This window comes from Vigna umbellata, chromosome 3 (genome assembly GCF_029865625.1).
Source record: "Vigna umbellata cultivar VRB3 chromosome 3, Vumbellata_1.0, whole genome shotgun sequence".
Taxonomy (NCBI): domain Eukaryota; kingdom Viridiplantae; phylum Streptophyta; class Magnoliopsida; order Fabales; family Fabaceae; genus Vigna; species Vigna umbellata.
Genome location: NC_142167.1, coordinates 16,227,262 through 16,333,492, shown reverse-complemented (window position 1 = coordinate 16,333,492; position 106,231 = coordinate 16,227,262). Strand labels below are relative to the sequence as shown.

Below are 106,231 nucleotides of genomic sequence, written 5' to 3'. Positions count from 1 at the left end.
ATCCGATTACGCACATCTAGGTTTAACGTTTTAATTTCCCTCTAAGTATCGATTAGTCATTCACTCCAAAACCTTCTTCTTAAAGCATACAATTCAATGTATTCACAAAATCTATGATGAAATGTAGCAAATCAATAATCATCACCTTTCTTGCGATGCATGCATGTTTCCGCCATTCGACTTTGATGTCGCCTCTTCACATGCATGCCCGTCGTTATTAATTTCACACTTCGATACGTATTTAATTAACGTGCTAGTTTTCAGGTTATTAGTTACATATAATCTTAATTAATTTTATCCTCCATAAAATTTGGTATTTTTAGTTTAATTTTTATTAAAAAAATTTAAAATTTATAAATATTAAAAAAAAATTGGGTTCTGAAATTTAATTTCTTCACTAGTTAGGTAAAGCGGTTGTTGTATTATCTCATCATCTCGTTTGTTTATTTGTGTTTACATATTAAAAAATGCAATAGAATATATTAAAAAAATGTATTATATTGATAATAAAAAATAAGTAGCATTATCTTGTTAACAAAAAATACTTATAAAAATGAATTTGAGTATCCATAGTTAAAAAATTTAATAGAAATTCGATTATTTGTGAGAAAAAATAAGTGAGAATTTATATAGATGACGCGTGTATTGGGGGAAGAGAAAATGACAGAGTTATGATATTGAAAGTAACAATGATATGAAGAAGTGTGTTTGGGTCCAGTTATGGTGTTCCATTCCATTCCAGCGACACAAACATTGCACCCATAACTGCTAATTATGACAGACATTTCTTTCCATTTTATGTCAAAGCTTCAACAAAGTGTTTTTGACCAACCACATTATATATGCCCTAAATTGAAAATGACGTCAAAGCTCTTTCTAAACGTGTCTTTAATCTATTCATGCTTTTGTTTCAAAATTAACTAACAAAGATATAAATCATACTTATTATCTAAATATCTATAATTTTTTTTTTCTCTTTTTCGTACAAAGAGAAAAAATAAATACTACCAAACAAATAATTATATATATCATTCCATGTTTTTTAGTAAATTAATACAACTGATTTCACTGGACAATGTTAATTCTAACGGTTTTTTTTTTAAATTAACTTTTTAACTTTTAATCAATTTTCTAGCTCGCTTTCTCAAATTTACTAAGATATTGTATCTTGAAAAAAATACTAAAAAATAACAAGCACTTATTGGAAGAACTAAAAGTCGTTTTTTTTTGTTACAAATTAACTTTTCAAAATCTATTTTCAATTTTTGCACCGATTATAGAGATATTGTTTATAAAGGCTGAAGATGTTATACTCATTAATTTGCTATCATGTATTTCTAAGTTTAGATGTATCTTACAAATTTTAATCAGTAATTTGATTTGTATATTAAGTTTAAGCTTATTTTTGTCTTTAAATTATTTTTTTTCTTAATTAAGTTATAATATTTTGAAAATAAAATTAATTTGGTTTACTTTATTATTTTGGTGTTGTTATCATTTGAAAGATGTTACGTGTAAATTGGTTGGAAGATGTTTTTATATATTTATGGATAACTGGATAATAGTCCATTGACAAGTGATAAAATAGACTTAGCAAAACATGTTATGATATAAATTTTAAATATCAATTATTATTATATTATATAAAAGTAAACTCTAAACCTAACTTTGTCCCATAAAGAGTAATTTATATAATATAAATTAATCTCATAAAATTTTCAATAAGTTTAAGACTCCCAATTGTTTGTGATTATTGATGAGATGGTTGTTAATGGTGATAACGTGAAACGAAAAGGCTCTCATAAAAGTTGGTTTTGATTTACAGAGGTCATTCAGAAAAGGTTGATTGAAAGCTAAAGTGAAAAATCAGAGTTCCAGATGAGAAAGAAGCTTGGCAGGCCAATTGTCAAAGTGGGTCCACAGTTAGCAACAAATTGCTTAAGAAAACGATGTGAGTAATTAGGCAGTTAATGAGAGCAATATTTACTCGACAAGTGGCCCACGAAACTGATAATTAAGGCTTAATTAAGGGAATCACTTGATTAGCCATACAACCAAAGGGTCAAATCTGTTTCCCTTTCCAACCTATTGTCCTTCTTTTTCATGCATAATTCACATTTCAACCATTGATATGTCTTCCCACCTTTTCCAAAGGGATTTTTTTGTGTGATGTTTTGTTCTTGTTGTTTTTCACTCCATTCTATCTAAACACTGTTAATTACAATATACATGCATGATTAACTCAATTTGATTTTACATTCTTATTAAATTTAATCATTAATTTAGCCTTATGGTTATACTTATTTTATATTTTGTTCCACTATTTAAAACCCATTTCTTTTAATATCAACACATATATTTTGATATTTTTTTTAATCATATAGATAGTACTTTTAATCTCTGTTATTTACAATTTTTTTGAAATAAAATAGATTCAAATTAATAACGTGTAATTGCCAAAATATACTCTTTTAAATATAAAAACTAAAAGATATGGTTACATATTTTGTTAAGTGTTTATTCTAAGAATGCTTTATATTATGTACCAAAACAATTTTTTTTCCAAATCACTTCAATTTAACAAAATAATTTTAAATTAAATTTGAGGAATAAAAAACTTGCGTATCACAGGTTTTAAGACTTAAAATGAACAATATTGATTTTTCGAATTGACTAACATACATTGTTTTAATTGATTAAGTTTAAGTATCTAGACATTACATAAACGTAACTAGGATTTTAGAACTAAATTGGCAAAAGCAATTGGAAATCAATAAAGAAATTAAAAATAGTTTATAATTTTCTTTTTAGATTTTCGAATTTTTTTTATTCAACCAAACAATTTCGTTCTAATTTCAAACCAAAAATCAATAAAAATTTTGAATAAAATCACTTATTGTATTTAAATATTTTTTTTATAAGATATTTAAATATAATATTATATATTTAAATTAAATTAACCGCTAAAAATATAATTAACTAGTGTGTTTTTTTATGGTTGTTTTACCATTGTAGTTACAGTATATTTATATTAATCCGAACAAATTTGTGTAATAGTTTTTAATTATAAAACCACGCAACTTATTTATAAATAAAAGATAAATTATATTATTTGGGTATCCTTTTAAAGAAGAAACAAAATAATTTCACCTCGAGTAAAATTACACAACATAGAAGAATTCTCGAAAAAATAAACAAAGTTGCTTTCTAAATACCATGAGTTAGGCATGCTTAAAAACGCAGTCAAAAAAACAAACAAAGGAAACTAATAAAAAACTCTGAAAGTCTTTTTTTTTTAATTTTTATTTATTTATATTTCCCAAAATCGAAAAATTTGGTTTAAATTCAGATTAAAAAAAAGTTAAACTGGTTACTATATTTAAATTGATATAACATTAAATATTTATAATTAATTAACTACCAATAAATATATAAGCATATATATATATATATATATATATATATATATATATATATATATATATATATATGTGTGTTAGATGTCATTTTGTATTTTTATTTTTGATTTAGAATAAGTTGATACAATGATAATAAATTTAGATAAAATAAGTTAGAATTACAAAGTAATTTATTCATCAATACAAAAAGAAAGTTAAAATTATAAACATAATACAAATTCAAACTCAATCACAAACAACTTTATCATAAATTCCAAGATAATACATCATGTATTGTTGGGATTACACTCCCTTACTTTTAAATATTATCGGTAGAAGCTATTTCGGTACTAAAGTCAGTAAAAAAAAATTTAGTTATTCAAACATTAACCACACAGTAAATACAAAATTAATTACTTCATTATTGATATTTATATTTATAGATTTAGGTGTAGATCTTTGATTAATGATAACCTAATTACAGTTCAATTAAAAATAATCATATTTTATCTTAATTTGTTTAACACTAGAAATAATTTCTTTATGTTTGGTCCGACTTGACGTCCATTTGATTGCGAGCAACTTGATTTATTTTGTTTAATTAACTATTGATTGTCCATTTATCTTTGATGAAAGAAATTATAAAACTCATTCATATTCATATTTAAGATGGAAGAGACGAGAAAAGAAGAAGAAAAAAAAATTGTGCAGAGTTAGTTGCACATTTTTCAAATCTCGGCACTAAGACATAATGTATGATTGTGAGAGAAAGTGTAGAAACAGTAAATGGCTGCTAATTAAGCAGGGTTGTTTGTAGCACTAGCAGTCAAAACTTGTCTGCAATGTGTTTCCATTTTTACGTGTTCAAAATCACACAACAGTATTTCAGGCGGTTTGATACAATTTTTAATTTTTCACCTGTCGCAGTACATTTTATAAATAGATGCAAATGTTGATGATTCCAGTAAAATGTATGAAATATGCAGAGTGAGGTATCATGAATTCGTTTTTAGTACGTAAAAGAGAGTGCACAAAAAACAAAAGAAAAAAAAAGGAGAAACCAAACGACAGAATATACGAGAGAAAAATAAATGATTGCCACTTTCATCTATAGCTCCTTCCTATTTTCTAGGAGACATCAAAATCCCAAGGGAATCATATAAAGCACTCTCAACTAAGCAATATCCTTTGCTTATCCAAACAAAAGACAGTCGGTCAAGATTTATGACTTTTAAAGCATAATTCTTCATTTTTATTATGCTTTCAGCTTTTCTTATTCCAAATTATATATTCTCAGTTGTCAAAATTTGACTTTTACAGTATAATTTTTCATTTTTATAGTTTTTATGTTTTGGTCATTTTTTTAAGATATTTATTAACAAAAAATTATATAAATGTGATTTGAGTTTAGCGGAATTCATATCATTTTTTATTTAACACAAGATTTAAACTTACTTATATAACAGGGAATTTATAATAATGTTATGATTGTGTTATTGTATTTCCATTTTTTTAATTTTTTATCATTTTGAGTTTTTATGATGTTTTTTTTTAAAGAAAGATAATTAGATAAATTCTATAAATGTGATTTAAGTTCAATTCACATAAAGAATTAAATTATTTTAATTTAACGTGAGATTTAGATTTATTTATACATTTGTTATTATGATTGTGGTGTTGTCATCTTATGATAAGATAATGAGTTTATGTCGTTGTTATTATGGTTGTTATCGTGATATTATTTTTATTCATTACTTTTAGGTAATAAATTTATTATTATTTTTTTATATAATGTTTAATCTTGTTTGTTCTAGTAAATAGGAAATTTAGACTCACTTTATATTATTTTCAACATTTTGTTATTTAAAATAATATACTTTTCATTAGACTTTTTTAAAAGAGACACAAGAAAGATTGGATACCAAATTTGAATAAGTCTTTAGCCAAAATCTTAATAAAATAATTTTATAAATTCTTCTGCTTATTTCATTTTACTTTCCAACTTATTTTGAATTCTTTAACACAATTCTTAATAAAAAAATATAAACATTAACAGATAAAATAAATATAAAATAAAAAAACAATACAAAAACTTAATGTAATTTACAATATTAACAAATTTGAATCTACATTATCATAGAGTTTATTAATAAATAAATATTATAACTCGAAGTTGAACTTTCATTCAACTTTTATAATTTTATATTATTACAGTTGAACAACAATTCTAAGAGTATCTTTCAATAGTAAATACTAATTTATATAACGTCCCTCTATTGAAGTTTAGAAATAAAGTTGTTTTTCTGATTACTATGGAGTGGGCCTTGGTGTACGTTGTTTAAGAGTTTCTTTTTGCACTTCCTTTTTCTAATTATACTTCTTTTTGCTATTTTTTCTTTGTTGAAAACAATGTTCTTATGCAGGGAATTGATTTCTCGTTAAATTATTTATTTAGTCTCCGTCGTTGAACAGAGTTGACCTTTCAGTATTTATACCAACTTAAAATTCCTTTTAATCGTATATGCTATTTTTAATCTCTTTTAGATCCTGTTAGTTTAAATACAAGAACTGAGATTAAAATGATATTTTTTTAAAACTAAAACGATACTTTTCAAGTATAGAGATAAAAGATTACTTAAATTTCTGAAATCAAATTTTGAACATATTTTTAAAACTAAAACTGAAATCATATTTTGAGCCCATTAATTAAAATAACAATGGCAACTTCATTTAGATACATAATCAATCGTCAATTTATATTATTATTGTTGAATATAGTAAAAAATTATATATACAATATTAATATTTGTAATAAAAATATAGATTAAGCTTAAAATACAAATAAAAAATAATAATAAATTAAGTAAAAAGAAAAGATAAATATAAAATAAAAATAATATATATAATAATTATGATACAACTTTAAAATATTGTTCTACTCTAAAATAATTGTTCTAATTATTGAAGTATTATTTTTGTAATTGAAAAGTTTGTTTCTTCTTGCATCAGGTGACAAGAAGGTGTTCCACCATTAGTGGACCACAATCATATATATGAGTGCGTGCAACTTTTACTGTTCCATAAACTAGGCTCAAGTGTGCTCCAAAAACCATATCTTTTTAATGCAAGGTACACATGATTCTGAACTGGTCAAATCTAAGTCCATATTGTAAATTACCCTGTAAATATGATGCTCGATGCATGGAATACACTCAACCCACTTTAAATAAGTTTATATTTTATTGGTTTACCAAATAAGAGATTTTAAAAAGCTTACATTACAAAGCCTCTTATTAAAGTAAATTATATTCTCATCAAAGTGAATTTGATTTCTTTACAAAAAATATTTATTAACTTTTAAATTCAATAATTTTTGTCTAAGTCAAAAAATTTTAATTTAAATCAAATACTTTTAGTTAAGTTAAAGATTTACTAAGTCAATCGAGTTGAAGGTCAAATTGATTTGATTTGGGTTAAAAATTAAAATTAGTCAACTCAAGTTAAAGGTCGAGTCGAGTTGATTTGGATAGAAAGTTGAGACGATTTAAATTTTTTTGACTTGAATTGGCTCAGGTCAACTTGATTCGAAATTCGGTTCGGAATAACTCAAATCAATTTTTGGCCCAAGTTAACTTACCTTAACTTTCAATCTTAACCAACTTAGTTCAACCTTTCACTTGGGTCTCTCAACCTAAGCCGACTCGGTTCAATTTTTGATTCAGAGTAACTCAACTTAATTCTTCAACCTAGTGTCGTCAAAATGGGTTGAAATCTGTGAGCCAACCCGGCTCACCACGGGTTTGAGTCGAGTTGGTTGGAAAAAATGTGAAAATTTTGATGCGAGCCAATTTTGATCCGGCTCGCTAAGAACCCGACTCACTCGAGTTGGACCCGTGGTGAGCCAACCGGCTCACCAATCCACCTATTTTTTTTATTATTGAAATCAAATTAATTAAATTAATTATTCAATTCCTATTTTTTTTATTGAAATCAAATTAATTAAATTAATTATTCAAAATGCACAACATTTACTTTGCAGTAGAGCTTTTCGTGCTGCGTTGTGCTGTTGTCTATCCAAAAGTTCCCCTCTACTATATATTTTTGTTAACAACTATATGTAGTTTCTTGGTCAAACGGTTGTGTGTGTCTCGTTAATCTAAATTGGCAAAATTTTATGCTTGATAGCTTAGAATATATAACAATAGAGTTCTTTTGTTTCATTTTCTTTTACATCAATTGGTCCAATTATTATTGTTTCAATTTGATCAATCAAAGTAACATGTTATAAGAATTTCAGAAGAAGAGGGTGAAAAAAAGTTAAGTGAGCCAATGAGCCAACCCGTTCAACCCACCAACCCGTGGTGAGTCGGATCAGATTCAAATTTTTTTGGCTCGCTAATAAATGAGTAGGGTTGAGTTGATTCACTAAATGACCAACCCGTGGTTGGTCGAGTTGGATCGGATCGGGTTAATCGTTTTGACAACCTAGTTAACTCAAGTTTACATTTAATTTTAATTGACTTGACTTAATTTTTGATCCATGTCCATTGTAACCTTTCGAGTTGACTGATGAGGTGTGTATGATTTCACTTGAATTTCATTAACCTTTATCTTAATCCAATTTTATATATCTTAACCTAAAATCAACTCATGGTTGATCCTAATCTATGGATTGACGTTTTCTTTTTCTCACAGGACTTAGTGTTTTTTTTTGTTGACATTTTGGTCTTATAAATATTTTTTTTTTATTTTGAAGAGCAAACCCTGAACCAAATCGACAGATATTTTCTGTCTTCTGTCTTGGGTCAAGAACTTATTTACCCATCATCCTATCCTATGTTATTCAGTACATTAAATTTAAATTTAGGTTTAATTAGTAGTTTGGTTTTAATTTTTGTTGAATTTTTTTTGGTCCCTTTGTTTAATTTATTTATTTTGTTTTAATTAAGTCTCAATTTTTGAAAACTTGATTTAATTAGATCATTTAGGTTAATAGTGTACCAATAATGTTAAAAGACTTCTCAAGTGTCATTTGTATTTTTGTTTAATTCTTTTATTTATTTTTTCCAAAAAAAGATTTTTATGTGTAGGTATGTGGTGTACCATGGCACTCTCAATGTCACTTAACTATAATATTATTACATGTTGTGAGGTATCAGTATTATAATTATTTTATATTCAATTTAATTTCTAGATTTTATTTATTCAATTTAATTCCAATTTTTTAAAAAATAAAACAACATTGTCTCTCTTTACATTAAAAATAATTTTTTTATATATAAATCTTATAATAGTATTTTTATTTATATATATATATATATATATATATATATATATTTTGGTACACTACTAATGGAAGATTTAATTAAATTAATTTTTAAAAAATTGAAACTTAATCTGATAAAAAGAGAAGAGAATCTATTAAGAAAAAAAAACTATTTAAATAATTCTTAAATTAAAAAAATATACATTATGAACAATTATCTTAGCACCGTAGAAGAAATTGTATATCCTAACTCACATGAATAACCAATAAAAGAATAACCCTTTAGAGGGCATACAAGAATCCAAAGTCATCACTCACCAAGAGAAAAATCTGGTTCTTCTGGCTTCTGCAAAGCGTTGACAACTTCATCAGAATGCACAGAACCCTTCCTAGTCATCCTCGTACCATACGCAACCAACCCTACTGTCTCACTGTCACTCTTCGACTCAACGTAGTAGCTCAAAGCTCTCACTTCTGCTGCTTCCTTTCGCTTCTTATACCGTCTCCATGCAGCTTGTATGAAACACGCAGCCCACGTTCTCCACTGGTGCGAGTAAAACCTAAATAATAAATCACCGTTAATATATCAACATCAAACTCATCAAATCACATATTATCATCTCTCCAACCTGAACTTGTGTCTCAGTTGTTTGCTGTGTAGTCTTCTGAACTGTGACGCCACGAACTTTAGGTCTTCCGCTATGAGGGCGAAGGCCTCCACTTCGGAGATGGCCTTCACGGTTCGAGTGGAGGACGGCAGGATGAAGCTGGGCCGTGGGCCCAGGGCCCATGTCAGCAGCTCCTCGCCGCAGAAATCGCCGGGCCCGATGCGGCACGAGTTGAAGAAACCGGTGCGGCCTCCGTTGGTGGTGTAAGAATCGAGGTGGCCCCTGATTATGAAGAGAGTTTCGTTCACGGGATCGCCCTCGCGAACTAGGTACGTGTTCTCCGTGCACAGCGCCGGCTTCAGCCTCTCGCATATTGCGTCAAGCATTCTCTCGTCCATTTGATCGAACAATGGCACCTGTTCATACGTTTCACATCGTCGTCATCATGATCATCATCAACAACAACAACAGCAAACATGTTTTAAGTAAAAGAGGTAGGTTATTCCAAGATTCATTTCATGTTATCAACTTGTTGGTTGAAATGGTTCTGAAATAGGGTATCAAGTTCCAAACTCGAAGATGAAAAGAGGTGACTAAAAACAAGAGTGAAATGTGAGGGTTTGTTCAAGTAAAATTTGATGAGTGAGTGGCTTACTCGTCGAACTAGTTCGAGACAAAGGTGGCGCTTGATGTCTCTCCGAAGATCAGCAGGAAGTCCTTTGAGAAGAGCTTCTTCGTCTACCCCTCGTGTGGCTAGCCATTTATATTGGTTATATTTGCGCACAGATTGTCTAAGTTCTGGTGGTAGCTGCCTGTGATGCATCCATTGTTCTGTATCAGTTCTCCTCACCCTCCACTCTTCCAAGCGAACAGTTGTTGATTGGAGATATGTCTGCCAAATATAATGATGAAGAACAAAGTTCATTCAGGGTGGTCAAGTATTTTCTTACATTTCAATGCTATAAGACTAACTAAAATTATAATAGTTCTGAGGTTGATTTTAGGCTCAATCTCTATAACAGAAGAGGATATGGAGACTCAGGCATACATCAAACAAATTTTGTTTCTTGTAGTACTGGCTGGTAGAACAAAGCCATCTTGAAACTATGTCATGAAATTATATGGAATTGAAGATTTCTATCAACAGAGTTCTAAGAATGATTTTGGATGATACAAAGCAGATTGTGGTCCTATGTTGCGGCATTACTTTATCAAGACATTAGAAGAGAAATTAATGGCTGAAATATGCAAATTAAGCAGCAGTAGGCTAAGAGAGATAATTTATAGACACTTACCTGCATATTGCCAATAAGCAATGCAAAAAGAACCAGTCCAAGGGTTGCAACAACAATGGCAAACATTATTTCTCCAACAAAAGTGCTGGTAAGAAGACCTTGTCCCAATGAACTGCACAGAATATCACAAACCATTAATGCTGAAGGGATAGAAGATAAAACGCTTTTTTTAGTGAGTGGTTGTCACCCAGATGAGAGATTTTGCTCTATTTGCTAGGGAAGTTAATCATTTGCTCAAGAAGACAAAATGAGATAGAGAAGTATAGCATTTTGAAGCGTATGATTAAATGCTTAAGGCTAGAAATTCCTACTTTCTTTTGTTACAGGTCTCTGCATTTAGTTGACCATATATCCTTCCAAATAAGAGTTACCTTAGATTCCTTAGGCCCCACCAAAGACAAAAGAAGTACTTGTGAAAGAATGATGAGGTGGTAACTTGGGATGCCACAGCATCGCCGTATATACCAAACTGATAGAACTTAGCCTTTGGCGAGCATAAAAGTGTGATATTACTTGCAATAAACCAGGAGACCCTGAAGGAGTCTTCAACCCTTTTGCAGTCAAAGAATCCATATTGGCAAGATTGCTCCATATCACAGACACTCCTCCAGCAGGCTTCTTGTCTTTCAATTGATAGAAGGTACCAGCTAGCTCCTAAAACCTTCAACCAAAACAAAATGAATATTAGTAAAGTATGCTAAATTTTCTTTATTGATATATTGATGTCATAATCTTGTAAACGTAAAACTAGATTTTCCTCAACAAAAATGTTAAGAAACTTGTAAAGAATAAAAAGGAAAAGGCTGGCACATATACAGTGGGAGTGGTAAGGTGAATTTGCTTGAGCAACAATCAAGGAAATGCAAGTTTCAATATACTCACATGGCTAGCCAACATGTACAGAACCAAGTTGTAAACAGCCCCTGCCCATGCTGTTTCTGTCACAACTCCCGTAGCTTTTACAATTTGGGATGAAAGTGGAAAAATCAGAAACAACCTTGGTAAATATTGGAAAATGATGATAAAGCGAAGCACATTCTTTGTGTTTGCCATGGTTGAACCTCCGAGATTGGGGATCACAATCCAAATTAACACCTGTGGCAAACATAACAGCATCAATTTTACCTATCAAGTCAAAGAAACACCTTGGCTTTCATCAAGATAAAGGAAAAAGTATAGTAATTTACCTGAGGAAGAGGCAATGCAGCAATGAAGTCTAGACCAAAACCCTTTCTCAGGTACCTAGTAGCTATCTTGGTAGTGCCTATGACAAGTTCTCCCCTCCCAAATACCCGAGAAGAAGGAGCAACATAAGCTGTTCGAAACTTCATGAGAATCTGAATCATGTAAAACACATCTGCCATTGATCTTATCATTGTGAGGAAAACTTCAAGTGCTGTTCCAATATCAATGCACACTTCATCTCGAACTAGTGGCAAATAAAAGAACAGAGGGTCCACAAACAAAGAAACTAGACATACTACCAAGAAAATTTTGTTCCATCGGTGAATGGTTTGTCCCCGGGGATCTAATAGTGTTTTTTTTCTAACTCTCTCGTAATCCTCTGAGAATACTCTCGACAATACTCTAGCCTTCAAGAACTTCCTTGTTTCCGTCAGACCCTTTTTACCCCTTATCTCAGCTAATCGTGTTCCATTGTTCCTGATTCCCTTGCCACTATTTGCAGTCGGCAATTTTACCAATTCAGGGTCATCTTGAAATCTGTAAAGTGAAACTTCACATTAGAGGCTAATAGTATAGATTATGAAAATCACTTTGAAAGACAGCAGCAATTGACTCTTGTATAGTATACAAAAGTATAAAAGCTACACAATCTGAGAAAAGAGTACATAGTAACTTAGAACTTGAAAGGTAAACTAGGAAGGAGACTCACCTTACAAATCTTGAACAATCAGAAGCCATTCTGACTTTCCACAAGTATCAGTTTCTCTCAATCAACAATATATGTAGGTATGTATGTATGTATATCACTGGTTGAATCAATGTTTGTTGGACGAATCCATGTTTGTTGGGACCAGGGATTTTGTGAAACAATGATTAAAATATACATGAAACTTGGAGATGAAGCTATCCAATTGAGAATAAAAGTTACCTATGTGATAGAATCTCTGAATAATAACCTTAAACCTTAAATAAATTGCAGTTGTTAAATTGAATGTATTCAAAACCCAAAATTTATATCTTATGTGCTTGTATTCTTATGAAAAGTAGGAGTTAAAGAAGGCACCAAAAGTATACAAATCAACCACTAACAGTAGCCAAAAGATGGAACTTTAGAAATAGGATATGGATAAAATAAACCATATATAGAGTCACGGATTGTGTGAATAAAAATGCAGTTTTTGTGAAAGTTTAGCTGCTTACAGCTATTCAAATTGACAGACAGTGAAAAAGCAGCAATTAAAGTGACACAAATTCCAAAGAATTTGACTAAGCCACGTCACATAAAGCCAACCAATTCGCTCTAGCAACAATCTCTTCTCAGTTCCAGCCCTTGTTTCACCATTAGCATATGACATAAACGCAGAAATGTAAGAGGGTTGAAAAAAAGGTTAAAGGGCTGGTTGCAAAATGAGAGAAGACATTATTACATAACACTCCCTAAAAAATGGATGATCATGTACTGCCAAAACGAAAGACAAAACCGTATTCACAACCCAAATGGTGAATTTAAAAGAGTTGAAGACGGAAGAGCCAATGCAAATAGAAAGAAAATGACTTGAATGCTAAAAAAACTAACACAAGAAAGAGAAATGAACAGGGAGAAAAGGTAGTTTTTGAAAAGCGTGTAGGTATGGATGAGAGTGAGGTGTGTGAAAGTCCAACCAAGTAAGGTATCTGGCTGGAGACAGAGAGGAAAAGATGACAGTTGCTGTTTGCTTTCTTCAACGTGTGAAGTTGACTACGTTAGATACGTTTTTAGGGAACCTTAACATGTGTCATTTTCTTCTCACTTTTCAGCCACTTTATCTCATTATTATATCATACATCTACCATTCAAAACCATAAGGATACAGTAACAACATTCATATACAGATTTGAGCAAGTTAAGATAAGGTGTTGCAAGTTAAAATGATTAATAATTCCATAAGGAAAGGACATGAAAAACGATGTGGGACACTTGACAGCAATTTCTTTTACGACACTGTTCCACGTAATTATCGGAACAAAGGGGTTGTCGGTGTGTTGTAGTTTTCTTTTTCAAACTTGAGTTACCACAACGTTATTCTCATATTGCCATCAATAACAACACTCAGGAAGTAGTAGAAACAAACTGATTTACGTTTGATTCTACTGTAACTCAATTATAATCCACTGATCTTGATTTTTTTTTTTTTGGAATCATAGATTAATTCGAAAGAGGATTATTATAACTAAGTTCTTGTGATTTATTAAAAATATTTTATGAGTTTTATAAAATTGTTAAATGTTTTATTAATGATTAATTAGTAGTTTTATTTGTAAAATAGTTTCTTTATTTGTGTGAGATTCTTATTTACTGTGTGTTGTATTATTGTTTATAAAGAAACTATTTGTGAATGTTAAAATCTAACTTAAACAAGTTATGAATTAATTTAGTTTAGGTAAATTGTAATATTTATACCCTTATTTCAATTAATATGCATATCTTATTTATAAAGCATCTTTTTAATTGTTTATACTCTATTAAATAAGTTTACTTTAAAGTAATATACATATTCCTTATTTCTGCGTAAAAAATCTTTGCAATTAATGTTATGTTATAGCTTTATTTTCTTCCTCGCTTAGATTAATCTTTATAATTCATCTTTGTTTATTTTGTGCAGACCTTTTTGAAAAATATTTATTTAGTTATTTATAAACGAAAACTTTCTATTTATGTACAATAATATTTATTTTATTCTTAGACTATTTAAATTATGCAAATCATGTCATGGGAAATTGATATGAAAACAATGTTATTAATATTTTAAATAAGTATATGAAGAAATTACGAGTTTATTTTAGATGTTTCTTGAAATTATCAACGCTTTTCCTTTGCCACCTGTCTATCATCACTAATTTCAAAGTCAATGGTCATATTAAAAATTCTTCTATTCAGCAATATTTATCTTGTAAGTGAACGTACATAAATTCATTCTTTAAATAACATTGTGTTTTAAATATAGTTTAAAGTTCTTTTAAAAAATTTAAGAAAAATGATAAATTTTCTTAACTCTAAATAAAAATTTGAAAAAAGTATAGTTTAAAGCTATTTTAAAAAATTTAATATAAATAAAAAAAATCATATTATCTGAAAATTTGAAAATAATAATAAAACAAAGTAATCTACTTTTTAGGATAAAAATTACCCTTCACTTATTTCTATTGACCACTTTGGTGTGTAAATAATAAGAACTTAATATATTTGAGGCTATAAAATAAGAATTATTATTTTTTATATTATTTTGAAAGTTCATGTTTAGCCTATGTGAAATTGTTTTTAAGTAAAAGATTGGTTGTGGGTTTAGTTTGAGATTTGTGTTAACAAAATTAAGTAAGTGGTTAGCTGAGTTAGTTAATTAAGTAAATTTAAAAGTTAATATGTGTGAGATCCCGGTTAATTAGAAACGTAATTAGGTGTCAAATCAGTAATTATTACGCTGCTGAATCACCTAGTTGCTTCCATAAATGAGCCGCGCCACACGTCCAGTGCATTAATTGCGCACTGAATGCTCCATGCATGAGCGCCACTTGTCACGATGGAAGTTTCTGAAGTCAGAGTGAGTGTGCAGGTGTTGGATCGAGAGACGTTCGTCCGCACGAACGTGGATTGGACAAAAAGAGTTTTCGAAAAAAAAAAAAAAAAAAAAAAAAAAACCCTCCACTCACCTGTATCACTCATCTTCTTCCTCAGAACCAGACCTTCCATTTTCTCTGATCTCTCTCTAGAACCAGTGATCTTCTCTCTTCTGTAACTCATCTTCTTCTTCTCCGATTCACTTTCCAGAACCGTAGGGACGTTCGTCCAGCTGTGATCTTCCGTTTGGACCGAACAGAACTTGGATCGGAACTGGTAAGTCTTCACGTCTAAGCGTCGTCTTTCTGGTCTCATGCGAACCCTAGTTTTGGTTGCATGCATGGACTTTAGGTCTGAATTATTTTGATTTCTGGCATCTTAGATTTACGTGGGAACTGTTGAGCGAAACTTGGGTGTAAGACGTGGTTAGAGGAAACCCTAAAATTTTGCTTTTGGAAGTACACTGCTATCCAGGTAAGGGAAGCTTACATATATTTAAATTTATACGTGTATGATTGTATGAAAGCATGATGTGGGTTGTTGGTATGAAATCTCTGTATACGTGTTTTTCTGATCTGCATGAACGAGTCCTGTTGTGCTGTTATGAATGTTTACTGATATGATTTCTGGGTTGTTGAACTGCTTGCTGGTTGAAACGTATGAGTGATGGATGAATACTATAATGCATGAATTGTTAAGATGTTGATTATTGAGTATGAATTAATCTGGAAGTGAAAGTATAAAGTTCATCAATTTGAGATTCATTTGGAGTATAAAGTATAAGTTAAATTGTTGGAATCTGGAAAATTTCTAAGGTTGAGAAATCTGAAATTTTATTCTTTCCCACTGATAAATGACGCTCGTCCCTGAACGGTCTTAAACCGTTCGGTCTTCATTAAAATAACTCAGTTTGGAATTCTTTCATTTGGAAAGAATTCTGCTCGCGAACGAGCGTCCCCAATGGAATATCTGAGCGTTCGTCTAGCTCAGCAGTATTTAAATATTTAAAACTTTATGAATAAGTAACGCTCGGTCTTATACCGAAGCGTTCGTCCTTAATATCGTTCGACCTTATGTCGAACGTTCGTTCTACAGGGCGTTCGGTCTTATACCGAAGCGTTCGTCCCAAATAGCGCTCGGGTTTTGCCAAGCGTTCGTTCTGATTTATGCTCGGTCATACACCTAGCGTTCGTTTTCGATAGCGTTCGACCTCATGTCGAGTGTTCGTCTTTAATAGCGTTCGGCCTCATGTCGAGCGTTCGTCTTCGATAGCGTTCGACCTCATGTCGATCGTTTGTCTTTAATAGCGTTCGTCCTGAATTTTTTTAATAGTGTTCGTCCTGATCTCAATTAGCGTTCGTCCATACAGTTAATTAACGTTCGTCTTTTTAGAGAGGTGTAACTAAGAATGAAAATATGATGTTGAGGGAATTACAAAATGAACGAACCATATATGACGTGATATTCTGATATTGATATATGAACGAGCGTTCCAAGGAGGAACGACTCTGATTGGATATTATCTTTGGTAAAGTATGACTGTGGATAAGTTAAGACTCGCTGTCCATCCTGATGTTCCGTGATACGCCTCTTCAAGTAGAAGGGGGTACTCATGTGTGGGAACGGCAGGAGGTCCTTAGTCCATAAGTTAACATGGGCGACGTAAGAACGGACTTACCTCGAGTGGCAGCTGTTTGGTGTATCCCAGTTACTACATCACTCGGGTGCAAGGACGCTTGTAACTACACAGATTCATACAGTTCGGACGGTCTGTCTTATATACGTATTTCTATAATTATTATCTGATATGTTACATGTTGTGTGCGTGAATTGAAATGTAAATGTATGTGTTGATTGTATAAATTAAATATTATAAGCTTACCATTGCATTTCCATTGTGTTGTCTACTGTCCATGTATATTTCCGTCTTGTCAAAATGCAATGATCATCCGTTGTGGATGTGAGCAGACGGTGATGCGTCCCTTGAAGTCATGCTGGAAGAAGAAAATTTGGATGAAGCCAATCTGGTAGAGGTTGAAGTGAAGGCCGAGCCTTAGAGCGCTCGCTAGTGTTTTATTTTGTTAGCATATTTATGCGGACGTTTTGGTTATAGTCCTGTAAAGCCGTTCGTCCTTAAACTCTTGTATTTTTGTAGCGTTAGTTAGTTTCTGTAAGTTGATGACGTTCAACACTTTAGCGCTCGTTCGTTTTTGTAAGACTGCACTGTTTATTATATTAATGTAATTAATCTTGATTATGGTAATTACCATATTTTGGGATGTTACATTAGTGGTATCAGAGCAGTTTTGTTCTCTTAAGGACGCTGTAGGTTATGAGTGCATTACGTTTTTACTGTGTGCTTATCGTGTGTTTAATAAGTTAATGTTTTAACTGTTAGACATTTCTAACGTTCGTTTTCTCTGGTACAGAAAACGATGGCCCCTAGACTCCCTCCTCCACCCCAACCTAACGAACCTGATGCGTCCAACAACGCTAGGTTGTTGGAGACAGTGATAGACCGCTTACAACAGCAGAATACGACCCTAATGGAACAAAACGCCACCCTGATGCAGCAAAACCAAGCTGCCATGCAAAGTCTGGAAGCTTCTCGTGCTAGCTCGGAAACAACCCAACGACAGCTGATGGAGATTTTAGCATCAACCAGGCACATTGCGGGAGCGTCTTCTTCCAACGCTGCCCCGCCTACTGCTGAGTGGACCCTGGAGAGTTTCCTCCAACATCACCCGGCTAAATTCAGTGGAAAATGCCTTCCTGATGAGGCAGACCAGTGGCTGAGAGATATGGAGCGTATTTACAATGCTAAGAGGTGTCCGGATGAGAGCCGCTTGGCTTTTACAGAGTATTTGTTGACTGGGGAAGCGAGTCACTGGTGGACGAGTATGAAGGCCATCTTAACGGACGCTCAGAATCCAATAACCTGGGCGGTTTTCAGAGGCAAGTTTTATGAGGAGTACTTCCCGGACAGCGTACGTTACGCTAAGGAAGTTGAGTTCCTTCAACTGGCACAAGGAACGAGGTCTGTGTCGGAGTATACCAACACCTTTAAACACCTCCTGAGGTTCAATACGATGGCTACTAACGAGGAGTGGCAGTGCAGGAAGTTTGAGAATGGGTTGAGAAGTGATCTGAAAGTGTTGATCTCAAGTTTGTGTATTCGGTCTTTTCCTGCTATGGTCGAGCGAGCCAAGGTTTTGGAGAAGAACATGGCAGAGGCAGAACGATTGAAGAGGCAGCAACCAGTGAGTAGGGGACCGATCGTGTCCAGGGGAGGTGCTGTACAGAGGAGACCTCCTTACGCTCGTCCAAATCAGTCTTCTCATGCAAGCGGATCACAAGCAGTAGTTCCTGTCGGACAGTCTGGACAGGGGAGTGTAGTTTGCTTCCGATGTGGAGGACCACATTATAGGTCTTCATGCCCTCAGTTGGTAGGAGTAAAGCAATGCAATCGTTGCGGAAGAAACGGGCACTTGGATCACGAGTGCAATATGAGTGGGCGTGCGGTGATGAGGCCACCCAATGCTGGAAGAAATCAGCCAAGAGGAGGACGAGCCCAAGCTAGTGGGCGAGTGTATGCTATAACTAGCGCTGAAGCAGCGAGTTCAGGTAACCTTATTGTTGGTGAATGCATGCTGTTTGGTAGACCCTGCTGTGTTTTGTATGATTCGGGGGCAACGCACTCCTTCATCTCGAAGGCGTGTGTTGAAAAGCTGGGATTAGAAGTGAGCGAGATGCAGTTTGATCTGGTGGTGTCGACCCCAGCAGCTGGTGAGGTTAGGACGTCCACTATGTGCGTCAAGTGTCCTATAGAAGTGGATGGACGTAGGTTTAAAGTTAGCCTCATCTGCCTACCTCTTCAAGGTTTGGAGGTGATCTTAGGAATGGATTGGTTGGCTGCCAATCGCATTCTTATTGATTGTGGAGCGAAGAAGTTGATCTTCCCTGGTGAAGAAGAAGAAGTTCTTTCAGTGACGCTCGGTCAGCTGAAAGAAGACATTATGGAAGGCGCCAGCTGTTTCCTGATTATGACTCACGAGGATCAGGAATCCAGAGGAATGGTAGAAGAACGATCGTCAACTATAAACGGTAATGGACGATCGGTTGTGGACGAGTTTGCGGACGTTTTTCCTGAAGAGATCCCTGGACTGCCCCCTCAGCGTGAAGTGGAGTTCACAATTGATTTGGTGACTACAGCGGCTCCCATCTCGGTTCAGCCATATAGGATGTCGCCTGCGGAGTTATCTGAACTAAAGAAGCAGATTGAGGAGTTGATAGAGAAGAAATTCATTAGGCCGAGCGTATCACCTTGGGGAGCGCCCGTACTGTTAGTAAGGAAGAAGGATGGCAGCTCTCGTTTGTGTATTGACTACAGGCAATTAAACAAGCTGACCATCAAGAACAAGTACCCTTTGCCGAGGATAGATGACTTGTTGGATCAACTACACGGGGCTGCAGTGTTCTCGAAGATTGATTTGAGATCCGGATATCATCAAATTAGGGTTAAAGAAGATGACATCCAGAAGACAGCGTTCAGGTCACGTTATGGGCATTATGAGTATGTGGTGATGCCTTTTGGAGTAACGAACGCTCCAGCCGTGTTCATGGAGTATATGAACCGCATATTCAGGCCTTATTTGGATAAGTTTGTGGTCGTCTTCATAGATGATATCCTCATCTATTCCAAGACTGAGGACGAGCATGAAGAGCACCTTAGACTCGTACTTGGAGTGTTGCGGGAGAAAGAATTATATGCCAAGTTGTCTAAGTGTGAATTCTGGATGAAGGAGATCCAGTTTTTGGGTCATGTGGTGTCGGCTGGAGGCATCTCGGTGGATCCAGCGAAAGTGCGAGCGGTATTGGATTGGGAGAGTCCGCGTTCGGTCACGGAGGTACGTAGTTTTGTTGGACTGGCGGGCTACTACAGACGTTTCATTGAAGGTTTTGCTAAGATAGTAGCGCCGCTAACTCAATTGACCCGTAAAGATCAGCCGTTCGCTTGGACCGATCGTTGTGAGGCCAGTTTTCAAGAGCTGAAGGTCAAGCTGACGAGCGCCCCAGTGCTGGTTATTCCGGATACGTCTAAACCATTTGAAGTCTATTGCGACGCTTCTCATCAAGGTCTGGGTTGTGTTTTGATGCAAGAAAAGCGAGCGGTAGCGTATGCGTCTCGGCAGTTGAGGATTCACGAGAGGAATTACCCAACGCACGACCTGGAGTTGGCAGCGGTCGTTTTTGCGCTGAAGATCTGGAGGCATTTCTTGTATGGATCCACGTTCCAAGTTTTCAGTGATCACAAGAGTCTCAAGTACCTCTTTGATCAGAAGGAGTTGAATATGAGGCAGAGGAGGTGGCTTGAGTTCTTGAAGGATTATGATTTCAAGCTGCTCTACCATCCAGGAAAAGCGAACGTGGTAGCGGACGCTCTGAGCAAAAAAGTGGTGCATATGTCGTCTCTGATGGTGCGCGAACTGAGCTTGGTAGAGAGTTTCAGAGATCTAAGGTTACAGTTTGAGTTAGAACCGAACAGCATCAAGTGCTGTAACCTTAGAATATCTCGCAATGTGTTCGACCGAATCAGAATGAAGCAGCGTGAGGATGAAGATCTGGTGAAGATATTAAACGCGCTTGTTTCAAATAAAGATAAGGACTTCAACACAGGAACAGACGGCATGCTGCGTTACAAGGGTAGGACGTGCGTTCCTAACGATGGCGAGCTGAAGCGGATTATTTTGGAGGAAGCTCATCACAGTCGTCTTAGCATGCACCCTGGCATGACCAAGATGTATCAAGACCTACGAAAATCGTTTTGGTGGCCTGGAATGAAGGGTGATGTCGCTCGTTTTGTGGCATCATGTCTAACCTGTCAACGAGCGAAGGCAGAATATCAAAGACCTGGCGGATTGCTTCAACAGTTGGAGATTCCCGAATGGAAGTGGGATAGCATATCCATGGATTTCGTGACTCATCTACCACGCACGGTCAGAAATCATGATTCAATCTGGGTGATCGTGGATAGGCTAACAAAGAGCGCCCACTTCCTAGCTGTCAACTTAAAGATGTCGTTAGCCAACTTAGCTAAGTTGTATATCCAGGAGATCGTTCGTCTGCATGGAGTACCTTCGAGCATAATTTCAGATCGAGATACAAGGTTCACTTCACGGTTTTGGCAGTCACTTCAAAGCGAGCTCGGTAGTAGGTTGCAAATGAGTTCAGCCTACCACCCTCAGACGGACGGCCAGTCTGAACGAACCATCCAGACGTTAGAAGATTTGCTGAGGACGTGCGTCCTAGATCACTTAGGCGCATGGGATGAGATTCTGCCGCTAGTGGAGTTCACTTATAACAACAGTTACCAGGCGAGCATTGGAATGGCACCGTTCGAAGCACTCTATGGGAGGAAATGTCGAACGCCACTTTGTTGGTTCAAGGAAGGAGAGAACGTACTAACTGGACCTGAACTCATCCAGCAAACGACCGAGAAAGTCAAGCAAATCCAGGAGAGGTTGAAGACGTCTTTGAGCAGGCAGAAGTCGTACGCTGATAAAAGGAGAAGACCGTTGGAGTTCGCTGCAGGAGATCATGTATTCCTTCGACTCAATCCAGTCACTGGTGTGGGACGAGCCGTTCGTCCAAAGAAGTTATCTCCCAAGTTCATTGGACCCTACCAGATATTGAGGAAGATCGGACCAGTGGCGTACGAGCTTGCGTTGCCACCCCAACTATCCAACCTTCACCCGGTTTTCCACGTCTCTCAACTTCGAAGATATATAGCAAATCCGTCACACGTACTGGAGTTAGAAGACATTCAGCTACGTCCAGACCGAACTTTAGAACTGCATCCAGTCCGTGTTGAAGATAGCCGCACCAAGTACTACAAGGGCAAAGAAGTTCGCTTGGTGAAGATGGTGTGGGACGCTAAGACGGGTGATTCAACGTGGGAAGTTGAGAGCGCCATGAAGGACTTGTATCCTAATCTGTTTTTGGGTGAGTCTCTAATTTTTGAGGTCGAAAATTTTTGTAGATAGGTGGAATGTGAGATCCTGGTTAATTAGAAACGTAATTAGGTGTCAAATCAGTAATTATTACGCTGCTGAATCACCTAGTTGCTTCCATAAATGAGCCGCGCCACACGTCCAGTGCATTAATTGCGCACTGAACGCTGCATGCATGAGCGCCACTTGTCACAATGGAAGTTTCTGAAGTCAGAGTGAGTGTGCAGGTGTTGGATCGAGAGACGTTCGTCCGCACGAACGTGGATTGGACAAAAAGAGTTTTCGAAAAAAAAAAAAAAAAAAAAAAAAAAACCCTCCACTCACCTGTATCACTCATCTTCTTCCTCAGAACCAGACCTTCCATTTTCTCTGATCTCTCTCTAGAACCAGTGATCTTCTCTCTTCTGTAACTCATCTTCTTCTTCTCCGATTCACTTTCCAGAACCGTAGGGACGTTCGTCCAGCTGTGATCTTCCGTTTGGACCGAACAGAACTTGGATCGGAACTGGTAAGTCTTCACGTCTAAGCGTCGTCTTTCTGGTCTCATGCGAACCCTAGTTTTGGTTGCATGCATGGACTTTAGGTCTGAATTATTTTGATTTCTGGCATCTTAGATTTACGTGGGAACTGTTGAGCGAAACTTGGGTGTAAGACGTGGTTAGAGGAAACCCTAAAATTTTGCTTTTGGAAGTACACTGCTATCCAGGTAAGGGAAGCTTACATATATTTAAATTTATACGTGTATGATTGTATGAAAGCATGATGTGGGTTGTTGGTATGAAATCTCTGTATACGTGTTTTTCTGATCTGCATGAACGAGTCCTGTTGTGCTGTTATGAATGTTTACTGATATGATTTCTGGGTTGTTGAACTGCTTGCTGGTTGAAACGTATGAGTGATGGATGAATACTATAGTGCATGAATTGTTAAGATGTTGATTATTGAGTATGAATTAATCTGGAAGTGAAAGTATAAAGTTCATCAATTTGAGATTCATTTGGAGTATAAAGTATAAGTTAAATTGTTGGAATCTGGAAAATTTCTAAGGTTGAGAAATCTGAAATTTTATTCTTTCCCACTGATAAATGACGCTCGTCCCTGAACGGTCTTAAACCGTTCGGTCTTCATTAAAATAACTCAGTTTGGAATTCTTTCATTTGGAAAGAATTCTGCTCGCGAACGAGCGTCCCCAATGGAATATCTGAGCGTTCGTCTAGCTCAGCAGTATTTAAATATTTAAAACTTTATGAATAAGTAACGCTCGGTCTTATACCGAAGCGTTCGTCCTTAATATCGTTCGACCTTATGTCGAACGTTCGTTCTACAGGGCGTTCGGTCTTATACCGAAGCGTTCGTCCCAAATAGCGCTCGGGTTTTGCCAAGCGTTCGTTCTGATTTATGCTCGGTCATACACCTAGCGTTCGTTTTCGATAGCGTTCGACCTCATGTCGAGTGTTCGTCTTTAATAGCGTTCGGCCTCATGTCGAGCGTTCGTCTTCGATAGCGTTCGACCTCATGTCGATCGTTTGTCTTTAATAGCGTTCGTCCTGAATTTTTTTAATAGTGTTCGTCCTGATCTCAATTAGCGTTCGTCCATACAGTTAATTAACGTTCGTCTTTTTAGAGAGGTGTAACTAAGAATGAAAATATGATGTTGAGGGAATTACAAAATGAACGAACCATATATGACGTGATATTCTGATATTGATATATGAACGAGCGTTCCAAGGAGGAACGACTCTGATTGGATATTATCTTTGGTAAAGTATGACTGTGAATAAGTTAAGACTCGCTGTCCATCCTGATGTTCCGTGATACGCCTCTTCAAGTAGAAGGGGGTACTCATGTGTGGGAACGGCAGGAGGTCCTTAGTCCATAAGTTAACATGGGCGACGTAAGAACGGACTTACCTCGAGTGGCAGCTGTTTGGTGTATCCCAGTTACTACATCACTCGGGTGCAAGGACGCTTGTAACTACACAGATTCATACAGTCCGGACGGTCTGTCTTATATACGTATTTCTATAATTATTATCTGATATGTTACATGTTGTGTGCGTGAATTGAAATGTAAATGTATGTGTTGATTGTATAAATTAAATATTATAAGCTTACCATTGCATTTCCATTGTGTTGTCTACTGTCCATGTATATTTCCGTCTTGTCAAAATGCAATGATCATCCGTTGTGGATGTGAGCAGACGGTGATGCGTCCCTTGAAGTCATGCTGGAAGAAGAAAATTTGGATAAAGCCAATCTGGTAGAGGTTGAAGTGAAGGCCGAGCCTTAGAGCGCTCGCTAGTGTTTTATTTTGTTAGCATATTTATGCGGACGTTTTGGTTATAGTCCTGTAAAGCCGTTCGTCCTTAAACTCTTGTATTTTTGTAGCGTTAGTTAGTTTCTGTAAGTTGATGACGTTCAACACTTTAGCGCTCGTTCGTTTTTGTAAGACTGCACTGTTTATTATATTAATGTAATTAATCTTGATTATGGTAATTACCATATTTTGGGATGTTACAATATGAATACTGAATGAAGTAAAATAGTTGATGTTACTTATTAGTATATTAGTACATTGGTATAAGATATGACAAGGAAATAGCATCAACCATACTATCTATGAAAAGAACCATAAAGCAAAGTGGACACCTAAACAAGAAGAACATGGTGTGGACAACAGACACATCATTAATGGCTATTTTCATAGACTTTATCAAATTTAGTAACCAAGTAAGGAATTTTCTATCATAGTAGGAAATGATGGAGAAGGAAGAACCAAGTAAATTATATATGGCAAAAAGGCATATATATAATTTTATTATATATATATATATAATAAAGAAATAAATAAAGGGTCCTAACAGCCCTTGTGTAAGCTTTAAATGAAGAAATATAATTGAGTGTACCTTCCAAATGATATGAAATGAACATGTGCTGAGTGTGTATGGTGTAGAAGCAACCAAGTATTTAAGAATTCAGAATGAGTTGTTTTTCTTTTCTTTCACTGATGAGGATCAGTTTGTGACACATACTAATATACTATACATGTTTTTACACAAAACATATCATTTTATACTGTCCAACTTAATACATTTTATATTGCTTTATCACATTCAAAGTTTGATTACGAGCATAAATAATATTAACATTAATATATTACTTGTTTTTATCACATTCAATAATTTCATATCATTTAATTATTAAAATTTAAAACAATTTAAATATTATATTTTTGTATAATTTTCTAAAATATCTGTAACAAAAACAAATTTTAAAATAAATTGGGATGGGATCACGTTAACTGACCCAAATCATTTTGATCCCACCAACGGTCACACCTATTAAAGTAAATTTCAACAAAACATTTTGGTAGAACAGCTTATTTAAATTATGAATGAAGTTGACTGATAGAATTTTAATAAAATTATTTCATTTACGTTTGACTATGTAGTTTCATTATTAGGTTAGCTAATTTCAATTTCAAAACAAAACTTCTACTTTACTATTTTATCGCCTAAAAATAATATAGAAAACAAAACTTCTACTTAATAAAGTATCTTTTCATTGAGAAAATATAACTATTTTAAAGAATTTTTTTACACAAATATTACTTTAATTTTACATAAAATATTTTAGATTGTAGAAAATTTGAAATAAATTAAGAAACATTTATAATTATTAAAAATGTATAATTACTTAATATTAACATTTAATTCAATATTATCAAACATTTATACCGTAGTTTTTTCATTTTCAGTTAATTTTACCTTAATCTTATTACGAGTACTCAATTATTTTGATTTAACAACTCTGAAAACTTATTTTTGTATGAAGTAAAAATTCCGTCTTTTAATATCAGTACACAAAATAGCTTGGTACAATTCAAATTAAATATTTCCCTTGCAAAATACTTTTCCAATCTAGTTTAGTTTTCATGCAATTAATTCAGTTAAAATTAATATTTTTTTAAATAACTTTAATTCTCTTTATCTTCCATTGTTGTCTTCACTTTTTAGGCTGTGCAATTTGGTGGTTTGAGACAGAACAGAAGAGCAAAACTGTAACTAAATCTATTCTGAGGATAAAAAAAATAGGGAAAAAATTACAATACTAGTTGAAATGAATATTTGGTGACATGCATACAGTTTTTTTTTCCTCTCTTTTTTGAGAGAGGGTTATGAAAAATTGGAGGGTTCAAGAACTGAGAATTTCCTAATTCAGAGGAAGATTGAATTGACTCGTCAAACAATGTGGCCACCATATAGCTGTTGCTATAACAATAATTTTCACTTTACCTTTGACAAGCTCATGAGCACAAAATTTTCAGGATATGCACAGCACCTCTCTCTACTATCTCCAACACAAAATTATCTCTCAATATAAGAAAAAAATTAAAAGCACATATCGTGATTTTTATTAATATAGAACTGCCATTCTACTCCCTGGAATCAGAAGCAGCTTCTTTCAAGCATGATCTCATAATCTTCGCTAGCTTTGCACAAGCATCCAAGCACAGCTGCATTCCCTGCATGTGGGAATCCAAAATGTCACTGAGACTAACCAATTTGGAAGAGTTTATCAAGACCTCCCCAGACATAAATTCACGACTTCGAAATAAGCATCTACATAAATATATTACAAGAACATGAAAATAGGCAAACCTCGTTGATCTTCGGGGAAGACCATTCCCCGGTAACGGTGAGTTGGGTGATTTCATAGCGAGAGGGCATGCATGTAATCGTTAAGCTACCATCTTGGCAGTTTTCCTCCTCCAAAATAGGATCAATCACAAGGTTCTTACTAAAACTTGACTACAATAATTAGCAAAAATAATTATTAGACTCTTAGCAGCAAGATAAGCACACCATGAAGGAACAATTTATAGCAGTCCTAATTGGTTAAATGTCATTAACCTTCATAATGATGGTCTCATTTTATCATAATGAGTTTTGTTAACATGAACATGGTTCCAGAAAGATTGTACTCTCGCTAGCATGCAATTATATGCCATAGATTTGGTATCCACAGAAAGGTAGTTGGAATGCACAAAAAAAAAATATTTAAAAACATATTTTAGGCTACAGAAGACAAAACTCTTACATGAAAACGTAAATTAATAAAGCACAAAATGTTAGGCAGGTACAATGTCTGACATTGTAAGAGAAAATGAAATTATACGATTTTATAATAACAAATTCAAGATAAGGTTTTAAATGAGAGAAAAAGATTATCCGCACTACAAAACAAGTACATATTAGTGACAATATGGCTGAGTGCAAATGTGAACAAGATTCATACCACAGAAACCGAGGCAACAAGATCATACATCATTATTCCAGCATCAGCCAGGGCAAGGCTAGCACAGGATATGACAACTGGGAGATCACCTGCAACATGTTCAATAATATTATTACCTGCTAGAAACTAAATGATTCTGAGAAAATATTAGAATTATATTGCATCTCTGACTGTTCCAAACTTTAAATAGGATCATTTATCATTACTTCCTACAATTCTAAAATCCAAAGGCATAATACTATATCTGAAACAAATTCATACAAAATCAGATTACTATAAATGACTATTTCATAAAAGCTTCTAAATTACGACAAAAGCATACGTTCCTTGTGTTTGTCAGTGTTGTCACTATGGCCATAATATAAATGAGGCAACATTATTGCCTTGCAAATAACAGCTGATCCACTACTGCATCGCTGCCACCCGCAAGAAAGGTCTAGATCTGATAAGAGTTGCTGGGTATTTACTCCACAAATACCAAAAACCGAAGTCTTACACATGACAAAGTCTTTTAGGACACCAGACTTTTTCGCTACACTTGAAATCTGCAAGTATTAAACTCCTCCAGGGCATGGCTTTTATCCCACTCAAAACCTATAAAATATTGTGGCTTACATAAATGACATTTGTGTTCTACTTACAAGTCACAACTTCAGTTAACGTAAGGGCCAAGGAATGACTGATAAAGTAAGGAGGGGGAAGTAGTCACTCCTCTATTCACTCCCTCCTACAATCTCCAGAGACTTCATGTAACTGTTGTATTCCTCTCTTTTTTTCATTCTCAATCTTTGCCTGTTTCTTTTTCACTTGGATTGTTTTTCCTTTGTTTTCTTTCCTCTTTCATTATTTTCACGCTTTTACTCTTTCCAATTTTTTCATGTTTTTCTTCCTCTAGTTTATTGTCCATCTTACTCATTCTATCTTATGTATGGTATAGTATGGCCAATTTTCGGCCTTCTGCAATCTGCTATTGACAACATTGTTCTTTGTCCATTTGGAAACCTTTATCAATGAATACTTCAATTGTTAATACTTGCTATGTGGAATCTCATCATAAGCAACAAAAGCCTCAGACAACAGAAGCTCCAGCTGACATCTCTTGCCACAAAAACTATAGAAATAGCTGAACTTAAAGAAACTACATTTTTCATTCTCTGACAAGCTTTTCCACCCCCAATAGTGTTAAATAATTCCCAGTCAAGCACCTGGTGGTGTGGTCTTGATCACAAATTCTGTCCATGAGATTCAAAGCCATGCATTGCAGGTAAGTTCATTCATATACATTGTCAATTGAACCACACCTAGTGGTTAACTAAAACAAATGTGTTAAAGCCAAATACCCCTTCACAGTTATAAGAAGAAAACTAGGTTGACACAAAGCAACCATTAAATAACAGCAAGGTATATGAGAATACAAATACACATTAGCTTTCTTCAATAATCTTTTTCAGTATATTTGTGTCCAGCACAATTTTTGTCTGTAAATTTACGACAATAAAAAAATACCATTACAAATTAGATTGAAAATAAATATGAAATAGTATAATACTTACTGCCGCTAGATTCTAGCACCAATGCAAAAACATCCACAGTTGTCTTGGGGAAACTTTCCAGTATTATTGCACCTTCCAAAGCTTTATTAAGCATCGCACTGTACTCTTTGTGGTCTGAACCCTAGCTTCGTGAGATTTAACATATTAGAAGTCACTTCAAATAGCCATGAAGATGGAGAAAACAGAAAAAGTTACACAGCCTTTATATACCTGCCCTCGTACTGGAGTTGCAAACGTTGTAAAGCTCACATTGCAATTCAAGCGCCCTATATCACTGTACATCATTGCCTTCTTGCTCTCTCTTGGCCCAAATCTATATTAAAAATTATAAATAAAATACCCACATTAGGGAGAGCATAACAAACAACAAAGTCAGAAAAAAAAAACCTCGACAAGCTAACTGACATTTTTAAGACAAAGAGCCACTCACACAGATACAATGACCTTGGTATTTCCAAACTCAGCATATGCAGATCCAGATGCTGCATTCACAGCACCAGTCCTGAAAACTGCAAGTCGCAAAATATCAATGTTCATATTAAAATACCAGATCAACTAATCAACATATCAATAAATATAAGTTGATTCTTTCTTAATGTTGATTTCAATGATCAGAAGTTAATTAGTCTTCTGTTAGATTATTAGTTATCAGTTTTAATGACAGTTAGAGTTGCTCTACTTCATTTGCATCGATGTACCTCATTGTGTAAATAAACTCTATTGATGAATCAAAATGTGTTCATTTACAATACCAAGTTCTTTTAGCGCAGTATCATATTCTACATCCATCGTTGTCCCGTTTGCCATATTATCCATGAACCAAGACCAATAAGTGTACGATGTGAAGGTGCGTATTTGGAAAAAACTAAACCCCACATTGATTAGAAATAGTATTTGATAAGAGCATATTAAGCAATACACATCCCTCACCTTAGCCAGCTTAGAGGGTTGAGTTAGGCAATCTATCCAGTCCTAACAGCACAATCTACAACATGAAGAATCTAAATCTCAATCCCCATCCCTTTTCCAAGAGCCGCACACATAGCATGAGAAATAGGAGTTCCTCTTTCACAATAATTCCATGCCATATATTATTAATATCAGGTTGGACAGATGCAGGTACTACTATCCTAATGACTGGACTGGATCAAGGTGTTTGGAAAGGAACCACCACTATCAATACCCTGGATCAATTACCAGGATCCCAGGCCCGGGGAGTAGGCAGAACCCCTGGAACAGGAGGAGATGACACTTTCCAGTTTGGATCCATACTACTTTTAGAGCAAAGACCCTAAAAGTTGTGGTGCATGCCCTCTGTTGACATCAGATAAGAGGTTGAAGATCTTGAGGACCAAAAGGTCCCATCGGGACATGAGGTTCAAGGTGACAATTGTCCAGAAAAATTAGCTGGTACCACAGGACAACTACGACCAAATACATCTGTTCTTAGTAGAAATGAGTGATGATTAACAAATTCATCAGGTATAGAAACTTTATTTCCAGCACAAAACCCAAGGTAATCTTTGCCATGTGCAAGTGACTGCATGAATACATAATCTTACTCTAGATTCAACAAATGAAGCATGCATGCAGGAACACTCTTGGTTCTCTACATTTCAAATCATGCCATTGTGGAGCATTGATTGTCAATTTGAAAAGAATTAGGTAAACCTATTAAAAAAAATTTACTGTGTTCACGGTCCTCCAAAAAGCGTCATTTTAATCCCTAAACCGCATTTATTCAAACAGTTCGGCGTCAGAAATCACTATAAACGCCCGTGTATGAAAACCTTATTAGTTGGCAGAAGAAAACAAAAAGTAACGTCCATTTAATAACAAAATACATACTAATAGATAATGGAGAAGCATACTGAGATCGTCATTGCATGGGGACAAAAGAGACAGCAAAGTTGTATTTGAAAGCAAGTAGAACTTACATGCAGGTCTGCACTGGTGGAAACCTCGGCCATCGGGCCGAACCCAATCTTCCTTGAAAAACGGTGGTTTCTTTTTATCGGCTGTCAGAGATGGCGAGTATGTCGCCGGAGTAGCTCCACCTTTGCCGGCCATTTTCAACCACGGCAAACACTGTACCTTTCTTTACCTCTTGTTACTTTCATTTCTTGATGCTATTTATATAGGGTACATGGAAGACTTCGTTCAAGAATCACATTAAGGAACTGTTGTTTCTTGGACTGGGCCTCTCACTTTCAAGCCCATCAATTTGAAGAAAGGTCTTTGCTTTCTCACCCCATAATTACTTCTTGTTCCTTCCATTATAGTAAAACTATCAAAATGATTTTTTAAATTATATTCTTTACATAAGTGAAAATACATGTGTATATTTACAAAATCATTATTATAATCTATATTATAACAATAAATATAATTCTATTTTTTGTGTACATATTTTATTTTCAATAATAATAATAATAATAATAATTTTATTACTTTTTATTATTATAAAAAAATAACACACATGTGCATGTGTTTTTCTTAATTATACAATAAAATATTTTCAATTTTTATAAACAATTTAATTAGATAACAGAACCTACAATACAAAAATAAAAAGGATAAAAGATATACATGAAAAAAAAAAACAGTTACAAAATCCAATCTTCATTATTAATTGTTATTGATTAAAAAAATTCTCAATTAATATTAAAATATTTCAAAATAAAAATAATTTATTACTACGGAGTAACAATTTTAGAAAAAAGGTGTTATATAAACAATTTCAACAATTTAAATTTATTTTTGTTATTACATAATCGAAAGTTGTGAGAATGTTGAAAGAAAAAAAAAATTACCACAAAACATATTTGGCTAGAAACAAATGAAATGTCAACATATTTCATGGAACTCTAATTTTATAAATGTTAAATTAAAGCAAAATTCAAGAAGAACATAAGAAATAATATAGAGGAATATAAAGCAAAAATTTATACCATTATATGGAAGATCTCTTTTGGTGTATATATTTTCCTTTTCATTTTATTTTTTAAATAACAAATTTTTAAATTAAAATAATTACATTAACAATTTTATCCTTTACATATTTTTTAAAATTTAAATATTTTTTATTTGATTATTTTTAACCACTATTTAAATTTAAAATTACTATCTATAATAAAACTTATTTATTTTTATTTTTATAATTATAATAAAAAAATTATTATTTTTATTATAAGAAAAATAATACACATCTATATAATTATACAGAGATGATGGTCTCTTTTTTTCTATCTTTTAAATAACAGTTTTTTAAATTAAAATAATTACATTAACAATTTTATATTTTACATGATTTTATTAAAATTTAAATATTTTTTTCTAAATTTGATCATATTTTGAACTTAACCATTTTTTAAAACTAAAATAATTACTTATAACACAAAATTTTCTAACAAAAATAAATAAAAAAATTATAATAAAATTATAAAAATTGTTTATTTTTTATTTTTATAATAATAAAAAAAATTATTATAAAAAAATAAATACATATGTGTTTTAACTAGAATAAGATAAATAAAAAAATATAATAAAAATTATTATTGTTTATTTGAAGAAAATTTTTACAAAAGAATTTATTAAAAATTCCTTACTCCGTATTTTTAGAAAAATAAATATTAAATTTTGAATGATGTGCGAGGAATTTTTACAAAGATAAAACATAATTAATTTACTTTTATATAAACAGATATAAACAAGTATAACATGGATATACTTTTTCTCTTTACCATTGTGATCTCATAATCTATCACTTATTATATACAAAGTTTGAATAAATGACTCTCTAATTTCTCAGAACATGAGTATTGAGAGACTTGTGATTTTTGTACATTAGATATTCTAATTTCTTCAGACCTAGAAATATAAGTATTGACATTATGATTTGTACATTGAATATTCTAATTTTTTCAGACCTATAAATATGAGTATTGACAGCTATGATTTGTACATTAATTAGATACAGATTGTGAAGTATATAACCATAAGAAAGTTTGGTAGACAATTATGCAGTTGGGTAAGAAGCTAGCATTGCTATGCCACACAAGCCTTCTTTAGAAGCAACATCCCTTTGCATCCGAATATATCCTTTTTCTCCCCACTTCACTCCCCATGAATTCTTCACCAACCAATACTTAGTTCCATCATCACTCACTCCATACCCCACAGCAGTCACACCATGATCCAAGTTAGTGTCACATGATCCATTGAACACACCACTTGAATAAAACTGAAACTCATATCCACTGGCATCAATAGCTACTGAGACTGGTTGATTAGCAACAGCTTTCAGCAATGCACTCTCACTGTTGGCAGGCACATCCTCGTACCCCTTTATGGTAGCTGCGTGGCTGCTTTCTGCTTTTACATTACAGATTCCATCAATTCCCTCATAAGGGTATGCAGCTTCTGTGGTAAGTCCTTTGTTTTGCAGGATGAATTTGAAGGCATCGTCCATTAAACCTCCTTCACATCCTTCGTCCTCACCCTTTGTGTCACAGTCAATAAGTTCTTGTTCTGATAAAGAGATCAGTTTGCCCGTGGTCAGCTTGGTGATTCCTTCTGTTGCTGCAACAGCAGAAAATGCCCAACAAGATCCTAAACACAAAAATACAAGGAAAAGTTACACACACAAAACGTTTTGCTTAGATAAATATATCAACATGTTTTCATTTAAGTTGTCGAAGAGCTTTAAGAAATGGTTTTTAAATCTAATTAAACCATACAAAATGGGTTTATACTTTGATGTTTGCACTTATTAATTATATAATGTAAATTTGGATTTACATTTATATATTATGAATTGATTTTATCTTTAATTCACATAAAATTTCTAACAAAAATTTAAAACAAGTATAAAATACTTATAATTAAAATTCAAATAGTTATCAATCCAAAAAGACATATATGTACATACCACATTGTCCTTGGTTCTTAATGGGTGTAACAGCTCCTTTCTGTCTCCAATCCAATGAAGTTGGCACTGCTGTCACATGTTCATACTTAAAAGAGGGTGTTCTTGTTATCTTAGAACACATATGACCCTTGAATCTATTTCTGGCTTTGAATTCCTCATTTGTGAGATCAGCAAATTGGTTTATGCCAAGCTTGTAAGGCTTGTTTCCAGCATTGTTAGATGCCTCAATGCGTTGCACGTTTTCCTTGAATACTTGGTATTTCTGCTCTTTCTCGTAAGAGTCCAAGTAAAGTTTTCCATGTGTAATCATCCACTGTTCGTGCATTTCACGCATTGAGGCATCTTGGAGAGTGCGAGCATTGGCCTCCAAAACACAAAATGCAAAAGCAAAAAACAGCAAAACCAAAGTGCTATGGAACAGTGTTTTGAAGGCCATGACAGTTGAATGATTATGGAAAACTTCACTGCTTTTGTGAGAAACTTAAGTTGTGAGATATGCATATTTATACAGACATATTTTTGGAAACTGATATGTGTTCTTAACAAGACATGCACTTAGATGTGCCTCAGAAAATTTTCTGACTACGACCCATAAACATGAATCATTGATATTAAAGTTTCAACTTCATACGTAATTATATATCAGAATCAATAATTGTTCAAGAAAGGAAAATATTTTGGAAGTGTATATTCGTACAAATTGCTGAGACGTATTTGGGTGGAATTCTAATAGAAGTCATGTCAAGAGCTATTTAAACAAATCCATTGTATATTATATATGATATATAAAGGATCAGATTCGAGTTGAAATATCATTTACTAATTTTATTATTTTAGTCATTTAAATACACTTCTATCTATTGTTCTCTTTTTAACAAATCTTAACCTTATCATCGTGATCACAAATTAATAACATTAAATTAAAACTTTATACTATACCATTTTGAGTAACTTTTAAAAGTGTCGTCCTTACTTCACTAAAACTTTGATACTATTATTATATTAAAAGTTAATAACAAAGGGTACAGTAATATTATGTTGATATTGTTGTCTATAAATAATCTACCCAATTTAAAAAATGTGGTCAAAGAAAAAAATATCACAGCACGATCAATTTTAGTTTATACCATAGAAAAGTAGAGAGTTTTTACCACTCTCTAAAATTATTTCATTATAGAATTATAATAATAGTGTAAGTTTTAAAAGAAATTTGAGTTTAAACAATTCATGCCAACACACGACTTCAAAACAAAGAATTTGTCATTAAAACGATTTTATTGTAAATAAATTAAGGTTTCATCATTCCCCAGATCTCTATTTAGGGTGAAAATCTCAAATTGGTCTTTCTTTTTTTGCATCTTAATTCTTATTTTGTGAAAGTTGTAACAATTATATTTCTGCCGTTAGATTAATTCCAATGGCGTTAATGTAAGGTTAACATGACATGATGATCCTCGTTTTTAAATGACGTGGAGTTTCTTATTTAATGTATGTGATTATGATGAGTTTTTTTTTTAGTAATAGAAATTGGTAAAAATGAATTAAACATTAAAGTGAATACTTTGTTCGAATTAAGGATTGGGAAAAAGGAAGTTTGATTTTAGGATTCATACAAATTGAGAATTAATTTCAGAAATTGTTCTCAATGATGCTTCTATCTTCGGCTCAACTTCTGATGCTGGTTCAGACAAGATAATATTTTTCTTTTCTTTTTTAGATGAAGATGATGCACGAGTTATATCTGAAATCATAATAAGAAATTAACACATACGGCAAAATTGTAACAGCTAGAATTGCCTCTGAAATTATTTTCTTAAAGAAGATATAAAGAAAGACACTTTTGGTTGATTTTACATGGAATCGTTGATATTAGTTCATAGAAGGTGAACGTATGACTAAAACAAAAGGTCCATAACCTGAACAAAGGGTAAAGTATATGCCAAAAGAATTTCTTCTGTGAGAGGTAAGAGAAATTTTTTTCTCTGCAATGACAAAAGTCCCATGAAAAAGATGAATCGCGCTCAAGTCGCGAGACCAATTCGCGAAGCCAGTGTCAACCTGTAGAAAACAATATCGCAGACTAGTAGAAACTCTAGAATTCCAAATCGTGCCACCATCACGATTTAACCTGCTAAACTCTCGTGCATCCAAAACCCTAAAACCAAATCCCATTTTTTTATGATTGATTCCCAAATTTCTGTTGTGATTGAACCCTAAAACCAAATTTTAATTTCTCTGATTGATTCCCAAATTTCTGTGATTGAATCCTAAAACTAAATTTTAATTTCTCTGATTGATTCCCAAATTTCTCTGATTGAACTCTAAAACCAAATCTTCAATTTCTCTTGATTTTCAAGTTTGTGTAATGAACTTTTTCTAATTTTTTAATTTAAAAAAAAAGATATAATTTCACATCAAACTTTCCTATTAGTAAATAACACAAGTCATCATACCATTTAAAATAGAAGATCAACATGTCACGTCAACCTTACATTAATATTATTCGACCCAATTTTTTAAAGGTTTAATTATTGCAATTGAGATTTTGACCCAACAAGAACATCACGAATAATTAAACTATAAATTAAAGTCATACCAAGTGTCATAACAATTTTTTGTAAAAATATTTAAGTAATATTTTCATATACTGAGACAATTTAGTTTTATGACTTTAATTATGTAATAAAATAATCTGAAGTTTGTAATATTGTGATAACTTTAATTTTATAATAATTTTAGTTTATTTTATTATAAAAGTATGAAGTTGTCAACTGCATGTTATTTTATTATTATCGTCATATGCCTTCAATTTATTTCATTACAAAACTAAAATTCATAATACCATTTCATTACAAATATGACACGATTTCAATTAAATCCGTATTGAAATTGTTTCAATTTTTGTTTTTAAGTCTTGACATGACTTTGTAAACTTGAAATTCTTTTAAGACTTTTGTAATTTTATTACACGTAAAAGAAAGGTCGAAAAAGTAGAAGTTTATGTCATATTCTTTTCAAATATATATATATATATATATATATATACTTTTTACATTTTGTTTTGATTTGAGTTGCAATTTTTTTTATTTGATAATTTCGTAGGATGTAGTATATATGTAAGTAACAATGTGAACACATATATCATCTGCATTGAATACTATAAGAGAAAGTTTGACATTTATAGAGATGTTGCTTACTTTAAACAAGATTCCTCGGGTTTATAAATTGTGGTCTCTACCATCAAACCAACATAGACTTTTAGAGTAATAATTTATCGACACAAAAAGGTGCATTAATACCTATATATATTTGAAGAGAAACAAAAATAATATGTTTATAGGTTGTGTAATGTGATAAAAGAAAAAATAAATATGTAATAGGTGCAGATAAAATAAAAGAATCCATAAATAATTTTCCCAAACTTTATTTTGTAAAACCATACTAATTTAACATCAATAATTTTTTGTAATATTATTATCATTTTTCCAATATAGAGTTTAGATTATATATATATATATATATATATATATATATATATATATATATATATATATATATATATATATATAAAAGACTCGTATAAAGTGGTCTTATCCAAATTATCAGCATGAGTACAAAAGAAGTGAGCAATTTCAAATTTATATGCTTCTTAACCCACATATTTGCTTGCTAATTTACAAAAAATTTAGTGATTGGATTAAAGTTTTCAATCCATCATTTGGTCCATTCTCTTTAACTCATCAAACTAGTACACTGAAGATAAGATTGGCCTGTTTTCTTAAATTAAAAATTAAAATACAAAACAATTTAAAATACAAACATTTATATATTATATTGTCAAAACGAATAACTTAGTTCGATCCGATTCGGTCACCACGGGTTGGTCATTTAGTGAGTTAACTCAACCCGACTCAGTTATTAGCAAGTTGAACAAATTTGATCTCGGCTCGACCTACAACATGTTGGTGAGTTAAATGTGTTGGTTTACTCGTTCATTTACTTATAAGTTATTTTTAAAATAAAAAAGTTACAATTTGTTTTAATTCAAATATAAATAAACGTCACACTAAAAAAATGATATTAAACTACAAAGACAATTCAAAATAAAAAAATATCATACAATCTAAGCTTAATCCAAAAACATGTACAAAAAACAAACAAATAAATTTTTAATATTGATAATTTTTGTATCACTTGTCTATTTATAATATTAGAGTCTTGAATAAATAAATCTATAATATTTGTCTCTCGAAACATTTTCTTCTTTGTCACCATCTACAATATAATAAAAAAAATACTAATAATATTGAAACACAAAATAATAAATAATTAAATTAAATTAGGTGGATTGGTGAGCCAACCTTGCGGGTTCAACCCTGTTGAAAACTAGCCCGCATAAAAAAATTACATTTTTTTAAACCCAACCCGACTCAAACCCGTGGTGAGCCGGACTGACTCGCGAGTTACAATCCATTTTGACAGCACTAATATTATTTAAATACGTAAATATGTAATGTTATTATAATTTAAATTATTAATACCTATAAATTAAATTTTAATTATTATTTATAAAAGAATAATTTAACATATAAATAAGATGATTATTTTAATTTATTAATTAAAGACATTAATTAATCTCTAAATCCTAAATATTAATTAATCAATTAAAAATCTTAAAACATATTTATATAATTAAATATACTTAGAAAGTATTTGTATAACTAAATATATTTTTAATATTGATCATACAAAATTATTGGATTGAAAATATAAGAAGAAAGGAATCTAATTGTATATGTTTGATATGATTGTGTGATGGATTGAAAATAAAGATCCGTCTAAGATACTAATATTATAGCAAGAGTCAAAGTTTCTTCAAAATATGATTACTTCTACGTTTATAACTTCTAACTAACACTCAACAATCAACAAATATTGTTTTCATCATAAATCATTCACATGCACACTCATTATCACAGACGCCACCGCTAACTCACCCTTTCAAAAACAACACGCTTTCTGCATAAGACACTATTATTTATTCATTCATCTCAGAAAAAACTATACAAATCATTCCATTTGAGTAGCAGCTACTATCTTCTATTTCACATTTTAAATAAACACAAAAAAAAAAACAAAGATTCAAAATTCAATCTTTATTTTACCTCTTAATCAACTGTCAGTGGTGCATTGAAGGAAATGCTCATCAGTAGGAAAGGCAAAACAATTTTGTGTTATTTGGGTGCCCTTAATTTTAAGGGGTTTAGATGCCCTGGTGTAACCCATAAAAATGTGCCAGACATAAAGTTAAGATTCAAATCACGGATTGAAATTCAAATGAGGGATGGCATGGTACACAAGGGCAAATTGGGAAATGATTTTGTGTGTTTTCGGAGATAATATATTAAAGTGTTGGATGTGTTTATTTGATAGGACCTTGATGACATTATTTTTATAACTACCATGATATCTTTCAAATAAAACAATACTTTTGTTACCATTTTTACACTAAAGATGTTAATATTTTTTTAGTATTAAGATATCATAATTTAAAGATGATATTGTTATATCAAAGAAAGTATGTATGGGATTTTTTGAAGAGAATTTGATTGATGAATTTAAAATCACTTAACACACCCACGAATTCTAATACTAAACTCCTACTAAATTAAGGAAAACCTATTTCAAATCTTAAGCAATATAGAAGACTGATTGAGAAATTAAATTATCTTACATCTACTCGTATTAACATTTCCTTTACCGTCAATGTGATGAATCAATTTCTCAATTCTCCATGTGAAGATTATTCGAATGTAGTCATATGTATATTAAAGTACATTAAAGGATATCTTGAAAAAAGTTTGTGATATGATTCCAATAACTATACAAAAATTGTTTGTTATTAAGATACTGATTGAGAATGATCTCCTTTTGATAAAAGATCTACTTTCAAATATTGTGTTTCCATTAGTGGTAACTTGATCTCTTAGAAGAGTAAGAAAAAATGTCTTTGTTGGATATAAAACCAACAACAAGTGCACCAGCTCTAGTAAGTGATAAATATCGTTATCTCCCAAGAGACTTGTGCAACACTTAACAATTCTAACAATTCACAACTCAATTAGACATAAGAATAACAAAACCACAAAAAAATCTTTTTTTATTTTTATCAAAGAATTGGTGTGGAATGAAATGTAATATAAAATATTTACAATTCCGAAAGGAAAGTTATGACTACCAAAATGACCCATATGTATTATCCAATCTGGAAAGGTGTAGTACATGTTATGTTATGTGATCTTTAAGTTGCTTTTTACCCTTTTTGAACTGTTCAAGAATGTAATTGTTTCTCAAAATATGATATATTATTATTGTGTGTGTTTGGTACGTACGTGAAAAGACTTTCTTGAATGGGTTTGAGTTTGGATTTTCATATTCATATGGAATTCAAATACAACAAAAGATTCTAGAAAGGAAGATATATGTGCTATTAAGTTATAAAACAGGTATCAAACTCAAACACTGCGAATAACATTAACAACTCAAATGTAACTAAAATGAGAAAATGTAGTTGTCCTTTCAAAATTGGTGAAAAACTAGTTTCTAAAAATGAAAAATAAATTAACCATGAAACATAGGTTTAACTCCCAAGATGCTACATATAATGTCTAAATGTAATATTATACTAATTATATTTTTGTGTCAAATTGCAAGCAACATGATATCATGAGCATTTTCTAAATTTTTGTCAGACACAATTGGATCTTCCTGGCTCTCTCATACGTACTAAAATAGTAGGTCTTTATTTTTCAAAAATGAATTACAAAATACTTAATTTGATTTACAATAATATAACAAAATACAATGTTTTCAAATTATATAATTCATAACAAGGTTTCAAAAATTCTTACCAAAACCTTAAAAGTTAACTCATTTAGTTTGGATTGGTGAATTTGAAATATATTTCTAAATTTTGCAATCCAAATCCTTTTCAAAACAATTGAAATGCTATGGAAGCCTAAAAACTCATCTGACTGAGAATGAAGAGCTTGACAGCAGCATGTTTTGATATTTTGAGGAACATTTACGGATTTTGTTACTCGGATTTTGCAACTTACTTTACCAACAATACTTTAACCTGTTTCAGGACTTGGGTATATTTATGTAAGAATTTTGTAAAATTAGTTATTTTTAAATATCATATGTACTTCCTAAGAGACACTATTATTTCCTAAACTACTATCCACTTTAGTTATTTGACATTATTATTATTATTATTATTATTATTATTATTATTATTATTATTATTATTATATAATATTAAAAATAATTAAGTATCTTCATGTTCAATTTTATCTAAAGTTAATAACATGGATAAACAGCATATTTTTGCTTCCTTTATAGCTTTTTGTTCCCAAAAACAAAAAAGATAAAGTAAAATATTACAGTTGTATTTTTTATTTATCTTTTATTGAATAAATTAAGTCTATATAGTTGAAGAAATTGTATCATAAGTATTTTATTAATTTTAAACAACTTATTTTATAAGTAATTAAAGAGGTGCTTTACTTTTACACCAAAGTCTTAAACAATATGGTTATAAAAATTATTTATATTTACATTTACGTATACATACGATCTACACTCGTATAAGTAAATAAAGAAGTTAATATTTTAATATAAAAAAGATAAGCTTAATGTCCCTTTACGTATCTCACATGACTAAATATAGGATTAAATTATACAGTATAGATAGATGTCAATTTCAACTAGCTGTTTGTGTTAAATTAAATTAGACTTAAATTCTACACTTTTAAAACATCATAACTATTTAAAATCTATTTTCTTAGGTTATACATAATTTTATTTAAGTAAAATACAATCTACACCTATTTATATACTATAATTTAATGTGATAAAATAAAGTTTACATCTATTTATATATTATAATTAATAATAAATAGATACTGATAATTAAAATTGGGGTATACGAAATAGATAGAACTAGTTATTTTTTTTTAATTATATTTATAATCAATTTCTAAAGATTAATTTCTAATCATGATTTAAAAATCTAGAATCTGATTAACTTGGATTATATTATCTATAAAAATTCACAACCAAATATTTATAAAGAGAAGAGCTAATGTTATAAAAAATATAAATCAAAAGATGAAAAAAAAAGTTAAAATCAAAAAGTAAGATGCCAAAAAATCCTTAAATCAAGTATAGACCTGAATCAAGGTTTCAACAAATCTACAAAGAAAGCGTGCACGAGAGAATTGAAATGGAGAAAAAAATGAAGATAAACTTTTTATTCAACTCAAAGGTGTGCTTACAAAAGCATGACTTACGTATTTATAGAAGAACAAACAACTTATAATTAAAGCCTAAACAAATCTTAATGACTGCTAATTCCAATAAAAAGATAAACTATTCATCCTAATGATGAGAAAAATAGTATTCTTCTTACCCTAATGGTGGGATAAGGCAAAAAAAATCCTGAAAAGATAAAACTTTGTCATGGATGCCTTCATTTTATTCGAGACTTCAGTTAAACAAATCTTGGTGTTTTCATGGAAGTTTTAAACCATTTTGTTCTTCAAATTTGGACACTGACTTTGTGCCAGCGTCGATCCAACTTCTACAGCTTAAGATATAAAAATATTGCACCTAGACGGCATCAACTTCCTGACCACTTTGCCCTTCAACCCATATGAATTAGTTAAACTCATGAGACATGAAAATACAGATCTTATATTTTTGAAGGACACATTGTTTCAACAAGATTTCTGTAGATCCAAATATTCCCTGTAGAAGACAATAGGTCAAAGAACTAAAAATCGTAAATCAACAATGATTTTCATTAAAGTCCATTTATTGAAGTCTTTGCATTTTAAACTCAACTAGAAGTTTCGTATTCAACAATCGTGCAATAAAGTCTGTATCAACAATAATAAATTTATAAAAATTCTAGCACAAAACAAATCATTACTAGTTTACCGGATTATGAAAGGAATATGGGTCTATATAGTAGATCTATAACTAAATTTAATGAATGGATAGATGGTATGAATTGGTCACCATATTCATTACATAAAGATAATTCTTATTTCACTTCTTTTAAGTTTCTTCTATGTGAACAAAACATCCAAACAGCATGAAAGTTATTATGGAAAGGCTGATCTAAAAGCTAGTCAGGATGTCTTATGTACATTCTTGTCCACAAACTTGAGGAAATCTGTTAGACCTTTATAGAGAAAGAACGGGTTTGGAAGGTGTACTATAGGAAGAATTTATGTAAGAAGTATTTTGTATGTGTCGGTCTAGGAGGTGTGATGGTGATAGATTTGGCCTTGTGTATAAAAGGAGGAGTAACTGAATGTGATAGTTATAACTTCATGTAGATGTTTTCCATGTAGCTGACTATTATAAATAGTCAGGGTTTTGTTTTTGGGAGGTTAGCTTGTTTTCTAGAAAGGAAAGGAGGAGTGGGAGAATAAGGTCCTCTCAAAAGAACCTCAATTGTTGTACTCTGTTACTGTTTTCTACCACATTGGCAGAAACAGTCTTGTTAGTAATAAAATCATTCAAGAGTCTGTCTTGAATATTTCTGTAAGTTCTATTTGCCCTATCAATTGGATCAGAGCTCCCTTCTTGGTCCTGTGGTCACTATGTTGAACGTGCATGGTTAACTCCATAATGGAGTTCAAATTCGAAAGCTTCGAACGCATGATTCAAGAAGATAGACGTGATAGGCTAAAAGCGGAAAATGAGCAAATGGAATGTTTTCAAAGAATGGAGAATTTGATCAGTGGATTATCAGGAGTGGCAGAAAAGATCACCTGCAACCCACATCTGGGTCTTCTAATAATGACTTTTCAGCCCAAAAGTCTGTTGAAAAAGATCAAGGCGGCAAACCATATGGAGGCTCAAGGTGGCGCAAACTGGACTAATAGATTGGACAAATATTTCCGTTTGCAAGAAGTCTCTATTGAAAGAATGCAAGTAGTGATGGTGGCTTTGGAAGGAAAAGCTTTAGTGGTGCAACATTTTCAGCCAAATATGTTGAGAAATCCCTTCTAGGTTTTGCTGGCATTAAATCAAATAGGAAATGTAGAAGATTATATTGTACAATTCGAGCAATATGCAGGTCTGTTAAAAGGAATGTGTTGAATATAGTGAAAATTATATATGGGATTAATCTCCCTTGTGTTAAACACACATAAGGTTCTCTATTTATAATAGAATAGAAATAAGAAATAATAACAAACTAACTGAAAGATAAAAGAAGAAATATGGACTAAGCCTAAAATACAAATAAGAAATAATAACAAACTAACTGAACGATAAAAGATAAAAATAAAAGATATAATATTTCTAACACTCCCCCTCAAGCTGGAGCATACAAATTGTATGAACCAAGCTTGAAATAATTGAACTTGATTTTGAACTAGATGATTTGTCTTCAAGAGTGTGAGGCAAGCAGAGATGGTTTATCACATCTCAATGAACAAACAGCAGTGGAGAAGGAGGCAATAAACACTTCAACTTCAAAAGTGGATGAAGGAGAGCAGCGGAAAAGGAGGCAATAAACACTTCAACTTCAGAAGTGGATGAAGGAGAGCAACGGAAAAGGAGGCAATAAACGCAGCAGATCTGTGCGGCAGATACCATAAGAAAGGAAGAACAAGGCAAGAACAGCAATATAGAGGCGAAACCCTCTACTACAGAGGCGAAACCCTCTACTACAGAGGCGAAACCCTCTACTACAGAGGCGAAACCCTCTACTACAGAGGCGAAACCCTCTACTACAGAGGCGAAACCCTCTACTACAGAGGCGAAACCCTCTACTACAGAGGCGAAACCCTCTACTACAGAGGCGAAACCCTCTACTACAGAGGCGAAGCACAAAAAAGCGCAAAAAGAAGAAGGAGGTCCGAAGATGCGGAAGCATGCGGCGAGAAGAAGACAGACGTCGATGGCAGCAATGGCTGCTCTGGAAGGTCTGAACAGAGAGAGGGAGGTTCGGTGAGACGACTAGGTTTGATACCTACGCTGAGAAGGCGGCGCGTGATGAACACGCGTTCGAGATCTATTTCCGGAGAGTGGAGGCGCGTGACAGCGCATGCAGACGAGACACAGACGGCGATCGCCAGGGTTAGGTCGCGCTTGAAGAGACGGTCCAGATCCACTGGTCACCGGTCGGAACTGTGACGGTGGCCTGCGAGAAGGCGGCTGGTTCAAAGGAGGCAGTGGTTCCCAAGAGACTTGTCTCTTTGATTCTGGGTGCTGAGATTTAAGAAGAAGAGAAAATAAATCTTATGAAATTTTTAGGGGCTGCCGGCGGCCATGACGGCTGGCTGCCGACAGACAGCAAAGACCACCGGAAGGGATCAGAAAACCTGCTCTGATACCATGTTGAATATAGTGAAAATTATATATGGGATTAATCTCCCTTGTGTTAAACACACATAAGGTTCTCTATTTATAATAGAATAGAAATAAGAAATAATAACAAACTAACTGAAAGATAAAAGAAGAAATATGGGCTAAGCCTAAAATACAAATAAGAAATAATAACAAACTAACTGAACGATAAAAGATATAATATTTCTAACAGAATGGATCAAGATTATCTCATTGGGATATTCTTGATTTTAGTTGTTGACACTCTCCTAAGGTCTACAAATGTCATGTATGAACTAAATCCATTCCACTAACTGCACAATAAGTAACATCTCGACATTTATCAAGGATCAACATGGTGAACAATAACTGTGATACATATTTTACTATATTGGCCTATACCCATCTATATGGAATGCAATGTACACTCTATATAATCCGTTGCTTTTTGTACTTGTCACACAAATGATTCCATCATATGACTATCTATCATTTATTTCTACAATAATTAAACTGGAAAGAGATAGATCAAGAATTTTACCAGATTCCATGCTCTATTTATAGCCAATTTGTACCATCAAATGACGATAATATCGTCCACGTATTATTCTATGCCACATGAAATGAATCAAATTGTGGGTATTCAGCTGCATCCGCTGCTGTACAAGCCTACAATCAAACATCATTTAAATAAGTATTTCAACCCATTCCAGTCTATTATCAGCACATTGAAACTTGAAAAAAAAAATCACTTACCATCTCACTAGACACCTTTGAATTCCCTTAGATATGGGACGAATGAATGGCGGATCCCGTTGAGCATAAAACAGTCCCACCTTCAAAAATATACAAAGGGAGGGGGATAAGGCAGTGGAATTTACTCATACGACGTTTCTTTGAAGATGCAGATATTAAATTTAAAAATATATGACATAATTACAAATACTAAAACCATGTCTTTGTAATAAAAAATATCAACAACATATTTGAATTACTCTAGGCTCATATCTTAATTATTAGAGATTATCAAATATCATGCATTAATTGTATTGATCTCTTTCTCTCAATATAAATACTCACACTATCACAAAGGTGTGATTTCAGTTCAATGTTTTTCTTCACTTATAGTTTAGCATGGTATCTAAAGCCTCTTGAAAATTGTGTCGGCCACACTATCACAAAGGTGTGATTTCAATTCAATGTTTTTCTTCTCTTATAAGCATAGTATCTAAAGCCTCTTGAAAATTGTGTCAGCCTAGTGGATCCATGGTTGTCAAACTCAGCGTTAACTCGTGCAAGTTTATGTTTTTATATAGAGATTTCGAGTTAATTCAAAAGTAAACTCGCTTTTGACCTAAACTTAGTAGAATCGATGGTGAACTCAATGAATTTACTCAAACTCGCGAGTTTGCCATCTGAGTTGGCAAGTTCAGATGAGAAATTTTTCAAACCCCCAAACAGTAGCCATCATAGTCATTTTGTGTGCAAAAGTGAAGAACGCTAACTACTTAACCACGAGCGATCCTTTTCTTACTGCACCGCCTTTCGCCAGTCGCTGCTCCATCACTTGCCCACCGCACCCTTGTTTGCTCTTTGCTCGTCAAACCTCTGTTCACTCATTGCGTTGTCTTTCGCTTGCCGCACCACCGTTCTTCCACAACTAAGTTTTTGCGACTTGCAGTACTCTTCTCCATTTCAAAAGCTTGGATCATGTGGGAGGAAAGTCTGGTGGATGGTTTGCTACTTTTAGGATAGAAGAAATGAGAGATAATATATTATATTATTTATAAAATTATTTTTTAATCGATTTTTATAATTAGGAATTAGGTTTTAATTTTACTTTTTAGTTTTGTATTTGAGAATTTAAATTACAGATTAATTTAAAGTATGTCTGGGAATAGATTAAATTAAATCGTAAGCAATCCAAGAGATCAAATTATCACCAATGGAGACACAATAGAAATGATATAATGGACGGCATGCCTCCCCCTTCCCCAATACAATCTTTTATACTAGATCTGATCTAATCTTTTGAAATTAACGGATCTATTGTTTAAAACTGTTCTACCCATAACCCTTCCCACACTAAGTAACCTAAGATATCATCGTCTTTCCTTCATACATTACACATGTTTGTCCTCTGTCTCGTTTATCTCTATTCCTAAGTCTCTTGCTGCATGGAGATCTTGATGAGGAAGTATACACAGCACAACTTCCTAGATTTGTTGCTCAAAGGGGATGTTTGATAAGGTGTGTCATCTTCATCGGCTCTAAAACAATATCTTGCTTAATTGTTCCAGACAAAAGACATTGATAAACAATGGTAATTCCTAGGCATCAAAGTTGCTAACTCCAAGGGTGGTTTGGTGACATCACATAGGAAATATACTTTGAATATTTTAGAAGAAATAGGAATCCTACACCGGTAGACCGCCAGGATCCAAGTATCAAACTTGTACCACATAAAGAAGAGTCAAACTCAGATCCTAAGATACAAATGGTTAGTTGGTAAGCTGCGCTATCTCGCTATGACCCATCGTAATATTCTGCAGTTAGTTTAACAAGCGAGTTGAGGACATATGACTTATATGCTCCAATGAGAGGAAATGTTATAATTACAAAATATCAAGACCATATCATTATAACCCGAAATATCAAACATCATTCTATATTATTCTATGATCATATCGTAGATGATATCAAATATCTTTTATTTATTGTATTGATCTCTTTTCCCAATCATAAATAAAACACCCATATTGTCACAGAAACACAACTTCAACTCAATGTTTATCTTTTTCTTATAGTTTGACAATATATTTTAAGGAATTTAGGTCAGGTTGTCATTGAGATATTCAGTAGTAAAAAGCTCAATAATTCACCTACGCTTGTACTTGATGGTTTTTGAATTTTGAAATTAAATTTTTACCATAGTAAACAACCTTTCACAAAAACAAGAAATAAAATTATCAAAGCATGCCCTTTCAAAAATAACTACTAATGATCATCTACATCTCAAAACTTCAAATTGAATAAGCTAGTAATATAAAAATTGACAAGGAAGATCCTAAAAGGCCAATGGCTTTTATTAAATTAACATACCTGTAACAAAGCAGCCATAGATGGATCATCAAAGATTTCTTCACTATAATCAATTCGGTAATTGACCTGCTTGAAGACAAGGATCAACACTACTGAACAGATTCCAACCACATCTTTACATAGTTGATAAATAAACAAAACAGCAATACCTTCTTGTAATATAAATATCTAAGCACAATACCAATGTTATCAAAAGTGAGTCCTTCATTGACCCGGTGATACAACATGATATTTACAACAAAACCTAATCCAAATGCCTAATATATAGCATCAAACTTTGGGTTATTAATTATGAAAGACAACCAAAAAACAATGTTATTGTTTTACTTAATCTTTAATTAATATCTCTCTTACAATTCATATCAACCCTAGATAATGACATGGAGCAATTGACCAGAGCTGAGATAGCAAATATAGTCGATAGTGGAATGATAAGAATCTGACTGAATATTAGAAAATATTCTTTCCTGTAAAGCTTATTCTAAAAAACAAAAAGAAAGAAGTCCTAATTATAACAAATCCTAATATTAAATGGACAAAATCAAATTGTATAACTATTCATTCCCATGCATCAAATCCATGGTTCTGATAGCTTTTCTTAATTATCAACAAGAGTAAACAAGGAACAAAAAGGGAAAACAAGTCAAGGGAAAAAAAGAATAAGAAACTTGTTATAATAGATTGTGCAAATAAAGTGAAAGTGTAACAACAAATTTTGTGGTTCAGCTTTGAGCTTACCTCCACATGCAAATAACAATCGCCTTATGCACAATAATAAAATATATATTATGCATACTACAGAAGAGTCACACTTCACTCCACATACGTCTGTTTTTTAATACCAGTTTATAAACTCAAAATCACTAATAAACGAGGAGTTTTATTGCTGACAAACTTCTCGAACCAATGCTTCCGTAACATTACAAAGATAATTTATTATTATACATGACTTGGAGGAGGCTTGAATTTTAAGCCAGAAGTTCTACCCTAACCATCCAAAAAACTATACAAGGATATTATAGTCCTACTACCATTTGTTATCAACCTATGTCAGCAATCATATTTTATTACTTCCATATTAAGCACACTATAATAAAAAGTGTATAATGGAAATATCCCTAAATCATAAGAATCTAATTATACACTTGAATCGAAGGGATATGCTAATATTCCTGAATCATCGAAATCTGATTACATTAAGTGCTGATATATTTCCTAAATTAGTAATCCCATCTTGTGTGTGTGTGTATTTCAAAAAGAAAATCCGATATTATTCATAGAGGAGCAATTGCTCTTAAATAGATTACATAGGCATAACAATTGAAAATCCTAATTTACAATGGATATAATTTATCCTTATAATTGAGGATCAAAGATCTTGTACAATAAATATAAAATACACTGTCAGCCTATTAATCCTACTAATTTTGAAATGTAATTAATATCCTAATTATGAAATTAAAATTGTACAAGAAAATACTAATTACAGCAAAAATCAAGGGATTTTGACACCCCCGTCAAGTTGGTGAGTGGATGTCATCCATTCCAATTTACCAACAGTAGACCGAGTTGTGCACCGGTTATCCCTTTTGTCAATACATTTGCATGTTGACTTCCAGAGGATACAAATGGTGTACATACTGTCGCATTATCCAATTTCCCCTTTAACAAGTGTCTATCTTCTTCAACATGCTTAGTTCTATCATATTATACAAGAGTATGCACAATATTTATTGTTGACTTGTTATCACAATACATTCTCATCGGCTTCCTCCATTGAATTTTTTTTTAAAACTCTTCCAATCAATCTTCAGATATTCTAAAGTTATCTTTCTCAAGTTTAGAAGAAAATAATTTCTCTCTTATTCAGTCTCATTACATGCATCTCATACATATACATACATTAATTGGATAAATTTGGACATAAGTACTGCCTAATCTAGAAAACAAATCGCTAAGAAATTGGGATTGATATGCTATTAATAAAATCAAGATACAACCAATATACATAATTAAAAACAATAGGAATCAAATCTAAAACTTCCTAAAATATCTCAATCTTTAACCATAGTAATTCACAAATCACTGCCATGGCTTCAAACTCTGACTCTGTACTTGATTCGTTTCTTCCTCCTTTAGGTGACTAAATTTCCTCCACGAAAAGTTTAATATCTGAAGGTATACCTCCTGTCGTCCATTGAACTACATAGTCAGTGTCTATGTATGCTTCTAAGATCATTTCATTCCCCACTGTAAATAGAATTCCTTTTCCAAGAGTTCCTTTCAAGTATCGCAGAATGCGATAAATTGCTCTGAGATGAGTCTCTTTAGGATTATGCATGAACAGACTTACAAACTTTACAGCATAGGCAATGTCAAACCTAGAGTGAGACAAGTAGATCAACTTCACGACAAGCCTTTGATAAGATTGCCTACCCATAGCTACATCTTCAATTGATTCACACCAAGTTTGTGATTCCGTTCAACAAGTGTCTCTACTGGTTTGTATTCTAACTTAACCAGTTTCATGAAGTCAAACCTAGGAAAGGGGCTAATGCTTATGAAAAAAGACACTTCGATCCTGAAAATAGATACTAATGCAGACAATGCAGGATTTGTCATTGACGAACCAAACCTACCTCAGGATATTGTATATTTCTTGGAAGAAAGCAAAACAAAGGATAGAGTAGATCACATTCTAATACAGAAGCTAAATTATGAGTCCTAGCTCAAGGTGTGTGAAAAACTCTAGGTGAAACTTATACTACATGGTCTCAACATAAAAACGAACATTCATATGTCATTATACTGTGATAACAAGTCAGCCATGAAAATAATCCATAATCTACTGCAACATGATAAGACAAAACATTAAAATTGACAAGTACTTCACTGAAGATAATCTTGATAAAGGTCTTATGGCTACTCTTAAAGTGAAATTTAAATTCAACCTCAAAATCAAATTAAACGTGAGGTTAGTACTCACTTATATATTATAATTTGGTCATACTTTTATCTTTAACACACTCCCTCACATCGAGGATTGAACATCTAAAGTGTAGGACTAGGATAGAATCTGATAGCAGGTGACATAATAGACCTAAAAAACATGAGCACAATAAGCTCTAAATGGCTCTGATACCATTTTAAGAAAGTGAAATTTAAGTTTAACTCTATTTGAAAACCAACTTGAAATGTTAGGTTTACAACCACTTATATTATATAATTTGGTTATATCTTTAATCAATATGGAATCTCCAATAATTACAACCATGAACTTGCAAGACTTCAAATAGCAAACATTTCACTAAGGGGCTTCAGAACAAATTACATGATCTTGTAGACAAGTTGGGAATCATAAATATTAGTTTACCAACTTGAGAAAGAATGTTGTAAATAGCATATTATTAGGATAAATATCTACAATATCTCCACACTTAGAAGAAAATATCTTTAGAATCTATAATTTCAGCATATTTTTTTTCCCTTATTTGCAAGTGTTTGATTGTAACAAATAAAGGTGATGAGAATGTAATTGGTGTCATTGTTATCTATAAAATGATTTTTTTATTTTGTTACACAACTCAAGTATTATTATCCGAGACAACTAAAAAGAAGGCTCAACATAAAAAAAGACTCGTTTTGAAATGCTTTCATATCTCGCACCATGGAGAAGGTTCTTGTTCATAGAAGATCTAATGTGCACGGCAAGTGCCACAACAGAAATGGCAGAAGACACCATATCCTTCAAAATAGCAGATGGCAATGACCAGAAAAAACGGCCATGCTATACTGTTATGGTGCCTGCCATAATACTTATCTGATGATACTTCCGTACAAGCTTTCATATCTACTACAAGAATCATCCAACAGGGAATTAAACATAAGCTAATCACCAACATTGGTACAAAACGTAATTTGACAAAATGATATTCTAAGAATATACCTCTTCTCATCCGGTCCTTGCTTATAAGACATGACAATAATTATAATAAATTGTAGGTACGTAAGAACTCACTTTTCACATTTATTACATGTCGCAAGTAGGATAGTATAGACTAAAAATTATAATAATTTGTAGGTACGTAAGAAATCACTTTTCACATTTATTACATGTAGCAAGTAGGATAGTATAGCCTAAAAATCACCTTCAACAAACAAAAGCTCAAAAAATAGCGACATTATCCCAGAATTTTGAATTCTATGTTAGGAAATACTATGTAACTTGGCATCTTAGCTTTCCTGACACCACAAAGGACATCTATCATTTGTAATCACATGAAAATTTATTAAACAAAAAGAAAAACGAAGAAACAAAAAACATGGGATCATTCCATGCATTGTGTTTCCGTATGCATGTTCTTATGTTTTATATAACTTTGCTCCAGTGTCATTCATTTTTCAAAAAAAACTATAGTCACATCAGAGCCAAAACATAATTTGATGAAAGATAAGAAAGTTTACCGCAAATCCTGTATTAGCAAAAGACTGAACAAAATCCATTAATTGAAGCTTTGCCCATTCCTTGTGCAACATAGGGTCATCAATATGTGGGGGGTGCCTCCAAGCTGCACCAAAACGTAATCTGTCTTCTGAAATTTTTCCATTGTGTACATCAACTGCAAATTTTTGCAACAACTCCAAAGCTCTATTCATAGCAGGATTCACAACAGTAATCTGAATGAAGAGAATAATACATGTCATTAATCAATGAATACAGAAGACAGAAGACCAACAAAATTAATTGAAGTCAACTAGAAACAAAAAGAAAATAAAATGACACCTTATATTTTCAAAAAAAAGCAGTCCACAAATTCAACCTCCAGAAAAACAAGAAAAACTTACAAATATTCCCTCTTTTATTTTAATTCATCATATTTTTCCTAATTCAATTTTTTTATTATTTGTAAATAAATTAGAGTAAGTTTGAAACGATCATGTGAAATTTTATTAAACTGTAAAACTGAATTGATTACACACAGAGCAGGATCCATTGAGATTAGATATTTTAGGAAGATTTAGATTTTATTCTGTCAAGATACTTTAGGAAGTTTCAGATTTTATTCTTATTTGTTTTAATTTTGTATATTGGTTGTGTCTTGGTCTTATTACTAGCAAACCAATCCCACAATCTCAAGGATTTGTTTTCTAGAATAGGTTGTGCTTGTTTCTTAAATTATTCAATCAATGTATGTATATATATCATGTATGTAATGAGACTGAAAAAGAGAGAAAATATTTTCTTCTAATTTTGAGATGGAAACAAGCCATGGATTTGGAAATGGAGGCAATAGAGAAGAGCAATACTTGGAAAACCTGTTGGGAATTATCAAACTCACGAGTTGTGTGGCAAACTGGTATAAGTCTGCAAGTTAGGTTACAGTTCACGAGTTGACTCGTTCACAAAGTCGTTTTCAGTAGTCTTAGAGAATTGGAACAGAGGGAAGAGAGAAAATAATGATGAACAAATGTGTATAATTCACATTCTTACTCAATCACAAGTATACTGACTTATTTATATGTGTCAGTTACTGACAGTTGTACAAGAAAAGGGAAAACAATATTATAATTTGTACAAATACAAAGAAAACACCATAGTATATAAATTATTAACTATTTAACAATAGTATACTAACATTAACAGCCCCCTCAAACTCAAGGAGAAGAATTTTCTTGTGAAACATTCTTCACATTGAGTTTGGCACGAAAAGCAAAACGAGTTGAAGGAAGAGCATTTGCCCATTGATCAAGAGTTGGAATGTGAACAATGCACAATTGCTGGGCCAAAATTTTTTCCCACACAAAAACTACATAAATTTCCATATATTTTGTGCGATTATGGAAAACAGGATTATGAGCAATAAAAACAGCACTCTGATTATCACAACAGAGTAGGAACTGTGTAAGAGACATGAAGTTATATGAGCAGTTTTGAAATCCAAGATAGCACTGCAGCAGGGTGAGCTAGGCTTCAATATTCAGCTATAGTGCTAGAACGTGCAATAACTTGTTTTCTAGACCACCACGAGACTAGATTAGGGCCCAAGAAATGGTTGAACCAAAAATAGACCGTCTATCATCAAAGTCAGATGCTCAATCAGCATCACAAAAAGCTGCTAAAGATACAAGGCTGATGCAGGAAAGCAGGTTTAAAATGAAGACCATGAAACAGAGTCCCTTTGAGATACCTTATGATGCGCTTAACTACTCCCCAATGAGAATCAAGAGGATTGGCCATAAACTGGAGGACTTTATTAACAGAAAAACTTATTTCTGGTCTGGTTACAGTAGCATACTGCAAAGCATCTACAACAGATCTGTACAGTAGGATCTAAAAAACATCAGCACCATGTTTGGACAATTTACGATTAGAAACCAGAGGAGAAGATATAGCATGAGCTTTAGCCACGTGAGTTTTATGAAGAAGATCACGAATATACTTGGTCTGAGACATAAGGATGGAGTTATCAGATAAGTATTTGACCTCAATCAAGACCAAGAAAATAATCCAAGTGAACAAATTGTTTCAAAGGAAAAGTGGCATGAAGCTGTGCAGTAATATGCTTTATGAGACTAAGAGAACTCCCAGTGATAAGAATATCATCAACATAAACCAGAAAGTAAATCATCTCAGAACCCTTTTTATAGATGAACAATGAAGCGTCACATGTACTAGGAATAAACCCAAGTTGACGAAGTGCAGTTTCAAGGCAAGTGAACCACCTTGTTTAACTAGCAGACTGATGATTTATCAGATGCTTCAAATCTAGGAGGCCGCTGCATAAAAACTGTCTCATTCAGAAATCCATTTAAAAACGTATCAGTTGAATTTGTCAGACAAAGGATAGAGCAACAGTGAGAACAATTTAGATTGTTACTGGTTTAATCACTGGAGAAAAAGTTTCATGGAAGTAAAAACCATGAACTTGATGAACCCCTTAGCTACAAGTCGTGCTTTATACTTGTTTATAGAACCATCAGCATTTTCCTTGACTCTAAACACCCATTTACAGCCAACTGTTTTTCTATTAGATGGTAAGGGAACAAGATCCCAAGTTCTTTGACTGATTAAAGCATCATATTCTTGTTGCATTGCAGCCTGCCAGTTTTTAACCTTAGTGCTTGTTTCACACTAGTTGGTTCAGAATGCGACAGCAGCAGAGATGGATGAATCTGATGTTGAAAAATAACACAGATTTGGACTTAGTTTGCATTGGATGAGTGTTTAGAACAGGTCCAGGTGCAGGATCTGATACAAAGGGCGTTGAATCATTTAAAACAGAAACTGAAGGGGAATCATGAGGAGATGATTCGTTATGAGATAAAATGGAAGTAATGGACACAGGACTGGTAGGCTGTATAAGAAACGACAGATTTGGAAATAAAGTAAAATATTGATCAACATTTTTTATAGTATCTGGAGACTGATGAAACAGATCAGAATAAGGAAAACGATCATCATCAAATAAAACATCCTTTGATATAAATACATAACCATTAGAAGACAAACATTTACAACCTTGATGAAATTGAGAGTAGCCTAAGAAAAAACATTCTTCACTTTGAAAATCAAGTTTGAGTGTGATCTGGTCGCAAGAAAGGAAAACAGGTACATTGAAAGGTTTTGAGAAACTGAAAATCTAGAGATTTATTGAACAACACAGAATATGATATAAAATGCTATAAAATGCTTAAGCCCTTTAAATTTGAAAATGCTATAAAATGAAAGTTCACCTTTTATTCTACTTCCATATATCAAAAAGTGATAGAAAGGAAAAGATATCTTTCATATATCCACCCACCTTGTCTACTTTTGTCAAAATGATGGAATCTGTAATTTATCTCTTCATAGGAGAAATTTTCCCATGCTATTGCATTACCGTAATGGTGGCAAAATTAATGCAATTTACAAAATTATACAATGCCTTTTATGAGGGTTTCCTTGAATAATCCGAAAAATATATCATATAAAGACATCTCTTTGAAAGACGATATATTTCATGCCCAATTTTGAACTTACTTGCAAATAGGCTATGTATGCATCTACAATGTCCTCGAAAGTATTAGTAGTGTCTTTTGTTTGTCTACAATTAAGCAAAAGCATGAACTAGTAAGACATTCAGTTCCATTGACGTGTAACAATGGCACAAAACTTATGATAATATAAAACACCTGCAGACAATGGTCAAAAGAGTAATATTGCTTATAATAGTTTTTTATAACTGTATATAATTCAAAAAAGAAATGCTTACTTCAGATGATAATTGCTTTGTTTAAGTGCATAAAGTTCAAATAGATGTCGAGGATTTGGCCCAAGTACCTCAGCGATCACGTTCCACTGAATTTAAGAAATATTAATTAAAACTTGCAATGATTACTTGGAACTAAAATAAGAATTTAAACAATAAAAAAAAATCATCTAATGGTTGAAATATTCCTACTTCTGAAAGACTAAAATAGTCAGTGACGACGTGCATTTTGGCTTCTTGTGGAGTCCATCCAAAGGTCTGCAAGAAAAAGTTGTTCAATAAAAAATATGTACTAAAACATATGAAAAAGAACGTATACACAAACTATAAGGATAGCATAAAACCACCTCGACTTCATCATAACCAAATTGGAGGAGGAAGCAATATAATAATTAAAACAAAATCTTTTTCTCAATAGGTGGAGTCAACTACATGAATCATTTGATGCCATAATATATCTTCGAAAGTGAATTTAGGCCTAACTCAACCCTGTACCGCTGACTTGCAAAGTGTAATGACCATGGGAAGAGTTGACAGTAGAGTAGACGAGTTGGTGGTGGACACTGGGTGCAAATACACATAGTAGAAGGTATGTGTACTTGCATTGGGTAGAAAAGGTGGTGTTTTGTGGTGCCACTGCAAAACGAAAGATTAAAAAAATTGATAGGTTTCTGAGTATGAAACCTATCTAAACACCACGAACACACACCAAACAACAAGAAAGATAGCAAAACTGAGTATTTCTGTATTAATCTCTTCAGTCTGTACAACCCAAAACCTCCAAGGGAGCCTAATTCCCCCTCCACAGGGTAAAAGAATCATGTCTATACAAATGAATTCAAAACTAACTTTGTACAAAGATACATCAGCTCTTTATATGAGCTCTTTTCCCCGCCCCCCTAACTGTTATTACAGTTAGACCTCATTAACTTGGCTCTCCTCCTCTCATTAACTCTTCTTTTTCTCTCATAGACTATCCATATCCTATCAAAAATAGTGACTCACCCTATGTTGTAAGTGTGGAAAACTGCCACTTGACACACTAAAAGATCAAAAAAATTTGCCGCTCCTCCTTGACCAAAATGTATCCACACTGCCGATCCTCCTTCTCTAAAACAGTCTCATTCTCACTCTTCCTTCAGCTATTTATTGTTTTGATACTGTTTTGTAACTTGGAAGGACTTACTCCTACCTATATAGATAGGATGTTATGTTCGTACCTAATGATGTACTCTTTTATTTCATATATTATGAATTTTGAGTGACAATCAATTTTGTAGGATCTTGCAATCCCCGTTACGATCTTCCAATTTACAATTTATATTTTCCTTTCCGATCTTGAGTAAGATCTCGATTTTGATTACCTTGGAGACAACCACAACAACGCAGTGGGCGAACAGTGGTGCAGAGAACGAACAGACATGCAGGATGCAGAAGGGAAACCCTAATCTTCTAATCAGGGTGAGTTTTTCACTTTCACACACCAAACAAAGGTGGTGGCTGCTGTTTTGGGCTTTAAAAAATTTCTCTTTGAACTCACCAACTTGGTTGCAAACTTGCTAGCTTAGGCAAGTTCACCGAGTTCACTCATGATTCTACCAAGTTTGCAACAAAAGCGAGTTTGTTTCTATGTTAACTTGAAAGTTGTATAGAAATGTAAACTCGTCCGAGTTAATGAGTTAACTCGCGAGTTTGACAACCATACACTTGAGTTTAACCCAAAGATTATAGATTACAAATAGATCTAGTACAAAATAGTTTTTTCTTAAACTACTCTAACAAAAGTCATGATTATTATGAAGATGATTTGAGAAACACCAACAAAAAGACAGGCCTTCACCTCTTCATTTCTTCTTTTCTATCCTTGTGATCTTTTATCTGTGTCATGGTAGGGATAAGCTTTTTTAGTAGCTAAATAACATTAAACATTATGGAAACCCAAATATACCATCACAAAAAATTAAAAAGTGATGGGTAGTTTCAAGATTTCAAGCAAGAGTTGACGACAAATCCTAAATCACGCCAAGAGCACAATTGCAACAATGCCTTGCAACACCTCCAATCACAAATGCTCCAACCATGATTCAAAATTGCAACGCGTAAACATGTTTTCATGCCTCACCACCACAATAGCAGCCTTTTGGCAACTGTAGATAACATTGATTCACATATTGTGTTTTACCCTCAACTTTCCTTCCTAGGAAACTTAACCTCAAAAGGTAGCATAGTGTATCTTACCTTGTCATCAGTCACATTTTTCCTTAGAAAGGAAGGTAGACATCTATACAATTCAATTGTAGACTAATCCTATATTCCATATTTCATGCTTAATTCAGAGGAATCAGCATGTTCGTCCATGTATCTTAACCTAAATATATACACAAATTCTCATAATGATTTGTTTGTATTGGTTTGTGTAGAAAGAAAGAGCGGAGGAGGAAAACATTGGCTATTCAAGTACCTCACGTGAGATAAATATCTGCATATATCCAAACTCCAAGAAAGCTTCATATGAGTAGTAACTGGGGCAAATAACAAGGTATTGGAATTAGTATTAGAAAGAATACAAAGGTAAAATAAATGTAGAAAGGGCAGCACCAAATATTAAATTAGCCCAAGTCTTTCATAAGTATGAAAGAATTCAGAATACATGAATATGTATAACATGAAAGTCAACCTAGCCCCAAGACCATGAAAAAGCATTTAGTCATTGTTATAGGAATTTTATGCAGCAACAGCAGTTTTTTTTTGGAGGTTATGTTGCTGAAATTGTGCAGCATAAATACATATACATACAACCACTCTTTTTTACTACGTGGTTGTTATTAATTGTATATTTGCATGTTTATATTTCTTGTATTTAAAGTATGTGTTACATTTTTAATGTTCATGAATCTAATGATTCACTATACAGTTCAAAATATAAGTTCTCCCATACAGAACTTGTATCTCGATTAACTACTATGTTTTGTCACTGATCCTTTCAACATACACAGATAGTTCCCCTGCAGTCAAAAGTTGATACGTATAATAAAAAGGTTCCAGTGCCTTCAATTCAAAAAAGTAATTATGAGAAAATTTGGCAACCACAAGATTCCGAAGTAAAAAGAATAAGCAGTGTTAGCTGGAAAAAAATAAAACCAAAATCCAACCACTATGTAAGAACTTTGTATGGTAAACTGCGACAAAAATGAGAAGAAAAGAAACAAAGTTTAACATAAGAAAATCACCTATCAGATGTCACCAGGATAACAGGCAGACAGCGCTCGTTTGCACCCAAAGCAATTATTCTCCATATTAGACTATCATGATATAGGGGTCCACTGACTGATAACTTGTTATTTACCGTGGCGTGCTTTAAAACTTCAATATTGTTAATAACCAGCTTTGGCTGCAATTACTTGAATATATCATCAGTTTGAACACCTCATGTCACTAACACACTATACAAAAAGAAAGAAAAAAGCAATCCAACATGACTTCGTAGCATAGATAAATAAGCATACAATCTTACAAAAATCAGTCATTTCTGGATGTATATTAGCACGAAATGCATCTTTATTATTGTCAATTTAATTCAAGGTTTATAATTATGGTCCAAAACCACAACTACAGCTACAAAATCATGGTTGGAGGTCTCCCCAACTGCAACTGAGAAAACACCAGCCACGATTGCCCGAAATGACTAGAATGGAATTCATGAGTGTAATTCAAAACCTTGATTAAATTGAGTAATTTGCAAAACAAACCAATAATGTACCTGAAAATGATCAATTTCAGCAGCTTGTGACAACAACTCTAACAACAAGCAAGGCCAATCAGTACAAGAATGTGTCAAAGTCCTGGAGAACACACCGGTGTGATTCATATGAGAAATGGCATTGGCCTTCCACCCTTGCTGAAGCTCGATCACCTTCTTCGCCAGCTTTAGTGCCGCGATTGATTCCTTCATGTAAGAAGCCTCCTCAAAGGACAAGCCATTCTTCTTCTCTCCAAATCCCAAAATCCTACCAACCTCCGCACCGGTGCATTGCCCAGACATGGCCAATACGGCCCGATCCCATAGCACGGCAGGGGACGCCCTGTCCGAAGCACGGGACTTGCTCTGCAGCACCTGGCGGAGCGCGGTGGTGAGGCCGTGCCATTTGTTGAGGGTAGTGAATATTTGTTGGGAGCTTATGGAGCCTGCGCGGACACCCTTCTCGGCCATGGATTCCAGGCAATGCTCGAGGATTTTGCGGCAGTCGGAGAGGAGTGGCGGCGGGCAGGTGGACCAGGAAGCCCACGGACCGTGTGATGGGCCATGGTCAACTTTCATTTGCTCCGCGAAGTCGACGTAACCGGTGAGATGAGGGCCTTTATTCCAGTCGGGTAGTAAACCTGAGAAAAAGAAGGGAGAAACGTGAAATGCGTCTTAGAGGGAGAGAACTTAGAGAGAGAGAGTGGGAGAGGGAGTGACAAAGGCACGTTGAAGAATGAGGGTGGTTTTGCCGACGCCTCTGGGGCCATGAAGGAGGAGGGGTTGGGGGACACGGTGGTGCTGCGCGTGGTTGTTGAGGATGGTTTCTAAGAGGGGTCTCGGAACGATTCTCCATGCTTTCTTTGATGCCATTTTGCGCGTGTTTCTTTGCTTTGTTTTCACTGAGTCACGATACTTAAGGAACAGCTTTGTATTCAACCTAGAAAACACAAGTAGACCACATGAAGAACATTCAGCACCTACAACCTTCTATAACGCATAAACGTAATCATAAAGATCACCAATTACCGGATAACAAAGCACAATTACTCCTTCCCTGCCCAGCTTTACAGTGAACATGAGTAGTTTTGCCGCAGGTTGCATTCTCAGCAGAAAAAAAAACAAAAGTAATACACAAATGACGAGATTCAAGGTGGAGCTTTCAAAAACGAAAATGGTGAAGAAAAATAAAACCTAGATTAAGAAAAGGAAAATTAAAAGTTAGTAAAAATAATGGAACGCCAAATTAATGATATTGAGATTTGCAAAAGAAAAATTAGATGAAAACCTTACTGAAGATTCCTGAAATGTTAGAAGAGAGGGTAGGAAGAAATTAGTGAAGGTTTTGAAAACATGAAGGAGGGGAACACTAAAATATTTTGTCTCTGTTGATAAAATATTTTATATTAATGTTTCTTTTTTGTTAAATACTAAGTCTTTGTTTTTGGTTTCTTCTTTCAAGGATTTCCCTTACTTAGTTTTTGTTTTAATTGAATTTTTATTTATAAAAAATTGATTCAATTAAATTTCTTAATTAAATTGGCTAAACGGTATTAAATGTGAGATAACGTGAGATATTAACATGGTTTAATTAAAAGATGCGGCAGATAGTAGATTGATTTAGTTATTTTTAAAATAAAAAAATTTAGGATTTCATGAATCCTAATTCTTGCAATCCTTAATCAGAGATTGTTGTTGGTGTCCTTCTACATTCATGGGTTTTAGCTTTTTCTTTTACCAAGTTTTAGGTTCTTCTTATATCATGTTTTAACTTCTTTTTCTACAAGGTTTTAAGTTCTTCTTTTACTAGGTTTTAGTGTCTTCTTGTACGATGCTATTGTGGGGGTTATTCTTATGTTGTGAAATTTGTGATCCTCTATGATATTTATTTTGTTTGTTAGCATGGTGGTTGGAGTTATTGAAGTATGTCTATGACCATTTATGTTCGTCTTTCACGTGTAATGAGTGGTGGGAGAAAATCGTAGTTTATTATCGTCGTGATAGATGATGGAGGAGTTTTGATGTTTTACCTATTTGTAGTTGTGGAGAGAAATCAGTTTTGAGAAATTGCGAAAAAACTAAGAATCGAGAGAAATAATTTTGGGATTACTCTAAGTATAAGGTAACATGGAATTTATTTTATTTGTTTTATTGTTTCTGAAAATGGAATACTCAGTTCCTGTGGTTGGTGATTTTTTTGAACAAAATGGAAGTGAAGACGTTGGTTACAATGACTTCAAATGATGCACTGATGATCGGTTCAACGAAAGTGGTACCTATGTGAATTGTGAAGGAATGACGACAGTTTGGTGAACACTGAAGAAAAGGAAGTTGATAGCAAGATCATGCATAATTTGGAGAAAGCTATGTTGATTCTTTAAAAGTGGATTAAAGTGTTGATAAGGGTGGTATGTGTTTATGTATCATCAACATAATTTTAGTTTCAATGTTAATGAGATGTCGATGATACGTTGCAACTATCCTTTTATCTTTAATTAGTTAAGTTGATTTCTTTGTTGTTAAGATGTATAGTTGGCATTGTGTTGGATGGACCATTGACATTGTCTATTGTTAGTGTGTTGTTTAATGTAATACTGTTCAATGAATTGAAGAGTTGCACAAGTTCATTGGTTGTCCATTAATTTACAATGAATATGGTTGAATGAAAATGGTATAATGAAAATGGTTTAATAAAAATGGTATAATGAAAATGGTTTAATGGAAATGGTTGAATTAAAATGGTCTAATGAATATGGTTGAATGAAAAAGGTATAATCAAAACTCTTTGAATCTAACATACCCCAACCATTTTAGTACACTTGCTACTAAACTTACTACAACAAAGTAACTCCAAACGTTTAGGTCAAAAGATAAGGTATCAATTTCCCCCTCATACTTCAGTCTGTCATCATTTACAAACTTTCCCCATCATGGATAACTACCTCAAAATTCTCCTCCATCACGCACAACAAAATATAAATATTTTTACACCTATAAAATAATAATACATTGATAAAATAGAACATTTATTAAAAGTAGAACACTGAAAATGACACTACAACATAACTTTAAAAATCGAGGACAACATGCGAGACCATAGCACAATAAACACATAAAGACATATCAACATTGTGGCTTTGGAAAAACGAAAGGTATATGATGACAAAAATTACCAAAAGATAAGTTGAAAACTCCAATATAACATTTATTCAACTTCGACGCAATTCACCTTGAATTACCTTGCGACTTACCTACAACCACCTCGCCATTCCAAGCAACAATGTTTCAAAGATGAACACAAACATCTAGATGTCTTCATTGAACCCTAATTTTACTCGATCAACCCCCAATCAATCTCCAATTTAGATAATAGAACCCAAAGTGGATCAATAAACCTTAATTTCGCGTCATTAAATTCCCTTGAAACATTTCAAATTTGATTTTAATTAAATTAATAATTTTATAAAATTGTCTTAGTAAATAAATATGATAGATAAAGCATTAAGTATGTTGTTTCCTTTCTTAATTTTTATTTTCTTAAAATTATAATTCTTTTACTAAAGTTAAAGTGCATATATCTAATTTTTTAATCTTATTTTATTGTTTATTCTTAATTAATAATTAGGGTTTCTATTAATACTTGTTACATTATTATATATTTATTATAACTTGATTGTCATGAAATTCTTTCATATTTACAGGAAATAAATATATTTGAACTTATTTATTGATATTTATAATTATATTTTATATTTTAATATATGCAATTATATTTTAAAAAATAATTTTAAAGTATTTAAATTAAATAATTTTAAAATATTTTAATTATAAATCATTTTTAAATATTTAAATTAAAAATTATTTATGTTTTATTTAATATTATTTTAATTGAGAATAATTAACTACAAATATATGTTATAATAAATATGTAGTTATTTTGTTACAAAGGAATTGTAATTTTATTTTTTCATTATTTTTTTTTTTGTAAATTAGTAGAGATATATGTTCTGGTAAATCTATAGTTATTTTGTTAGGAATAAGTTACAATTTTATTCTTTAGCTATTTTCACATAAATTAGTGAGAGATTAGTAACAGATATTTTCATTCTAATAAAATTGAAATTTTATTGTAATGTATTATGTTTATTTTTTAATTATTTTTATTTTATATACTATTTTATTTTACTATCATATAAAATAAAATCTATAAAATATACTTTTATAATATTTAAAAATTCATTTAATTATTAATATTTAACTTTTATGTTTACAGATTTTTAACAAAATAGTACTAAAATAATTGTGAATAGTCTACCACCATACAGTTGATAAAATGACTTGAATAAAAAAAATGTTTGTAGCTTCAACTTTTCAAGCTTAAACAAAAGAATCTTCCTCAATCTTGCATTTGCACTTTTCCTATAAAAATATAATTACCACTTCCATCAGAAAACTTTGCTCTTATAGTAGTAGTTAGCATTTCACAAAAAATTTACAAAAAATTATATTTTTTTATTTACTCTTAGTATTACATTAGTCATTTCATTTTAAATGAAAGTTATTTGTGTTTTTCAATTGGATGGTTTAAAATACAGATTAATAATGACCCTAATTATGAAGTAATTTCTCTACTTTTAAAAGAGGAACTAATTAGTCATAAAATAGGAAAAGATTTCTCAAACAAGATATTTGTAAAACCATACATCAATATAATAACAAATAAATAATAAACCAATAAAAAAATACACATATACTGCAATTAAAATGTTATTAAAAATTTTGTGTAAAAAATAATTTTTTTTCTTAATTTTAAAGAAGAAGATGGAGTACAAAGAGAAACTTGATGCATACTTTTATATTTTGTGAACAATAGGACTATCACTAGTCTCATATCTCTGTCCAAGTCCTCTACTATTTGTCAGTTCCAGTAAATATATAAAATACATGCCAAAAAAAAAGGTGATTTGGAAGTTAAACATGTAACATTTTCTCCATTATTCATAGTCATGAATTATCAAATAGGAAACTAATACTTAAGAATGCAAGTGAGACATGGAAAAACCTCCTCCACCCATAGTTGCACCTTCTTCGCCTAGTTGAGGTCGTCGTCGACGATGTTAACTACCACTAGAGATCTCGTCAGCATCGTTGCTCCATCTTCTTCCTCTCACCTTTGCAGCTTCGACTGGCGTTGTTACAGTCAACTTTCTCTTCTCTCAATGCTTTATTCTTCTTCTTTCCATGAGGCTTAAATTTCTCCCCCCACTAATGCTACACTTGCGACTAGGGGCACCTTCAACTAGAAATACCATCGACATCACTAGCGAGTTACCGATGTTGTAGATGAACCATCGGTGTGCTATCCACGCACATCCTCTCAGTCCTCTCTGTTTTTGGATGCAATCTTGAATGATGAGAAAATAAAGAGATCAATTTTAGTGAGTTCTTTAATTTTTCTGTTTATCTATAAAAATGGTTTTGGGTTTTTGATAGTTCGAAGAGTAAGTGTGGAGGTTAGTGATGTGGGTTTTGGAAAAGGTTGCTTTATGGAAGGCATGAAGGGAAGAAAAGGATGAAGGTTGTGTATTTTTGTTGGAAGTCCCACGCCGACTAGAGATAAGACCAAATTATAATATATAAGTGGGGTGCCAACCTCACCTTACAAGCCGATTTTGTGGGGTTGAGTTAGGCTTAAAGTCCACTTCTAACATGGTATTAGAGTCATGGTTGGAGCCTATCCTACCCAGATCTATGTGGACATTCTGTTCTTCTGTTTCACCCGTTGTTGGGCCATTATCGGACCATCCATTAATTCTACTCTCATGCTCGAGATGTCTATATATCGGCGTGAAGGGGGTGTGTTGGAAGTCCCACGTCGACTAGAGATAAGACCAAATTATAATAAATAAGTGGGGTGCAAATCTCACCTTACAAGTCGGTTTTGTGGGGTTGAGTTAGGCTTAAAGTCCACCTTTAACAATTTTGTTGTGTTGTTACCTTAAAGGATAACAGAGTGTGTTGTTAAATTTGTGAAGGAGAATGTTGCATTGTTATGTGGAGTTTGTGAGTAAAGGGTAATGGAGTTATGATTTTTGTGCGTGTTGTCCGTGTGATACAGGTGTTTGGAGTATGTTTAGAGTGTGAATAATGGGATTTTCAGTGGTGGTAGATAAAGATGAAAATTTGTTATTATTTATTAATAAAATATTGCAAAGATATGTGCCATCACTTGCGAAGGAAGTTGAGATTGGACCGCAAGTCTCTGCCTTAGAGATATTTTCCTATATGCACGCAACCAATGTCACCCTGATGGATCTATAGAGAAGTATAAGGCAAGATTAGTAGCAAAAGGTTTTACTCAAAAACCCAACATAGATTACTTTGATACTTTTGCCCCTGTGACTAGGATTTCCTCTATTCGAGTGTTGTTAGCTTTAGCAGCAATTCATAAGCTAGTGATACACCAGATGGATGTTAAAACTGCCTTTCTAAATGGTGATTTAGAAGAGGAAATTTATATGACTCAACCTGAAGGATGTGTTGTACCTGGTCAAGAGAATAAGGTATGTAAACTTTTAAAATCCTTATATGGGTTGAAACAAGCACCAAAACAATGGCATGAAAAACTTGATAATGTGTTGCTTTGTGATGGGTTTTCACCTAATGATGCTGATAAATGTGTGTACTCTAAGTTTGAAAATGATGATTGTGTCATTATATGCTTGTATGTGGATGACATGTTAATCTTTGGTACATGCAATGAGATTGTCGCTAGAACTAAATTGTTTCTAGGATCAAAATTTGAAATGAAAGACATGGGTGAAGCCAATGTGATTTTAGGTATTAGAATCATAAGGAAGGGAGATAGTATATTACTATCTCAAGAACAATACATTGAGAAACTTCTTAAGAAGTTTGGGTTTTATGACTTAAAACCAATGAGTACCCCTTATGATGCTAACTCTAAATTAATGAAAAATAGAGGAGAATCATTATCTCAGCCTCAGTATGCCCAGATAATTGGGAGCTTACTGCACTTGATGAGCTTTTCTAGACCTGATATTGCTTATGCAGTAGGTAGACTAAGTAGGTACACTCAATGTCCAAATCAGGAACATTGGGATGCACTTGCTAGGCTTATGAGATACTTAAGAGGTTCAATGGATTATGCCATTGAATATAGTGGATTTCCCGTTGTACTAGAAGGGTACAGTGATGCTAACTGGATCTCTGATTCAGATGAGACAAAAACCACTAGTGGTTATGTATTCACACTTGGGGGTGGTACGATTACATGGAGATCAGCCAGACAAACAATTATTGCAAGATCAACAATGGAATCTGAGTTTGTCGCTCTTGAGATGGCTGGTAGTGAGGCTGAGTGGTTGAAAAACTTCTTAGCAAACATTCCACTAGGAATGAAACCAACCCCATCTGTGTCAATACACTGTGATTGCCAATCGGCAATAGCTATAGCTAAAAACAAAAATTACAATGGAAAGAATAGACATATTCAATTGAGACACAATTTGGTGAAGCAGCTGCTAAAGAGTGGAACTATTTCCATTGATTATGTGAAGTCAGAACGGAATCTAGCAGATCCTCTGACAAAACCCTTGGGAAGAAATATGATCTTAGAAACATCGAGGGGAATGGGACTTAAGCTACTTGCAAACAAACAAGTGATGGTAACCCAACCTTTGTGATTGGAGATCCCATGAATAAGGTTCATATGGGTAAAAACAAGTCACTTGTTAGTTCTGATAGCATTAATTTGATTTTAAATCAAATATGTTCATTCCTATGGTGTGTGTGTGTGAAAGTGCTAGAGACTACATTATTGAGAGGTTAAACTTTGTAATTAAACAAAGTTTTTAATGATCTTCATATCCCTTACGGGTGGTGTATGACTTGCAGCATACACTTGATGAAATCACCTATATGAGTGTCAAGTGGGGCCGCTTGCATGAGATCTTGGCATGATCTCTAGAGCACTCATGAATACCGGGCACGCGCATGGCCTATTAAGCGCATCACAGCGATAACAACAAGGATTGTGGGGGTGTAATGTGATTGATAAACCTCTAACACACTCAAGTATCTTTGGTTCATATAGCTTGTTATACCAACTATACTGTGTGTTAAGTTTTTCGTTATAGGACTGGTTCATATAGCTTGCTATACCAGCTCTGATGCATTACATCTTATAAAACCCAGGATTTTTCTTCTTTCTTTCTTTCCATCATTGTTTCTTATCTTTTGCAATATGTGGGGGATTGTTATTATTTATTAATAAAATATTGCAAAGATATGTGCCATCACTTGCGGAGGAAGTTGAGATTGGACCGCAAGTCTCTGCCTTAGAGATATTTTCCTATATGCACGCAACCAATGTCACTTTTGGTGTGCAACGTTCTTGTTTGTTTCCAACGGTGCTTTTCTCTCTCAACAGCCACCGATTTTGTACTTTAATTTTAAGGTTTGGTGCCACTTTTTACGTGAAGTACTCCTCAAGCTAAGGAGGGTTAGTTCCATCAGAAAATATGATCAGAATCATTCTTCTCTCTTTCTCTTTTCTCCTAATTTCATTCTCTCTCTTTCCCTAAAAATATTCTAGGTTTATTTATTCTCTTTTTAAGAGATCCTTACTAGTTCTGAGATCCTCAGAAATTCTGAGAAGTTCCTGTTGTATCCTGGGGGGCTTGCGCAATACACCGCGGATAAGTCCTTAAGAGTTTTATTCTTTCTCTCAACTACTCCATTAGACTCAGGTGAATATGGTGGAGTTACCTCATGGATGATACCTTCTTTGACACAATAGTCATTAAATAACACATACTCATCACCTCTATCTGATCTAATCCTCTTAATTTTCTTATTTAATTGATTTTCTACTTCTGCTTTATAGGTAAGAAACACATCAAAGGCTTCATCTTTATGTTTGATTAAGTAAACTTTGGTGTATCTAGAATAATCATCTATAAAGGTCACAAAATAATTTTTACCTCCTCTAGACATTGTTTGTTTCAAATCAGCTAGATCAGTATGAATTAACCCTAACAATTCAGTTTGACATTCTACAGCAAAACATGTTTTCTTTGTTATTTTAGATTCTACACATATATCACACTTACTACTCTGTTTATCATGCATATTAATTAATCCTAGTCGTTGTAATTTCATAACATAGGAAGAATTTAAATGCCCTAATCTAGCGTGCCATATATCATATGAGTCAATAATATAAGCAGAAGAAGATGATTCATTAATATTTTCAGAAATGTTAAGTACAAAGAGACCTTGATCACAATATCCCTTCCCCACAAAAACATTATTTTTTGTCATTACAATCTTATCAGACTCGAATGACACTTTAACCCCCACTTTTCCCAGTAGTGCTACAGAGATTAAGTTAACTCTGATTGACGGCACATGTAGCACATCACTCAAGGCCAGAGTCTTTCCAGATGTGAGTTTGAGAAGAACTTTCCTTTTTCCCAGAACAGGAGTGGTCTTGGAATCACCGAGGTAGACGTGTTCTTCTCCATCCCCTACACTAGTGTAAGAGGTAAAGGCACTTCTGTTTGCACAGATATGCCTGGTAGCACCAGAGTCTACCACCCACTTGCTCACATTTGTCATCAGATTTACTTGAGAAACGACCGCAGCAATAATGTCATCTCCTTCGACTATATTAGCCTTAGGAGGATTGTCGTTTCTTACTCTGCGCCTGCACTGCGGTGCATGATGGCCCGGCTTCCCACATACGAAGCAATTTCCTTTCTTCTTAAAGGTGGGGTTAGATGTGTTGGGGCGAAATTTTCGAAAATTATTTTTCTTATTGTGATCAGGTTTGTGTTCGTACCTTTTTGGAGCAGGTTTGTCTTCTACCATGTTTGCTTTTGCAGACAATGCTTTGGCCCTCACAGCAGCAGATTCTTTCCTGTTGGTATCTTCAATAATTATGTGAGTGATCAACTCTGAAAGTAACATTTGCTTGTGTCTGTGTTTTAGTTGTTGCTTGTAATCAGTCCAGGAAGGCGGCAGTTTCTCGATCAGAAGCTCTGAAACAAACTCATCTGGAAGAAGAACGTTCTCCGCTTTGATATCTTCGAGTAGCTTGTGGTACTCATTAATTTGCGACTTTATGTCCTTATCTTCAACCATTTCCCAGCGATAGTAATTCCCAATGATGAATCTTTGCCTAACTATATCTTCAGCAGTGTATTTGAGAATCAACGAATCCCAAATTTCTTTTGCTTCCTTATAGGAACAATATACATCGAACAAATCGTTAGAGAGTGCACTTAGCAAAGTGTGTCGGCATACCTTGTTCGCGTAAGTCCACTCTTCAACTAGTTTTGAGTTTGAAGGAATAGTGGAGTCGGGCTTCGGAGATGAAAGAGCAGCAACAACTCCATACATGTCTAAAAGGGTGGAAACGCGTTCTTGCCAGCGTCGGAAGTTCTGTCCAGAGAAAATCTCGATTTTCGACACGTCCGGAAGTGATTTTGCGAAGACCGTCTGGGTTCCGGAAGCAATGGTTTGGCTCTCTGAAGGCATGTTGTTGATGTCAGCCATAAGTCCTTAAGATTATTGGAAAAGCTGACAAAAAATAGTATTTCCTGAGGCGTGTAGAGTCACTGTCTTGGAACAGGGAAAGAGCTCTCTATTTATAGAGCTGGAAAGAATCAAGAAAATAAAAGGAAATTAAAACCCATAAATGATTTTATTAAAACAATTTTCCACATTTGAAAGAAAATGAACGTTGGGTGGCAACGTTCCAAACATTAAAGCTCACCATTTAATGGTTTTAAAGCACACATTAACTTTTGCAATAATATAATATTAATATATTATAACAAAATTTGTAGTATGATGGAGATGATGACGGTCAAGAGTATGTGGGAGATTGGTTTTGATGAAAGATGAGCGTTGATAAAAATGTGTAGAGTGAAGGTTTTGATGAAAGATTGTGTGTTGGTTGGAAGTAGAAAAATAGTGAAAGCTTTTGTGTGGACATGGATGTGGAAGAAAATGAAACTCTCTTCCATGTTAGAGAAAATGGACCATGTTAAACAAATTGTGTCATATTATTCACATGTTGTTAATTATTTAAAAGGTATTATAAAAAAAACTTAAATTGACAAATATTAACAAAAATTGAAATTTTATTGAAACTAAATTAAACAAACTTAATAAAAATAAAAACGAAATTAACATTTAACTCTTAATTATAATAAAATAATTTAACATATAAATAAAATAATTATTTTAATTTATTGATTAATGTCACGTCCCATTAATGTGTGTGCTGAGTCACCACTGTGCTGCCATAAATGCTCCCACGCTCCAAGTGCAGTGCAATTAAAACGCACTCACATTCCCTGACTCCTCTCTGCCATGTGTCAATTCGGAAGGTTCTGAATGCAGTAGTGGAAGCCAGGTGTCAGCGCAAGAGATAACGTCCGTTTGACTAGGGGAAGGGAATTAATTTTCTGAAACACTTTTCCCTTCTCTGCGCACACCTTCATCTTCCTCAGAAATTCAAACCTCCATTTTCTCCTCCTTCTCTCTAGAACCTTGCTTCTTCTCTCTTCTGTAACTCACCATTCTGCACTCCGATCACGTTTCAGAGCCGTGAGGACGATCACTGCACCAAGAGCTCCAGATTGAACCGAACAACTTACAGTTCTGGTAAGTTTTATTTGGACGCTCGTTTCTGGAAATTTCCTGCAAACCATATTCCGGTGCATGCAATGGTGTGGACTAAGTACTTTCTTTTTCTTTGGTTAGTTTAGTTGGAAAGCTTGAGTGAAACGTTGAGAGAGTCTCGGTTAGACGAATCAAGATCCACTCATTTTAGGACGTTCACTACAATCCGGGTAAGGGAAGCTTATTAGATTTAATTCATGTGATCTCTGTACTGCATGTGCGTGTGTGAAGTTTGAAAATATGATAATGATTCTGAGATGATATATGAAAAGTGATGCATGTATGTACTGAGAATTTTATGCTTGTGTATATGAATGATCTGTAAAGTTGTATGTTGTATGATCTTGGTATTGGATGATTGGATATGATTTTTAATTCAAAGCTTGAGGAGTATAAGATATGTTATGATATGAATAAATGAATGTAAATATACTGGAAAATATGGTTACTGTATGTGGAATGTAAATATGAAAAGCCTATGAAAATGAACGTTCGTATCGATACGGTCATTGACCGTTCGGTAGTCTTGGTAAATTCCTTGAAGTAGTCGAATCCTTTCATTTGGAAAGGATTTCCCTTGACAACGAACGCCCTCTTATATAGCATTACGTTTGAGCAATTGGCCAGACGTACCCTTCATGAGTGTTGCGTGAGATTGAGAAGCTTGATAACATCCCTCTTGAACACTTAGTCAAATTGTAATACATAAATTTCAAGTATCTTACCTTATATAAAGCCCAAACTTCTTAAATTTTGAATCAGTGAAAAGTCTTGACCTAAAAGCGTACGTCCCTAAGTGGCGCTCGGTCTTAGACCGAACGCTCGTCCTAAAAAAAAAAAAAATGTACATGATAATTAACGCTCGGTCTGATACCGAACGTTCGTCCAAAGCGTATGTGATAAAGAACGCTCGGTCATATACCGAACGTTCGTTCCTTCTTTAAATTATCAGCGAACGGTAATAGCGTTCGTCCGGAATTGAAATAGCGTTCGTCCATAAATCTAAACAGCGTTGTCCAAAAGTTCTATTGACGCTCGTCCAAGTCCTCAGTGACGTTCGTCCAAAATTCACTAAAAGCTTATTTTCGCGCTCGGTCATTGACTGGCGTTTTGTCTCCTGAATTAAATCTTGTCCAGTTTATTTATCCAAACAACTTGGGACTTTACCTATCCATTGGATTCGTTCAAGTGTTTCTGAACTTAGATTTTTCTAAGTATTATTTGGATCGTACTAGAATCAGTTCATTTAACTGATTCGAAGGAGTCTTTCTTGGTTTAGCTCTTGACGTTCGTCCTCGTTATGAAGGGGAGTGAACGTTCGTCTTTTTACGAAAGTGGAACAAAGAATGAAAATGTATTTAAGAGGATGAATTAAGATGTGCGAACACTATGAGAAATGAAATTGTGATTGTGGAATTTGAACGAGCGTTCCAGGGAGGAACGACTCTTGGTTGAAAGATTGAGAATTGTAAAGTATGAATGTGGCAAGCTTAGCTGGCGGGTCATCCTGATATTCCGTGAGTGCTCGTTCTCATGTAGAGAGGAGCATGTCATGCGTGGGAATGGCAGGAGGTCTTAGTCCATAACTGTAACTTGGACAGAACGGACTAACCTCAGGTGGCAGCTGACGCGTATTCCAGCTCTTCCACCTGGGTGCACGGACGTCGTAGCTACACAGAATTCATACAAGTCCGGACGGTCGGTCTAGTATCAGGATTTTGATTAAGTTAATGATTGAATGAAATGTATGGGTTGTGACTTATTTGATTGTGTATTTGATATGTATGAAAAGTATGTTTGATTTGAATTAAATTAAGTAAGCTTACCCTTGCATTTCCTTTGTGTTGTCTTGTCTATGTATATCCGTCTTGTCAAATGCAATGATCATCCGTGTGGATGTGAGCAGATGGAGATGCTTCTCTGGAGCAAACGCTTGAAGAAGAAATCCTTGTTGAAGAAAATCTAGTGGATGTGGAAGTGAAGGCCGAACAGTGAAGGCGTTCGGTTTTTTAGTTAGTTTGAGTTATTAGAGCGAGTGGCTGTGAGCGAGCGTTATCCTTCTGATTGTAAATATTAGGACGTTCGGTCATTGTCTTGTAAACCGTTCGTTGTTTTGCTTTCGTGAACGCTCGTCATTTTGTCTGTATACGTAAGGCCGTTCGGCCATTTCTGCACATTACTCTATTAAATTGTAAAACTGTTTTATCATATTAATACATGTTAATATTCTATTATATAGTTGCTGACTGTATAATTTTGGGATGTTACAATTAAAGACATTAATAAATCTTTAAATCTTAAATATTAATTGATTAATTAAAAACTTAGAAAATATTTATATAATTAAATATACTTAAAAGATATTTATATAATTAAATGTGTTATATATATATATATATTAAAAATAAAAAATTTAAAAAAATTGAGAGACCAATCTTTCAATCTACTAGTTTGTCGATATATAAATCAAGATTTTTGAACTTTTTTTATTTCGATAAACCAATTCAAACTTCTCTATTTTATTTCTAGAGAAATGACAATCGAGTCTAAATTGATTAAATTAGTCTATTTTTTTACTCCTATTGAAAAACTGACTAAATATTGATCATAAAAATTATTGGATTTAAAATATAAGAAGAAAGGAATCTAATTGTATATGTTTGATTTGATTTTGTGTGATGGATTGAAAATAAAGATCCGTCTAAGATACTAATATTAGCAAGAGTCAAAGTTGCTTCAAAATATGATTACTTCTACGTTTATAACTTCTAACGAACACTCAACCGACCATCCACAAAGATTATTTTCATCATAAAATCATTCACATGCACACTCATTATCACATTATTCAACACGCTTTCTGCATAATACACTATTTATTCATTCATCTCACAAAAACTATACAGATCATACCATTTGAGTAGCAGCTACTATCTTCTATTTCACATTTTAAATAAACACAAACAAAAACAAAGATTCAAAATTCAATCTTTATTTTACCTCTTAATAATTAAGTGTCAGTGGTGCATTGAAGGAAATGCTCATCAGTACTAAAGGAAAAACATTTGTATCCACGATATCCGAGCATAAAATCCACACAAATATTAAGTAAAAACCTTTAATAAATATTTGTGAATAATAGATATGCACATTTTAATTATCTGTTCCTTCATATCATGTTTAAGAGTTCTCTGAAATTTGATTAAATATATTTTTATTTTTCTATTTATTTATCACTAAAATGGAAGCTATTTTTAAAGATTAAATTTTTAAAACTTGTATTCGTGGTAAAATTTATTCAAGTTTATCTTGAAAAAAAAGCTAAATTTATTTACACTAACATATAATCCAATTTTATTTAGATTATACATTAAAATCACTTTTTCTTGTCTACATTTTAAAGAATGATTATATAATTTAAAAGTTATTTAATTTTTGGATCGCACAATTCAGGTATTTTTAACTTTCGGATTATATAATTTTGAAGCTTGTAAAATTCAGAAGTCATTTTTTAATTTTTAAATTGTATAATTCAAAAATTAAAAAATAAAGTATTATGTGAGAAGGACAATTTTTATAAATTATTTTGGTTGTTATGAGATAAGTAATGATTCAATACTAGAAATTTATCTAGGAAAATCATGGAGTCATCTTTTACTTCAATAACCAGTGCATCTTTCTCATTATTTTTTTACTTTTCCATTTCATATATTTGAGACTGGAATCATTTATTATCAAATAATCATACAAACATTTCATGTTATCATGGGCCAATATGTTTCATGTTTTATCGTCACATCGATACACTGTTAAATAATTTAAAAAATATACCAAAATATAATTGTAGCATAAATAAATCTATGATCAAAACCTTTAACTTAATGTGTATGTCATCCGGTTCTTCTTTAGTTCTTTTTCACATAAAGAAAACCAGAAATTTGTATCATCCTATATGTTTTTCTGTACAAGAAACAAACGAATATGATCAGAGCTTATCTAACACCACCTAGTGCTCTTCCTTTCAAAACAAAGTGAAAAAAATGTGTAGACCATGATAATCTCCACAACAGATTAATTGCAGAATCGCTTATAGTATATCATTCTGCCATGCACAAGAAACACAACGTAAACTCCTCATAATTCTGCCAGCTGCTATGTTTTCAAGGGGCTTTGCCAGAGGTGATGCAAAAGGATTCAAACCTAGGCTCAGTTAGGTCTACCATTTCCTCTTCTGATACACAAGAGCCATCAGATTTTGCAGCCAAGATGATCAAACTCTCCATATACTCAGCTGAAACTGGATCTGCTTCATTACTTTTGTTCTTAACAGAATGATTATGATCAAGATATATTGGCAGTGAACTATGCGTTGGAAATTTACTGGGTGTGGCTTGCCTTTGCTTTTCTTCATCCTGCGTCCATCAAGAAAGAAAATATCATGATATGGTTTATTTTTCGGTTTACATGCCACTTCAGAATGATCTATGATACCAGCAAATGTAACAACCAGATAACCGAAGTATACATCAAAACTTTGAAAAATAAGAAACCTGAAACTAGAAAGATCACAATTAGGAATCAAAACAGCATTAACCTGAAAGAGGCTGCCTGTAATGTTTCTTCTCCTCCTAGATTTTCCTGGGGAAATACTTAAAAGAATCTGAACAACCTCACTCATGGTTGGTCGAGTGTCAGGGTCTAGCAGCAAACACTCCTTTGCTAAGTATGCCATCACCTGCACCTCTTCTTCTGGAAAATTTCCTTTTAATTGTGGATCAACCAGCTCAATTATTACTCGCCTACTATCCTGTAAGCGAGGAGTAGCCTAAAACAGAAGTTAAGAAACATATATCAATGCCTGATTGTCCATAATCTTTTGCAGTTGAATTCACTAAGCTATGCAATATCAAGAACAGAAGCATCCTAGTTCAGATTGTAAATGGAAAATGAAATATATTATGGGGATGCAGAAGACATGTTGAATCAATGATTGAAATGGAAAAAACAAAAGAAGTTTAAGCTATCATAAGTCAAAGATCCTCATGAAAATGAAGTCCTAGTATGGGCATCGAGTTAGCACATTGAAGATCTTCCTAATATGAACAAATGTAAAATCAAGGTTGTGGTTATTAGTTATGAGGATAATTTAAAATACCCATATAACAAGGCTTTCTTCTTTGCCAGTTGATTTATGGATGGGCTGCCGACCACTGATAAGCTCAAGAAGAACCACACCAAAACTAAAGACATCTGACTCAAGAGAAGCTCTACCAACAATGGCATACTCAGGTGCAAAATAGCCAAATGTACCCTGCATTCTTGCTGGAGAATTTGAACAGCTAGGGAGGTCATCAGATCTCAGGTTTTTAGCCATGCCAAGATCAGTTATCTGCAAGTTGAATATTTGAAAAGATTATGGTTTATACCTTTCGATTTAACCGACCACTACCAGCTATGAATCACTAACTCTACTTCCTAAACATAGTAGATTCATAAAAAAAATTTAGCGGTCAGAAAGGTGTTACGGGATTCTAGTCCAAAACCACCATTTTTTATTTGCTTTCAGTATCTTACTGGCTCTGTATCATAAGCCAAACTCGTATTCATGTGCAAATCCAGGTAAAATATTTCATCTAATTCCCAATTTACTACTACCGTGAACCCAGAACACACAAGATTCATACTTTTGCTTGCCAATTTTCATCCAGAAGAATGTTAGTTGATTTGACATCTCTATGAAGAATTCTTGGAGCAGCTGCTTCATGGAGATACTCCAAGCCCTTCGCAGCTCCTAACGCAATCATTACACGAGTAGTCCAATCTATATGTTTTCCAGAAACTCCATCTAAACAGTCCCTCAAATTTCCATTAGCCATGTAGTCAAATACAAGTAACCTCTGAACATGTTTTCCTTTTAACTCTGAACAGTATCCGAGCAAAGGCACCAAATGACAATGATGAAGTCTAGATAATAGTTCAATCTGCGCAAACAAAAACGATTAATCAATAATTAATGTAAATGCTGTGCAGCGATAACTTCAAATGGAAAGCCAAAGAATACTGATATTGCAACATTATGAACAACCTCCTTGAAAAATGCAGAGTCTGCTTCTGGCCCTCCTTGATCTTTTAGTCGTTTAACTGCCACATTGCTACCATCTTTCAGCCGACCATGGTATACATAACTGCTTCCGCCTAGTCCAATCAGGTTGGAAGAGGAAAAGTTTTCAGTGGCATTTTCCAGTTCAGCTAAGGAAAATGGAAAAATATTTCCATGGTAAGTTTCTTTTGGGCTCCCAAATAAGAAAGAGGCTTTCTGAAAGCATCCTACAGAAAAGAAAAATGATAATTGAGAACCAATGAACAATAGCAAATTAACAGAAAATCCCCGGAGTTGCATATATATTCATAAAATTTCAAAAGGGATATACATTTGAAGCATGAAATTAAAACCAACTCACCTGTAATATGACAAATTGGAGAATTTATAGCAAATTTTGCTTCTGGCACCGAGGAAACCCCTGACCTATGACTAATTAAGTTGGTGGAACTACCACTACTTGTTTCCTTATATGTTGAGAATATGGGTGATTGAATAGTACATCTGTCCCTTCTGTATACATGGCATAAGAGTGAGACAAGAAACGCCATGGTTGTGCATATAACACATATTAATAGGATAACTACAACAATCTTGATGGAAACACGTTTCTTTGAACCTCCCCTATTGCTGACAGTTCCTGAAGAATACATAAAGAAATCATACATTCAGTAAAAAATTTCCAATATCATTAACTCAAAAATACGATGAAAAGAAGCAAAAATTTGAGAAACAAAAACATCTTCAAGTAAGAAGTGATCTGCTATAAGAAATCATGTATTCAGCTTCTGAGTTGCTTGATATAGGAATAAATCAATAATTTTCTGTGAAATGGTATAATCTTTTTCCAGTATCAATTGGATAAGAATATGATGAAAATAGGTAAAAAGTTGAGAAACAAATCCAATCTTCAAGTAAAAAGCTATCTGTTATAGAAAAATTGTATTAAATGTCCCCAAAAAACAGCAAGTGAAATTTAAGAGATGGAAATTCAGGACTAGAGGAGGAGATAGAGGGAAAGTACCCCAAGTGCAGTTGCAAGCTTTAAAACAATTAGGGCTATGACCATCTGCTGCCACTTGGGGAAACCCATTTGAATCGCATATGCATTTCCATACGGATGCACTTTCTTCAGCATCTACATGGAAGGCAAAGCAGTCACCATATAATACTGAAGCTGTGATCATGGTATCCCCATTTCAACCGAAATGGAGAAATACATTGCATTCCTACCATGTATATTGATTATCAACCACAATTAGGTACTTTAGCATCTTAGCTCCAAAATTTCTTTATGCTAGTGTGAACATTTAATATGAATTCTACAATGAAACATTTGGAGGATCAAAGTTAACCTACACCTACTAATATCCAATGAGTTTTTGCCACTCTACAGGGTGTTCTGCTATCAACAAATATAATTTGAAATTTATTACAAAAGCACCTTGTATAAATCTCGGTTAATTCACTATACCAGGAATTTTTTTCAAAAATGCATCTGCTAATCATACCCAAAGTCAAAGATCAAGCTAAATAATAAAGGGTAAGAATATAATAGGTGAAAAGAAGGGTAAAAACTGATGGGACATAGTAATAAAGGAAAACAAAGCAAGGTAATCAGAGCGGTTTAGAATGAGCTTGAGTTGGCTAAGAGCAGTTCCTTAAAGAATTGGTTAGGTGGTTAGCTTAGAAGGGAGTAGAAAAAAATTCATTCTGAATTTTGATTGTATTGGAAAACTGAGCACCAGCTCTGTTGTGAAATAGAATTATTGATTTCTTTATTAAAATGTAATCAAAGTTTGCAGATCTTCTTTCTTTCTTTTCTCAGCTGTCTTGCTTGTAGGTTCCTAAAAATATGCAGCAGGAGGCTATCGGTCTTCATTCCACTAAAATATTAATCGCATACCTGAGTGGCAATCACAGGACTTAGAACAATTAGCCAGAGAGAAACTCCGATTCCCTTCAAAAGAACATCTACATCTCCACTTGTTTAGGTTATCAGAAGCTTCATCTGTAAAGAACAATAGAAGGCAAAAAAAAGTATTTTTGGCTCTTTTGGATTTTATTTATCACTAAGATGAAACATGTAAAATATGGAACAGAGAAACTCAAAAAACTCCATATTAAAAGAACATGAAAGTGAAACTAATTATGAATTATCAATTATCTCACGTTGCAGGAATAAGTCCATGTAATGTCCCCGTTTATCAAATACAGCTATTTTCCTTTTTTCTTTATTTATGCAGAAAGAACCTAAATATCAGTATTCAAGGTAAGCTATGCTATACTACTCACAAAATCAAAAAGACAAATTAATATTTTTTTCGTAATTTGTGAAATAACTAGTGCTAAAATACAGAGCAAACTGAATGTATATACTACCCGAAGTGTCCATAGGATTCGTTTTTCATTGAAGCAGTAAATCACCTAAATTTCTGAGCTAAGCTCTAAAAACAATTGGAGAGCCAAATACATAACATTTTCTAAATTGCTATACTAACCACAAAATGAGCTCTGAATCCAAAGCAAGCTAATAACTAGAGCAAGAGCAATTTTGAGCTGTGGCTTCATTTATTCCAACCCATACACTGCAAGTAAAAGAAAGTAAAAAAAATTACTTTAGATGCCTACAAAATGCTTGAGCAAACATGAAACTGAAGCAACTAACAAAACTTAATTATGACTTAATCTCTGTATTGAAATAACTATGCCATTTTAATGATCACAGTTGAAAAAGAGAAAGAAAATAGCATCAAATGTTAAACCAGTATTAAGAACAGGCTTAGTCTTCTAATATTCTGAGTCCAATCTGCATCTGTGGAAGCAAAATGGAAAAATGATCCACCTCTTAAACTAATCCAAAAATTACAAGCTTCACACAAAAAAATCAAGAGAGCCAACAGCACACCCATTTTTCAGTTTCTACCCTGTGCTACAGCAAGGAAATGGATGTCAATCATTTCATTCTCAATAAGGGGATATGAAATCTCGTTTCCTGACCTAATTTCACAGCAATGTATGCAATGGAGGTAACAAGGGTAGGAAGGAACAAATGCTGGGTTTGCCAACAAAACATCAGAGTCAAGGTTATTCTCCCTCAGTACCATATACTGAAACTATGGCCGTGGGGAGGTTATTGACTTAAAAACATTGCATGCAGAGTTAGGAAGTCAACAAAAAAGGTTGCAATAATGTTAATTAGCTGGAAGACAGATCGACCGACAGAATTGTTACATCTTAAACCATAAAAAAAGAAATCAGTACAGGTAGTGAACTGGTAGAAGCAGGGCTTAAGAACAGCCTCGAAAGTCTACAAATGGAATGTACCACAACACAAGAAACCATCACGGTTTTTACCCACAATTCTGCAAGGCTTTTGAGTTTTGGAGATAGGAGAAGAGGGTTTTGGTGCAAAGAAAGTCAGAGCATAAGAGAAAGAAAGCTACAATGATCATCTTTGAAAGCAAAGACTAAGATTCATAATATAGCTAGGAGGGTTTGCAAGGTTTTGTAATTTCCCCTCAAATTATGCACATTTTCTCTGTTCTGGAAAGAAACTAAACTATTCCACTAAACTGAAACAAGGAAAAAACAGAAGTAAAATAGAGTAATGAGAACCCTAGTCACCAACCTCCAAGTTTCATTATTGGAGAACAATAAAGGGCAATCAGAAGAAAATCAATCACACAAATGGTAAACAGATATGGAGGATAGAGACCTATCCAAATGAGTCTATTCTACAAAAACAACATAAACATCTAGATATGAATTTATTCAATTGAAACTTAAAAAGGGAACCATCTAATCCTCCACCTCTTTGAAAATAACCCTTTGCTAACTGAAAACAACACTTCAACCTCCCTTCCAAATTTACTTGCATTTATCCAAAATAAAACCACCTCACAGCTCAGCTGGTTTCTCACCCATTCCCTGATCAATTCTTCCTTCGTATGAACTATCTGACCCACTGAATTTACAGAATTGTCTTGTAGTCGTAACAGAATCTGTACTTTATTTAAAAATAAATAAAAATTTAGGGTCAAGTATATCCTTTTATCACAAACATGAAAAACGAAGTGGAATAAGTTAGTTTCAACTTTGGAGCACCAAATTTTACTTACTTCAAAAGAATAGAACAATAGGGTGTAGCTAACGACCAAAAGATAAAGTACTGCTTTGTCATTTCTTGAATGAAAAGACGTGAGACAATGAAAAAACACTGACGGTATACACAGTTTAAAGGATTTAGATAAATAAAGCATACCATAACTTCATGTTACAAGAGAACCGTTAGTAATATTCTGTGGTAGTAGTCGAAGACTTCTTTGAACTCAGTTAAATTTATTAAAAACCACTAAACTTTGAACGTCTCTCTCTTAATAAATTTTAATCAATAAATGTATGATTAAGATGCCATTGAAAATGTTACAGAATACAGATCACACATTAATAACGGCTACAACAAGATCTTTTTAAACTCAGTTTCTACTACTTGTATATGTAAACCAAAACCACAACCTTTTAATCAATAAATGTTAATTAGTAATTTAACAGTTACCAGTGAAAATGTGAGAGAACCCAGATGAGAAATGAATAGGTTTAATTAAAATAATTATACTGTTTGTCCACTGGTTCATGACTGTTTCTATACATATCATATAACATAACTTAGCTTGAAAGACATGGAGCTATCTACATATGGTTAAAATGTACTTCATCCCGTAAAGAAGAAATTCAACGCTGAGTTGTTTTGATCTAAAGTGTGGGCCCCAAGTGACATGTTGCTTTGTCGTTTGTGGGGTCAGTGTCAATCGTGAAGGAGAGAGATGTCAGCACAGAAATCAATCAGAAAAATGAGCATTGCATTCCTCAAGAACAATCTTAATCAGCGGTGGTGACTCTGAGATCGTTATTGGAAAGCATGTTAATCCAAAAATGCCATCAAATTATGCTTTCAAGCATCCTTAATCAATCATGTCCTACACTAATAAACATACCCTCTTAACTTTTTCCCTTAATTTGGTGGGGTTGATGTGCCAAACCAAACAACAATGCCACCGTCTTTAGGTACAACTACGTACGAGAATAATAACACCATCTATATTTTTTGAAAAAAAAAAACTAGGACTCACCACAGTACATACCTCAAAGCCTTAGATCTGCTAACTGTGAAACATGCAATGTTGGGGAAATGAGAATTTGAGTGCAAGTTTTGGTGAAGAATAGGAAGGACTTTGAGAGTGTCGAAGGGCTTATAATGAAGTCACAGAGAAGAAGAGATTGATGAAGTGCCCGAAGGTAGCTCCATAGCTAGAGAGAAGCAAGTGCATAGGTGGCAACCATTGCTTACTTTATCAAACACGTGGTCCTGCCAAGTTTTTGTCATACACATGCAATAAATTCACTGTAATAGTTAAATGAAATTTTTTATATTTAAGGACATAGAACCAGTATTTTAATTTTCTATATCATATTAATCTCACTTTATTACAAATTAAATATCTAACCCCAACATCGTAGCTGTTCTAATCTTCGATTAAACAGATTAATTATCTGCATCAAAGAAAATTTATTACGTAGATTGGTATGACAATCACGTGACTCATGACTCACATTACGAGGTATATCCAATCACGTAGTGTCCATACGTCTCCATATCATTATATGTTTAGGTTTGCAATGAAAGATCGGAAAATGAGTAGGTGGAGTTTTACTTTTCTGGCCCATGTCATATAAAAAGCAGGTCAAAACGGAAAACCTATAGAACGTGGGAGAGAGTGGGAATATAATATAGGATTTGAATTTTGGAGGAAAAAAATAAGGTTTGAGTGGTGTCTTTTTAAGAAAAGGAACATGATTTCATGTAGTGAATGAAGATAAGTAAAATATATGAAACTTGATAACTTGATGTAAGTTTAGATTGAACGTTGAAAACAAGTGAGAATGAACTCATGAGTTAAGCTTGAATGGTGACGTTAGACAATGAAATTCAACATGTTCTAGTAAAGGAAACAAGTGGTGGGTATAAAACACGAGGAATTCTTTCATTTGTTCAAATATATATGTTTTATATAAAAGTTAGAATTTTTGCTTTTTTAAAGAACAATATATGTTTTGAAAGATTAGATTCTAAAAGTGGCACCAATAGATTTTGAAATGTCGTCCTCTCTCATATCACAATAATGTCTTGCTTATATTAAAATATGTTCAGAATCCTACATATTTCATCTTGAACAAAGGCGTTTTAGAGAAGAATGCAAGTTCTCCTTCATTGTTGCCAGAATATTGGTCGATTAGAATCCAGAAATGGTGGTTCTTGAATTTTAAAAGAACTATAATAATATAAAATGAAAGCATGCAAACTAAAGGGACATAAAATTAAGGAAAAGCATAGTAAAGAAGATCACCACTGATGAAAAGAATCAGAAGCACATATATTATACCATATGTATATAATCCAGTGATGAAATTCACCCGCACAATTCAACTGAAAAACAATAGGTTATGTACATCACTCGGAATCACACTGAAATATTCAACCTGTGCATCCTTTTTCGCCATTCATTCTCTGCAGAGCCCCTTTTCCAGCCTATGCATTTACACTTTTTCATATTGGCAAAATCAGGAATTTTATCCACCTAAAACTCCTTCCTTTCCATTATACCCCACCTTCACAAAACCAAAAACAAAAGGGTAGCTTAAGATACGAAGAAACATGAAGGTTTCCTCAGAAAGTATAAGTATAGGCCAAATAGTATTTCCCAAACATAGTTTTTCATTCCTATTGTCTTCTCTGTCTATCAGGAAATGATTTTGCAGGCCTGAGAACTCGTTTATTTTGCGGAGCTCCAAAAACCATGGTCTGGGAGCGCGTCACCATGTCAACCATTGAAGGAGTTTGGTATGCTTGCACAAGGCTAGAGCTGTCTGTGGAATCACCACGTGCGGTTGCCCTCTGCCATGAATGTGAACTCAATCCTGACAGAACATAGGCCCTTCCAGACTGCTCATAAACACGTTGATTAGCCATCCTCTCCTGCATCTCCTTCAACTCTGCAGAAAGAGCAACACATAATCTATCTGCAGCTTGAGCAGAAATGGTTTCAGACAATGCCTTGTGACAGTTATCCAGGACTGAAACTGCACTAGACAAATCACCGCGTTCAGCTGCAACTCTAGCCTCAGCCATGGCCTCAGCAGCCTGAAGCCTGTTTCGCTGTCTGTCTACCTCTATTGACACAACTAGGTCTCCTGCGATGTCAGGTCTCTGAATTTTAACTTCAATGTTTTCTTCCAAAGCCACCATTTCTTTTGTTATGGGATCTCGGTAAAGACCTCTCACAATCAACAGAGGCATCTCATCAGTTGATTCAACAACTGGAACATTAACAGTCACCAAAAAGTCTCTTTCCTCTTCCGCATACAAATCTCCCACACTGATAGTAGCCAGTCTTGCATTCGCCATCAAGCTTGTTTGGTAGCTTCCTGCTTTCACAGAACTAAGTTGTAAATGAGGATGAACACACCCCACTTCCACTTGTAATTCTTGTACCACCACACTCAAGAGTCCTCCGATACATTGTGCAAATGCATCCTGGATCACATCCTCAGCTTCGATAAAAGAAAATGTACCCCCAGATATCTCTGAGATCGAATGCATTGAAGTGGCATCATGATCAGAGCCAAACCCAAATGCATGCACTGGAATCTGCATGCCAACACCATTATTTCGATGAATGGAGTTTGGAACAAGTGACTGGTAATCTGTTCCAGTATTAGGCCTGCTATTGACTGTATATGTATCCTGGCCATCAGAGAGTAATATGATGCTGCTAACGGAGTTCTTCCATTTGCGATCAGCAAACACCTTGGCACCTTTTCTCAGGCCTTCAGCAATGTTTGTGCCCCCATTTGAAACCAAGGAATTAACAGCCTGCAATGCCTGCTGTCGTCCAGTCTCAGTCATCAACCGAAGAGGGAAGATGCGACGTGCTGTGGAGGAGAAGGCAATGACAGACAGCCGGTCTGATGGACCAAGGTTCTGAATGACAAAACCCATAGCACGTTTTAGCAACGCTAGTTTAGTACCTGCCATGCTACCACTCACATCAAGAACTGTAACAAGATCAACTGAGGCTCGAGTATTCTCATCCGGAGGTGATGATTCAACATTTTGTCCAATATGCGGTTTTCTCCCTGAATGAGGAGCTTTGAGATGGATTAATACAGCAAAGGCATCATGAGAGGCCGATTTTGGAACAGCTGAAACCTCAGGAAATGTTTTGATCTCCACTGTATTTATCTTATCATGGTCAGTTTCATCTTTATGATGGGTAATTGAAGTTTGTTGATCCAGGGCTTCATCATCATCAAAAATAGCAGGTTCATTAACGTGATAAAGTGAAGAAATCGGCCGAGCAGCATCACCTTGAGGAGAAGGAAGCCTCCGTACGGCAGTTGGCCAGCCTTCATCTCGAGCAGCAACAAGGTTAATTCTAGGCAAGTCATGGGGCATATTAGAAGTAGGACTCTGAAAAGGAACTTCTTTCCATTTTGCTCGGCAGACAGGGCAAATCTGGTTCCCATGTTTCACATTAGAAGTGATGCAGTGAAAATGGAAAGAGTGAGAACATTCTGCAGTGAAAATGGCATGGCCCTGCCCTGGTTTCATTGTGTAAAGGCATATTGCACACGTACCCTGCACACCGTGGATAAAAATATTAGGAAAATATAGCCATATTGATGCACTTATAAGTGAAAAAGCTCTTAGAGAAACTGACGCAAATAGTTGGTGGAAACAATAATTCCAAGGTTCAAATCCCACTGTCTGTATGTATAGATGAAGGTTTTTGACTAAAATAAATTATAACTATGATTAAAATTTTCTAAAACAATGAAAAACGTGGCCACACAGATATATCTTAACGTATGTATGGGGACATCGATCCAACAATCCATACTAATATATGAATTATCAAGTTTTTAAAAATTAAAAGAAAAAGCACTAAATGGATTGAATAGGCGAATCTGAACAGTGCCTAAAATAAAGTAATCATTGATAAGTGTAACATTTGCAAAGGTCACTGTTACACCATAGTGTATCACACTGCAGTCTTCTGTCCCGATGCAGGTCCACTAGTAAGACCATTGCATAAAAAGATGAAATTGAATGCAACCCATCTTTTTACCACAGAGGCCTAGATTCTCAGCCGAATCCACATCTTAATACAGTACAAAGGTAACACTAGGTCAACGTTCCCTGGTCAAAGACTTTGAGGTCACCAAGGAAAAACAAATAACAACAATCAGCAACCCCCTTTTAAAAAAGACACTAAGACAAATTCACAACTAAAAAATTGCAAATGTCATCGAAAGAAAGCGAAACCAAACATGATTTATTCACTGGTCTACCATCTTTATCTTTATTAATCTGTATCATTATTATATATTATTATTATTATTATTATTAGATAATCTATGCACTGTCATCCAATTATAAATTACTACATCTTTCCCTGTTTATCTTAGAAATTACACTAATGATAATTTCTTGTTGATTAATAGTATAAAGTCTTACCTGACAGGAAAAGAATTAAACTTTTTATTAATGTTAATTTCTTAGTTTATATTGATTTTCATTCAGTAGATTGATTATCCTGCAACTTTTTTATTTTGTTTGTGTCTGGGAAATTTCCTATCAACGGTTATGGGGTCTCAAGTGGGGATAACAAAGCAAGGGAAAAGAGAGAGAGAGAGAGAGAAATGTGCCCACAAAATTGAACAGTGCAGAGTAAATTTGAGAAATGGACGAAACAAGAAGGGTGTAAAATGCAAAGCATGTTTTGTTGAGCCAAGCAACTGGTCCATAAAAGGGTAGGCATAGTATTCCACTTTATGCCATTCCCCACCCATAATGGAGTTGAAAATAACACAACAAAGAATAAAACGCTTCAGCAATAGTCAGAATGCGTCACACTCCACCATACCCTAATTAAGAATGCTAAAGTGTGATTAAAGCTGAAGTTGATGTCCATCAACTCATATCTTAATGGATAGCATGAATTATAGCATCTAATATGCCAACTTAATGCAGAAAACAAAACAAAAACGATAAAGATAAGAAATGTAACAAAGAATGCGGTTCAACACAGACAGTGAAAACCAAAACCTTCCAGGGAGATTCACGGGTGCAGGTGAAGTAAAAAGGACAACTTTAGAAACTATACAAGAAAAAACAGAGGTTAAAAAACATAACTTTATCCGAAAAGGTTCAAAGGATAATGCTAAGTTCTTCTAACCTTGGGAGATTTGGGTCCGGATTTGGGTAACCGTAGACCAGAGGAGGACGGCGTGGGAGTCGATGGGCGATAGCCGGAGGTGTCGCCGGCCGGGGACACCACGCTGGGTGAGACGCTGCCAGAAAACCTGCCTGTGGCGGAGGAATCATCAAAGGTTCTAGGAATGTGAACACAGGAATCCAAACCAAGAGCCAGCTTCAATTTTCTCCACTTGCTTCCCATTTTTTTTCTTCTTTCTGTTCACCCAACAGGGTTGGGAGATAGATCTTCTAGAAATGACCCAAAAGGGTGTAGAGGTTTGAATGGAAGGAGTGTGTGAGAAAAATTTGAACTTTGGGATGCCCAAGACGAAACATGCTACAAATGGACATGGGTAAGAAGGTAGGCTTTAGGTATAGAAGAGAAGAACCAAAGAAAGCAAGTAAGAAGAGAGAGAAAAAACGGTGGCTGTAATCAATGAGTTGAGAGAGAGAGAGAGAGAGAGAGAGAGTTTGGCCCTTTTCAACTGCTGGAGTGGAGTGAAGGAATGAGATGATGAGTGGTGATAGGGTAGAGAGAGGCAACAAGTAGCAGCAGCTTTCTTAGCTGAGATGGAATTCAATATTATTGATTTTTCTCTGTACTGAGTACCAGCTCAACTCAACAAAACCACATGCATTTCATTTTTTAGATGTATGGGTAAAAAGAAAATAAAAAAAAAAAAATGATAAACGTTATAGTAGGACAAAGGTAATTAATATGGGACAGAGAATTAATAAATGTTACCTTCAATCTTGGTTATGTTCCAACCAATATCACTTCATCTTATATTAATTTACAACATTTTATTACTTATATTACATGAGAGGACAAATATTTATCCTAAAATGGAAATATGAGATATTAATACAAGTTAATTATATGTTTTTTTATAATATATGATAAACCTAGCTTCGTGAAAATTATTGGTTTTACTTTAACATAAACCAAGAATCTTATATAAATTTTGTATTGTCATTCGTGTATGGTTTATTTAAATTCCATTTCTTAAAAACTCTAAATTTTTAAATTCCGGATCCCTCATAATATATATTTGGAAGGATTTATAAGATACAAAAATCAACAGACAATAATTATTCTAGTTTTTTTTTTAATAAGTTTTCCTGTCGTAATTAGAAAAGTATTTTACAAAACGAAAATCAGATGTGTCATTTAATGTAATGCTTTTCTCTTATCAACCTGATTACGTCATTGAATCATTCTTAAGTTCTGCATACCACCACCATATTTTAATTGGTGAAGAGTGGTCCTTAATATTTAAAAAATAATAATTATAATGTTCGTAGTGATTTTTGTTTAATTTGAAGAAATAGACTTGATTGTGATATTGTATATAAAAAGTAAAAAAAAAAAAAGTAGGCTTTTTAAGTTATAGATTGGATTGCTAATCATAATACTAGAACTAATTTGTTAATAAACATATAAATTCTCTACATTTAAATTAACACAAAAGGGAAATATCTTTTTTCTTAAGAATAAAAATAGTTTTCAAACATGAATGAACGAGCCACCCACCCTATCCATATTTTCAGGCTCCCATTGTTACATGAACTGTCATTTTTAAAACAACATAAGCACAAACAAAAGTACCAAGGTGTTTCCGTTGAATTGGATGTCTTTGCACAATAAAGAGAAAGATAAGTTTTACCTAGAAAAGTTGAAATTACAAAAATAAAAACATCATATTTTATTTTAATTTTATCAAATTAATAAAAAGTTGTCACCAAGTTATGAAAGATGTATTATCTTCAATTCTTACTTATGAAAAAAAGAAAACAAGTCAGTCACAGGAGTTTATTATTTTATTTTCTATATTTTTTCATCTATACAATAAAATACACAAGTTATAAGAGTCGAGATAACATATTTATTGAAATAAAAAAAAATTCTTCTTGTATAAGACATGAATATCTTTTTTGTTTTAATTATTGCATGATTGTACGGTTAACAAATATTAGATGATTCTGTCAATCTGAGATTTTAAAGAGTTAATCTGATGAAGCTTATTAATACAAATAATGAATACGTTAAACTTAAAAGAAGATTATTATCAATTGATAATTAAGACAATGTTAATCTAAAATTTATTTTAAAATTTATAAATAGGTTTGAGATATAATAATAAGTTGAGTAGATTTAATATACATTTATTATTAATACATACAGTTGATTTCTTATTAACTTTGACATTAGAATTTTTTATGTCAATAACTCTCCAATTTAATTAAAATGTTAAAAAATACTAAATAGAATAAGAACTTTGAGCTTATGTTAGATTTAAAAAAACTAATTAAAGAAAGGAGTTTACTTCATGAAACAAAACAATTATATTACATTAAGCTTATTATATTAATGTAATTGAATTTAAATAGAAAAAATAAAGTGTTGGTCAACTAGTTTGAGTATCGTGAGAAGCACGAAAGTGAACAAAATAATTTGCAGTGATTAGATGTTGCCAAAGGTAAGGGATTTGGGAATTGAGTATCACCAAAAAGTGGTGATTATGTTGAGAAAAAATCAGTGCCTTATTGATGATATATAGAATTGGTATATATAAAAAATTGCATGAAATTCAGAAAAGGAAAATGGCAAAGGAGGACTATTTCATTTGGTCAGCAATGTTATATTTTAGGAAATTTATTAGCAATTGAAAATTGAGTCTTTCCTTCAATCTTTTAGGTTGGAATAATAACTTTTAAGTTTTGTTATTTCTTACACGTCTTGTATGGATATGATAATCAAATTTGAATTCTAATTATCCCCTGATTTTGAAGAAAGTACCTACTTTCATTTGGTGTAGATTTGGATTTTTTTTCCATTTATAAAAATGAGTCATCATGGTCAAGTTTAAAGATGTAACTAATTTGATAATTTCTTTGGTTATAGAAACATTTACTAAATAAACTATTTAATTTTTTTTTCATATATTAGTTAGTTTTTGACTTGGTGTATAAAAGCTAATTTAGAATTCTCAATTGGAAGATATAATTTGTACATAAGATATTCATATCATTTTGAGTTTGAGCTTTTGCATTGAAAAGAATAATCCATTCTTATAAGCATTAGATTCTTTCAAACTTTTGCATGAATATTTATAAACAAAATTAACTTCAATAATATATTTTCCTTTGAGGAAAAATGAATTGCATAGGTAAAGTGTTTCCTTTTTTAAATTCAATTTCGATATTACTAAAACAAGTTTATAAATACTTACTACAACAAGTTATTGTTATTAATTATTATTATTATTATTTTTATTAATATTTAAAAAAAAGATTTATTAAACAGACAAATAACATTAATAAAATTTTCACACAAAACATTGACACTATTTATTTTTTCAGATTGATATACTCACTCCAATGTTTTCTTTTTTTTTTTTAGAACTTTCAATACAAAAATCATATTCTAGTCATGGATCATTAAGATTATCATCAACTATTATCTCTATAAACAAATTAATAAAACAGGAATCCAATTCATGTAAGATATTAATATTACTTTTAATCAAAATATTTATGGTAATAAGTTTAATCTTTGTCCTTGATTTATTTTTTCATAAATATATATTTTGTTCATTTCTATCTTCATGCTTGAACTAAACTAAAAAAAATCATATTCAAGAAAAAACAACACACGACAAGTCTCGCATGTTAAGTGACGTGAAAAACATCTTACTATACATTAGAGATGAAGGTAGCATTTATTTGATAGAATAAATAAAAACATTAACTTGAGAATAAAGATTTACGGAATATTCATTTATGAATATACGTGTCACAACTTTTTTCATTTTGATTGACGGAAAACCATATTTTTTGTCATAATAATTAAACGTAAAATTATAATTATTTTATAATAACTAACAGTACAGCATATATATTATTCTTGAGAAAATGTTTAATCTTACAAATCACACATTTTAATTTTTCTAGAAAACCATTATTATAAATACATACCAACTACTACCTCATAATACAGAGGTGAAATAATATGTTGATTAGTAGTTACGATAAATTTCTTCTGAGAGATATCTATAGTTGATATTGTGAATGAGTTCTCTCTTTTAAACCATATATTTTTATTTACAAAACTTATCACGAAACTCTTTTTAAGTTTTTTTTTTCATATTTACATAAAATTATATATATTTTTGTAAAAGTGAAATGAATGATATTTCCAGAAAGTTTAAGCAATACAGAATGTGAGAGAGAAACAAAGGCCAACCACTCCATTGCCGGCCAATCGTTTTCTTTGTCTAAGTTAAGAAAATTCAACGTGCTTCAGTTGACTACTGCTTCATGTTATCATCATCAAATTTCAACATTAATTACTATGCAACTTTGCACACAACTTTCTTTTGAAGACTGCATTGTCATTATCTCCTCCAACAATGTTTCATAACATTCAATTCTCATTACCAAAAAAGCTTCACAGTTTTTCTTTTTTCTTTAACTTTTGCACCGTCTAATCCTTTGGTCAAAGATATCAACACTACCTGTAATATTTAATTTATTATTATTATTAAATTATATAATTTGTGGCTTAAGTAATATAAAAATATTCCTTCAAATAAGATGTCATTTTTAGACATATATATAGAAGAGTTAATTAATTAAATGCAAGTTGTTGAATCTTCTCCAATGAGAAGGAAACGTCTTAGACTCAGCAACCTCTTGTTAATAAATGGAAACCCAAAGAAAGCAAAGAAGTTCAACAAATCACGCAACTTGTGACGGATTTCTAAATAACCTTCAAATGTGAATAAGGCCAACATAACAAGTTGACATTCATTACATGGTAAAACCAACCATGGAAGTGTTTTCTCGTATACATGGTTTTTGGTAATATCAAAAAGGAAAGCAACAAAAGGGAAATTAAGCTTCCTAAGGTATTGGGTTAAGTAGGAGATGATGTAAGATCATAAATAAAAGCAACAATTATATATGTTCTTTTTATTATACGTGTGTGTATTAAATATTTCATTAATTACTCCTTGCTCATAGTTTTCTTCTATCAAAACCCGTGACTTTAAAAGGAGCCATGTTACATGCATCATCTAATTAATTATGGCTTATTAATATTATATATTAGCTTCATTTTGTAATCATCCATTTATATTAAAAACATTGTCATTATTTTCTTATAGCTACGTATATAAATGAAATTTTGACATAGTAGCTGGCTAATTCGTGGTGGGGTCTAGCTACATGCTTTTAGATATTATAAGAGCAATTACAAATTAAATTTGTTCTTATTTATATATCTCAACTACCAGGGTTAGAACTCATAAAAACAAATTATTCAAGTTTAAGAATTACAATAGGTTGAATATTCACTGTTAGTGAGATATCTTTTTAAAAAATATTTGTATAAAGCCTGCGACGCATATATTTAAAAAAATATATTTTATAATTTTTTAAATAAAGTTTAAATAAAATTAAAAAAATATAAAATATAATATAAATTAAATTAAAAATAAATTAAAATATAAATTTAATTAAATTTAACTTAATAAAATATAAATTAATTTTAATTTTAATTAAATTTAACTTAATAACTTTTATCTTAATTTTTTTCAATTATGAATTGTATGATACCTACACTTAATCCATTTATAAGTGGATATTAAAATATTTCTTAACCATTACCGGTAAGTAATAAATACCTGTGAATATCAATCATCTATCATAAATTTTATCTGCCAATACCTACATACAATAGTTATTTTGTCATCATTTATGTAAATATATTTCAAAAATGTTCATTTGTTAAGGTTAGCTTATGGTTTTTAAAGAAAATTACTTATTCTATTTTAAAATAATTTAATTCGTTTTCTTATAATTATCCTATAAGAGTTTAAGAAAAAATATGCGAGTATTTCAATAAAAAATAAATAAATTTGAATTTTGATGACTAAATTGTCCATGAGAACTACCTAATTAAGTCTGTATGTTTGAAAGTCAAAAGACAAATTTATTAGAAAAATCCTAATATAAATTTTAAGAAATACATCTTAGGTGTGTTTAAGTAATATGAGTATATAATCATCATAGAATTCAAATAAGAGAATTTAACTTTAACTCAATTATACAAATTGGATTGAACTTTGAAAGAGATAATTAAATATAAAAAATATAATATTAATGAGATTTAAGTCTAGAAATTAATGGTTTTTAATTTAAAACAATGGATTTATTGATTTTTTTTATATGTATTATTAAATTTATCATTTAAAGTCATTTGAATTTTTAATATAGATCGATAAAAAGAAGTTTACTCTCCCTTGTATATTTTGTAAATTGTTTTTTTTTCTAATTGAGAAAATATCCCAATAATTTGTTGTTGAAGTATTTTAGTCAACTTATTTGTCGGTGAGAGAGAGGGAGAGAGTGAGTTATGCAGATCCCATCTAGACTCCACTGAAGAGAAGGGTTGTTTGGTTGATAGGAAAGAATATACCGTGTTTGGTCAAAATGAAAAAAAAGTGTGTTGGGGAACACAGATGAGTGGCTTTTTAGCATAATTGGCACTCATGGTCCTATGGACCATATCATGTTCCTCCACCAATATTCAACACTCACTCATCACAAATCACTACTCCAACTCCGTCCATATCTTCTATCTATCTCTCTGCATGCCTTTCCCTCACCTTACCCACTTCAATTTCATAATTCATCCACCAAAACTTTTTCTTTTAATTCAAAAATACTATAAAAACCAATTCAGTTACTGCCTTTAAATCTTGTCTCCAAACCAATACAATACTTGTAAAATTCTTTTATATTATTAACAAAATCTTATTTTTATTTATTTTTGTATTGTATGGTGGTCTGGTCAATCTAAAATTGTATGAACCAGTCGGTATAATTCCATAAACCTTCTATGGAACAATATGCACTAAGAAATTAATTTTAAGTAATAATTATGATGGATGATAATTAACTTAAGTCAAAATACATTCATTATCTGTTGAACCGTAATTAGATTCACGTTAATTTAAAACCTATTTTAAAATCTATAAATATATATTTAAGGTTACTCCATCTATAAATATATATTTAAGATACTGAATTAAGTTGGTTACATTATCGATATTTTGTTAACTTTAACATCAGAGTAATTTTATATTTAACCTCTCCCAAGGACTGAATGGAGTAAAGAATTATTATAAGTACAAACTCTGGAATTTAAACAATTTATAACCTTGACCATATAAATAAATATGGTAAATTTTGGTTCTTGAAAAAGTATTTTATTTTTTCCCTTGATATTTATACACAAAATTATCTTCTGCCACCCCAAATCTTAATGAATCGATTTGTATGGTAGCTTCCTCTATGTGAACCATCATCACAATGTGAGAACTATGTTTGTGTACCCTAATTATTATAAATAAGAAGTTTAACGAGGGTGCTCAAATTCCTTGTCAAAAGTGACTCGTGAGAAAAGAGTAACCATGTATTATATATAATATCAACCAACCATAGAGATAAGTGACTCGTGTTTCTAGATATATATAACCATTCTACCAAATCATAATTAAAAATTAACCAATGAAAATATAAGGTGATATTTGTTTTTAGTTTTTGCACTATGTTAAATTTGTTCACGCTAAAGCAAATTCTTTGTTGGTTTGGTTTGACATCATATTTAGAGGGAAACGATAAATATTCAACTAATCACCCACTAGAAAGCAGGTATACCCTATACGCTTATCAGAAGTGATCCCAACAAATCCTCTAAAACATTTTAAAAAAATAAAAGTACAATAAAAAAATTAGTCTTAATATATAATTTTTAATAATATTGATTTTGTTCAAACTTAATAATTGTCACGTATACTTATTAAAAAAATAAATATAATTAACTTTGTTATTATTCCAACTCTTCTAATTCTAACGTGTATTCTAAATCCATAATTTTAATTGCATGCAATTAACCTTTTGGTTATCACGAGCAATTATTTCAACTTTACTCACATATATTCTAAATCTATTGATTTGACTCAAGGTTAATTTTTCTTTTAATAAATATATTTTACAATTACATTAAATATTAAATATGTGCTTAATTACTTCAAACATTCACGAAATTTAATAAAACTATTAAAATTAAAGTTTTTGTACTAAGATTTTTTTACTTTTATTATACTAAAAACGAAATATATCCATACTTATTGTTGTTAACCTTGTCAAACTTATTATTTGATGGAAGAAAATAGACAAAAAAGAAGATATTTTTAAATGAAAAGAATGTAAACTATTATAAAGAGTATTAAAAAGTTGGGTCATTTGTATGTTAATAAGTGTGTAGTATTTATTTTTATATGTAATTAAAACTCATAACCCTAATATTAAAACCTTTTGCTCAATGTTGGCATTCAATCACATGAGGGCAAGTAGGAAGATGGTTTTTGATGGATTGTTTTTGGTATGATTTTGTTTTTCTTTTAAACATGCTCAATGCATATTGTATTGAGTCATCCCTATAAAGTCTTGGAAATAAATATAGGAAAGGAGAAAGAGATTTTAACCCTAGAAGGAACCTTGGAGGATTCTATGGTAATTGATTAGTGGGAAGTAAATATATATGGTGTCAAAAGGGACTAGACCCTCATCACTATTGGATTCTCCTTTTGTTCACCTTCTCTTGTGTTGTAGCCACACCACAAAAGGACATAACTTTTGCCTCTAATAAAGTTTTTGGAACTAAGAGCCCTCTCTTTTAGGAAGGGTCCCTTCTTCTAGGGAGAAGACACAAGTGCAAACAAACATGGGCTATGGTTATGGCTTCCCCATTTTTTCATCTTCTTTTCTTACCCTTTTTCTTTCTTTCTTTTTTCTTTTGTTTTTCCTCTTCAAGTTAGGTTGTTGAGGTGGGTTAGCTTTGTTTCTTACATGATGAGACATGTTTTCAACTTCTAATTCTTCCTCCCATGCCTTTAGCTTGAGTGAATGACTAAAAAGAAGCCTTAGTTAGTTTGAATCATTTAATGGTTAGATATAGACTAAACAATTAGTAGATACACTACTTAAGTTACTTTCAAAACTTATCACTTTTATAACTAATTTGCTCTTTCTCAAATTTGGTCAACCTCTTTTAGAAAATAAGAGAAACATATATAATGTTAAGTGAACTACTAAATATTGTTGTTTTAGATTAGTTTAGATTATTAATTATATTTCTTTATCTAAAAAACTCTAATATAAAATATTGTTGAAGATAATAGTATCTTATTCTATTTCAACCAACACGATAGTAGTCTCTAGTTTGAAAAATTTACATTAATAAAAAAAATACTGTTAATATAAAAAGTGACATTTTTTATGTTTTTTTTTCTATTATAGATTCTTCAGTTTATTAAATAAGATATTGATATCACTAATACTATGATTAATTTAATGAGATGAAACAAATATTTGTCATTACTTATAAGATGTTTTACCAGACATGAATATCATGTTTAACCTTTCGTATTCTTATCTTGGTTACTATTTTATTAAATAATGTCATTTATTTTATTAAAATAGTTTATTGAAAAGTGAAGAGTGCCGACTGAGCAAACTAAACAAGATGAAGTGATGGTAGAATTTGACTTCAAAAGTTTTGACCAGACAGCTGTTTCTATTTTTATGTATACTTATTCTATATTTTCAAGCACTAGCTTTGTTAGTATAAAAAGATATTATATATAATAAACATGACCAAGTGAAATAAATTTTCTTTAAGTTATACAAGTTAATTTATAAAAAATTTCAGATATAACTTATCTAAACTATTTATAACTTGCGTCAGTGAAAAATAATTGGGCCAAAAACTGAAAGAAACAGCCCATGTTGTTACAGTACTGATTTTTTTTTTACTTTTCAGAAATCTATTTCATGTTTTCTTTTAAGCAGTTTCTTCCTGTATCTCTATATTCCTGCATTCCCATGAAAGTATTTTTTTCATTAACTTTTGGATTTTATAATTCAGACGCCAGAAATAACTTCTTGACTGCATAATCTGAAAGTTAAGAATGACTTGTGAATTTCAGATTCCATAATCGAGAAGTGATTCTTAACTTTTATATTCAAAGTGGGAGAGACAATTCTCTGGGCATTCCGTTAGAAAACCTTTAAATGTAAAATTTATGATTAAGATATTATTATAATATTTGTACATAAAAGAATCACAAAATCTATATATATATTACACTAATTTCTGAAATAATATATCGAAATTATTCTTTAAACCTTGTTATATGGTATCAAGAGTCAAACTCTGATATTTTCTATAATATAGGAGAATTCGTGCTTCTTTTTTTCATATTATTATTTCTGATGACTCCTTCTAATAAAAATCAATCGGAGAAACATGAATTTTGGACTTCCGCGACTTCCAAGAGTCATATTTCTACTGCTGCGGGATTTGTGACCAAGTCAGGTATTTCTAACTCTGTCCTTCATTTTTCTGTTGTTATTAGGAGTAGTGACTGAATAATTAATTTAGATGCTATTAATGATATGACTATTTTTTTTTTCATAATTATTCTAAAATTGTTATTATTAATATCAATGTGGTTTCATCTCCTTGAAGGTGTAGGTACTACATCTCTCTCATCCTTCTTATCGATTCCTGATATTTTATTTGTTCCTACATTAAACTATAACCTTATCTCTGTCACCAAGTTAACCAAATCACATTCTTGTGTTGCCTTGTTTTACCTAACATATTGTCTTCTTCAGAACATCCATTCTAAGGAGAAGATTGTCAGTGGTGGTAGAGAGAGTGAAAGACGATATTATCTTGAAAATGTCTCACAACAAACCCATAAATAAGTGTTGGCTTGTCTTATGAATGATCACATACAAGATAAAAACAAAAAGGATATTTGGTTATGACATAGATGGTTGAGACATCCCTCTTTTGGTTATTTAAGAAAATTATTTTCATCATTATTTCATAAATGCAATATTTTTAATTTTCTTTTGTGAAACTTGTGTTATAGCAAAAAGTCATCATGTTATGTTTTCTTTAAGCAATAAAAAAAAACTGATTTTCCTTTTTCATTATTTGACACAGATGTTTGGGGTCCTGCCCCACAATCTACTCATAATAGAATAAAATGATTTATCAGCTTTGTTGATGATTGGACTAGGATAACCTGAGTATTTTTTCTTAAACATAAAAGTGACGTGTGTGATGTGGTTCATTCCTTGCATCAGATGATCGTTGCAAAACTTAACACCTATATTAAGGTCATTCAATTAGACAATGAAGGAGAATATATTAAAGTCATTCAATCAGACAATAAAGAAGAATATTTTAAGACTAAATTAATAGAGTTCATGAACTCTAAAGGCATCTTGCATCAAAATACATGTCCTTATTCACCAAAACAAAATGGAGTGGCTGAAGGAAAAATAGACATATATTAGAGGTGACAAGATCACTTTTGATAGATGGTAATGTTCCATCTCATTTATGGGGTTAAGTTGTGAGCTTTGTAGTTTATTTAATTAATCGAATCCCTTCTAGTGTACATAACTTTTGAAGACCTTTAAATGTGATGTATGATCATTGTATCCTTCCTTCTATAATTTATTTACCCCCTCATGTTTTTGAATGTGTTATATATATTCACTTACACTCACACATCAATATACAAAACTTGAAGAACGAGCTATTAAATGTGTTTTTGTTGGGTATGGATCTAAAAAAGGTTATCGTGCTTACCATCCACCATAAAAGAAATTTTATATCTCTATGGATGTGACATTTAATGACCATAATTTTTTTTATGTTGATTCTACTGTTCATGGAGGCAATGAAAGTGAAGTGAATACTCATAATGTTAGTATGTTTGATATCCTATATATAAAATTATATTGTGAAAATAAATTATCGTGTGAGGATCATTCTATAGGAAGTGAGCCAATCCATGGACACTTCTTTTTTGAATAATACATTGTCTTCTAATCATAACCAATTGGCTCAATCTGCTCCACAGATTCAGCTTGACTAGGTACCTTCTGATCCTATATCTGATAATACTAATGTAGATGAAACTAATCATGAACTTGTTTCTCTTGATCCTACCCTTGATAATACTAATTTGGATAAAACCGATCATGAAATTGATCATTGTCTGCTTGAGATCACCAGCACACCAAACACTGAGTCTACTGTTCAATATAATCTTCTACCCCATTCTAACTGTGGCCAACCTCCAATGAAATATAAACCAGACCTCCTAGCCAAAGTTAAATATCCCATTAGTAAATATGTGTCATCTTATAGGTTATCCTGATCATATGCATAATTTGTATCTCAATTATCTTCAATTTCTATTCCTAGAAATATACAAGAAGCTTTGGAAGATCCTAGATGTACTAAACCAGTGGTTGATGAGATGATAACTTTAGAAAGAAACAAGACTTGGAATCTGGTGTCCTTACCAAGAGGGAAGAAAATTGTGGGCTGCAAATGAATATTTACAATTAAGCATAAAGCTGATGAAACTATTGAGATGTATAAAACACGACTTGTGGCTAAAGGTTATACTCAGTCTTATGATGTAGATTACCAAGAAACATTCGCACCAGTAGTCAAACTCAACACTATAAGAATACTTCTATAGCTAGCAACAAACTAAGATTGGCCTCTTCTACAATTTGATGTGAAAAATATTTTCCTACATGAAGAAATTTTAGAAGAAATATATATGGATTCTCCACCAGGCACGACAAATTCAATTGGAATGAAGGTTTACAAATTAAAGAAGACTTTATATGGATTAAAATAATCTCCAAGAGCATGGTTTGGAAGATTTGCCAAGTCTATGAAGGTTTTTGACTATAGACCAAGTAACTCTGATCATACCTTATTTTTGAAGAGAGGAAAATGAAAAATTACAGCTTTGATTATATATGTAGATGACATGATTGTTACAGAAAATGACCAATATGAGATTTCTAGTTTACAACAATATCTTGCATCTGAATTTGAGATGAAACAACTTGGAAACCTCAAATACTTTTTGGGTATTGAAGTTGCTAGATAAAAAATGGTACTTTTCTATGTCAAATAATATATACTATTGACTTACTATCAGAAACTAGACTGCTTGGGACTAACGAGCTATCAATTGTGTTTTTGTTGGGTATGCATAAGCTAAAAAAGGTTACTGTGCTTACCATCCACCATCAAATAAATTTTATATCTCCATAGATGTGACATTTAATGAGCATAAATATTTTTATGTTGATTCTACACTTCAGGGAGGCAATGAAAGTGAAGTGCATAATCATGATGTAAGTATGTTTGATATCTCATAGACAAAATTATATTGTGAAAATAAATTATCGTGTGAGGATCATTCTAAAGGAAATGAGCCAATCCTAAATATGAACACTCTTTTTTGGATGATACAATGTCTTTTGATCATAACCAATTGGTTCAATCTTCTCCACAGATTTAGCTTGACTCTTCAAAGGTACCTTCTGATCCTATCTCTGATAATACTAATGTAGATGAAACTAACCATGAACTTGTTTCTCTTGATCCTAACCTTGATAATACTAATTTGGATAAAATCGATCATGAAATTGATTCTTATCTACTTCAGATCACCAACGCACCAAACATTGAGTCTACAACTGTTCAATATAATCTTCCATCTCGTTCTAACCATGGTCAACCTCAAACTAAATATAAACCAGACCTCCAAGCCAAAGATAAATATCTCATTAGTAAATATGTGTCATCTCACAGGTTATCCTAGTCATATGCATCATTTGTATTCAATTATCTTCAATTTCTATTCCTAGTAATGTACATGAAGCTTTGGCAGATCCTAAATGGACCAAAGCAATGGTTGATGAGATGAAAACTTTAGAAAGAAACAATACTTGGGATCTGGTGTGCTTATCAAGAGGGAAGAAAACTTTGGGTGCAAATGAGTATTTACAATTAAGCATAAAGCTGATGGAACTATTGAGAGGTATAAAGCACAACTTGTGGCTAAATGTTACACTCAGTCTTATGATATAGATTACCAAGAAACATTCGCACCAGTAGCCAAGCTTAACACTTTGAGAATACTTTTGTAGCTAGCAACAAATTAAGATTGACCTCTTATACAATTTGATGTGAAAAATGTTTTCCTACATGAAGAAATTTTTGAAGAAATATATATGAATTCTCCACCAGACATGACAGATTCAATTGCAATGAAGGTTTACAAATTAAAGAAGGCTCTATATGGATTAAAATAATCCCCAAAAGCATGGTTTGGAACAAGGTTGTCAAACTTGAGAGTTTACGTAAACTCGTGGAAGCTTAGTAAACTCGGATGTAAACTCAAATCGTAAACTTGTAAGAGTTTACTTCATGTAAAAATATTTTAAAATATTTATAAATAATAGAATAATTTAATATTTATATTTTTATAAATAACGTTTTATTTTTTATAGTATTAATATAATTATTAGTTTATCATGTTATATATGTTTAAATATTTTTCTTTAATATTATTATTCTTCTCTCATAATTTTAATTGAATATAGTTCACAGTTTAGTTAAAAAAATAAGTTGTTGAAATTAATATTGGCCCAAAAGTTGGGTGTTGCTCCCTCCACCACCACACCATGCTTCCTCCACCTCCCCAAATTTTTTTAATTTCAATTTTGTCCTTAGGTTAAAAATTTTTTACTTTTACCATTTAGGATTTTTTTAATTAATTTGAAAACCCTATTTCTCCTCATTTTTTGCTCCGTGCGCCCCACCCATTTCTCACAAGGATTCCTCTCTTTTCCATTTTCGTTTCACTTCGTCTCATTTCTTCTTCCTTTCCTTTCTTTTTCCTTCATTTGTCTCTTACTCATTTTCTTTTTGGGTTTCATTGCTTCCATTGTTGTTGATCTCTGGTGTGGAGGAGCGTCGAGGAGCGTGGATCCAGATTTCGTTTGGTTTGTTTTTTTCTTCATCCAGGTTGGTTTTCTTCGCTGGTTTTCTTTAGCATTCTTTTGTAGCCTTGTTTGGTAGTTTAATTTATGGTGTATTATTACTTTTTGGCTTTGGATCTGTGCTATTTTGTCGTTGCTTGTCCACTGTCTTTCTGTTAGTTGTATTGTTGGTCGCCTGAACAGAACAAAAACAGATGTGAGATATCCATTTGGTCTTCAATAGATGTATCAGGAACTAATGTTCTGTCTGATGTCAATATGGTCTGTGCAAGTCTTCGGTATTCAATTCCCAAGTCAATTGTCTATTTTCAAGTGCGGGAAGCCAAACAAGACCTTCTCGATCACTTCTTCACTGAACTAGGCAAAATTGAGGTGAGAATTAATCTGTGTTTCCTATTTCTGTTGTATGTTTTTAGTGTCATTTTATCTGACTTTTTTTTAATATTTGGCTGATTTTCCTTTCCTAATAAATTAAACACTAACAGTCTGCATAAATCTTGTTGGCAGTCCAAGTGTCTGTCCTCATTGCTTAATGACGATCCTGCAATAATGGAAGACGAAGTGCCCTTGCAAAGAGGCTTGAGTTATATCGGAGTGCACAAGCTGAGATCAATGCAGTTGCATGGTCTAAGTAGATTTAGATGTGTATGTTGTATCATTGCATATTTAATAGGTTGTTAAAAGAAAAAAAAGGAAGAGATGATTTCAATGTCTTCTCACGCACTTTGTAGATATTTCATTTCTGTAATTCTATTCAACTTTCATTCTTGCTTCAAAAATAAATCTTGCAAACAACATAGACTTTGTAGATGGGTTTGACACATTCATTCAAACTTCCGTTATTGGCAAAAGTTTCTCAATTCAGGTGCATTATGAAGCAGATAGAAGGAATATTGATGGTAGGTAGGCAATTAAAATCTTATCCCTCTTAAAAGTAGAGGGAAAAAGAATACTTTTTTAAATATTAAAAGGAAAAAATTTATCTGTTTTTCTAAGAAAATCAACTTAGAATAGTTTTAGATAAAATAGTTATGATAAAATAGTTTTAGCAAGTTCGTGTAATTTTTATGTTCAACCATGTTCCTGCTTGGCCATGTGACTCAATTTAGTTGGGTAATCAAATCTCTTATGCAATTATTTAACGAATTGCTCAAAATTAAATAAAATTACTTAGCACATCAAAACAAATAATGCTAATAATTCTTTCAATAAACAATATTGGTGAACTAATCTAAGCTAATAGAAAAACATTTTTCACTCAAAATTTAATACGGCTTACCAGATTATACTTTCTTTTAGATAAATCCATACACAAATTTATATCAACCTAATGTTATTTAATGTCTTATTTATATGAATAAAAACAATACAGAGGTAATATATGTTAAGAATATACTAAAGTATGAATCATTTGATCATATTATTATTAAATTTTAATACAATTCAATGTAAATAATATGAAACTATAATTTGTAGTTGATAACATAATCCTTAGTAATTCAAACATAGAATGCACAAAATGGTAGAGATTACTAGTAGAACTGTTATGTAAAACCATAATCAGTCTCTAGAATAAATATGGCTTAATTGCTGGAAGTGAACTTTCCAACATTGCTTTGATTTTCCACATCCACCATTGTCCATCCCCTGTTTAATTCTCGTAACTCCAATGAAAATGTAAAAATGAAAATCGCTAGAAGAAAGTTAAAAGCATCATAAATTTAATCGCTTTACAAAGAACGCAATAGTACAAGTTGTTGAAGAATAAAAGTAGTCCAAAGAGCCCAACTGCATCATTGGTGCTAATTACGGCAAAAATGACAATAGTGAAATACAATCAGGCCGACAAAAAGAGTCAGTGAAATTTTTCTTTCCAGATAAGATATATCAGTGAAATTTCAGGGCTTGGAGACTTGATTGCACATTTGATGCCAGGGTTTCCAATCACTGTGGTAAGTTCAATTAAGAATGGAACCCCTTTAGGGAGTTTAGCTGAGAAGTAAAACACGTCCTTGATAGCAATCTTGCGCTTTGCAATAAATAACATGTTTGGTGCAACCAATTGTTCCAGAGTTGCACTGCTAATTGCCTTTCGCAACAGACGCATGTCGAACATCCCTTTAAGGCCAAACGGATATCCCACATCCGTTTTGGCCTATATCCGTTTGGTTTTCATGGGTTCTGTTCAACAATACAACCACCAGAAAGATAGTGCACAAGCAACGACAAAACAACATAGATCCAAAGCCAAAAAATAATAATACACCATAAATTAAACTATCAAACAAGGCTAAAAAATAATGTTGAAGAAAACTAGTGAAGAAAATAAACTTGAATGGAGAGGAAAACAAACTGAACAAAATCTGGATCACGTTCCTCGATGCTTCTCCACGCTCCTCCATACTAGAGATCAACAACAATGGAAGCAATAATAATGGAAGCAATGAAACCCAAAAGAAAAATGGCGAAGAGACAAATGAAGAAAAAGGAAA

At 32.8% G+C, this 106,231-nt stretch overlaps 8 protein-coding genes across 14 annotated transcripts; 1 reads left to right on the top strand and 7 right to left on the bottom strand.

Annotated features, from left to right (window-relative positions):
* Positions 1-8,817: 8,817 nt before the first annotated feature.
* LOC124832056 (protein CNGC15b-like) lies at positions 8,818-13,377 on the bottom strand. Its single transcript, XM_047306171.2, has 8 exons — positions 12,462-13,377; positions 11,755-12,289; positions 11,450-11,662; positions 10,939-11,228; positions 10,568-10,679; positions 9,928-10,164; positions 9,294-9,688; positions 8,818-9,224 (listed from the first exon to the last, which is right to left on the bottom strand). Exons 1-8 carry the CDS (start codon positions 12,488-12,490, stop codon positions 8,975-8,977), a joined length of 2,061 nt encoding a protein of 686 aa, XP_047162127.2. The 5' UTR covers positions 12,491-13,377; the 3' UTR covers positions 8,818-8,974.
* A 4,405-nt stretch (positions 13,378-17,782) lies between these two features.
* On the top strand, positions 17,783-20,877 carry LOC148201729 (uncharacterized). The gene is made up of 4 exons (XM_088109474.1): positions 17,783-18,971; positions 19,290-19,899; positions 19,993-20,670; positions 20,763-20,877. The coding sequence occupies exons 1-4, from the start codon at positions 17,783-17,785 to the stop codon at positions 20,875-20,877; spliced, it is 2,592 nt and encodes an 863-aa protein (XP_087965600.1).
* Positions 20,878-26,447: 5,570 nt separating this feature from the next.
* Positions 26,448-31,327, bottom strand: RRP41L (3'-5'-exoribonuclease family protein). The gene is made up of 7 exons (XM_047292278.2): positions 31,145-31,327; positions 29,638-29,716; positions 29,418-29,520; positions 29,208-29,328; positions 27,655-27,743; positions 27,018-27,167; positions 26,448-26,881 (listed from the first exon to the last, which is right to left on the bottom strand). The coding sequence occupies exons 1-7, from the start codon at positions 31,275-31,277 to the stop codon at positions 26,792-26,794; spliced, it is 765 nt and encodes a 254-aa protein (XP_047148234.1). The 5' UTR covers positions 31,278-31,327; the 3' UTR covers positions 26,448-26,791.
* Positions 31,328-32,879: 1,552 nt separating this feature from the next.
* On the bottom strand, positions 32,880-34,591 carry LOC124820562 (senescence-specific cysteine protease SAG39-like). The gene is made up of 2 exons (XM_047292277.2): positions 34,138-34,591; positions 32,880-33,818 (listed from the first exon to the last, which is right to left on the bottom strand). The coding sequence occupies exons 1-2, from the start codon at positions 34,571-34,573 to the stop codon at positions 33,226-33,228; spliced, it is 1,029 nt and encodes a 342-aa protein (XP_047148233.1). The 5' UTR covers positions 34,574-34,591; the 3' UTR covers positions 32,880-33,225.
* A 7,834-nt stretch (positions 34,592-42,425) lies between these two features.
* On the bottom strand, positions 42,426-62,017 carry LOC124820561 (uncharacterized). 2 transcript variants are annotated; one of them, XM_047292275.2, is made up of 14 exons: positions 61,925-62,017; positions 61,666-61,830; positions 61,365-61,576; positions 60,658-61,277; positions 60,128-60,288; positions 59,359-59,419; positions 57,090-57,155; positions 56,901-56,986; positions 56,669-56,732; positions 53,113-53,325; positions 48,649-48,714; positions 46,303-46,382; positions 46,088-46,215; positions 42,426-42,948 (listed from the first exon to the last, which is right to left on the bottom strand). In XM_047292275.2, exons 3-13 carry the CDS (start codon positions 61,507-61,509, stop codon positions 46,101-46,103), a joined length of 1,677 nt encoding a protein of 558 aa, XP_047148231.1. In that variant the 5' UTR covers positions 61,510-61,576; positions 61,666-61,830; positions 61,925-62,017; the 3' UTR covers positions 42,426-42,948; positions 46,088-46,100. The 2 variants fall into 2 exon arrangements, with proteins under 2 accessions (XP_047148231.1, XP_087965399.1); XM_088109273.1 differs by having other exon boundaries at positions 61,930-62,016.
* LOC148201728 (uncharacterized) lies at positions 61,553-71,217 on the bottom strand. Its single transcript, XM_088109473.1, has 2 exons — positions 70,300-71,217; positions 61,553-61,576 (listed from the first exon to the last, which is right to left on the bottom strand). The coding sequence occupies exons 1-2, from the start codon at positions 71,215-71,217 to the stop codon at positions 61,553-61,555; spliced, it is 942 nt and encodes a 313-aa protein (XP_087965599.1).
* Positions 71,218-76,165: 4,948 nt separating this feature from the next.
* On the bottom strand, positions 76,166-83,614 carry LOC124836218 (receptor-like serine/threonine-protein kinase NCRK). 6 transcript variants are annotated; one of them, XM_047311340.2, is made up of 10 exons: positions 83,596-83,614; positions 80,953-81,039; positions 80,358-80,462; positions 79,476-79,589; positions 78,813-79,091; positions 78,437-78,678; positions 78,036-78,332; positions 77,507-77,740; positions 76,946-77,176; positions 76,166-76,763 (listed from the first exon to the last, which is right to left on the bottom strand). In XM_047311340.2, exons 2-10 carry the CDS (start codon positions 81,020-81,022, stop codon positions 76,512-76,514), a joined length of 1,824 nt encoding a protein of 607 aa, XP_047167296.1. In that variant the 5' UTR covers positions 81,023-81,039; positions 83,596-83,614; the 3' UTR covers positions 76,166-76,511. The 6 variants fall into 6 exon arrangements, with proteins under 6 accessions (XP_047167296.1, XP_047167293.1, XP_047167297.1 ...); XM_047311337.2 differs by lacking the exon at positions 83,596-83,614 and adding an exon at positions 82,265-82,401; XM_047311341.2 differs by lacking the exon at positions 83,596-83,614 and adding an exon at positions 82,083-82,207.
* Positions 83,615-84,864: 1,250 nt separating this feature from the next.
* Positions 84,865-89,307, bottom strand: LOC124836217 (E3 ubiquitin-protein ligase WAV3). The gene is made up of 2 exons (XM_047311329.2): positions 88,750-89,307; positions 84,865-87,149 (listed from the first exon to the last, which is right to left on the bottom strand). The coding sequence occupies exons 1-2, from the start codon at positions 88,969-88,971 to the stop codon at positions 85,233-85,235; spliced, it is 2,139 nt and encodes a 712-aa protein (XP_047167285.1). The 5' UTR covers positions 88,972-89,307; the 3' UTR covers positions 84,865-85,232.
* Between the last annotated feature and the right edge of the window lie 16,924 nt (positions 89,308-106,231).

Excerpts from the sequence above, each read along its gene's own strand:
- LOC124820561 (XM_047292275.2), bottom strand. The coding sequence starts at position 61,509 with ATGGCATCAAAGAAAGCATGGAGAATCGTTCCGAGACCCCTCTTAGAA. Across the intron at positions 59,420-60,127 it reads ATCCTGGTGACATCTGATAG|TTACTACTCATATGAAGCTT; the intron begins GTGATTTTCTTA and ends TATTTGCCCCAG. Across the intron at positions 46,216-46,302 it reads CAAAGGTGTCTAGTGAGATG|GCTTGTACAGCAGCGGATGC; the intron begins GTAAGTGATTTT and ends GTTTGATTGTAG.
- RRP41L (XM_047292278.2), bottom strand. The coding sequence starts at position 31,277 with ATGGCCGGCAAAGGTGGAGCTACTCCGGCGACATACTCGCCATCTCTG. Across the intron at positions 29,329-29,417 it reads CAACTCCAGTACGAGGGCAG|GGTTCAGACCACAAAGAGTA; the intron begins GTATATAAAGGC and ends TCACGAAGCTAG. Across the intron at positions 26,882-27,017 it reads CTTCCCCGAAGATCAACGAG|GGAATGCAGCTGTGCTTGGA; the intron begins GTTTGCCTATTT and ends TCCCACATGCAG.
- LOC124836218 (XM_047311340.2), bottom strand. The coding sequence starts at position 81,022 with ATGAAGCCACAGCTCAAAATTGCTCTTGCTCTAGTTATTAGCTTGCTT. Across the intron at positions 80,463-80,952 it reads GATTCAGAGCTCATTTTGTG|ATGAAGCTTCTGATAACCTA; the intron begins GTTAGTATAGCA and ends TGTTCTTTACAG. Across the intron at positions 78,333-78,436 it reads ACTCTGCATTTTTCAAGGAG|ATTGAACTATTATCTAGACT; the intron begins GTTGTTCATAAT and ends TTGTTTGCGCAG.
- LOC124832056 (XM_047306171.2), bottom strand. The coding sequence starts at position 12,490 with ATGGCTTCTGATTGTTCAAGATTTGTAAG. Across the intron at positions 10,680-10,938 it reads TGGGGCCTAAGGAATCTAAG|TTCATTGGGACAAGGTCTTC; the intron begins GTAACTCTTATT and ends TATTCTGTGCAG. Across the intron at positions 9,689-9,927 it reads GTCTCGAACTAGTTCGACGA|GTGCCATTGTTCGATCAAAT; the intron begins GTAAGCCACTCA and ends ACGTATGAACAG.
- LOC124820562 (XM_047292277.2), bottom strand. The coding sequence starts at position 34,573 with ATGGCCTTCAAAACACTGTTCCATAGCACTTTGGTTTTGCTGTTTTTT. Across the intron at positions 33,819-34,137 it reads TAAGAACCAAGGACAATGTG|GATCTTGTTGGGCATTTTCT; the intron begins GTATGTACATAT and ends TTTTGTGTTTAG.
- LOC148201729 (XM_088109474.1), top strand. The coding sequence starts at position 17,783 with ATGGCCCCTAGACTCCCTCCTCCACCCCAACCTAACGAACCTGATGCG. Across the intron at positions 19,900-19,992 it reads ATCCAGAAGACAGCGTTCAG|GCCTTATTTGGATAAGTTTG; the intron begins GTCACGTTATGG and ends CCGCATATTCAG. Across the intron at positions 20,671-20,762 it reads AGTGATCACAAGAGTCTCAA|GAAAAGCGAACGTGGTAGCG; the intron begins GTACCTCTTTGA and ends TCTACCATCCAG.
- LOC148201728 (XM_088109473.1), bottom strand. The coding sequence starts at position 71,217 with ATGGCTGACATCAACAACATGCCTTCAGAGAGCCAAACCATTGCTTCC. Across the intron at positions 61,577-70,299 it reads GAGATGACATTATTGCTGCG|GTTGAATACAAAGCTGTTCC; the intron begins GTCGTTTCTCAA and ends TGTGTTTTCTAG.
- LOC124836217 (XM_047311329.2), bottom strand. The coding sequence starts at position 88,971 with ATGGGAAGCAAGTGGAGAAAATTGAAGCTGGCTCTTGGTTTGGATTCC. Across the intron at positions 87,150-88,749 it reads CCGGACCCAAATCTCCCAAG|GGTACGTGTGCAATATGCCT; the intron begins GTTAGAAGAACT and ends CACGGTGTGCAG.